The sequence below is a fragment of the Bos mutus genome, chromosome 2, assembly GCF_027580195.1.
Source record: "Bos mutus isolate GX-2022 chromosome 2, NWIPB_WYAK_1.1, whole genome shotgun sequence".
Classification (NCBI taxonomy): domain Eukaryota; kingdom Metazoa; phylum Chordata; class Mammalia; order Artiodactyla; family Bovidae; genus Bos; species Bos mutus.
Window position 1 is genome coordinate 96,915,133 of NC_091618.1, and position 128,949 is coordinate 97,044,081.

At 38.2% G+C, this 128,949-nt stretch overlaps 1 protein-coding gene and 1 non-coding gene across 4 annotated transcripts; one reads left to right on the top strand and one right to left on the bottom strand.

Moving 5' to 3' along the window:
• The first annotated feature begins 16,790 nt into the window (after nucleotides 1-16,790).
• LOC138985000 (U2 spliceosomal RNA) lies at nucleotides 16,791-16,986 on the top strand. Its single transcript, XR_011462235.1, has one exon. It is a non-coding gene; the product is annotated as a U2 spliceosomal RNA (small nuclear RNA).
• Nucleotides 16,987-38,190: 21,204 nt separating this feature from the next.
• On the bottom strand, nucleotides 38,191-118,569 carry CYTIP (cytohesin 1 interacting protein). Of its 3 annotated transcripts, none has more exons than XM_070357286.1 (10): nucleotides 118,462-118,569; nucleotides 117,450-117,497; nucleotides 116,862-116,963; nucleotides 58,537-58,586; nucleotides 58,250-58,304; nucleotides 54,209-54,311; nucleotides 53,900-53,993; nucleotides 51,034-51,103; nucleotides 42,292-42,358; nucleotides 38,191-39,651 (listed from the first exon to the last, which is right to left on the bottom strand). In XM_070357286.1, the coding sequence occupies exons 3-10, from the start codon at nucleotides 116,862-116,864 to the stop codon at nucleotides 39,191-39,193; spliced, it is 903 nt and encodes a 300-aa protein (XP_070213387.1). In that variant the 5' UTR covers nucleotides 116,865-116,963; nucleotides 117,450-117,497; nucleotides 118,462-118,569; the 3' UTR covers nucleotides 38,191-39,190. The 3 variants fall into 3 exon arrangements, with proteins under 3 accessions (XP_070213387.1, XP_070213393.1, XP_005906441.2); XM_070357292.1 differs by having other exon boundaries at nucleotides 117,450-117,492; nucleotides 118,462-118,533; XM_005906379.3 differs by lacking the exons at nucleotides 116,862-116,963; nucleotides 117,450-117,497; nucleotides 118,462-118,569 and adding an exon at nucleotides 66,216-66,465.
• Nucleotides 118,570-128,949: the final 10,380 nt, after the last annotated feature.

Sequence of the window (128,949 nt, forward strand, 5' to 3'; positions counted from 1 at the left end):
TTGGCTGCCTACTGAACACTTCCATACGTAAGTCTGTGATTCCCAAATTTTCTGACTAGTAATGCATGTTGGCATCTGCTTATTGCATCTGGAGGCTGCTGGTAGTATACAAATCATATATATATATATATATCTTCATTTTCCTAAATAGTGTTTCCTTCCTTCGCCATAACTTTAGGTCAAAACTCTTTCTGTTTATTATTTCCAAAATATGTCCTCCTTCTACAATTCTACCACCCTTCCCTGAATTATTCTAATAAACCAATTGTTAAAAGAGACCCCAACAGGATTTCTACACCAAGAGTGTTTCTATGAAGTTTTAGAAGCCCTTGGACCAGAGTTTTCTGAAATACAAACAAAATCATAAGGGAAGCCCACTACTATCATTTAATGGAACTGCTCATCGCTACCACTCTTTAGTTCCACAGAGATCAGAGGCACGTGTCTCTTTGAAGAGTAAGCAGTGGGTTCTAGGTCATAGGCAGCCCATTATGTCCTCACAGTGGTTTCTATTTTCCCAGTTAAACGCTGATTGATATGACATAATTTAATAAAAAGTGAGATTAAGAACCTAGGCTATCTGACCATTAGCCCCGTGCTCTTTCTACAAAGAAATAAATGGCACACTTATGACGGTAAGGAAATTTTCACCATCTTGGACATATATACACTACCCATGGCTAACTAAAATTTCACTTAGTACTAAGGGCAACTTAGATGTCATTCTAGTTCAGTGTCTCTTTTTACAGATGAGAAAACTGAGGTCCAGAATTATTGAGACTTTCCAGAATCACCCAGAGAGAATGTGCCATTGCCATAACACGGGTACAAATCTTCTGAGCTACATACAGAAATTATTTTACTTGATTAACACATTCACTTTCATATTACTACAAAGGAAGAAAGAATCTGGGGACCGGATACAAGAGAGGAATAGGTTCGGGTCTTGCTAAGAAAGGGAGGACAAATCCTAAAGATGCTGCCCTTTTTGAAGGAAATTAAGAGTAAAAGGAGGTATTAAGATTAACGCTGTCCTTTGAAATTGTGCCAACATAATTCACACACACACACATCAGTTCTTTATCAAAGCCAAGTCTGTTTGTGGAAATAAAATTATGAGTCTAACATGGCTTCCTTCTTTAGGATTGAAGAAACAAGTCTGTTTTGAATAGTGAAGGAAACTGTGAGGTATAAAAAAGTGGGGATGCTGATTTCCCTTCTGTGCCTGAGTAGGACACTGATCATCTGCACCCACTGTCTGGCAGGTGAAGAGTGGTGGGTGACTTGCTCATGTAAATTCTCCAGAGCACTGCCATTCAGGGTGGGAACTACAGATTCCCAAAGGGGAAGAAAAGATAAACTCAGAGTAATTTCAATACACGTAAGTTCCTAACAGAGAATTTTCTGTGGACAAATTAATATTATCAGGAGAGACACTGAGGAAGTAAAATGGATTCTAAAATTCCCAAATGGAGTTATTTTTAAAAGCAAATGTGCTCACTCTTTTCTTCACACTGGCTCCCTTCTCTTCACTACCTTGCCCCTTTCTGGGTCCTGCATATCACAGCTGAAAGAGGCATCTGGGGCCTTCTTTAGGGCAGCCCCAGACATCTGGGTGGGGAGACAGAGGAGTTGCTGCCATTTCTGCATGAAGAGAAGAGTCATCAAAACAGAGAAATTGCAAGTATGGTCCTAACCCCTGTCTTATTTTTGGGTGTTTCTTTAATTCTTCTTTCAATTTATTCCACAGAAAAAAGTTTAAAAGACAAAAAAACTTGAAAAAGTTTTGCAAATATCAGCCAAGAACACTTAAAGATTGCGCTTTCAAAATACCTTATTGTAAACAAACATTCGTCTCAGTAGGCAAGAGCTGAATGTCTGATTTAGAGGTTATCCTGAGACAGTCAAAAGAGTCGGAAAAACCTTAGATTCAATGTGATTGCACCCTAAGAAGTGGGAAAGGGCAATTTTTTTGGGCCACAACATTCAGCTTGCAAGATCTTAGTTTCCTGACTGAGGATTGAACCTTGGGCCCTTGGCCATGAAAGCAAGAAGTCCTAACCACTGGACTGCCAGGGTATTCCCAGGAGAGGGGAATGGAGAGGAGGAAAGAGGATTCATAATGCATGGCTAAGAAGGCTGAGGTCAACAAGCTTGGTGAGAAAGCTCAAGAAACAGCTTGAATTGAACTTAATCAAAACTAGCTAATAAAGTAGAATATCAATGTGATATTTGAATAGAAGGCTGAAATAATTCTAGAATAGGAGAATAGAGAAAGAATAATAGAAGAGTCTGATAATTTCATTGAAAAATTAAAGACAAACATAAACATTTTGCTGGACTTAGAAAACCAAATATAATCATATGTCAATAAAAGTCACAAACTGAACTAAAAATCTTAACAAAGGAGAATAAAAAAGAGAAAACATTGAACTCTTTCTTGAGGTCAAATATATCACTTCCTTTAATATGTGTAATAACTTTATATGACAAATATTATTATTTTTATTTTTAAATTAGGAGGCCATGATTCTAGAAGATTCATAATGTGCTTGAGGTCACACAGATATTTTTGTTTCTGCAACTATTGGTAGGTATTTTACAAAAAAGGATTTCATGGTAAATACTTTTTGAAAAAAGCTTATCACATTTCTCTCTTCAGATTAAGCTCTGAGAGTTTGTGCAGAGATAAATCTTTTCAGCCTCCCTTAAACCCAAAATTTCTCAAACTTATAACATGATGGGAAATGTGTGTGTGTTTGTGTGTGTATATGTTTGTGTGTTCTTGCTACCTTTGTGAGCACACGAATGTTCTATGGGAAGCACTTTGGAAAAGATATCAAAAGCTATAATGGAGCTAAGCCAATAAAATGGAATTTAATAGAGGGCAACTTAAATCTGGCATTGGATAGTCTCAGAATCTCCATAGCTCTGTTTAAAGAAGAAATTGTATGTTTTTAAAGTCTGATTATGCAGGAACAAAGTTCAGGGCAACAATGTCATTTAAAATGCTCAGGAGCAGAGCTATCATGAGTCAAAAGATGATAACAAAGCTGAAAGTCAATGAAATCTCAGGCTATATTAATAAGAGTATAATGCCAATATCAAGTGAGGCATGTCTGACCCTGGATAAAACCTTGAAATAGAATGTTTACAAATTAAAGAAGAATCAGACACTGACAATGTTTAAAGTTCTGGGAACAACGTCACATGACATTACTGGGGAATCTGAGAATGTTTTAAATGATATTTGGTTAGAGGCTTGGGGCTGCTGAGGGGAGGTGGTTATCTTTCATAGTTAATAGATTGTCATAAGGATAATGGTGTAGACTTAATTGATGTTTTTCTAGAGTGATGAACAAGGACTAACGAACTATAGTGACAAGGGATTAAGTTTATTATTATACATGATAAAATGATTCACTAAGATATCTGAGAAAAAATATGGGTCGATGAATGATTAGACTTCTTATATAGTCTCTTGCTGCTGCTGCTGCTGCTAAGTCGCTTCAGTCCTGTCCGACTCTGTGCAGCCCCATAGACAGCAGCCCACCAGGCTTCCCCGTCCCTGGGATTCTCCAGGCAAGAACACTGGAGTGGGTTGCCATTTCCTTCTCCAATGCATGAAAGTGAAAAGTGAAAGTGAAATCACTCAGTCGTGTCCAACTCTTAGCGACCCCATGGACTGCAGCCCACCAGGCTCCTCCATCCATGGGATTCTCCAGGCAAGAGTACTGGAGTGGGGGTTACCAAAGACTAGAGGCATTTTTCAGTTACTTCATTCAATAGAGGTTCACTCTGGAAATTCATTAGTGAAAAAGGAAGTCTCCAGTTATCAATGTATGTTCCCAGATAAGAATACTGGAATGGATTATCATTTCCTACTCCAGGGGATCTTCCTCATCTAGGAGTCAAACACACATCTCTTGCATTGGCAGGCAGATTCTTTACCACTGATCCACTAGGGAAATCCCAGAAATCCCATAGCTGTGTTTAAAGAAGAAATAGATTATATACTGATGTCCAGAATTCAAACATCTTTAGCTATCAAAGAACTGCTTTGTTGACCCAACACAGCAACTCCAGTGATTGGCTTTGCTTTTGACTGGTCTTCTCCTCTTTGCTACTCCAGCAACTTTGATCTGCTCCACAATTAAATTCCTTCCAATTATCAACGTACATTCTTTCAAGCAACTGTAGAGTACTTGTTTGGTGCTCAGAAGAAAATTGGGCATTTGAATTTCAGGCACTTTTCTAGATTACGAAATCACCACTAGCCAATTGTTCAGCCTTGATTTTCCCCATTCCCTTCTCCATACTTTTCCCATTTGATTGCCCTTCACAACTCATATGTATACAACAACTAATTCTATATTTCTCATTAGTTTTTGCAAATCACATTGATTTGCCACTCAGATAATAAATCCTAGGGGAAATATCGAAGAGATTGAGCATCTACAATGTACCAGGTTCCCAAGGCTAAGGATACCGCAGTCAATAAGACAGATGAGTATCCTGTTCTCACAATTCTAATTTAGGAAGGCAGACACTGAACAATGAAGTAAATGGATAGATAATTCCAGAGATAAGTGTTATAAAGAAAAGAAGCTGAGTAACAGAATAAGGAAAAACAACAGAGATCGGGACACAGAAGAGGTTATTTCTACTCTCACAGCAGACTCTGAGAAGTGAAGAACTGAGTGATGAGAAGCCTCCCACTTGAACACTGGGAGGAAAAATGGTGAAAGTAGAGGGAACCACAATGGTAAGCATGACATGTTTAGGGAAGAGAGGCCACTATGGCAAAAGCACAAAAATCAGAATGTGGTTGAAGATGCGGTCAGTGTGATGAACAAGAGCCAGATTCTGCAAGGTTGTGGAAACCTTGAGAATGAGTTTGTGTTTAACCTAAGGGGCTTCCCTGGTACCTCAGATGGTAAAAGCGTCTGCCTACATTGCGGGAGACCTGGGTTCAATACCTGGGTCGGGAAGATCCCCTGGAGAAGGAAATGGCAACCCCTTCAGTACTCTTGCCCGGAAAATCACATGGACCGAGGAGCCTGGTAGGCTACAGTCCATGGGGTCGCAAAGAGTTGGACACGACTGAGCGACTTCACTTCACTTCACTTCAGTGAACAAGCAACTGGAGAGTTTCTAGCAATGGACCAGGAGGATCTAATTTACATTGTTAAGAGCTTACTCTGGTTATTTAGCACGTAGGAATGGAAATAGGGAAGTTATTTAGTCTTTCGAAACATTCAGTAATACAGACAAAAAATAGTTGATGGCTTGGACTATCATTGAAAGTGGGTCCAGAGAAGAAATGGTGACTGTAAGAGGTGGTCAGAGTCAGGATATATTTTAGAAGTAAAGTCAATGGGTTTTTTGATTGATGTGATGTGTGAAATCAAAATGAGAAATTGAGGCAACAATTTTTGTACTTTATTCTTCAGCCTATTTTATACCAGTCTCTGCACTGCGGGGTAGGAGTTCAAAGTTGATAACAAAAATAAAGTATCTAAGTAAGAGAAGGTTTGAAAATGAGGAAGGGTCTACTTGATATTAGAGAATTATAGAAGAATGCATTGTGAGACCAGTATAGAAATAAAAGTAAGTAAAGGCTGTCTCTAATTCTGTGATCACGGTAAAAAGACCAGGGCTTCTGCATCTGTGGGATTTTCCATGTCTTTCCTCTATTTATTCTACCTCAGTTTCTATATTTTAAACAGGATAATACATTTTTCACAATGTTTCATTAAGTGCTACCACCTTATTATATAATTTTGATAAAATTTTGTCAGCATAGATATGGACAAAGAAAAGCTAAAACAAAATGAAAGTGAAAAAATATGTAAAGGCAAAGGGGATGAAAGAAATAGAGGGGGAAAGCCTGAAACATGCCTGGAAATTACAAAGCAAATTCATTTCTAATCATCAGCTCTTGTGTACTTTTGAACCGAGGAAGTTTTGAGCTGAGTGAGCTAAAAAGGTGGCCAAGACTGATAACATGTCTTTGTTAATAGAAAAATTTTAAATGAGTCTACTTGAGGGAGGCAAATTTAGAAGTCCTCTAATGAGCTTCTCAGCAAAAAAAAAAAAATATGAACCTAACATTTGGTTCATAAGTTAGTTTTCTTATTGAAAGAAGAGTCTAGTGAAACAAATTTTACAAAATACTGAAAGAAAACATCTACAGAGAGTTGAGACTCCAAACCATTGCACTTCAGGCCTTTCTATTTTTTTTTTTTTTTTCATCCTCTTTGTTGGCTAATCTAGAAACTACGCATCAGGCTTATAGGCAATACAAAGGTCTGAATGATTTGTGATAGACATTTGAAAAAAATCACTTATGTCTATCAAATCTTGTATTTGTGGAGGTGAACAATAAAAACCAGGAGAACGAGTCTGCAATCTGTATTTGCTCTACAAGGATAATGCCCAGAACCCTTTGTGCTAGAGGAAGAATAGCCCAGGATCTCAGGCCATGTCCTTGAAGTATTAATACAAATATGATTGCACAAGACTTCCCATGGAAGATCTGCTTAGACCTTGGTATTTTGGTAAACCAAGTTTCGCAGCCTTACAAATGCTGCAGGGAAATTTTAGTAAGAATCTCTTGAAAGCAGACGGATTGTAGAAAACATTACAAAGCTTTACTTCTTTAAGTCTCAAGGTAATTGTAAGCATCTGATTTTACCACCTCATTAATCTGGGAAACAGTCAGCTCCTTTTAACCATAGATAAAGAGTAAGAGAAATTTAAAGTTTCAAAGCTCTAAACTCTTCTAACCCAGTTTTTCAAACAGCTACAGAAAATATTTTGTCAACATAAGTAAATAAAATAAAGTGGTACTTGAGTTAAAATGGAATATTTATATAGAACTTTTCATAGTGAAATGGCCAAGGTAAATGGGATAGTGGGGTCAGTTGGAGAGATACACATTATTTTTATATAAAATATAAAAGTAGTGACATTAAAAGAGAGAACAAATTTTCCTTTTTATTGGTCATCAGCAAATATCGGTGTGCCCCTCTGGAAAAAAAATTCTTCCATCAATGGGGGAAAAATAACTAGTATATCTGGATGGTTAAAGTAACCCTGGAGAAAAAAATGTCAAAATCTAAAGGTTAATTCACATGTTTAAGCTGCTTAAACATCTGGGGGCTTCCCAGGTGACGCTAGTGGTAAATAACCTATCTACCAAGGCAGGAGATGTAAGAGATGTGGGTTCGATCCCTGGGAAGATCCCCTGGAGGAGGAAATGGCAACACACTCCAGTATTCTTGCCTGGAGAATCCGCATGGACAGAGGAGCCTAGCACGCTATAGTCCATGGGGTTGCAAAGCGTCAGACACAACTGACGTGACTTAGCATGCAAGCACAAGCTACTTTATTGGGGGGCATGCCCTACTGCAAAAAGAGCACAGAGTATATAGTAAGAAAGACATGTTTGTCTCCATGCTCCATCACTAACCAGCCAGGTCATCTCAGGCCAGTTGCTTTACTTTTCTGAGCCCCAGTGTCCTGAACTGTAAAATTAAGACTCAGAAATTAACCTCATTGGAGTTGCTCAAAGATGTAAATGAGACATCACCTTGGAAGCATTTGACTCATGATATGTAATGCTTCGGGGCTTCCCTGGTGGCTCAGGTGGTAAAGAACCTACCTGCAATGCAGTAGACCTAGGTTCGATCCCTGGGTCGGGAAGATCTTCTGGAGAAGGGAATGGCTACTGGCTACTCCAGTATTCTTGCCTGGAGAATCCCTTGGACAGAGGAGCCTGGTGGGCTACTCTGTAGCCCAAGGGGTCGCAAAGAATCAGACACAACTGAGCAACTAACACACACACACATTATGCCTAGAATACCTTTACATCTAATTCACTGCATCATCACTATTATAGTTGGCAAGACTATATCAATTTCTATGTACAGGAGAACAGCACCTATTCGAGAAATAAGAAAATTAAATGAGTCCCATAATTTTATTTTCCCTTAAAGTACTGAATGCTACTCTATAATTATACTGAGGCACTTTATTATTAGCAATGAGTTGTGCATGCTCAGTCCTTAGCTATGAATTAACCGTCTCTTTACACAAATACACATCTTTTTAGCTTAGAAGCTCAGGACAAAGGATAGTGAGAAACTTGCCTTTTTTAATAGACTTAGGGATAAATGGAATAAGTGAAAGTAAAAGGCTACAAGAATAGATGATTTCTTCTGTCTCAAAGGCATTTTAAAAGAGAGTATCTAGAGAAGAGCACGAAGTGTGGGCTTATTTAAGGTGAACATATTTGAAAAGTAATGGTCTAAGTTATAAATACTCAAGTAAGGTTATTTATAAATAAAGAGAAATTCTAGGATCAATAAAGAATTTTCCAACTTTCACACTTTTAAAAGAGTTGGGGAGATAAAAGCCAAAGTGTGGCAGTTTTTAAACATAATTAATGCTTAGTGAATCTTCCTTATAGACCAGGCACTAAACTGAGAGCTTACATTAACAATCTCATTTCATCACCCAATAGCTTTGTGATCTGTGTAATAAATTTTGACCTTGATTTTAAGCATAAAGAATAGGCCGAGATCAAAAAATTATGAGACACAAACACTAGCATCTGATTCCAAAGTCCAAGCATTCAACCCTTTCACTATGCTCTTTAACAACACCAGTAGATCTCATGAGCTTCTGCTCAAACATTTCCACGTACCAATAAAAGCCTCCTGATGTTTATCCATAACTTACAGGATCAAAGTCTTCAAAATGAGCAGTATAATATTGGACACAGTCTGACAATTTGTGTTCATTTTCTTCAGAAGCTTGTGAAAGTCTCCAGATTGAGCTTATGTTTTTTCCCAAGTGAATTCATTTTTAAAAATTCCATTTTCCTTTCCTCTTGCAAGTATCAGTAGGTATGAATTTCAGGAAACTCTGATTTATTTGCAGGAATCCCCTCTTCTTATGTAATCTCTTGCTTTCAATGAAGATATAAATTATTTCTTTTTATAGGCAGCATTTATTGAGTCTAAGTATGTGTCAGGCACAGTGCTAAGCTCTATGCATAACTTACTCAATTTGATCCTCACAAACCTCTGTAGATATATGTTGCTATTATCTCTGTGTTATGTCTGAAGAAACTGAGACTCAGAAAAGTTAAGTGTCTTGTCCAACATTATAAAGCTTGCAGAAAGAGATAGGGTGTGATTCCAGAGCTATGGGACTACAAGTTCAAACTTTTAGTCATTATAAAGTTGGGCTAATGTCACTTTTCATTAGCTGAGTGTACCTTGGATAAGACAGAAAACCGTAATGACTCACAATCTCCTCATATGAAAAATGGGAATGATGATATATTGGATTGGCCAAAAAGTTTTCTCAGGCTTTCTGTAATATGTTATGAAAAATCCAAATGAACTTTTTGGCCAACCTAATAACTAGCTCTTAGATTATGACCAGGAAATATGAGATAATGTATGTGTGGTAGCTTAAAGAGTACTAGAACATATGTAGTAAGTATTAAATAAACACAAACTAAAATTTTAATTCTACCCAGCAGAGTTTTTTAATAGAAATGATAAACACTATACAAATATGTTTGGGTGTATCTCAGATTTTATGAACACCAAGTTTCAATAATGGCAGGACAGAGAAGCTTCCTGGAAAGACTTCTATCTAATTATGTACTGTTAAAATGCTACTGTTGGTGTTGGTTAATCTTGCTTGGACTTGTCTTTTGGCTCAAACCTCACTCTCATGTGAGCTACTGTCCAAGTCCTAAGGAGAGGTGAGGCTATAAGTAAAAGCTCCCACAGTATTTTTGTGACCCAAAATATCTGTAAGACCCTGATGGGAAAAAACGGAAATGCACGGTGTCGCTCTCTATGATCAAAGTAACATGGAGGAAAGACAGTCCCCTAAAACTTTTTTCTGGGAAGAAGTTCATAGTGTTTAAACCCTTCCTCTTGCTTTGTTGTTTGGGCTTGCCTCCTTAGATGGTATCTCGTATCAAACCACAGCAAAGGACCATCCTGCAGGCTTACACTGAAAAAGAAGCAGGCCTTGAATTTTAACCCCATCTTTCTAAAATCATTTGGTTTGGCATTTCAGGAAAATATGTCAAAGTTACATTTATTCTTTAGTTTTCCTTGAAATCTACCAAAACTGCCCAAAAAGTTTTAATGGGGGTGGGGGGGGGGGGGACATTACACTCACAAGTTCAGAAAACAGCTAGTAAATAAACACTTAAAAAAAAATCAAGGGGAACAATCACACAAAAGCTACTGAGTTCGGTTTGGTAAAATGTAGCCAAAAATGAGGGAGGAAGATATAAACTTAAGCATCTTGAAGTAAGCCAAAGGATCACTCAAAGACTCTTGCAATGGCATTTTATATAACATAAGGAGGATTAAGGGCATGGCTTCTGAAGAAGACTCATGGTACAGTCCTAAGAAAGTCAAAGCCAACACCATGCAAATAGAACAGGAGAAACTGCCATGAAGGCTGGGATATCTGACCTCTAACTACCATCTGGAAGTAACATGAAGAGAAGGATAAAAGAGGAACAAAAACCAGATTTGCAGTTAAGGATGAATGCAACTGAGCAGAAATAAATCCAGAATGATCACTTTCAAGACCATGGTAAGCCAAGACGCTCTACTGAAACCCAATATGGTCTCTGCCTAGTTCACCTGCTCGCCTTGAAAAGAAACATGCTATCAAGTCAGAAAACTATGTTGAATTGATGAGGACTTGTGAGGCAACATTCCTGATCTGAAGCTGTCCATGACTCCAGCTCAGACCTGGGGTGCATGTTCCACACCACTCTTAATTAAGGCACGGTGAACATTAACTTCCTCATTCAGGAAGAGGAATAAGAAACTTAAAGATTCCAACGTGGGAACCTCAACCAAAAGCCACAATTTCTTTTTTAAAGAATAAAAAGATAAGAACAGCAAAAAAACTAAGAGTACCCTATGAAATGGAAAAAATTTAAGCTCTACTACCCTACACTCTTATAAAATTAAAAGGATTATGAACTCTGAAAAGGGACTCAATGAAGAGCTACAGTGATCAAGAACACATCAAAGAAATAAATCACCCTGGTTAAGAGTAACCAGAAACAATAGATTGTATCATCAAAGTCTTCAGTTGAAACTATTAGGTACAGAATAAAAAATAGATATGTACTATAAAAATAAAAATATTGCTTTTTTAAATGAGCAAGGGACAAAAGAGTACTAAGTAATGATGAAAATTTTAAAAAGAACCAAGTAGAACATTTAGAGAACATAACCACTGAAATTAAACAATCAGTGGATGGATTAAACAGGAATTTAGATCCAGATGAAAGAATAGTCTGAAGAAATGATCCAGAATTAGTTAAATGTGAAGAAATCAAGATGGAAACATAGTGAAACGAAGAGATGGAAAATGCAAAATAGAGGTAAAACACAGAAGCACAGAATGGCATTATCTAACACACATCTAATTAAATATGCAGAAAAAGAAAAATTAAATGGAGGCAAGGGGATATTCAAGAGATATAGCTGAAAAATTTCCAGAGCTGATAAAAAAAAACAAGTCCTAGATATAGAAAGCAAAATATATACCAGTCAAGATAAACAAAAGAAATCAACATCTAGACATATAGCAGTAAAAAGGGTAGATAAGAATAGACAAGAAGATACCAAAATTATTCACTTAGGAAAAAAACTAGAAAGGAAAATAAACTGATACAGATCTCTGAATGGCAAAAATTTAATAAAGCTGTAAAATAAACTCTTCAGTGTGTTGAGAGAATATGCTACATGCCTAAAATTATGAATCTATAAAAAATCTTTATTCTGAAAAATGTGAAATGAAGATTGCTTTTATATTAAAAAAAAAGAGGATTCACCACTAGATTTTTACTAAAAGATCTTTTTCTGGATCAATATTTGGAAAAGAGAAAATGATCTCAGGCTGCCTGAGATTCAAGAAATAGTAAAAATTAATCAAGATAAGGGTAATAAAGAGTATCTTTACAAATAATAGTTGTTATATTTAATTTGTATAATTAGACAGAATTGAAATACTGGAAAATAATAGAATGAAAGTCAAGAGGAGGATAATCAAAGTTAATGGATAATATTTTGTATAATTTTTTTTTAATTTTATTTTATTTTTAAACTTTACATAATTGTATTAGTTTTGCCAAATATCAAAATGAATCCGCTACAGGTATACATGTGTTCCCCATCCTGAACCCTCCTCCCTCCTCCCTCCCCATACCATCCCTCTGGGTCGTCCCAGTGCACTAGCTTTCATCAAAAGAGGAGGTTAACTGTTTTTATGAACTTCAGACTTTGCTAGGTTATTAAGTGCACAAGGTACGAGTTTAAGGGTGCCTGTTAAAAGAGTTAAAATAGAAGTTAAAATAAGTTAAAATAGAGTTAAAATAGAAGTTAAAATAATTTTAAATTCAACCCAATAGATGGAAACACAAAAAGAAAATCCATTCACATAAAAAGGAGCATTTTCAGAAGCATATAAAAAACAAATCAATAGCTCCAGCACCATATAAAATACTAGGACAAAAAATTCACTTATCAAAATAAGTAAAATGAAACTATATATTACAACAAAAAAAGTAGACTTTTTAAGGATAAGCTTCTTTTAAAATTGAGCTACATTCTGTTTATAGAGACATCTAAAAGTTAAAGATCCAAAAACATTGAAAGCATGGAAAATGATACACCAGGCAAATATCAAATTAAAAATCCTGAAGTGTCTATATTAACATCAGAAATATGGACTTTAATATAAAAATTACTCTGGGGACAAAGACATCTCTACAAAGTGATGAATGTTGCCAGTCATCAGAAAGATGTATTAATTCTACACTTTTATACATCTAATAAGATAACTTCAGAATACATAAAGCAAAGTGGAAGATTTTCAAATACATGTCTCATTGACCAAGCACAGAAAGGTGAATTATATATAATTTTGTAGCCAGAAATTAGAGAATATACATCTGCTCCAGTACATGAGGAACAAGAAAATCTTGATCTGTAACAAGATAAAAAAATCTGTTAATATTAAACAAAATACATGATGCAAACCATTTTATTTGCAGTGTAGTTAATTAAGAAATGGGCTTCCCTTCTGGCTTAGCTGGTAAAGAATCTGGTTGCAATGCGGGAGATCTGGGTTTGATCTCTGGGTTGGGAAGATCCCCTGGAGAAGGGTAAGGCTACCTACTCCATTATTCTGGCCTGGAGAATTCCATGGCTTGTATAGCCCATGGGGTCGCAAAGAGTTGGACACGACTGAGCGACTTTCACTTTAATTAAGAAATAAATAACAAAAAGTTAAATAAAGTATCCCATACATTTGGAGATATAAAACACAATTCTATAATTATAAAATAAGTAGTAATGCAAAGTTAAAATATTTAGTACTAAACAATAAAAAATACAAAGATCAAATATGGGACAAAACCTATGGGATGCATCCAAACTAATCATTAGAAAGAAATCTATGATCTTAAATTATTACTTTAGAAAATACAAATCCATAATAAGAAATTAGAAATATAACAGTAGGCTAAGTTTGAAAAAAGTAGTAGGAAGAAGAAAATTTTAGAAGAGCTAAAATTAATGTGCTGTATGCTCAGTCGTGTCCACCTCTTTGTGGCCCCAGTCTCCCTTGCCTATGGAATTTTCCAGGCAAGTATACTGGAGTGGGTTGCTATTTTCTACTCCAGGGAATCTTCCCAACCCAAGGATCAAACCTGAATCTCTTGAGTTGGCAGATGGATTCTTTATCACTAGCATCACCTGGTAAGCCCCACAATCAAACAAAAATACAATAAATTCAACAAAGATAAAAGTTTATTCTTAAAGACTAATAAAATAGCCGAGCTTCTACCAAGATTGAAGGAGGAAAATGAAAAGAGACAAATAAACAATATTATGATTTTATTTTAAAGGTAATGTAACCAATAAAAAAGGTGAGCTTCCCAGATGGTACCAGTGGTAAAGAATCTGCCTGCCAATGCAGGAGAAATAAGAGATCTGGGTTCGATCCCTGGGCCAGGAAGATTCCCTGGAGAAGGGCATGGCAACCCACTCCAGTATTCTTGCCTGGAGAATCCCATAGACAGAAGATCCTGGCAGGCTACAGTCCATGGAGTCACAAAGAGTCAAACGACTGAAGTGACTTAGCACACACATATGCACAACCAAAAAGGTAGAAAGAAAATAAAATGATACTGTGAAAAATACTATGTTAAAGACTTTGAAAAGTGATACAAAATGAAGAGTTCTAGAAATAAATTATTAAAAAGTTCTCAAGAAGAAACAGTTCTTGAATAATCCTAAAAATAGTTGAGAAAAATCAAAACAAATTTTTAAAGATTTTCTGCAAAGTAAATAGTAGACCTAGGTGATTTTAAAGTTGAGTTCTATCAATCCTTTGAGGACCAGACTATGCCAGCCTTTCAGAAACTCTCTGGGAGAACAGAAAAAGACAGACATTGATCAGTCCTTGCTAACTCTAGAATTACCTTGATATGCACAGGGCCACAAGGAGGAAAATGATGCAGTAGAGTCAGTACTAGAAAGTTTTGTATAATCTTAAACCTCAAATATTCATTGGATCATAAACAAAGCATATCAACAGCCTCAGATATGCAGATGACACCACTCTAAAGGCAGAAAGTGAAGAACTTTCCAAAAATCAATGTGGAAGGTGACTACAGCCATGAAATTAAAAGATGTTTGCTCCTTGGAAGGAAAGCTATGACAAACCTAGACAGTGTATTAAAAAGCAAAGACATGACTTTGTCAACAAAGATCCCTATAGTCAAAGCTATGGCTTTTCCAGTAGTCATGTAGGGATGTGACAATGTGTGTGGGCATTCCCTCAGTCGTGTCTAACTCTTTGTGGCCCCATGGACTCTAGCCCACCAGGCTCCTCTGTCCATAGAATTTTCCAGGTAAGAATACTGGAGTGGTTTGCCATTTCCTACTCCAAAGCATCTCCCCGACCCAAGAATTGAACCTGTATCTCTTTGCACTTCCTGCGATGGCAGGCAGTTTTGTTACCACTGTGCCACTTGGGAAGATGCTACTGATGTTGACAGTTGGACCATAAAGAGCACCATAGAATTGAAGCTTTCGAATTGTGGTGCTGGAGAAGACGCTTGAGAGTCCCTTAAAAAGGGAGGAAATCAAACCGGTCAATCCTCAAGGAAATCAATCCTGAATATTCATTGGAAGCACTTATGCTGAAGCTGAAGCTCCAGTACTTTGTCTACCTGATGCAAAAAGCCAGCTCATCGGAAAAGACCCTGATGCTGGGAAAGACTGAAGGCACAAGAAGAGGGCGGCAGAAGATGAAATGGTTAGATAGCATCACCAACTCAATGGACGTGAATTTGAGCAAACTCTGGGAGATAGTGAAGGACAGGGAAGACTGGAGTGCTACATACTACATACAGTCCACGGGGTCACAAAGAGTCAGGACACCACTCAGGGACTGAACAATAACAGCAAACTTCAAATAGTATAAGGAGGATGGCGTGGGAGTGGGGTGATTGGACATCTGTAACCAACACACACATGAAAGAAGAAAATCAAGAAATCATTAACTTAAGAAAGGGATTCATTAAAATAGTTAAAATGCTAATGAGAAGGAAAAAATTTTTTAAACTTAATAAGAAATTTCAAGGTGAAATAAATTTTAAAAGGCTTAGATATTAAAAACTTGATTCTAAATTTTATAAAAATAAGTAGACTGATGAAATATAAAACATCAATTTATTGAGCATTATATATGGTATAACTCATTTATATAAATATATTAAATGTTTTTGGTTTGGGGATATTAAAAACTACAATTATATATATATATACACATACACACACACATATATATATATATATATTTTTTTAAGCCACAATTTAGTATATCAATGACCAGACAAAGGCCTGAGCCAAGAAATCTCACTAAAGTGTTGACAAAAACTCCTCTGAGCAAGTGAGTAGGAGTTAACTGTGAATATTTTTAATATGATTTAATAAAAACACAAAGTTTTTTCTCACTGCCAGGCAAATATGCTCATGAACACTCTCATTTTGTTGCAGGAGGGGGGACCCCTTCCAGGGCCTGAAAGTGGGCTCTCGTCTAACACTCAGAAATGAATCATCTGTGGAGACACATGTGTTGACAAAGCAAGAGATTTTATTGGGAAGGGCTGCCTGGGCAGAGAGCAATAGAATAGGGTAAAGGAACCCAGGAGAACTGCTCGGCCACATGGCTTGCAGTCTCAGGTTTTATGGTGATGGGATTAGTTTCTAGGTTGCCTTCAGCCTGTCGTTCTAACTCAGAGTCCTTCCTGCTGGTGCACGCCTCGTTCAGCCAAGACGGATGCCATGAGAAGGATTCTGGGAGATGGTTGGACATGTGGTGTCATATTTTGACCTTTCCTGAACTCTCCCGGGTGGTGGTGGTTTAGTAGTTCCATGTTCCACCTTTTCAGTTGTTTTATCTCCTGTCCTAAAACAGCTCATGCAAATGGTTACTATGGTGCCTGGCCAGGGTGGGCGGTTTCAGTCAGTGTGCTTCCACTAACAATTTGAGGAATGTCAATAATCCATGCTTGATTCTTGTTAAGCATGTTCCATGTTCTGGCACCTTACTAAGGGATTCTGCTCTTGTAAACTTGACATTTTCAAATTCTTTTTTGTTTCCAAAATAAGCCCAGTGGGCACACATATTTCTATTGCCTTTCCAAAATGATTCTCATCACTTCTCGGCCTTTTGGCTAAGATAAAGTATAGTATCTGTTGTTATCAGTTTAAAATGACTGCCAAGTTTTTAATCTGTTCCATGGCTAGCGAGTCATACACAATATTTTTTGTTGTTGTTGTTGTTTGTTTTTAAGGCAAAAACATCAATAAATATCTTTTGGACCACTTTGAATGTAAAATTCTTCCCCTTGAAATAGCGACAATCAAAAATCTCCAATTGCACAGAAATAAAGCATGTGGATTTACATACAATCTCAAATTATAAAATCAACATACATACTGCAAACATGAACATGCATTAAATCCAAAGATTTTGCTAAAAGCAGTGAATATCAACTCAGTATTGGCCTGGCAATATACCGTTTCTAAACTCAGTGTATCTTTTTCCCCAAGTTTGTCAACTCTGATGACAGAGAAAGGGAAGAAATTCATTATTACTGGCCTGCCAATTCTGTGACAGATTTTAGTCTCTTGGGTATTTAAATACAATCGTTCAACAGATTTGAGCACCTATTAGAGGTCCAGACGAAGCTGACAGCCAACATCCTTTGATCTTAATAAAAGGAGCGAGAGGAGTTTGGGGGTGTAAGAAACCAAACCGGTCTAAATACTTCCCATGTGTATATACAATGGTTGGTACAGTGGGAAACATAGGAATGAATACATAAATAAATCTGCCTTCAAATAATAAGGCATAAGATAAAAATACAAGTCACTATTCAGTATAACAAAGAAGAGAATCAGTACTATTAATATCAGGAAAGAGAAGCAAAAAGACCAAAGATAGGTAAAGGATAGAGAGTTCATATCAAGAAGAAAATTCAAATGGAAAATTGTGGGTGTGGTATGAGTGTGCATGCATATGTATATTTGCACACATGTAGAGTGATGAGCGGAGAAGGCAATGGCACCCCACTCCAGTACTCTTGCCTGGAGAATCCCATGGATGGAGGAGCCTGGTGGGCTATAGTCCATGGGGTCACTAGGAGTCAGACACGACTGAGCGACTTCCCTTTCAGGTTTCACTTTCATGCATTGGAGAAGGAAATGGCAACCCACTCCAGTGTTCTTGCCTGGAGAATCCCAGGGACAGGGGAGCCTGGTGGGCTTCCGTCTATGGGGTCGCACAGAGTCGGACAGGACTGAAGCGACTTAGCAGCAGCAGCAGCAGAGTGATGAGTGTGACATTTAAGCCAATTTATAAATAATGAATTTTGCCAATTTATAAATAATGAATTTCAGAAAATCAGACATGAAGAGGGGGACCTATAGCCTGAAGGAGCAGAGTAAATAAAACAATAATGTCAAGGGAATTTGGATGAAGGGAAGTTCAATTCAGTTCAGTTCAGTCACTCAGTTGTGTCCGACCCTTTGGGACCACATAAACTGCAGCACGTCAGCCTTCCCTGTCCATCACCATCTCCTGGAGCTTGCTCAGACTCATGGCCATCGAGTCAGTGATGCCATTCAACCTTATCCTCTGCCATCCCCTTCTCCTCCTGCCTTCAATCTTTCCCAGCATTCTGGTCTTTTCCAATGAGTTAGTTCTTTGTATCAGGTTGCCAAAGTATTTGAGCTTCAGCTTCAGCATCAGTCCTTCCAATGAATACTCAGGACTATTTTCCTTTAGAATTGAATAGTTTGATTGCCTTGAAGTCCAAGGGACTCTCAAGAGTCTTCTCCAACACCACAGTTCAAAAGCATCAATTCTTTGGCACTCAGCTTTCTTTATGGTACAGCTCTCACATCCATACATGACTACTGGAAAAAAACATAGCTTAGACTAGATGGACCTTTGTCAGCAAAGTAATGTCTCTTCTTTTTAATATGCTGTGTAGCTTAGTCATAGCTTTTCTTCCCAGGAGCAAGCGTCTTTTAATTTCATAGCTACAGTCACAATCTGCAGTGATTTTGGAGCTCAAGAAAATAAATTCTGTCACTGTTTCCATTGTGTCCCTATCGGGACCAGATGCCACAATCTTTGTGTTTTGAATGTTGAGTTTTAAACCCGCTTTTTCACTCTCCTTTCAGAGGGAGGGAGGTTGCAGACTACCAAATACAATCTGAGGTACTTTTGACACATAGTTGGTCAATCTAAAAAGTCTGTTAAAGCAGATAATCATGAAATGACATACATTTATTTTAACCTAAAGTATACATGTACAGGGGCTTCCCAGAATGCACTAGTGGTAAAGAACCCATCTGCCAATGCAGAAGAAATAAGATATCCAGTTTCAATCCCAAGGTCCAAAAGATGCCCTGGAGAAAGGAATGGTTACCCACTCTAGTGTTCTTGCCTGGAGAATCCCATGGACAGAGGAACCTGGTGGGTTACAGTCCCTAGGGTTACAGAGTCAGACATGACTGAAGTGACTTTGCATGCATGCATACAGGTATAGAGTCACTCATCGCCATTTTGACCTAAGGCCATATACTCTTCTTTCAGTATAGATCCACTAACTGGCACTCCAACGTTATCCTTCTTGTAAAAGCATTATCCAGAATATTCAGTCTTAGCTTCTTTAAAATGAAAGGAAAATTAGAAGACCCTTGTGAAGAAATCTGATTGCAGAATTTTGGATTTTTGCTATTTTCTTCTAACGTTTTATATTGTCCAGCCAATTTTCAACAACAGTTTTAAAATTGCAAGACCAGCTGAGAATAAAAACAAAGAAACCTTGAATGGCATATCCCCACTAGCAGGGGCAGAGGTGCGTGAGCATACCAAAGGTGGATGAAGGTAGGAACAGAGAGCTTGAGTCCCTCTGGTAGGGCAGTTAAGCAGATGTCTGCTGAGAAAGTCACTAAGGCAGAGACACAGGCAGAGAAGCAGGGAAAATAAGGCTGGACAGGAAAATTGTGACCATGTTGAGAAGAACATTTAGAGTTCTTCTAAGATTTTCTGATTGGTTTGACCAACAACAGAATGTTTTACTGGAAAATGACTTGCAGTTCACTTCAACCTTTGGAAGACAGATCCAGCAACTTTGTAAGGTGAGTGGAATAGGCAGAGACTTGAGTTAGAGCATGGATTGTGCAGGGAGTTTTGTCAATAATCTAGGTTGAGGCCAGAAGTTGCAAACTGCTTTTCATCAGGCTACAAACAGCTGGCAAATATATTATGGTTGGTTTGCCATGTGTCTTTTAAAATTTAGTTTTGAACATTTAGAAACCAGGGGATCATGTAGAAAGAAAGAAAGAGAGGAAGGGAGGAAGGAAGGATGAAAAGAAAGAAAGAGGGAAGGAGGGAGGGAAGTCTGAAAAACAATTCAGCAGGGCTGAGCAGCAGCTAGGTTCCTGGCCATGACCTCCTGGGTCTCACCTACCTTTCCCTCTGTTCTGACACTGAGAGAGAGTGTCTCTTCAAAATTATTTGTGATCCAGCCCATATCACTCATTTATATATTCTCCCTAATCTCTGTAATCATAGAAAATCACTGTTCATTCAGTATAACTGAAATACAGGATATGGAGGATAAACAGGGAAAGATAGGGTCAGACAGTTAGATTAAAAGCAAGAAATTATGTCTGGGAAAACTGCTGAGGTACACATCAGTGGTATGTGAAATTATAACAGAAGATGAGAACCCCAAGAAAAGAATATAGAGAGTGGAGAACCTAAGGAATCTCTCACGTAGGTGGCTGAAAGAGAAATCAGAAAAGGAATAATCAAGAAGGCAGTAGTGTTTCATAAAGGAAAGAGTCTGACTGCAGGTATCAAATGTTACAAAGTGGTTAAGGAAGATAAAGTTTAATTGAAAGAACCATAGCCTTGTTCTTTAGAAGGTTGTCAATGACACTTTTCCAAGATTAGCTGTTAACAGAAGGGAAAAGATACAGCAACAGATGCAAGAAGAAATCAGTCAAGAGAAGATGTATATATACAGATGTATACATATGTATGTATGTATATATACATATATACACACAGATATATACATGTATCTGTATATATACACATATATTTAAGGGAAATATGACAAATTTCTCTAAGTTTGGAAGTGGAGACAGCAAGTAATCTTGGAACATGATTTTGTTAATAAGGGAACAATCACTAGCTTGGCTCTTTAACGAACTAGTTCTAACACAAGTCACAACCTACCCTGCTGCTGCTAAGTCACTTTAGTCGTGTCCAACTCTGTGCGACCCCATAGATGGAAGCCCAGCAGGCTCTGCTGTCCCTGGGATTCTCCAGGCAAGAACATTGGAGTGGGTTGCCATTTCCTTCTCCAACGCATGAAAGTGAAAAGTGAAAGTGAAGTCGCTCAGTCGTGTCCAACTCTTAGCGACCCCCTGGACTGCAGCCTACCAGGCTCCTCCATCCATGGGATTTTCCAGGCAAGAGTACTGGAGTGGGGTGCCAGTGCCTTGTCCTACCATGTGTGAAAAAACAGGACCTTTCATCAGCAAACAACGAGCATCTTTGGTATGTGAAGTTGGATATCATTGGAGGAGAATCAATAAGTCAGAAAAGAAACACTGGTTCCCTCTCTCTAGACTCTAAAGTCAGCTCTTTAAGACCTTTCAGGAATTGAAATTGTCCTTAATGAAGTCCACTAACAGGAAAAGATCATAAAGAGATTTCACCACAGGGAAAGGAGCAGTCTCAGCTGGTGGGTTTTGCTTAATACCAGAACCTTGCTGGGTATGCAGACAGGGGTTGCTCTAGTGTGCAAAATTAGACCACAGCTCCTTCCAATTCAGCCATCCAATTAAGAAAGGTGTCTTGAAGACAAAAGATGAAAATTTTAAATTATTTAATTAATTTAAATTTTTAAATTATATTTTTAATTAAAAACGTGTATATCTAGTTTAAAAACAGATACAACATATGAATGAAAATTAAGAGAACTGAAATCTTAGAAACTCATATTCTTTTGGCTGCATTAATTACCTAGACCGGCCTCTTTCCAAAAAACACCAAGATCCTGAAGTCTCAGGACAAGAGATGATGTCAGTCTTTTTTTTTTTTTACTTTATTGTATTGGTTTTGCCATATATCGAAATGAATCCGCCACAGGTATACATGTGCTCCCCATCCTGAACCCTCCTCCCTCCTGGCTCCCCATACCGCGCTACAGGGCAGGATTTCAGTAATGATGTTTTGTGACCGTAGCAAAAGCAAGTAACAGAACCTGGACCCACTAGTGGCATTTCAAATTCTCCACTTCTTTTTTCAGGAAATTTGGAAGCTCTATCAAGTAAGGAAGGTCCCATTATTCTCAGGGAATTTAGAAATGAAGGTGAAACAGGACCCATGAATCAAAGTCTGCTCCTTCAAAGCTGAGCAGACTGTGGATTCATAAAATTAAATATTGAAGAGATACGATTTTATTTAATTTCACGCTGGAAAAGCAGGTCTAACTGGTCAAAATCAGAATAAGAAAAAATTTAAAAATAAAAACAAAACATGTACAGGCCTGATGGAAGACATCAATGGTTAAGTTAAAAAGATGTGGAAGATGGGAAAAACATGGTTTCACTTCTGTCAGTACCTTATCTCTGAACCAGGGGCAACGGAAAAGAGAGACAGAAGTCGTTGGAAGAAGGGAATTAAAGAAACTCCTTCCAGGTGACTTCCACTGCAGTGAATTAAGGGTTAGGGTTACACACGAAAAAAGAGGAGAAACAGAGGCTGGAAAGTGTAAAGATTTCACTCAGCCATGATGGGAAATCAAACAGGAAATTCATAGGAGAAATTCAGCTTTTTTCTAAAGACATTTTAATAATCTTTGTATTTCTCATAATTTTTAGTATACTTCTCTTCTTATAACTCAAAATCCAACCCTTTTACACATCCAGAGCTGGCAAACAAATAGTAAGTTTCTAGAACAGTGTTTCTTGACTATCTGTCTGAGAATCTCTTGGGGAGCTTGTTTAAAAGGAAGATTTCTGTACCCCGCACAGACCTATCTGACAGATTATCTGGGATCTGGTGCCTGGGAATCTGCATCCTAACAAGTTTCTCAGGTGATTCTTGCGCAGCAAGCCAGCACTGGTCTGATGATGCTGTTTCAGAACCACTATCTTAGCTCATGTCTAGTCCAGCAAGTCCTATGCATGACTATTCACCCACATCCTGTTTTTAATCAGTGGCTATGTCTACAGTTTTAAAACTGAAATAAAAGTGTCACACATTGTGGTGAGGAAATGGCAACTGTGCCTTCAAGTACAGTTAGCTAGGATCAGACTCAAACCCAAGCTCATCTTCTATGATTTTGTTATTTTTTAGTTTTAAAAAATAGTTTAAAATCCACTTATTTACGGATGGTCAAGAATGGTAGGATTACAATACTGAAGCATAGTTATAATAGTAACCTGTATTGTTTAGTCAATTAGATTTGAAGATGTATCAACTTAGTTACTTAATTCTGGGCATTTGGGGACAATTACAGAATTTTACTCTCCAAACAGTGCAAACACTATTCCTCTGCTCATTTCCTCTCTGGTTTAACTGGTTCATTGGTACTTAGAGATTCAAGTAGGAAACAAGCGTAGCAAAAGTGGAAGACACTTCGTGTTGGCCATTGAGAAGAAAGGTGGGCACCGTTCCACCTTCTCTTCTCTTCAGTCTGAGCACAGACACTTTCATCAGTAATGAATTTCTGATCTGGGCAGAATGTTCTCATGTCACCATTACCAAACTGACACTGTTGTGAAGGAAAGGAAAGCTCACTTCAAATTCAAGTGATTTGCTTACATGAAAAACTTCGTAGTTTCCTTTCTCCTATGTCTGACTTTCATGCATGCTGAATGGCTTCAGTTATGTCCAACTCTTTGCAACCCTATGGACTGTAGCCCTCCAGGGTCCTCTGTCCATGGGATTCTCCAGGCAAGGATAGTACAGTAGGTTGCCATGCCCTCCTCCAGGGGAATCTTCCTGACACAGGGATCAAATCCACATCCCCCATATCTCCTGGGTTGGCAGGCGGATTCTTTACCACTACTGCCGCCTGGGAAATCCATCTGACTTAACGTCATAAGTGAAATTCTTTGTTCTCCTCTTCTGAAGGATTTGTGAAAAATAATAATCATATTTCTAACTCCAGTCTGAGTTTAGTGGCCCTAGTATAAGTTCTTAAAATACATTACATATCTTTACCTTAGAATTTATCATGAGGAATTCTCTGGTAGTCCACTGGCTGGAACTCCACACTTTCACGGCTGGGGGCTCCACACTTCCCTGGTTGGAGAACAAAGATCCCGCATGCCGCATGGTGGGGTAAAAAAAAAAAAAAAAAAAAAGTATCATTCTATGATATAAATATGTGTCTTCTAACAGAACTCTACCCAAAGTCTTGTCTCTTTAATAAATATTTTCTTCGTCTAGTATCTGCAGAAATATAAGAAAAAAGGAAGTATACATGCCATCCTTGTAAGTTAAGTTGTGCACCTAGGAAAGGCTAGTGGAAAATCTCACAGAAGATGTCATGAAGTGGCATTCTTTACCATCAGAATTTGTAGGTAGGTCTCCTCCCTGTTAGAGATGGAGAAATTTGATTGTGTCAGCATCAGTATTGTTTCTTGTGATTTGTCTTTTCTCTTTGGTTGCTTTTAAATTTTTTCTCATTGGCTTAAGTGTTCCATGATTCTACTCTAATGTGTGAGAGTGGGTTTATTTTTATTTACTCCCCTCGAGTTGTTCTTGGGTGTTTACCAATTCTGCTAAATTCTCAGTCAGATCTTCAAATATTGCCCTCCTCTCATTTTCTCTATTTCGTCTTTCCAAATATCCATTAGATGTATATTGGATATTATTTATTTATATCTTCCCAATTAATGTTGCTATTACTATTCCAAAATGATTTTTATTCTTTTTATTTTCTTTAATCAATTTCAAAATTCTTATATTTAATAAACTTTATTTTTAGACCAATTTTATATCTACAGAAAAGTTGTGAAGATTGTACACAGAGTTCCTGTATACCTTGCACCCAGTTTCCCCTCTTACTGACATCATACATTAGTATGGTACATTTCTTATATTTAATAAGCCAATATTAATATATTATTATACTAACTACATAAATGGGATTTAGTGGACATTAACTAATGTCCATACTTAATTCAGAATTTCTTTTACCTAATGTCCTTTTCTGTTTCAGGATGCTATTTGGATATCACATTATATTTATTCATCATATCTACATAGGCTACTCTTGGCTATGACAGTTTCTCAGCCTTTACTGGTTTTGAAAACCTTAACAGTTTTGAGAAGTACCAGTTGGCATTTTGTAGAATGTCTTTTAACTACGATTTTTTTTTTCTATGTTTTTTTTTGTTGTTAGACTCAGGGTAAAGATTTAGGGGAGGAAGAACAAAGAGATAAAGTGCCATTTGCACTATGTCATATCAAATATACATATTATCAAAATGCCCTGTCATTACTGATGCTGATCTTGAGCATCTGACTGAAATAGTGTTTATCGAGTATCTCTATTGTAGAGTTACTTTTTTTCCTCCCCTTTCTACATTCTACTCTGGAAGAAAGTCACCATGCTTAAGAAATAGGACTTCTGCTCCATTTCCTTGAAAGTTCAGTTCAGTCACTCAGTCATGTCCGACTCTTTGCGACCCCATGAATCGCAGCACACCAGGCCTCCCTGTCCATCACCAACTCCCACAGTTCACCCAGACTCACGTCCATCGAGTCAGTGATGCCATCCAGCCATCTCATCCTCTGTCGTCCCCTTCTCCTCCTGCCCCCAATCCCTCCCAGCATCAGAGTCTTTTCCAATGAGTCAACTCTTTGCATGAAGTGGCCAAACTACTGGAGTTTCAGCTTCAGCATCATTCCTTCCAAAGAAATCCCAGGGCTGATCTCCTTTAGGAGAGACTTGTTCGACCTCCTTGCAGTCCAAGGGACTCGCAAGAGTCTTCTCCAACACCACAGTTGAAAAGCATCAATTCTTCGGCGCTCAGCCTTCTTCACAGTCCAACTCTCACATCCATACATGACCACTGGAAAAAACCATAGCCTTGACTAGACGGACCTTTGTTGGCAAAGTAATGTCTCTGCTTTTGAATATGCTATCTAGGTTGGTCATCACTTTTCTTCCAAGGAGTAAGCGTCTTTTAATTTCATGGCTGCAGTCACCATCTGCAGTGATTTTGGAGCCTAAAAAAGTAAAAAGTTAGCCACTGTTTCCACTGTTTCCCCATCTATTTCCCACGAAGTGATGGGACCAGATGCCATGATCTTCGTTTTCTGAATGTTGAGCTTTAAGCCAACTTTTTCACTCTCCTCTTTCACTTTTATCAAGGGGCTTTGAGTGCATTAATTACATGGGAATCCTTTCACACAGGAGGTTTGTCTCTTTTACCCCATTTATTATTTATTCAGTCATCTATTTATATCAGTATGGATGGACTCATGCAAGGATATTTATTTTGTATTTTGGGCTACAATCTACTATTCTTTTATTTTGTGGCTCAAAGTGTTCCATATTTGGCCACTGGAAGCTTATTCAATTGGTTTCTGTGTCTCTGATATATTCCCATCACTGTGAGGTTTTTTTCTTTTTCTTTAATACTTCCTTATTTTCTAGCACCATAAAACACTTGAGGATCTTTTTGTACATTTCTTGTGCCAATCCTAGAATCACTTATTTTCCCAGGGAATGCTGTTTTCTTTTATTGGAGGATAGTATTAGAAACCAAGATCTTAGGTGTGCTCATTGCTACTAAGATATCTTTGTTTCTGGGCCCTCTCAGCTGACAGAGCAAATTACTATATGTGTGTATATTAACCCATGTATATAACATATCTATAAGTATTTCTCTGTATAATCATCTTTATCTATATTGATATTATAGTAGGTAAATTCTGATGTCTCCAACTCTAGTTACCTTTTCCATATGAATCATTCTAGGCTCTTCTGTTGCTTCTCTGTAAATTTTCACTCTAACAGTGAAAAGCCTGGTTCCCATAATCAGCTATTTATTTATTAATAGTTTAATTACAATATACATGTATACCAGTGTCAGAATGTTTAACTATCACTCCCATGGGAAACAAGTGTTTCAGTTAGAGTACATGTTTATGTGTCATTCTTTTTTTGCCTTTAATATTATAGACAAGTCATTTCCAAAGTTACTTAGGTCAGCTTCTTTTCCTTCCACTTTCTTAAGTTGTTTCATACATTATTAACACAGTTATATTGACTTGTCACATTCTGCAAATTCTGGGATCCCCCAACCTTCTAAGTGGGTTTTAATAATTTGCATACATTGAGTCATTCTTTGTGCTGAAAATCTATGTGTATTGACAAATGCATAGTGTCATATATTCATAATTATAATGTCATACAGAGTTGTTTGCTGTTCTTAGTCTGCTCAGCTCCCACAACAAAATTCCACAGACTAGGTAGCATATGCAACAGAAATTTTTCTCTTTGTTCTCAATGCTGGTTCCAGATCTAGCCCAAGATCAATTTGGGGAGGGTTCAGTTTTTGGTTAGAGCTCTTTTCTTGGCTTGCAAGTGATTTTGTCATCAGACAGCTTCCCTACCCCAAGGCTCCACTAGGCAGTCAGCCTCCAGAACTATGAGAAAAAAATAGATATCTGGGAAATAATAGATAAAAAATAGATATCTGTTGTTTCACCACCTAGTCTGTGGTATTTTATTTTGATAGCCCAGGTAGACTAAGAGAATGCTATAAAACTCATGAGTGCTCCATCTATTCAACCTTCTCCACATACCCAAACACCCCACACCACCCCTCCAAACCCCTGCAAACCACTGATCTTTTCACAATCACTACAGTATTGTCTCTTTCAGAATGTCATGTAAGTGGAACTATACTATGTAACCCTTTCAGACTAGCTTCTTTCACTAATCTACATGTATTTAAGGTTCATCAAGACTTTTCTTGGCTTGATAGGTCATTTTTACAATAGTTGAATAATATTCTGTTTGTTTTACATTAACCTATTAAAGGGCATTTCAGATCATTCCACTTCTTTCTGTGATTGAGAATAAAACTGCCACAAATATTTGTTTCTGTTTTTGTTTTTGTGAGGACATGTTTTCAAGTCAATCAGGTAAACATAAGCATGAAAAAAGTGAAAGTGTTAGTCGCTCAGCCATGTCCAACTGTTTACGACTTCATGGACTGCAGCCTGCCAGGCTCCTCTACCAGGCAAGAAAACAGGGGCAGGTTGCCTTCTCCAGGGGATCTTCCTGACCCAGGGATTGAACCTGGGTCTGCTGCTCTGCAGGCAGATTCTTACTGTCTGAGTACCATGCTGCTGCTGCTGCTGCGTCACTTCAGTCGTATCTGACTCTGTGAGACCCCACAGATGGCAGCCCACCAGGCTGGGATTCTCCAGGCAAGAATAATGGAGTGGGTTGCCATTTCCTTCTCCAGTCTGAGTACCATGCTGCTGCTGCTGCTGCTGCTGCTAAGTCGATTCAGTCATGTCTGACTCTGTGCGACCCCATAGACGGTAGCCCACCAGGCTCCCCCGTCCCTGGGATTCTCCAGGCAAGAACACTGGAGTGGGTTGCCATTTCCTTCTCCAATGCATGAAAGGGAAAAGTGAAAGTGAAGTCGCTTAGTCGTGTCCGACTCTTCGCAACCCCATGGTCTGCAGCCTACCAGGCTCCTCCGTCCATGGGATTTTCCAGGCAAGAGTACTGGAGTGGGGTGCCATTGCCTTCTCTAGAAGCCCCAAATATAGGCATACTTAGGAGATACTACAGGTTCAGTTCCAGACTCTGAAATAAAGTAAATGTGTGCATGCTAAGTCACTTCAGTTGTGTCCGACTCTTTGCAACCCTATGGACTGAAGCCTGGCAGGCTTCTCCATCCATGGGATTCTCTGGCAAGAATACTGGAGTGGGTAGCCATTTCCTTCTCCAGGGGATCTTCCCGACCCAGGGATTGAACCTGTGACTCTTAAGTCTCCAGCATTGATAGGCGTGTTCTTTACCACTAGCACCATTTGGGAAGCCCTAATAAAGTAAACAGCACAGTAAATAGAGTTACATGAATTTTTGGTTTCCCAGTCCATATAAAAGTTATATTTAAACTATATGCTGTCTATTAATTGTGCAATAACATTATTTAAAACAATGGCCAATGGGACTTCCCTGGTGGTACAGTGGAGAAGAATATGCCTGCCAATGCAGGGGACACAGCCTTGATTCCCTGGTCAGGGAAGATTTTACATGCAGCAGAACTGAGTCCACATGCTGTAATCCCTAAAGCCCACGCACTTAGAGCCCATGCTCTGCAATAAGAGAAGTCACCATAATGAGAAGCCCATGCACTGCAATGAAGGCTAGCCCCAGATCACCTCAACTAGAGAAAGCCGGCATGCAGCAACAGAGGCCCAGTGCAACCAAAAATAAATAAATAAGCTAATTAGTAAAAAAAAGAAAAAAAAGAATAGGATTAAAAATACCCACCAAAAAAAAAAAAATACCCACCAATGTATATACCTTAATTTAAAAATACTTTATTGCTAAAAAATGCTAACCATCATCTGTACCTTCAGTATGTTGTAATGCTTCTGTAGGTGGGGTGTCTTGCTTTGTTGATGGCTACTGACTGATCATGGTGGTGACTGTTGAAAGTTAGGATAGCTGTGGAATTTTTAAAAATAAGACAAAAATAAAGTTTACCACATCGATTGGCTCTTCCTTTTTTTGAATGATTTCTCTATAACATGCAATGCTATCTGATAGCATTCTACCGATTGTAGAACTTCTTTCATAATTGGAGTCAGTCCTTTCGAACCTTTACAGCTGCTTTATCAAATAAGTTTATATAATAAATTCTTTGTGATCATTTCAACAATCTTCACAGCATCATGACCAGGAGTAGATTCCACCTCAATAAATCACTTTCTTTGCTCATCTCTAAGAAGTAACTCCTCGTCAATTAAAATTTTATCATGAGATTGCAGCATTACAGACACATCTTCAGGCTCCATTTCTACTTCAGATTTTCCTGCTATTTCCACCTAATCTGCAGCTATCTCCTCTACTGAAGTTTTGAGCCCCTCAAAATCACATACAGGGAGTGGAATTACCTTCTTCCAAACTCTTGCTAATGTTCATATTTTGGCCTCTTCCCATGTATCACAGTTGTTCTTAACGGCATTTAGAATGGCAAATGTTTTCCTCAAGTTTCTTTGCCCAGGTCCATTAGAAGAATCACTATCTAGGGCAGCTATAACCTTACAAAATGTATTTCTTAAGTAATAATACTTAGAATTCATAATTATTCCTTGATCCATGAGCTGCACAATGAAGGTTGTGTTAGCAGGCATGAAAACAGCATGAATCTCATTGGATATCTCCAACAGAGCTCTTGGGTTATCACACACATTGTCAGTGAGCAGTAATGTTCTGAAAGAAATCTTTTTTTTCCTGAACAATAGGTCTTAACAGTGAGTTTAAAATAGTTAGCAAACCATGTTGTAAGCAGATGTTCTGCCATGTAAGCTCTGTATTTTTCCATTGATAGAGCACAGGCAAAGTAGTTTAACATACTTCGGAAGGGCTCTAGGATTTTCGGAATGGTTTCAACTTAAAGACAGTTGATGCATAAGCCTCCAACAAGAGTGTCAGTCTGTCGTTTGAGGCTCTGAAGCCAGGCATTGACTTCTCCTCTCTAGCTATGAAAGTCCTAGATGGAATCTTCTTCCAATAAAGCTGATCATCTATATGGAAAATCTATTGGTTAGTGTAATCACCTTCATTAATGATCTTAGCTAGATCTTCTGAATAACTTGCTGTAGCTTCTGCATCAGCACTGCTTCTTCACCTTACGCTTTGATGTTACGGAGATGCCTTCTTTCCTAAAACTTCAGAAACCAACTTCTACTACCTTCGAACGTTTCTTCTGTAGCTTCCTCACATCTCTTGGCCTTCATAGAATTAATGAATGCTCTGGATTAAGCTTTGGCTTAATGAAATATTGTGCCTAGTTTGAGCTTCTATCCAGACCACTCAAACTTTTCCTGTATTATCAATAACACTGTTTCACTCTCTTATTCATGTGTCATTCTCATAGGACCTTTAATTTTCTTCAGTATTTTTTTTTCCTTTGCATTCACAACTTGGCTAACTATTCAGGAAAAGGTCCTAACTTTTGACCTATCTCAGCTTTCAGTATGGCTTCCTCACTAAGCTCTATCATTTCTAGCTTTTGATTTAAAGGAGAAGGTGTGTGACTCTTCCTTTCATTTGAACATTTAGAGGCCCATTGCAGAGTTATTCACTGGCCTAATTTCAATATTGTGTATCTCAGAGAATAGGGAGGCCTGAGGCAATGGGGAGAGACCGGGAACAGTTGGTTGGTGGAACAGTCAGAATACACATAACATTTATCAATTAAATTTGCCATCTTATATGAACACAGTTTGTGGCAGCTCAAAACAACTACAGTAATAACATCAAAGATCACTGATCACAGATCCTCATAACAAACATAAAATACAATAGTAAAGAAAAAAAATAAATATTGCAAGAATTTGCAAAATGTGACACCGAGACATGAAGTGAGCAAATGCAGTTTGCTGATAGACTTGCTTAATGTGGAGTTGCCTTCAATTTTTTTAAAACCTTCAATTTGTAAAAAAGGCAAAAAAAAAAAAAAACACAAAAAAAAACAGTATCGGTGAAGTGTAACAAAATATAGTGCAATTAAGCAAGGTATGTCTGTTCCTAAAAGTGCAAATGCTAGCTCATACGGTAAAATTATGTTTAGCTTTGTAAAAATACCACCAAACTGTCTCCCAAAGCACTATACTAGTTTGCATTCCCATCAGCAATGAAGGAATATTCCTGTTAGTCTGCATCCTTGCCAGCAATTTGTATTGTCATTTATCTGGATTTTAGTCATCCTGACATCCATGGAGTAGTATCTTGTTACTACTTGGGATTTAATTTGTAAATTAAATTTAATTTGTAAATCCCAAGTGACAAATGATATTGAGCTCTTTTAATGCACTTATTTGCCACCTACATACCATCTTTGGAGATGTGCTTGCTCACATCTTTTGAGCATGCTTTAATTGGGTTGTTTGCATTCTTATTTTTGAATTTTAAAAGTTCTTTTTATATTTTGGATGCAAGTTCTTTTTCAAATATGTGTTTTGCAAATATTTTCTCCCAGTGTAAGATTTTTCTTTTGATTCTTTTAACAGTATCTTTCCTAAAGTGGAAGTATTTAATTTTAATAAAATCCAATATATCTGTTTTTGCTTTTACAAATCACCTTTTTGGTTTATGTAAAAAGTTATCATCAAATCCAAGGTTACCTAGATGTTCTCCTATGTCATCATCCAGAAATGTTACACTTTTATGTTCTGCATCTAGGTCTATGATTCATTTAAGTTAATTTCATGAAATGTGTAAAGTCTTGCATATGGATGTCCAATTGTTCAAGAACCATTTTTGAAAATACTGTCCTTTCTCCATGAAACTACATTTACTTCTTTGTCAAAGATCAGTGACTATATTTGTGCAGGTCTATATCTGGGTACTTTAATCTGTTTCATTGATCTACAAGTCTATTCTTTTGCCAAAACCATGTTGTCTCAATCATTATAGATTTATAGGTCATCTAGAAATTGTGCATTATTATTCCTCTAATTTTTATCTTCTTCTCTTCCTCCTCCTCATTCTTATACTTCTTTGGTGTTACATGGGCTATTCTATCTTTTGCTTTTTCGTAGGAATTTTAGAATCTGTTTCTCAATGATTACAAAATAGCTTGCAGGAATGTTGATTGGGATGTCAGTGAACCTATAGATTAAGTTAGGAAGAACTAATACCAACATTATTGAGTCTTTCAACCCATGAACACAGAATATCTATTTAGATTTTCTTGGATTTATTTCATCAGCATTGAGATATAAATAGATCTGTATAGATCTGTACATATTTTGTCAAGTTTATACCTAAGTGTTTCATTTTTTTGGTACTATTGTGAACAGTATTGATGGTTGAGTTTAAAATCTTAGTTGTCCATTTCTTGTATACAGGAAACCAATTACCATATTTTTGTATAGTGATTTGTGTCCTATAACCGTGCTATACTCACTTTCTAGTTTCAGAATGTTTGTTGTTGATTTGGGGGGATTTTTCACATTGACAATCATATTATCTGAAAACAAAGGAAATTTCATGTCTTCCTTCCCAATTTGTATTTTATTTCCTTTCCTTGTCTTAGTGAACTAACTAGGATTTTCAGTATAGTGGTAAATAGAAGTGGTGAGGGGATATCTTTTGTTTGTACCTCATCTTAGGGGGAAAGCATCCAGTTTCTCATGTCATAATATTAGCTAGCTGTAAGGTTTTTATAGATGTTCTTTATCAAGTAGTAGGGCTTATCCTCTACTCCTAAGATATACATGCTTTCTATTCTTCAAACTGTCTTATTTTCCCAAGTTCTAATAAATGTGCTATTTGCAAGATCACCTGACAATTTGCTCATAATTAATCATATCATTTTGTGTTTTATAGTTTTGATCATGAAAGTTTTATTTCTCTGTGGAATTCCTTTCATCTGCTCACTAAGATGTACCCACATAGACTTGATAAAGTCCAGTATATCAATCAGTGAATTCACTTAAATACATTCAGATTCCCTGAGCAGAATTTAGAAGCAAGTAACTGGTTCACTCTTTAACATTCTTTTAAAATCTTCTGTCATTTCATGCACCTGGGGGACAAAGCTGGAAGGTCTGTAACAGAGCTGGATATAGTTTCCTCCTCAGCTTTTTGGCTGGTTATACAATCTTGGCCAATTTCTTTAAATTAAAAAGTCGTTGAAGACATACAGATGGCTAACAAACACATGAAAAGATGCTCAACATCACTCATTATCAGAGAAATGCAAATCAAAACCACTATGAGGTACCATTTCACACCAGTCAGAATGGCTGCGATCCAAAAGTCTACAAATAATAAATGCTGGAGAGGGTGTGGAGAAAAGGGAACCCTCTTACACTGTTGGTGGGAATGCAAACTAGTACAGCCACTATGGAGAACAGTGTGGAGATTCCTTAAAAATCTGGAAATAGAACTGCCTTATGATCCAGCAATCCCACTGCTGGGCATACACACTGAGGAAACCAGAAGGGAAAGAGACACGTGTACCCCAATGTTCATCGCAGCACTGTTTATAATAGCCAGGACATGGAAGCAACCTAGATGTCCATCAGCAGATGAATGGATAAGAAAGCTGTGGTACATATACACAATGGAGTATTACTCAGCCATTAAAAAGAATACATTTGAATCAGTTCTAATGAGGTGGATGAAACTGGAGCCTATTATACAGAGTGAAGTAAGCCAGAAGGAAAAACATAAATACAGTATACTAACGCATATATATATGGAATTTAGAAAGATGGTAACAATAACCTGGTGTACGAGATAGCAAAAGAGACACTGATGTATAGAACAGTCTTATGGACTCTGTGCGAGAGGGAGAGGTGGGAAGATTTGGGAGAGTGACATTGAAACATGTAGAATATCATGTAAGAAACGAGTTGCCAGTCCAGGTTCGATGTGCGATACTGGATGCTTGGGGCTGGTGCACTGGGATGACCCAGAGGATGGTGTGGGGAGGAGGAGGGAGGAGGGTTCAGGATGGGGAACATGTATGCCTGTGGCGATTCATTTTGATATTTGGCAAAACTAATACAATTATGTAAAGTTTAAAAATAAAATAAAATTTAAAAGTCTATGCCTAAGGGAAAAAAAAAAAAAAAAGAACCTTTGTCCCCTCTTCAAAATAAACCATATCTTATACTCAAAAAAAAAAAAAAAAAAGTCGTTAATCTTAACATTGCTCTATGTAAAAATTAAAAACGGTGACATTCACACTTTCTTTTGCTCAAAGAAGTTTAGAGAAGACTCAGTATCTTAAATTATCAATTTGTGAACTCCTTGAATAGTGTTGTGAATAGCTTCTAAGGTAGCTCCCAGTCCCCTCCTCCTATTCATGCCTTTGTGTAAGCCCAGCTCTGTGAGTGTGGGTGGGTCCTGTGACTTGTATCTAACAAATAGATGGCACAATTGATGAGATATCACTCTTGTGATTATGTTCTGTTCTATGGCAAAGGTACTGGGATGTCAGTCTGGTTACACTGCATTATTTAGGGCTCTGTCTCACTTCCCTGGTGGCTCAGATGGTAAAGAATCTGCCTGCAATGTGGGAGACTCAGGTTCAATCCCTGAGTTGGGGAAAATCTTCCGGAGAAGGAAATGGCTACCCCCTCCAGTATCTTGCCTGGAGAATTTGACAGACAGAAGAGCCTGGCAGGCTACAGTCCATGGGGTCACAAAGAGTTGGACATGATTGAGCAACTAATGGTTATAGTATCTCTTTCTCTCTATTGTTGGGTTTTGATAAGCAAGTTGCCATGAAACCTATGGCTATAAGGAATGCTTCTGACAACAACCCTGAGGAATTGTGATAGGAAATCCTTCCCCAGTCAAGCCTGTAGATAAGAACTCAGTCCTGGGTGACATCATGATTGCTGCTCTGTGAAACTCTGAGGATGTTAAAAGATTGTGGAGTCTGGCTGCCCACAGTTCAAAAGCCAATAAACAGGCCAGTTTGGTAGAAAGGAAAGCTTGCTTTATTTCAGATTTCAGCAACTAGGGGGGTGGTGGGCAGACATCTGTCCAAAGGCTGTACCCCCCGACAACTGGCAGATGCCCCCCCACACACACAACCAGAGGGGCAAGAGCTTTTAGAGACAGAAATGAGGTTATATACAGAAACAGCACAGTCATCTTTGACAGTAATCTTCAAATTGGTCATCAGTGGTCTAATCAATGTCAACTTGGTTGTTGACATTGATTGTTTTAGGTACAGTTGGTTGTTGTAGGTACAGTTAATTTTCAGTTCCAGGGTCTGTTTCCTCCCATTTTTTGAGGCCAGTTCTTATAATTGTGGCAGCTTATGTCATGGGTATAGCCTGGTCATCATGTAGTTTATTTTTTTATAAGACAGCACCTGGGATATGGTTCAGAATATTATCTGTAGTCCTTGAGAAGGAAACAAAGGTCCTTAACTCCGTTTAATGACTACGTTATTATTATTTGATCTTCTTTGACTGTTTTCCTTTGTTTCTACATTTTCATTTCTCTGATTAAACTTATTCTTTGACTGAAGTTTTCCACAGACAAAAGCAGGCAGAGGATGTTGCAGGGTTTGGGGTCAAGGACCACAGGGTCCTGCTTCGTTTCAAGGAGACCCAGCTAAACATTGCCCGTACTCCTGATGCACAAACTTTTGAGATATTATATTTTAAACCTCTATGTTTGCAGCAATTTGTCAAACAATAACAGAAAGCTAATACAAGTGCAAAGCCTCAATTAAATAGGTAATATATTTTAAGAACCTCAAAGAGATAGGTGTTAATAGGTCACTCTAGATTTTTTAAATTCCATTTCATTTAAAGTAAGTAAAGACAGAGAGAGATAGCAGAAAGTTCTGTCATTGAAGAGTAGCATTCTTTATTTCAGAAAGGTGTCAAAATTTTATTTTATTGCCCATAGTTGTGTAAGGAATTGGATATAAAGCACCAATAATTTTGTGATCCAAAGTATAGTATAGTTGTTATGTGTTATATACTATGCTTAGACTGTATACATCCACCAATACTTATACTTTATGATTAGTATACACAAGCTGTTTCCAAGTTTGATCTTCACTTCAGACTAGGATTTTTAGTATTGTTTGTATCATGCACTAAGATGGAAAAGCATTAAAAAGTAGAAATGATAAATAAAATCATTTCAAAAAATATAGTTCCAACCTGTTTGACATGGTGGTGTTCCTATAGTCACATGACAAGAGTGACTCCTAATAGGTTTGATTCAAATTTGATTTATCAATCAAAGCCATATTAGAAAAATGCATTTTCATAACAAATTTTCAATTAGTAAATTCACCAATATTACATATTTGACAACTTTGGGGTTAAAAAAAAACTCTTCACTTTTCTTTTCCCAGTAAATTATATCAAAGTAAGTCACTGTGGTCATTGCACACCAGAAAATTAGAGAAATGACATCTTCTAAAGCCTCATTGAGGTCAGATTCAGGTTGAAAAACTATGCTATGAGAAATTTACCCACATTTCCACTCAACAACAGGTTTCTTACAACTTGTGAACACACAAAACATGCGATACCCTTCCTTCCTGTACTTTGGTTAAAAAATGCTTAACTTTTTTTCCAGAACATGTCTAACTCGGCTCTCATGCTTCTTATCGCAGGCGACAGTGCAGCATGCTGTGCTTCTTCCCTCTACCATTTTGGGTTTGATGTTTACTGTAAGATGGTATCATACTATATTTAACACTTAAAACCACAGAAAGGCAAATGACATGTTGTCTGCTTTTCCAGATGAACTGCGGTAGCTCTTAAAACATTGTTCACATAGAATACTTTAAAATCATCTTTCCTAAAATAAATATAGTATTTTTGCCCCTGGACTTGGTGAAAGAGGACAAACAGATAATGCTACACACATGTAAGCAGATCTTTAACATGACAATTCTAGTCTGTGGTGAGAAATAAGCAATATCTGTCAAATCACAATTGATTTGCAAGCCCCTGTTGAAAATAAATGTATTGCTAACCATGTAGTTATTATAAGTTATGTGCTTATATCTGAAAACTTGCTTGTAGACCTGAGAAGAGTCACCTTATATGTTTGCCTTTCTATTTACCAAATAGGGTCTTTTCTCCTATTTACAATATCCTTATTCATGCAATATCTACAATTGTACATTTTAAATATTGGGGTTGGGGCAAATGGTAGTCCTGTGGTGGTAACCACACAGAACCAGCAAAGAGGTGAACAACATCCAGAGAGACTAAGCAGGTAAGCTAGAGCTGGGAAAAACTGGCTTCCAATATTAGCCCTCCCAGTGACCATGGGGGCTTCTCTGAATACCTGCTTCCTTATCTATATGCCTAATGTCTCTCTACAGGTTTATTTCTGGGATCACATGGACAACATCTTTCACCTATTATGCATTCAGTAAATGACAGACAAGATTGCCGTTGTTCCTGTGAAAGCTCTATTCTTCACATGAATGATTCTTATGCAGAGCCCACTGGATCCTCCTGAATTCAAAGAATTAATAGAAAGTATGTCCCATTAGAAATATTTTCCTATTTTATTTTATCACTTATTTCTTACCCTACAAGCTTCCTTGCCCTCATCTCTTTTTTCCTCAAAATGAGTCACTCTTTATTCAGTTTATTTAAGTGTATCAGTTACACTCAGAGTCATCTATCTCTCACACATACACACACACACATGCACATACAGCATTGACAATCAGTAGGGACTGTATATTACATTGTCTAGATTATCTACCCTAGAATACAGGTAATGAGCAGCTGTATCGCCAGAACAGAGAAATCATGAACTTTAATTGGCATTGAATAAAAATGTGATTGAAAGATGAGGAGTAAAAGTGATACCAACATAACTAATAGACAAGAGAGTGCTGCAGCAATAACTACTAAGAATATATAATATAAAGTGAGGAGTAATGTGAAAAAATTCCACAGGAGGAAAATCTTTTTCCTAACTCTAATTTTTCAAACTTTAGATATTTGTTCAAAAAACATCACAAGGCTGTAGGATCTTGAGAGTTACAGACTCGTCATCAATGTTTAGGAAGAGCAAAAGTTGAATCAGGTAAGAAAGACATCCTCATCCATTTTGTTTAGGCCACCAGTAAAAAAGACCTTATTATAGTCTTCTTTAGTACCCATCTTAGAAAACATCTTTCAATGGATTTTATAAAGCTTAAATCCTCCTATTAAATCTACTTCCTGCTTTATTATCATTGTGGATATTAAAAAAAGGGCTGATGATCATCTTCGCTTCTAATCTTTCATAAATTTGAACAGAAACATTCAAAACGCCTATTAATAAGCCTCCCCATAGTCTACTGAGCTCAAGCAAATATAAGTTTTGTAACCCACCAGTTAATCTACAGAAGGTATTCCAAATAATTACATTCTGTCACATTCTTATTTATACTTGATTCTAAAAAGTTCTCAACTTTTCACATGACTAATCTAGAAAATAAATATTACCCTTGCTTTCACAGGCAGCATTAAAATGAGCAGGCACTTGAGTTAATTTGTTATATTTTGTAATTTACTATTATTTAATTTTCCTACTGCCTGCTTAGAACTTGAACCGGTCTGGTTAAAAAAAGATTGCAAAAGATACATAGTAGTACAAAAGTTTAAATAAAGTTCACTACAGCCATGAAATGAGATGTCAGTTTTGCAATCCATCTGCACTTTCCCACTAAACTGGGTGGAGCTGATCTAAAGGAATCTGAAGATATTTACAAAATAAGCTAATAGGAAAGGGCAGGGCAACCCATTAAAAGCGACTCTCTTCCTCTTCCACAGCGTGGTGAAGGCCTGGGATGAATTTCAAGAGCTGTTTCCGGACGCTTCCCCTTCTGCTTTTCCTGGGCAGGGTCCCATACATGCCTGAGAAGTTACCCTCACACAAAGGAGACATGGACCCACTGCTGGCAGAACTAATGCTCCGATTCCTCCTCGAAGAAGACCTCTTCAGAAAATCGTCTCCTTCCTTCAGGACAAAGCACTCGTCATCTGTGCTTGTCTGGCGGCTGAAGGCGTCCCGACTGGAGTCTTCAGACACACCGGTCTGGTACCCATCCTCACTGTCTATCGTCATGGAGCTCAGCCAGCTCTTACAGCTGCTGGCACTGGATAATCGATTCCGGTCCCGGAGGGCCGCGCCAGGCAGGGGTCCAAGCAGTGTGAATTCATCTATGTCCATATTTTCCAAGCTTGGGCAGTTAGTCGCATCACCTACAGTGCAGAAAAGAAAGCCTCCTGTGAAATAGATCTAAGCATCACTCCTTACAAGTAAATACATCAAAATTTCTCTTTGAAAGGCACAAGAAAGAGTAAGGGTAAATAGTTCTTTTCACCAAGCTTGCACAAATAAGTGACTGTCTATGAGATCATTTGATAAGCTTAAGAGTATGATTTTTCAAGCTATTTGTCCATAGACTGTGGGTGCTCAGTTACTTGGTTGTTTGACTCTTTGTGACCCTGTGACTCTAGGCTGCCAGGCTCTTCTGTCTATGGAGTTTTCCAGACAAGAATACTAGACTGGGTTGCCATTTCTATTCCAGGAATCTTCCTGACCCAGGGACCAAACCTCCATCTCTTGCATCTCCTGCACTGGTGAGCAGATTCTTTAGCGCTCTGCCACCTGGGAAAACCTTGTTTATGGATTAGTTTCATGTAAAGGATTCCATGGTCACAAAAAATGGTCTAGATTAAATAAATTGAAACAAAATCTTCACATTAGAATAGTTCAACTCATCTAACAGTATTCCAGTGCAACTTTTGAATTTCCAAAAGAATCATTTCTCACATTAAAGTGGCCCTGCCACTTTTTATTAAAATCATCATAGAAATGGGTTCCAAAGAATATACTTGGAGAAATGCCCTCTTGTGGATTTTCTCTATTTTAGTTCCTCCAGTTTTTAGTTACTGCATTTTTTAATAATTGTAAAATTATTATAACATCACTTGAAGTGTATGGAAATCACAGTTATAAAACCTGCACCTTACGGACTGATTATTAGAGAATTCAAAGATGCTTAGAACAGAAAGGATATCTTAGTGCCTCGATATTCCCAGTTTATTCTTAGAATACTTTAATACTTATATTCTTTGAAATGGTAGTGTACCAGAAAACATCCCTGTCCTAAAATAAATAATCATTTGAAAAAATTGAATGTTATCTGCTTAGCTGAATTTCTTCATCAACCTTTTATAACCTACATCTGGGCTCTCCAAAGTCAAATTTTAATCTCACACCAACAGCCTGTTCATATCCCACTTGCTTCTGTACTATCTGAGTTGTTTGGTATGCTGCTAAAAGAAAGGAGATTATTTGTAATGCTAGCCAGAAAAAAAAAATCATTTGAAGGTGACTTTGCTTCAGGAAAAGTAATAGGACATTACACACTCAGAAATGTGTTTTTTTAACCTCATGCTGATTGTCTCTACTGCTGCTCTCCTTTGCCCTTGGTTGACAATATTAAAAGAGACTGTTTGTTTATTTTTCCATTTGATCTGCAAGGTTGAGTAGGGTCAGCCCTATGGTGACCAGTTATAATGCGTTCTTTTTTGTTAACAAAACCTACTTTATTTCATTTGACAACAAGTTGATGAATGTCTTTTGATTGGAGAGCATTTGGCATGTAGAATCTCATGCCCTGGATATTTATTCTAGGTCTATAAAAAGTAAACTAAAGAACTCTTTTAATCTCTCAAAAAATATAGACAATGGCCTTATGAGGAGCCAATCTCCTTGATCCTGAACAAAGGACCTTGTCTATACAAGGCCATGCCCACAGAACCACAAAACTGCCTACACTTATCAGATCAAACCCCATCTCCCCTTTAGGATGCTCCTCTGCAAGTAGAGGCAAAGATATGCCAAACACCGTGTAGTCTACAGAAATCCAGGAAGTAGCCATATATTTGTGCCTCTGACTTGTTAGCAAATTTTAGATCCCTCAAAAAAACCCTGTTATTTTTAAGAATATTACTTTGTAAACACAAATAGAGAAGTAACTCATATATGTTTCATTTTCTGAAAAGAAAGAACTTGAACACCAACTTCTGTCATAAATTAGTGCCGAACTAAGAATTAAATATATCTTTTTTCTATAAACAGATGATCACTAAAACAAACAGATAGTGTAAGGTTATAAATAGAGACTTTAGGTCAGACTTATCTAACAAAGATATAAGCTGTATTTCACACCCACATAGCTAGTAGTTTCAGTGCATTATTTGCACATGTAAGTTCATTCCTCAGGTTATACCAGTCACACAGCAAGTGCCAAGTCAACGAATTTTAAACTCAACCCTTCTTCTCAGAATGCATACAATGGCAAGAAGCATGCATTTACTGTTTTAAAGATCCTTCACATTTCCTGGGTTTGAGGGCCATGAAGGAGAATACCTCTGCATTATTCTAACTTACACAATTTGAGCAAATAATACAAGCTCCACCCAAGAAGCATGCTACCTTTCCAGTTTCAAGAGTTTCTCAGAACTATGCAGCCCCTGAGCCAAAGGTATTCTCAGAAATTTAATTCATCTGCCAAAGTAATAAGAAAATGAGGCCACCATTCATATTGCTCTTCTAAAATCCCCAGGTGCTTCTTGCAGTGTGTGCGTGCATGTGTGTCCATGTTTTCGTGTGCATGTGTTATGTGTGTGGAAGAGGGGGCGTCATCTGACTTACCCCTCCTCCAAATACACTGGTCACTCCAAAAGCCAAGCCAAAGGAATACAGACTATTTTTGACCCATGCTAGAAAATTTTTTCCTTGTAATGATGACAATCTTAAAACAATTTAGACACAGCAGTACTGAAAGAATGAAATGTAAGTGTGGTTTCTGAACCGGAAATCACATTTACCATGAAGCAGGCGCTGTTCCTGTAACTGCAGAGATCTGAACTCCACCCATTTCTTCTTTAAGGTTTGCTGAGAAAGAAGAAAAAAAGTGCTAATTATTAGGAAACCCCAGAGAAGACAGCAATGTACTTTCAGGGGCTCAGATTTGTCAATTCATTTTTTTTCATTTCTTTCTAGCACCAACAATCCCTCTCATTCATTTGAAAGATTTTTTTTTTCTGTATAATAGGGGAATATAGGGAACACCAATTTCTCAAGAAATAGTCTAGTAGCACCAACGAATTGAAACAATAACATTGTTTCAATAGAGATGACAGAAAATAGAAACAATGACATTTACGTTTTTTTATTTTAAATTATTGGAAAAGCAGATTGCTTGGGTTTGTGTCCATTTACTAGCTGATTCAGCAAGACTTTAAACTCTAGGCTTCTCTCATTTATAACATGAGGACAACAGAACCTAAACCCTTGGATTTTCATGAGGATTATAAGCATTAGTAGATGAAAATGGGTGGAATGGTGGATACAGCTTAGTAAATGTTCAAAAATGCCATGATCATTTTGAACGGACACAAGATGTGGTACATATATACAATGAAATATTACTCAGCTATGAAAAAGAATGAAATAATGGCATTTGCAGCAACATGGATGGGCCTAGAGATTTTCACACTAAGCAAAAAGCAAGTCAGAAAGAGAAAGACAAATACTGTATGATATCACTTATATGTGGAACCTAAAAAAAATGATACCAATAAGCTTATTTATAAAACAGAAACAGATTCACAGACAGAAAACAAACATGCTTATCAAAGGGGAAATGGGGCAGGAGAGGGATAAATTAGGAGTATAGGATTAAGACATACACACTATTATACATAAAATAGATGAACAACAAGAATTTATCGTACACCACAGAGAACTACATTCAGTAGCTTATAGTAACATGTAATAGAAAGAAATCTGAAAAATATATGTATATATAACTGGATCACTTTGCTGTACATCCAAAACTAACACAATATTGTAAATCAACTGTATTTCGATTAAAAAAAAATACCACCATCATTCTATAAGCCTGGGTCACTAACATTATTTTTTCTGCTGGATATCTATTTCTTTTCTTTTTTTTTTTTTAATTTAATTTAATTTTATTTTATTTTTTAACTTTACAATATTGTATTGGTTTTGCCATACATCAAAATGAATCCGCCACAGGTATACATGTGTTCCCCATCCTGAACCCTCCTCTCTCCTCCCTCCCTCGCCAAGGGAAGCTGACCAGCTCTAAAAGATATCCTTGGAGGGCTAAACTTAGAACATTTCTTAACAGTTCTTGACTTCTTAACTGCTTCCTTCCTTGGCTGCTCCGTGCATGAGAACAGTGGCCCAGGGAGGGATGAAGGGGCTGCTGTAATGGTCACGACTGCACATGAGGCCTGGCCTAGCCCACAGCCAGGCTGCGGATGGGAGTCGAACGTCAACAAAGGAGAAGGCACCTGACGAGGCAAAAGGCTCCTTCTCCCTTCTCTCTGCTTTTCACTCCACCCCTTCTTTGCCACTTCAGGTCCACAGCAAGCCCCCAGATTTAGGTACCCCACCACTCAGATTTGCCTGTGGACATTTATCAGGAAGGAAAGGCAGCCTAAGAAGAAACAAATGGTCCTTTGTACAGATCAGTCTGGAAGGGGTAGACGAAGGCTAAAATGGGAGAGTAGGGGAAAAGTACATTTGGAAGAGGAAGACTAAAGGAAAAGAAAATATTACAAGAATGCCATTAAATGTTTAAGGGGGACTCTGGCTGTTCAGGGAATGAACAATCACTGGGCAGGACTTTCTCAGCCTTGATAACAGTAACATATAGCAGCATTCCTTATGCCTGTCAGTATAATATGTAATCAATAAATCAAAGACATAAAATACCTCACTCAGTTAATTCCTTGTCCTTTCTATACTATAACATAGTCTACCTGGCTCTAAGACTGCTGGGCTACCTGAATTTATAGCTCTTATAAACCTGAGGTCATGTGAAGGTCAGAGTCAGGAAACCAGGAAGTACAGAACCAGCAGGGATCTGGCATATAAGCCCTTTTTTCTTTCTTAAAGAGGTTTATCTCTTACAAGAGAATAGAGTCCAATTGGGGAGCATAAGGATAGACCAATACTCAAAACTAATTATAGGCAGAAGAGGAAGTTGTATTTCTGTACTTACTACCTATAAATACAAAGTCAGGACTTGCCAAATAGTTTCTGTGAAAATAAAGGTTTTTAAGTATCAAATCTGTTGATTTGTCCCAGTCATCTCAGTATGTCGTCACTTAAACCAAGAAAATACCAGTGTAAAGAGCAGCTGTGTCAAAGTGACTAAGAGCTTTTAGTCTGTACTGAAGCTTCCTCATTTTGCTCAAAGTCTGTTTCGGTCTATTATTAACATCACAGTGGTGTATTTGGACAAATCTAACCTCTCATTCAGAGAAGGCAATGGCACCCCACTCCAGTACTCTTGCCTGGAAAATCCCATGGATGGAGGAGCCTGGTAGGCTGCCATCCATGGGGTCGTGAAGAGTCGGACACGACTGCGCGACTTCACCTTCACTTTTTACTTTCATGCATTGGAGAAGGAAATGGCAAGCCACTCCTGTGTTCTTGCCTGGAGAATCCCAGGGACGGGGGAGCCTGGTGGGCTGCCATCTATGGGGTCGCACAGAGTCGGACACGACTGAAGCGACTTAGCAGCAGCAGCAGCAACCTCTCATTATTAGAAGAAAATTGAAGCATAGGTGAGATCTAACCCTACTTGGCCACATCAGCTCAGCTCACTGTGCCTAGGTGAGTGCCTATCATACTGAAGCTGCTCCTTAAATGTTGAATAAATGAAAGGGTGTCTTCCTGAAGCAACACTCAGCTGTCACAGACTGGATATTTGGTTGAATATGTCTCCAATGTTTTCATTCTCCATGAGACTTTAGATAAACATTTCCATGGCACTTTACTACTTATATGCCACCTGGGCTTACCTGGTGGCTCAGACAGAAAACAGTCTGCCTGCAATGCAATGCAGGAGACCCTGGGTTTGAACCCTGGGTCAGGAAGATCCCCTGGAGAATGGAATGGCTACCCACTCCAGTATTTTTGCCTGGAGAATTCCATGGCCAGAGGAGCCTGATGGGCTATGGTCTGTGGGGTCACAAAGGGTAAGACATGACTGAGCAACTAACACTTACTACTTTTATCATGTTTTCATAAATAATGGTCCTAAAAGTTCCAGATTAAAAAATAAAGGTTCAGTGTAGCAAAATGGTTCCCAAGGGCTACAAACTCAGTAAATATCAGATAATAGCTCCCTCAGTTAGCCCACTAGATGTGCTGTTTTCATGTCAAACATTTGAATCATAGGTCACAAGAAAGGGAATCCCTGAAAATTTAGCTCAAAAGGGACCATCGTTTCTGAAGAAGAGGTCGTGGCCACACAAGGAACCTTTGTGAGACACGATGCCACTGACGCAGCAGGATGCACAAACTAAATGTCACTGCGTGAAGGGGAAGCCAACCTGACTCTGGTTAATAGGTCAGATCCAGACATTTCTAGCCCAAGTGATGAGCTGGAAACCTCACAATTACAAGATTAGAAAGGCAACAGAAATGAAAGATGATGAACAGGAATGAACCCAAAGTTCTACTAGACCTGGAGAAAAAGAAAGAAGTCAGGAGAAAATTAGACCCTATGTGAGGCAGAGACAAAGACAGGTTTCCCGCTTGAGAGAAGAACCTTGGTTAAGCTCTACCACCATGAAAAAGAGGCTGAACAAAGCTGCTAAGGGTGACTATAGCTCATGGAAAGCATGTACCCACAGGGCCAGGAGCGCATGAACGCAGCCTCACGACCCAAGCTGCATGCTGGCCCCCAGGGAAGGCATCCAAGCTGCCAGACCTGGCTCTGTACTGGAAGTCTTGAGTTGCAGAGCAGAAGCCACTGCCCAACTCACACTGAGTGGCACAGAGAGGCCAAGGGAAGCAGGCAATCCACACTCTCCAGAACTCCACATAAGTTTAATGATAAGAAAGACAACAAAACTGATAATCAGTACATGAATTCTCTCCAAACAAAAAACAGAAAAGTGTTCAAAGACTTTAAAATAAAGAGTATTTGCAATCCTGAAAGAGAAATGTGATGTTCCTCAGAACAAGAAATTTTAAACAAAGGAAGAAAAGAAAAGATAGGCATGAAAAAGAATTATTTGAAAATAAAAAATTAATATTTAAAACTCAATAGAAAGAACACATTCTATACAGAACACAGACAACATTACTGAAGATATTACAAAGGAATTAAAAAATAACATAACAATGAAAAGAATTGAAAAAAGAATGCAGATATAGTAGATACATACACATATATATGTATCAGTGAATCACTTTGCTATACACCTGAAACTAACAAAATTGATTGCAAATCAATTATACTTCAGTTAAAAAATTAAACAAAAACATAATGTGATACAAAATCTGAAAGGGTGGTTAAGAAGCATGGAAGGTAAATCAAAAGATTCTGAAATGCGCCTAGCAGGAGTTTCAGAAGATTATCCAGGGAATGATGAGGAAGGTATATTCACAGAGGTCAAGCTGATAATTACCCCAAACGGAAGAAAGTCACAAAAACTGAGAACACTGCAAGTTCCCAGCAGGATAAATTTAGAAATGAATCCAAGCCTAATGAGACTGTGGTGAAGCTGTAGATCAGGAAAGACAAAAAACTCCTTAAAAGCAATCAGGAAAAAGATGGATAATTGACCAAAATTGAAATACTGGGTTTTGAAAAGATCCCCAAATGGGAAATCCTCTAGAGAGAATTACCAAGGGGGAAAAAAAAAAAAAAAAGACATAAAAAGTAGTACAAATGAAAATGGGGACATAAGCACAGCTTGTTAGAAAAGAAAAAGATGAAAATAGAATGTTTATTATCAACTTTGTGCAATAAATTTGAAAATTTCAAAACTTTACTAGCAAAAACATCATTCAATAAAGCTGGCTCAAGCAAACAAACAAACAAAAGCAGAAACCTCGAGCAGTCTTATAAAGAAACCAAAACCAAGTTTAGAAGTATTCATATCAAAAAGAACCCCAAGGCCAGGTGATTCAGATAGTGTTACAAGAATTCTACCAGAGGACAAAAAGGGGAAGAGATTCCTTAGCTCATGCTAAGAGCCTAGTAAATTCGATACCAAAACTAAAAAAGAAGATTAAAAAAAAGATAGTCTGAGAGAAGAAAATTACAGGCCATTCTACCTGTAAAATGAAGTTACCCTCAACAATTCTAAAGAAAATGTCAGCAGGCCAAATCTACAAGTATATAAAAAATATAAATTATGACCATAATTTACATAATTATGTTATACTTATTATACTTATGTAAATTATGGATTTATTATAGAAATGCAAGGGTGTTTTTACATTAAAAAATCTTTAAATGTTATTCATCAAACTGACAGATTTTTAAAAATAAATAAGACCATCTCAACACTTACAGAAAAAAAATGTATCTGATACAAGATAATATGCAAGCACTTTTTTACACAAGTAAAAAAAACCAGCAAACTTGGTATAGAAGGGAGCCTTCTTAACATGAAAAATATATCCCTAGAGATAAGAAAGAGTCAAAAGAACTCCCTTTATGATCAAGAGCAAAGCAAGGATGCCTACTAGTTTAGTTTCTATTCATCATTGTATTATAGACCTTACCCAATATAGCAAAATAAGGGCTGAATATCATTCCTAATAGATAGTTACTATCTTCATGAGAAACTCAAAATAATCTATAGAGAATTAGAAATTATATAGTCTGGCAAAGTGTTTGAGTATAATAACAGCATAGAAAAATTTATTTCACACAGCTATGCATAAACCTCAAAACAATATTTTTAATAAAGTAACTATATAACAATAAAAATCATTTTACAAAGGAATAAATCTAATAAAAGATTCATAAGATCTATCTACATAAAAACATAGGACCTTATTGAAATACAAAAAATAATTTAAAATTAACTAGTGAGATAGTCTGTCAGTAAGAAAGCCCAATAGCATACAGATATCAGCTTTCCTCAAATTGATCTATAAAAACGATGCTACCTATCAAAACTCCAAAATTAGTTATAGAATTTGACAATCTGATTCTAAAATGTGCACAGACAATTAAAGAGCCAAGAATAACCTAAAAATCTTGCCCAATCAGACATCAATATTTATTACAAAGGTAGAATAGCTGAGCCTAAGGGAAACAAGTTAATCAATGAATCAGAATTAGAAGCCTGTAAGACCCATTCATATATGGAACTAGTGTAAAAACAGAAGTTTCATTTCAGGTCCACTGGGGAGAAAGAAAGACTGTATAAAATAAATGGTACTGGGAGAACTGAGTTTCCAAAGAGAAAAAATAAAATAAAGTTGGAATCCTAACTTATACTACATAAAAAATTAATTCTAAGTGAATTAAAGACTTCAATATTAAAAAATAACACTTTAAACTTTTAGAAGAAAATATAGAAAATGCAAATTACCTACAAAAGATAAACAGTTAGGAGATCCCTCACAAACAAAATATCAAAGAACAATAGAATCAAAGTGCTAAGGAGACAAAACATCACCTTAGAATAATCCAATTACTTATAAAACTCTTTCAATAGCAGCAGTGAAATGAATATTTTTCAATAAAGACCCACCCACTCTCACTGAAAGAAACACTATGGCAAGAAGGAAAGTGAACCCAAAAGTAAAGAACAGAATATGAGAAACTGGGCAAGCCCATCACTTCACAGGCTGGTATACTTGCTCATTACCAGCAGTTAGGAATAAAAACCTGTCTTTTTTATTTTGAAAATTGATAGAATTTTCTAAAGTAAGCAATAATAAGGAAGATGGAGTCTTAAATGGATGTTTAAAGATGTTAAGATTCGTGATATTCTGGGAGAGGATGGAGGTGTTGAACATTTTCTAGGTTAGAAAAACAATAAAGTATGTATATTAAAACTTTAAGAGAAAATGTTCAAAGCACAGAAAATGCTTATAAACATGCAAATATGTGTTGTGCAAGAGAGTTCTTTATTCCATGAAACATAAACCTATTTTTCACTTATGTTTTAAATAACATTGCTAGCTTATATTCTACATTTCTTTCCTTTTTTTCTTACAAAAGGCTGAAACAGCCAGTTTTACTTTTTCAAAAAAGATTTTCACTCAGACTCTCTTCTGCAGAAACAAATTAGCTTTCGACAGTTTTAAAAAACCTAAAGATAATATGATGAGCTATTTACTCCTTACAAAACTTCAATGATAAAATGTTAGAGACTTTTTTTAACTTGAAAACTCACACTCACTATTTGCAATATCCTGAAGGTCCTAACCAATATTATAAGAGAAGAAAAAAATAAACTAGTTGAATAATTGGGAGTAAAGGGGCAAACTTTTATTATGTGCAGATAATATGTTTATATAAAAAATCCAAGGGAGTCTGCAAACATATAGCCAGAATAAAGGGAGTTCAGCAAGACTCTTGGATTTAAAACTTTATATAAATATCAATAGCAATAAGCAATTGAAAAATTAAAAGACCACATTAATTACAGCAAGAAAAATTTAGAAATAATTATATTTATTAATTAAAAATACAATTTAAATTTATTTATTATATAGGAATAAATCTATCAGTGCATATGTAATATACATTATATAATATATAATGTATAATCAGTGTAAATATAAAATGGATGAAGAAAATACAGAATGTTTTTGAAGTATATAAACAACTTGAATGGAAAGACACAGACCCTGTGTTTGAAGTAAGGAAAGCAAAAATCATAAAAATGTTCATTGATCTCATTTATTCTATAAAGACAATTCAATTCTTATCACCATCTAACAGAGGATATTTTTTTTAAGAATTTTCTAAATTGATTCAAAAGATCAGAGGAATAAGCAAAATGATAAGAATATAAAACTAATGTTGAGAAAGAAGAAAACAGGGCTTGTTGATAAATTAGATGTGGGAAAAGGGAGGAATACAAGATAATACAGAAATATGGTAACTCTACCCTCTTGGGCTCAATAATTAAGATGCACATAGTGAGGTCCTAGATTTCATGGCCTGCCAGAACTTCCTCACTCTAGGAAACAGATTTTGAAGACCCTCAAAGAGCCCAGAGAATATTCACTGAACATCCTGCATTGTGCAGTATCTCCTGAAAACTTCAATTTCTCCTCCAGAGTTGACAGTGTATTTGCCAGCAAAAGTAGATTCAAAGACATCCACAGGAGTAGAGGAACTTGATCTTCGTAGTAAGAAGGAGGCGAAATGGGAGAACAACAGAAAACAAAAACCCCAGGCCTTCCCCACACACACAGCACTTGGGAAAATGACAGCTCCTCCATCTTTGCTTTTTCCCACACAGAATGGAAATCAAAAGAGGTCACAGGTGCATTAATGAAAACTTCTTCAGGAGATGTGCTTTCCTGTTGCCTTTCTGAGCCCCATAGACACACAGAAGGAGGAAGGAAGGAAGTGATTTGCCCTGGTTTGTAAATTTAATATTCCTGCAAAGGTAATTGTACGGCTCTTGATAATTCAGCAGTTTAGACTCATCACGACATTTCATCTTCAAGGGCTATCTCAGTTCTTCAAATAGATCTTTATTCTTCCACTCACACATTCAAGGATGAAAAATTTGTCTCACTGTATTAAATTAAATTACCTTTAAAACTTGCAGCTTTGCCTCAAGCTCTGTTCTTTTGAGAATCATTGTTCCATTAAGAGTCTCTATCCTGTTTTAAGAAAAAAAAGGAGGGGGGTGGGAAATAACATGAGTGATTCTCTCAAACAAGCACCATCCCTTACAAAGTACTACACTCTGAGCACAGACTATCCTCAAAAAGCAACATAAATGTCACCATTCTCATGGCACTTCAAGTATCTGGATGTAAGCCAAACCTTCTGACAACATTCAAAGAACGAATATGGCAAAAAAAAAAAAAAAAAAAAAAAACACACACCTTTTGAGAGGGTGACTAGAAGAAAAGGCCCTGGTTTATTTGTAAACTGTAGCTCATTTTATAGAAGCCACTCTAAGGCAATGATGGTTGTTCTCTACTAGAACGTATTGTGTGGTCTGGCTGAACCACCTCTTTCATTTGGTGAGTATTCATTGGGCATCTACTATGAGCCAGTCTCTAGACATCATGCTAAGCATGAGGAATACAGCAATTGAAAACCCGCACTAGGGCCTTTCAAACAATGAAATCAAAAAACTACGTATTGAAATGGGAAAATCTGTTCTACCTTAAGAGTCTAGAAAATTTTACTTTTGTAAATTGCCCGAAATTTAGAACTAGAACAAATAGGATCAACACTACTGAGATATTAACTTTCAAATGACTCATCTCAAAACTTTTAAGTGTACAACTTTTAATCCTTGAATTATCAATTTAATGGTGTTCTTTTTCCCTGTACCAAATGCCTTTCTAAAAATAAAGAGACTTGTTCTATCCTGAGTGATTTATTTGTTTTGTGGGCTCAAGTTAGAAGACTTTATTTTGACTACTAAACCATCATTCTGAATAAGATAAATATGACGTATGAGTTACAAAACTAAGCATCTTTTTAAGTATTGGTTCAAAGTCATTCTGATAAATAAGCTGTAACTCTATAAAGATGCAAGAAATTTGTCAAGGCCTGGTAAAGTAATAATATTAAATGCAATCTATTGGGTATAATGCTGTTTCCAATAGCATTATACCCAAGACAATGAGATGATAGCAAGCCAACACATCAGCTTTCTCATTACGGGCTCTTGACTCTAGATGTTAGGGAGGATCCATGTGAATCTGTTTGGTACCTTCCTGTTGATCCGACCTACCCAAGCAACAGATATCTGTGGGCAGAACTGTAGGCATAGATTGGCCGCTGTCTTCAGTATTTGTACAAACTGTCTCTCATTTCCCTGACCTCTGGATTTCCACCTGTCTCCACCCACTACTCTAATTATACACCTGCGGTCTGCCCACTTAACCCACTTGGAATACAGGTTTCTGATTCTAACCACCAGCACGTTCCCTTGAACATGTTCCTACCTCATGGACTGAAATTTCTCTGGAGCTAGAGTGGTCCCCATCCTTTATCCTGAACTCATAGCAACCATAGAGTTGGACACGGGCCTCTTCCACCACCAGTCATCTTTCAAAATTACTCTCACACAACCTCCCCCACCCCGCAAAAAAAAAACATCCTTTGAAGTTTTAGACTAGAACCACAAAAGAGTGTCCAGGGAATTTTTTATTGGCAGCTTGCAAGGAACAGCTGTGGGATAGCTGGAGAAAGGATCCTGGCATCCAGAGCAGATGGTCAGATCCCAGCTCAGGCACTTACTAGGTGGTTGGTTTTAACTAAACCTCATTTCAGCCTGAGTCACTTCGTTTATAAATAGGAATAAAATCAACTTCACAGGATGACTGTAAAGAATAAATGAGATAATCAGAATAAATTATAAACTATTAAACCTAACTGGTGAGACCCTTGCTCTGCTTACTGGAGAATGCTCTGTCTTCATTTCTTACTCTACTCTTCTTAATTCACCAGCCACCAATTAATTATTCTGGCTATCTCTCTATCCCTTGAACATGCCAAGCCTACTTTGATAACTCAAACCTCTCTTTTACCTGAAATGTTCTCACCAGGAGTTCATCGAACCATCCCTTCTCATCATTTCACTCTCAGCTCAAAATTCACCTTCTCAGAAAGGACCACTTTTAACACTTAAGCTAAAAATGCAGCCCTCTCGCTCAGTGTTTTATCCCATCCCTTTTTCTATTTTCTCCATAATAGTTATCATAATTTAAATATCAAAATATCTTATTTTTGCGGGCTTTTCTTACCTATCTCTTTCCATAATTAATAAAGCAATAGAAGTGTCTTTGTCTCCCTGAGCCTATCACAGAGCTGGAAATATAGTATTTGCTCAATAAATGTTATTTTAATGAATGGCTGAATTCCATCTTTGTCTTATTAGGTTCTAAGGGTGAAAACGTCAGTTGAATCTCTACTGGGGAAGCAAGCCTCCCATTAGTAAACTGCGAATAGCAGCAGGTGTCAGTGTGCATGTTGCAGGGCAGGAGGGCTGAGCAGACTGCTCTTTCAGACAGAACACTAGGAGGGAAAAACAACTGGCTGGTGGTCTAAGAAGAAAAAGCTCAGCCCTTCTGAACTTTCGTTTGCTCTAACCACAGGATTATGTCAGCCACGGAAACTCGATTCATTCCTCTCTGTCTAAAGAGAATGTGGGCCAGTTAAATTGAATGTGAATCAAAAATAAAATTTTTAAAATGTCCCACTCAGACATAGGGCTACTGATGCCCTCTGACTTCAGATGTTGACAACACGTTCAAGTTTGAGGAAACCTTGAGAAACAAAAGGAACTGATAGAAACGTCTGTACCCAATATCCCCAAGCTATGGTGCGCTGCCTCCCTTGTGATCCCGAACAAAAAACCTATTCATTCACTCAACAGGCATTATGAGAGACCGTAACAATTTTTTAAGCCCCATGGGAAGCAACCAGATAGTTACGTTAACAGGTTTCCTGACGATCTGATCAGGTCAACAACTTGTTTGTGGGTAAAGCCTTCTGTGCTCACACCATTGATTTTTGCAAGGACATCACCTGGGAGATACCAAGAAAAACGAGTGTTAAAATGGTTGGTTAAATAATCTTTCCTGACCCACATATTAAACAAAACACACAAGCCCCAAACCTTGGCAACATAAAGGAGCTGAGGAAACTCAAAGCAACAATCACATCCTGACCTTCACCATCAAAAAAAAAATTTTTTTCTTGCTATTTAAATAATTCCAAACATAAGCATAGTTCTGACTTACCAGCTTGCAGACCAGCGCAGTGTGCTGGGCTGTCCTCCTGGATTTTGCAGATCAGGGTGCACATATCTGCGGAGCAGGTGTTTTGGTTTGGGAGCCTGTAAGTCTGTAAAATGAGAAAGATACATAATTACTATTAAAAAACTCAAAATCTATTTGTCAAAAAAAATTAAGCAGTATCAATTACCTTACATAACATGATACATAAGTACAAAGAACAGTTCAGGAAGCTTTTCTGAGTATAAATTGAATATAAGGACCAATCTGACACTTCTCCCACACATTTTGTAGCTGACCCCATTCATAAAAAAACACCTCTGGGGCTTCGCTGGTGGCTCAGTGGTAAAGAACCTGCCTGCCAATGCAGGAGACACAAGTTGGATCCCTGGTCCGGTATTATCCCGCATGCCAGGGGGCAACTAAGCCCATGTGCCACAACTACTGAGCCTGTGCTCTAGGGCCTGCGAGTCGCAACTACCGAAGCCCACATGCTCTAGAGCCTGTGCTTTGCAAAAAGAGAAGCCACTGCAATGAGAAGCCCACTCACTGCGACTGGAGAGTAGTCCCCACTCTCTACAACCAGAGAAAAGCAACACAGCAACAAAGAACCAGCACAACCAAAAAGTAATGAATAAATGTTAAAAAAAAAAAAAAAAAAACACATCTCGCTTAAGAAAGAAAGCAGTGTAAGACTGGTTTAAGATATAAGACTTTCATGCCTAAGAGACCACCTGATGCTATTGTGTATTTAACAAGAAAAATTCAGTTTCTCTTTCCCCATAGGATAAAATAGCAGTAGGCAAGAGCAGAGAGAAAAATCTCTATGTGGTTCTTCCAAGCTAAAGTACTTATTACAGGAGCGTAGGAAACATTACACATCCAGCAAGGGAGACATGCCAACATTAATTATTTTAAATCAGAGTTCTGCAAATAATGACAATCTGCCCTTCATTAATTCAAAAGTATTATAATTGACTCAATTATCTTCATTCCTGAACGCTCGTTGGTACACCTGCCCTGAATACTCACCAATTTATTAGCCACTCGACTAAAAGATAAAAAGTTATGCTTCGCCTCTTGCCTCAATTTGGCAAAAGCAACTTGGTTTTGTTTTTCCTTTCGATTTGTACCAAGAACACAGCACCAGTGTTTGATGAATAGAGTGGCCCAGTGATCTATATTCTTCTTTTTCACATATTGAAGTTATGAGGTCTAGTTCCATTTAGAATCAAAATCAGCATTCTAAGTAAGTCTTCCTAATATGTTTCCTAAAATTAAACCACATCCCAGCACTGCTTCCTTGTGGAAAAACTAATGTTCAATGTCCATTCCTTTATATTTTAGACATACAGTTTCCAGAACCAGCAGAACCAGAAGTCAATCAATGCAAGAAACTTCTAGAAACTTGACTTTGTTAACCTTGAAGGGATTTCGATTCACTCTGAAAGGCATTTAGAGTCCCCCTATCTTAAAGGCAGATGAGACTTTTAGAGATCATATAATCTACTTTCAAGACCCTGATGCTAGGAAAGATTGAAGGCAGGAGGAGAAGGAGATAACAGAGGATGAGATGGTTGGATGGTGTCACTGACTCGATGGACATGAGTTTGAGCAAGCTCCAGGAGTTGGTGATGGACAGGGAAGCCCAGCATGCTGCAGTCTATGGAGTCGCAAAGAGTCGTACATGACTGGCAAACTGAACTGAACTGAACTGAACTGAATTTACTTTCCATCAATATCACAGATTCCTTTAACAGATTTTTTTTTTTTTTTTGGCCAGGGAATCTTCTTGCCACTGCCCAGGCCCTTCCAGAAATGAAGCATGGTCTGGTTCACACAACACATGGACCAAAGATATGAGAGACCTTCCTTTGGGAAACCACTGTTATAATGATTCTCATTAGCAGTGAGAATTTATGCTCCATGTCCAGGAAGCAAAGTAAGTACCATGAAGGGGAAACGTTAATTGATGTAGCATGCACTTGCGTATATGTTTGCCACAGGTGTAAAATTTGTGGTTAGAGATAGGCAGAGGTCCCAAAGCTTTGGAAAGAACTAATCAGTTGGATATTTTTCTTTTGCTCAGTCATTTCCTAGAGACACAAAAGTGCACTACTTTCTCATGCCTTCATTCTAACACTTGTCATTTGCTTACCTTCTACTGGAATCAGGCACATTACTAAGTACTTCACATATGTTATCTCATTTAAAATGCCTAAGAACCTACTAAAGTAGCACTGAAAGAACACAAATTCAGTTGTAAATGAATCTAAGGTCTGTGTTCTGGTCTTGCTACATTACTCTCCATATCAGCAAAACACTAACATCCATGGAAACCAGAGGAGGTCGACTTGTTCTCTCCCAGCATGCCCTGTGCCCCACTGACCAAGACCCAAACACGTGTTAATGAATGGAGGCTCAATAAGGGTATATGAGTTTCTACTTGGCCTTTAAAATGTTCTCAGAGCATGCCGCCTATTTGACAATCGCTATAAACCTTGTGAGTACTAGGAAATAGGTAATGCATAGAGCTAGTAATGGAAAGCATACACCCATAGGGAATTTGCGGAGGAATTGACCCTTGCATCACTAAAATAATATGCTACAGTCCAGAGGTGAAGCCATCATTCACGTGAATCCACAAAGGTTCAGGCCGCTATAACCTGCTGTCTCCTAATGAAAGTTTTGATTCTTGCTCCATGTAGTGTTTATGGTATGAAGGAGAAATGTGGGAGAAGCAGTGGTATGTCTATAGAAAGATGAGAAGAGATTCTCCTTGATCACATTAAGTAAGGATAAATGAGTAGTCTCTGCTCCTGTTTTCAGTAGCAATCACTGCACATCCTTGGGCATAATTCTCATTTGAAAAGAAGTGGTCACAAAAAGCACAGTGTCTCTACAATACAGAATAGGGAGTGTTTCATGTGAATGAGTAATAAGAGAAAGCACTATGCTTCTAAAGCCCAATGAAAGAAAGAGATTTCACCAAATTCAAAAGTAGAATTCAGAAAGGAGAAGGTCTCTTCTTTTCTCTGAGAGCCTTCTCCCTGCTCATTGCAGCTAAAGTTCCATTTTGTTTATTCTTAAAATGCATCTTACAGAGCAGCCTCTTGTTCCTAATCTTAAAACACACTGAGTTTCCAATTGTTGTGCTGATAATTAGTCACCAAAGTTTTCTGAAGCCAGCACCAAAGTTAAGATATAAAAACTGATATTTTGTATGAGGATATGATTATGCAGACTGCTTCTAAAAGAAATGCAAAAGTATACTGGAAAAAGAACACAGTAATACTTAAACTACTCTGTTGTGCTTAATTAGACAAGACTTTGTTTGACCTAATGCATCATATTTACAAATATAGCCGTGAAAAAGCAGACAGCAAATAAGAAATTAAATTCTTAGGCTTTTAAATAGAAATCCATAAAGACTTAAAATTTCCTACAGCATGAGGCAATACACGCATAGAGCCAAATATTAAGTATTTTCAAATAATAGTTATAAAATGTTATCACTAAGGAAAAGAGTACAAACTTCTCATAGAGTCCAATATGAAAACTTTAGTATTTTCAAATGTAATAGTAACTATAAATGGATACAGTCCATATACACAAATATATTTCCTTCAACTATCTCTGAATACTGAAGTGTAGGCAAAATCTGATGCACACTATAAGAAATTATTAGGCAAAACCCATCACTAATGCAAATATATAAGATTCACTTATAAAGAGTACGTCATTCTCTTATTTATGAGCTGACTGATAGCAAGAATTTCTGATCAGTCTCAGACCGACAAGAATAATAAAGCAAAGAGAAACAAGAAGTTGAGTAAATCTCAGGGTGATTATTTTATCTGCTTGAATGTTTTCTTTCCTTGGTGGTACCCAACAAACCGAAAAACTATCAAAAACAGCCACACATAGAACACAAGTCACAGCCTCTGTCAATCCCTAAGCCCGACTTCATTCTTTCTTTGTAAATATCATGACATTGCCGGTGCCACTTTCTTAATTAAAAGTCTGGAAAATTTGAAAACTGCCCACCTGAATTTCAAATCCAAATGTTCCATTATCTTGTTTTTCCACAATAACAAGCTTTCTGTAAAAAAAAAAAAAAGCTAGGAATGAATATCAAAGTGTCACATTTGGCACATATCTATCATTAAAAATAACTGTCAATAAAAAATAGCTGATGTTTGTATAAACTGTAGTATGTATGACTGTGTGTGTGTGTGTGTGTATGTGTGTGTATGTCTGAGATATCAACATCCTGGAAAGCTGTGTTCCTAAATATCTTGGTGAGACACCAAAAAACAAATGAAATTCTTTACCTTTGAGACCAGGAAAAGTCACCTACAGAACTTGACCTTGTCAGAGCAAGCTGAAAAATAAAAGTACACAGTTACTGAAAGATCCTTAAGACACAACTGTAAAATGTTCTAAATCACAAAGGACTCTTCTTTAGCCCCACTCCTGGAAAATTGTTACAGAAAGGCAGTAATTTCCATTCTCTAGTGATAGCAAAGGACAGCTGGGAAAGGAACCATTCAGGTATTCCATTTGAAAGATTAAAACAGGCTTCGATAATAACACCCTATGGCAAAAGAGTTAATGTAATGTTGCAAAATTCCAAAGCTTCCAAAAAGAACTTCATATCTAATCTGTATCTAAAATAGCCTCTGAAAGTTTAACCGCAGCAGTTTATAATCACACTGAAATCCAAAGGAAAAATAACACCCATAGAATGACATATAAAACCAAATAGTTGATAGTTTGGGGAGATGCTAATGAAATGACTGTTTATTGTAATAGTTCAATATGTTACTGTTTTTAGAAGGATAAAATCATCTAATAACTAGAAGCATAATTTGGGTAAAATGAGGGACTCAAAATCTCAATTATTATGATTTATTTTTGCAATCATTTTAAAAGAGTACAGTAAGATTTCTATCCAAGAAAGGAAAGGAACTTCAGAATGGTATAAACATTGTAAATGGCATAAACTTTTGCTTCCCTGGTAGCTCAGACAGTAAAGAATCTGCCTGCAATGTGGGAGACCTGGGTTTGATCCCTGGGTCAGGAAGATCCCCTGGAGATGAGAATGGCTACCCACTCTGGTATTCTTGCCTGGAGAATCCCATTGACAGATGAGCCTGGCAGGCTATAGTCCATGGGGTCGCAAAGAGTCAGACAGGACTGAGCAACTAACACTTTCACTTTACTCCTCTGCATGTTTTGGGAAGAGATCATTTAAAGATAAGCTTCCGGGATACAGTCTATCATTATAAATAAAGGAAAAGTTGCCTGAAGGTATCATCTTTTTTTTAAGGTAATTATAGTGAGTTTTGTGTGTTTTGTGTTGGTTCTTTGCTTAGGCATTAACAAATGTTAATCAGCTCTTTCTCAAGTGTTGGTCCAGGGTTCCAAAACAGAAGTTCATGCTACTGGTTAGTCCAAGGTGTTTATTTAAGTGGCAACCTATTATGCTTCTTATATATCAGTGACTACAGAAAATATCAGGAGATAATGCAGGAGTCCAAACAAATAAAGGTAAAATAGAAGCTAAGAGCCAAATTGAGAAAAGTGTGCAGAAGAAATTAATGCACAAATGAAATCTTCATTAAGGCATTTGTTAGAGAAGCTACATCACTGTAAGGAATTTGAATTACCAAGTATAAAATGCCAGCATTCTCACAAATTTTCTCGAATGGTTCAGTGTTCAGAATTTGGCCACTGGTCAGTATTGTTAACGCCGTGAAAAAACTGACATCTTCCTACAATAATAATAAGTTTATTATACTTTCCTCTTTTATTAGTTCTGGACTGAAATCATTTATATCATCTTGAAGACTACAGCAAGAGAAGGCTCAGAACCGGGGGGGGGGGGGGGAACATTTCTCTATATTTGCTTAAAAAAAACAACCCTAGTGGTGGGAAAGATTGAAGGCAAAAGGAAAAGAGGGCAGCAGAGGATGATACGGTTATATAGCAACACTGATTCAATGGACATGAATCAGAGCAAACTCCAGGAGACAGTGAAGGACAGGAAGCCTGGCATGCTGCATCCATGGGGTTACAAAGAATCAGACACGACAGCGAGTGAACAACAATCTATTTTTAATTTATAAGGACTAACTGTGGAAGGCCTATTACAGTTTGTATGGTTTGTTTCAGCCTGATTTTGTCCTGATAAGTACCATTAACAAGGGTGGGGACCATTCAGCTATGCAGTGGGCTGCCTTCTTGTGGAAGAGAACAATAAACTTGATATGCCCAAGCATTCTCAACCTCTCAACTATACTGTACTCATATTTTCTTAATTTATTTTCATTATCTCCATTTGCTTGGCTTTTATCCTTATTTCAGATGTAAAGTACTTAGGTAGGTCATATCATGCTATCTGTAAATCATAATGTGTTTATATTTAAAAATATTATTCTTGCTATCAATACTCATCAGATTATGTCTCATATTTATATATGTGGAAGCATATATGTATACTTATATGAAGGGCAGATGGGATTAAATACCTCACTTCTGTTCAGAATTACCTGTAGCCTTTGGGCCTTTTAGGGGATGTATTCATTTTATTTCTACCCCAACACCTAGCACAGGGTTTGGAATAGAATGCAACCATATAAACAGCTAAACAGAAAAACAGAAGTAAACCACTAGATAACAATACAATCAAGTAAGTGGTAGTGGGAGATGCAAAGTTTTATAAAAGAGTCTTCAACTCTGTCCATTAAATTAAATATTCATAGGAAAAGCTCAAGGGTAGACTTTTAAAAATATAAAATAAAATTTAAAATGGAAGAAAACAAACAAGGATTAAAAAAAAAAAAAAAACCACCTTAATTCTAAAACAGCAAGAACCATAGCAAAAGAACTAATAGAAAACAAAGTCAAACTCTAGCTAATTGACCTGATTAAAATGGAAATATCTGCCTAGAATAATATGATATGCAGAGCAGATACTCAGCTCTTGCGGACTGACTTGGGTCATCAGTGAAACAAAGAAAAAAGTCAGACTAAATCAAATTATGAATTAGTTCCCACTCTGGATCAGCAATGAGCCTGTCATAGGCACTTAACATTAAATACACAACTGCTAAATGAATGAATAGTTCATTTTCATTCACTTAGCAGGAATTAATGAATTCTTAAAGTTTTGAGACTTTTTCCTCATCAATTTTAAATACACCTTTGCTAAGCAAATAATCATAGCATTGATGAGAATCTCAAGATTTCATCTCACCCTCCATTAACCTGCCTTCTAAATCAAAAAAATCATTCTAGATAGATTCAAATACAAAATTAAGTCCACAAGACAAATCCAAGACCTCTGTAGAAAAGGAAATTTCCCCACCTCTCTTGGGCTAACCTTTCTACTCTAGCTAATTAGATTAAAATGGAAATTTCTATCTAGCACAGCATAAGATGCAGAGCAGAAACTCAGTTCTTGTGGACTGACTTGGGTTCAGTGAGAAAAAGAAAAAACTCAAACTAAATCAAATTATAAATTAGTTTCCACTCTGGATCAGCAATGAGCCTGTCATAGGCACCTAACATTTAAATTAAAACCATCAAATTCTCTGACACATGCCACATCCAGACACAGTACCTACTTGTTTTTGATCTGAACTCTCAGACTCAGGCAATGTGGAATGTTCTTAGGGTTCAACCAAAAGAATGTTCTTAGGGTTCAACCAAACTATCTGTCTAAGTGAAAAGAAGTATGTCTGAAGTCTTATCAAAGATTTTACATTTTAGAACAAGTTTTGTCTGCAGCCCTCTCCCTGGAGTGAGCAGCCTTCTTTTAGAATCTGACCAGTGGAGTCTCTGCTCCCTAGACTGCCCTCCCAACCGGAGTCTTTTCTCGGGGCTGGAGGGATGACATCAAAACTCTTGAATGAGGAACTGGTATGTAACAAACAGCATATGCTGGCAACAGCTGTCTTTTATTACACATTATCTAATATGAGAAATCTAGGTTTAGCAATTTGGCAGGGCTGCAAACTACACATTCAATTATGTCTCCTGAGAGGACAAAGCTCCTTAACCCCTTGCTAGCTTCTGATCCCTGGGGTGGGAAGATCCTCTGGAGAAGGGAATGGCTACCCACTCCAGTATTCTTGCCTGGAGAATTTCATGGACAGAGGAGCCTGGTGGGCTACAGTCCATGGGGTCACAAATAGTCGGACATGACTGAGCAACTAACGCTTTCACTTTTTTTCAGCTTCTAATATAAAGATGCCTGGGGTTTGGGCTGAGGATCCCAACTCTTGGGTTTTTAGTCAGGTGATTTAAAAGCTTACCAAAAAATGTAACGTAGTTTTTGCTGCTATGAGATGATTCACAATGTCCCTCTTTAGTGGGAAACAAATACCAAATATTTGAACAGTCAGTTTGCAAAAAATAGGAATACTCGGTAGCAGAGCCAGATATTCAGCCCTGTAGAGGAGCTTGTAGTTTCATACTGTAAATACTTCTGCTGCTAAGTAACAGCCTGCTACTTCCTCTCCCCACTGTGCACTCATTTCCTGAAAGTGTCATGAGTGGGGGAAGGGGCAGATACCTATTCACAGATGAGATATTTTTGTTGTTTGTTTCAAAAGTCCACAAATTATGTGTTCTGCTCCCTTTCCAGTACCCTACCTCATTCTCCCAATTCTTCCATGAATACAGGTTTTTCCCCTTTTCGAGTCAGGAAGCTTAGAATAACATGGCTCTGCAGAAATATTTTAAGACTAACAAAATAATGGAGCTGAACTCAATTTCTTAACTGTAAGTGCTCTTGAGGAATGTAAATACTGTACAACTTTGCAGCTTCTCAAGAAAATCTTATTGTGGGCTCATGAATCTCTTTCAAGAAAAATTTTTGGATATATTCTCTAAGCGCACTACAATATGGATTAGAGAATACTTATCAAATTCTTTTGTAATGAAGTTAACAGTTTTCTACTAAAAGTATTCATTAAATGATCAAAATATCTTGTTGTCATCAAGAACACTTAGGAATTTTGGTGACAGATGAGTGTGTGGCCAGAAATAAAATAAAAGCTCCTGAAGGGCAGAACCCATCTCAAAAATACATACAAAGTCAGCACAATATTCTATATCTGACTTATAACTGAAATCACCCTTCCAGAAGTTGTCCATTTAGTAATAATTTGATAACCAAAGAAAAGCAAACAAAGAGAAGCAGTTTGTGGTTCCACGAATGCAGATTCAGTCTTCCCCTCTGTTTGTCAGTTTTTCTCTATAGCATTCAGTGAAAACTGCTTTCCAAGGGTGACCTACTGCCCTTGAGGAAATGGGTGTAAGGCCTATGGCTACTCTCTTAGTATCACAACATTCATCAAGATAACCTTACTTCATACCATCTCCTTCCTACAGCATTTTCCATTGCAGGGATTTTTTTTCCCTAAAACTGTGTTCAAAAGTAGGAGACCGCACTGGGAGTATGTCACCTCCTACAAATACAGGTATTGAGATAATATAAACACAGAGAAATCTATTTTTAAATAATGTTGAGTGCAAACACCCCAATGATTCTGAAGATTAATCTGAAACTACAGGCTAACCAGATACAGCTTTGCAGAAACCAGAGCCAACGATAACAAGAAGTATGAATTGTTGACGTCAGCACTGAAAGGGTTGAAAATAACAGTGGGTAGAAAACACCTGCTGTGGGATTGCTTCACAGGGATCTCGTTGCCTGCAATGCAGTCAGTGCCAAATGAAGAGTTATTCTCTAAAGACCAGTTAAAGGAAATGAACATCCATTTGGAAAATTCTAAACGGTTGGAATAAACTTGCATCAAGTCTCATTGATGATAATTGTACAGAATTAAATATATCATATACAAATGCTTTGTTTTGCTTTTTATTTTCCTTAAGTAAATTTCACAATGGTAACAAAAAGCCATCTAAATAGGAGGAGTCTCACCACAGGAAAGAATAAGAGGAAAGGGAGAAGAAAGGACCTACAAAAGATGTGAACATATAAATAAAATAATTGGTGAGGAAGTGTGTGTGTATGTGTACATAGATATACAGATTACACACACACACACACCACATCTGTATCTCATATACCTAAATCGTTCTCATCTTCTCCCATAACCTCCCTGATTGCTTCTTTGCAGTTCATGCTTTCTTTACTCAGACTTAAAACCAAATGTGGCTCCCTCTTCTTCACTGCTTTTCACAGCCAAGTCTTTGTGTCTCTTCTCCATTCCTTCAGTTCCTCTTTCTCCAACTACTGCAAAAATTGCTCCCGCACCACTAGTCTCTACCCACTTACCGACAAGCAAGTTTCCACAGTAAGGTTCTGGACTGAACCTTAGACTGAAAACCTTGTATTCAGTCATGCTCAGTTGGTTCCCTGTGTGCTGGTCAGATTACTACTTCCTCGGGGTAAGTGTCCAAGTCTTATGAAAAGCAGCCCAGCTCTGAAGTCTCCCCTCCTCTCCCACACAGACACTTATCGGGTCCACCTAACACAGTGATGTACTGTTACTTAAACTGCCCTAAGGGCCCCAAGATCTGTACCTCAGCATTTTAATTATTCCTTTGCTCTGGAATACCCATCAATATCCAGTATATCTATCCTTGAAGGTTGTATTCAGACATGTACTTGGGTTAGAGCATGTATGTTACTTTGTATTGTATAACACCTACTTGTTCTGTCTACTCAATCGTAAACCCTATAAGGCCAGGAAATTTTCCTTCTCATCTTTATACACCCAACACTGCTATACACCTGAAAAGTGAATAAAGGTTTTGGTACTTCCCACAGGGGCTTTATTTTCAGACAGTGACTCGATAGGAATGTTTTTTATTAAACTTAATGTCATAAAGGCACTTTGGAATTGAAAAAGATCAATCATCCAAACCAGAACAAATTATTCCCTTATCTCTTTTGAAACATACCGAAGAATCAGCTACGTGCATCCCTGAAAAAAGACCATGACTCTTCCACTATGCTATAACTCTGTAATCCTGAAATTAGAAGGCTTAAGAGGAACATACAATGTGCATGCAAGATTTAAGGGAAAACTTCATGCTTTAAAAAAATTCTAAATATTTTTGTATTCAGATGTGTACGTGGAGCATTATAGCAAGCTAACTAACCAAAATCTAAAGAGATTTTTTGGTTTAATTCTTTTTTACAAGTTGGAAATTGAAAAAAACTTGCAATAAATCCAGTTGGACATGGATTTTCCCAAATGAGTTTTCCTCTCTAGGGAAATACTTTGCAATCACAATTAAAATAATAACATAATTACTGAGTTATTTAGCACATACTACATATCAGTCATTCTGTTAAACACTGTGCATTTCTTCACTTACACCACAGAAGAGCTCCGCAGGATGGTTCTATTACTATCTTCATTTCAGAAAAAAAGCAAACTGAATCTTAGAGAAGAAAATGACTTACTCAAGGTTCCACAGCTACTAAGTGGCAGATCTTGCACTCATTTATCCAATAAAAGTCTTAATTCCCAATAGTGTGAGGTACATGCCAGTGCTCAGAACTAAAGATAATTTTGTCAACAAAACTTACACTAAAAAATAATGTATTCGCCTTGGATTATGAATTGACATGACTATTAGAGACTGGGAGAGAGTCTGGGAGGGAAGGACTCAATGGGAGACATACAAGAAAAAGGAACAATAATTCTCAAACTGGTTGTGCCTGCAATACACACCATCTTCAAGTTGATATGCTTAATGATTTTTAATTCATCAGAATACCTCTTGTAGTGAGAAAATAATCTTCTTTCAGGTTTTGCTTAAAAATGTTTTCTTATGGTCTTAAATCTTAAGACTTAATGACTAGAGTGTGAGTTCTCTGGGCTCCTTGCCTCTCTCTTTACCCATACTCTGAGCCACTAATTTCAAAGGATCTGAAATAACATTTTTAACATGCAGTCAGACAAACATATCACTCTGCTCTCAAGAGAACAAGAACACTGTAAAAGGTAAAAAATAGCACTCATACCTGCTTTCTTCCCCGAGGCAAAGTAGCCACAGTATCTGCCAGCATTTGAAGCCTTCTATTATCATCATCCACGGTAAAACTGCCTGTGAGTGTGGAGTAAGAGCTATGCCCTGGACCAGCGCAGTACTCCATGAAATTGCCATTGCTGTTCTGTTTCCTGAGCTTTTGTAAAGACATTGTGAGTAAAGATAACTCCAGCTAGCACATGGTTGAGTGGCCTTGCAGGGTGGGGGAAGCTAAAAGTATAACCCTCTGACAAGTAATCAAAAGTAGCAAAGCAGAAAGAGCCCATGTGACTTCTGTGGTTTGAGGTTACTTGTTACACAAACACTATTTTGCAGTTCACTCCCATTTCTCAGTGTTTTTTTCTTTAGGCCCCTGAGAGAAGGCTAGTTTTTAGCATTAAAATAAATAGATTTATATTTTTTTTCTCTCCAAACAGCCAGAACTCTTACGCTTTCACGTTCTATGGCAAGTTGTGTTCAAAACACCGTCTACCTTTTTTGTAAAAGAAAAAAAAAATTTCCCCAAATTCTACCATTAGTTTGACATCCACTCTCCTACTTAACATGGTCCAGTGTAGTGTAAAGGTCAGGATGTGCGGATACTGATTCCTCATGGGTATAAGCAAGACCTACAGGGTCCAGTCACAATGTCCTCTCACGAAGTCCTTGTAATGTACTTTCGCCAAAGTACATCTTAGCTCATTAATGTTCATGAAAAAACATTATATCTGCCACTTGGGCTGTGACCAGTCAGCATTCCTCTGGTTGTACTTCCACTAGTTCATCCTCACTAAAATTATCCATCATGTCTACAAAAAGCAATGGGAGGGGAAGCACATTTAGAGCACAAAGTTGGCCATGTCTTAGACTAGACTTAGTTACAACATCAGCAAGTGGTCCAAGGGAATGGAGAGGGCATAAAAGTAACAGGCAAACCAAACACGCACAAGAACATTTCCATTTGGTCCCTGCCAATGCATATGCACCAAGGGCAACAACGTGAATTACTCTCTTTCACTGATGCTTTTATTGGTGGAAGTTGGAGAAATGCAGTTTTAAGGAAATTAGTTTCAGAGGAGGAGCAGGAGACATAAATAGAAGAAAGATTCAAAATAAAATCAAAATGAGAAGTTTTGTATAGTATAAAAAGTGAATTGTCATTTTCAAAATCATTGGGAAGTTCAATAGTAGAATATTAAAGAGTCAAAAGTCTTTAAAATGGAAGTCAAAGCAAATTCAGCTCAAGCAAAATCTGCCAAATGTAAATCATAAAATCTTCAGAGTTAATGGTGCTGAAGAGATGGAGTCACCTCAGAAATTTTTAAAACCCTATCACAGCATGACTCATTACGATTGGAACTAGATAATGACATGAACAAAATGATGTCTCCAAAGACCTGAATGAATGAAGGAAAGTCATTCAGTCATGTCTGACTCTTTGCTTCCCTATGGACTGTATAGCCTGCCAGGCTCTTCTGTCCATGGGGATTTTCCAAGTCAGAATACTGGAGTGGGTAGCCATTCCCTTCTCCAGGGGAGCTTCCTAATCCAGGAATCGAACCCAAGTCTCCCACACTGCAGGCGATTCTTTACGGTCTGAGCCACCAGGGAAGCCCTATAAAGATCTAAATCAGGGATGACAAACACATATGCCTTCAAGGTTCAGTTGGATAAAATAATATAAATGTGTAATACAAAAGGGAGTGGTAGAGACTTTGGCAACTAATGAATATGGTCAGTTATAAAGACATTTATGGGGTGTGTGTGTGTGAGAGAGACAGAGAGAGAGAGAAGAGAGAGAGATTGAGTTTTAAAGTATCTCCAGGTTACTATAAGGTACATGAAGTAAATTAACACTATTACTTGAGGACAGCAGTCTACCCGTCTTCTGGGAATTTTATAAAATTAGGTAAATATTTTAATATTTCAAGATACCAAATATAAATGACATGTTTGTCTGATATAAGGACACTAAGCCAACCAACAATCAGGTTTTACAGACAGATGTTAAAATTGAATCAAGTTGTATGATACTAATCTTAAGCTAGTATAAACTATAGAAATCTATTGAAAGAATAGATTCTAGAGAAATATATTAAATTCAGAAATTGGAAAATAAAAATTTTACTAGATTTATGAAATGTGTTTAACTAGTAGAATATTTTAGATCATGAGATCCATGGCTGTAAAATCAGAGTCAAGGGCAAATTTGACATTCAGCCAGTACATACCAGTATGGTCACCCTTGTTAATTACATGTGAGAGGGTAACAGGCAGGAAGGCCAGGGGTCTCCAAATGGAGGAAGTAAGACTGCAAGTGTCAGACATTTTTATCTCTCTTAAGCGGCAGGAGGAAACAAACTAGCAATATTTTTTTCCTTCTCTATACAAATTTAAAAGGAGGTTTCTCTTAAAATACTGTGTTGCCGTAATGACACCTGGTTTCACCTGAAGTTAACCAATGCATTTCTCTTATGGAAATGTCTGTCTTAAGCTATGCTAATGTACTATGCGTTTACCCCCAGACTCTGTCTTCAAGTCGGTTCCGCCTCTTGGCTCAGAACCTACTTGACAAACCAGTATGTTATACTCAGATATTGTTCCCCTAATCTATGTAAATGAAACTATTTGTATGGTGGTCTGCCCTTCTTCAAGATTCAAGTTAATCATTTTATGGCCCAGGATAAACCATTTGGTGCCAAGATTATCCCAAAATGCATCTTATGGGTGAGGGGCCTGGTGCCATTCTGAATTTTAAGACATTCCTTTCTTTCATTAACAGACTGCTAGTGACTATATAACATCCAGCTGAAGACTAGCAGAGGGGTACCTTCTGCCCTCTTCTGATGCCTATGTCAGAAGCTTTCTCTATCTCCTTTATACTTTAATAAAACTTTATTACACAAAAGCTCTGAGCGATCAAGCCTCGTCTCTGGCCCCGGATTGAATTCATCTCCTCCGGGGGCCAAGAATCCTGGTGTCTTTTCGTGATTCAGCAACAACCTTTCACATGTTTATGACTTTGTCTATTTTGATCAAAATAGATCAGTTCCCTGTTCTGATTATCAGGACATGTATCACACTAATTAATAAATATTTTAATAACTTCATTTTTCAGTCTCTCAGTTGTGTCGAATTCTTTGTGACCCCATGGACTGCTGCATGTCAGGCTTCCCTGTCCTTCACAATCTCCCTGAGTTTGCTCAAACTCATGTCTACGGAGTCAATGATGCCATCCAACTATCTCATCTTCTGTTGCCCTCTTATCCTCCAGCCCTCAATCTTTCCCAGTATCAGGGTCTCTTCCAATGAGTAGGCTCTTCATATCAGATGGCCAAAGTATTGGAGTTTCAGCTTCAGCATCAATCCTTCCAGTAAATATTCAGGATTGATTTCCATTAAGATTGACTGGTTTGATCTCCTTGCTGTCCAAGGGACTCTCAAAAGTCTTCTCCAGCACCACAGTTAGAAATTTTTTATTTTAATAACTACCCTGATCAAAAGCATCCTTTGTGATAAATGTGGGGGAAAACTAATGTTTCCATACAAATGTGATTTCAACCTTCAAATCTTGATTTACAAAGATTTTCTACTATTTACTTCATTTTCTATAAAATTGCCACTAAGATAATTATAATACCCTGAAACCATCTTCCCCTTCATCATCGCCTTTATTTCAAAATAAAATGAAACCAGATCAAGTTATCTACCTACTCAGAAAAATTCAGGAGTACCTCATTGTCTATAAAACAAATAAAAGATTCCAAGTTCTTATCTAACTTCATCTCTGAAATGTCATATACTTTTTAAGATACATCAGTAGTTTATGGATGGCAGGTCTTACACCTCTGAAGCAAGGTCCTGGAGTGACACTGTGTGCTGCCGACAGAAGGCAAGACACGGTGACTGCCTTCATTTTCATATCACTTTTTCAGATCATTCTTTTAAGATTTAATATTTTACAGTTAGATTATAAAGCTAATTGTACACGAGTCTGTTTCTACACTAATTTCCTCTAACCACCTCATGTTTTATATCTAACATTCTCATATCACTTTTTTCAGATCATTCTTTTAAGACTTAACATTTTACAGTTAGATTATAAAGGTAATTTAACTTATATGCGGAGTACATCATGAGAAATGCTGGGCTGGAGGAAGCACAACCTGGAATCAAGATTGCTGGGAGAAATATCAATAACCTCAGATATGCAGATGACACCACCCTTATGGAAGAAAGTGAAGAAGAACTAAAGAGCTTCTTCATGAAAGTGAAAGAGGAGAGTAAAAAAGTTGGCTTAAAGCTCAACATTCAGAAAACTACGATCATGGCATCCGGTCCCATCCCTTCAAGGCAAATCAATGGGGAAACAGTGGAAACAGTTTATAAAGTCAATGCTGACTTTATTTTTCTGGGCTCCAAAATCACTGCAGATGGTGATTGCAGCCATGAAATTAAAAGATGCGTACTTCTGGAAAGGAAAGTAATGAGCAACCTAGATAGCATATTCAAAAGCAGAGACATTACTTTGTCAACAAAGGTCCATCTAGTCAATGCTATGGTTTTTCCAGTGGTCATGTATGGATGTAAGAGTTGGACTATAAAGAAAGCTGAGCACAGAAGAACTGATGCTTTTGAACTGTGGTGTTGGAGAAGACTCTTGAGAGTCCCTTGGACTGCAAGGAGATCCAACCAGTCCATTCTAAAGGAGGTCAGTCCTGGGTGTTCATTGGAAGAGTTGATGCTGAAGCTGAAACTCCAATACTTTGGCCACCTCATGCGAAGAGCTGACTCATTGGAAAAGACCCTGATGCTGGGAAAGATTGAGGGCAGGAGGAGAAGGGGATGACAGAGGATGAGATGGCTGGATGGCATCACCGACTCAAAGGACATGGGTTTGAGTGAACTCCGAGAGTTGGTGATGGACAGGGAGGCCTGGTGTGCTGCAGTTCATGGGGTCACAGAGTCAGACACAACTGAGCGACTGAACTGAACTGAACTGATAAAGCTAATTGTACACAAGTCTGTTTCTACACTGTCTAATTTCCTCTAACCTCATGTTCTATATGAACACCTATATGTAGGTGTTCAGTAAATGTTTGTTAATAGAAATAAAAGGGTAGAGGAGAAGATATTTAACAAAATTAATTCAACAACATTGTTCTAAAGCATCAAAGACGAAAAACTAAACTGGCAGAAGATTTTGTGCTATTAACCCATATTCCAAAGTTCTATAATTTTCTATAAACAGTGATCTGAAAGATGTGGACAGAATTTTTTACAGTATTCAAACTAGTCAAAAGTCTTAAGATGAGATCCAGTTTATTTTACCAGTGCTATACTAAATTTTCAAGATAAATACAAATCTTATATTAATTGTCCAAGAGCATAAAACAAGATGCATTCTCTAAAGCTAATTCATCTGATCCTGCCTGAGAATCCCATGGACAGAGGAGACTGGCCAGCTATAGTTCATAGGATCACAGAGTCAGACACGACTGAAGAGACTTAGCATGCGTACACAAACTATACATAGAAGGCATAAATGAAGGAAGGAGGAAAAGAAAGGAGAGAGAAAATTAAGCTAATCTCACTTATTAATTCTGATACAAATGTCCTAATAAAAACATCAAATTGAGCCAAATACTGTATTAAAAATAATACTTCTCAACACAGTAGGATTATCCCAGGAATATAAAGATACTTCAACATTAGGATACAAAATATTAACATAAATCACTAAATCTCCAGATGAAAGAAAAAATTCAGTGCAATAGACACCAAGACTGGTATGATTTCTTTGCTTTGAAACGTCCTAAGTAAGTTAGGAATAGAAGGAAAACTTTCTTAACATAATGAAAAGTATCTGTCAGGAACACCCACCAAAGTGTTGAAATTATTTCTAATACAGTGAGAAGAAAAGAAGAGATGACAATAACCCTCACCAATGATCACTGCTGTACTTCATATCACAAATAGGAGGTATAGAATTTGTAAAGAAAGAAACTAAACCATAAGATTTGCTTGTGACATGGCTGCATAACTAGAATATCCAAGACAATCCACTGAAGAACAGACTTAGTAAGATAATTTTCCTAAATGTAAGATTCAAAGGGTATATAAAGAGAAATAAATTTCTCATATAGCAGCAGGGGATGATATGAACTTGTAATAACAGAGGAAAGGAACACTAACAAAATAGCCAAAATTTCATAAAACAGGAATGAACTTAGCAAGCATTTTTAATATTTTATGAAAAACATTATCAAGTCCAGAGCAAGGGAAAAAAATACCATGTTCCCGTATGAGAAAGTCCTTCTTGTAAAGATGTCTATTATCTTCAAATTTTCTAAAATACTCAATATACTGAATTCAAAATCTACATAGGTTTTGTTAGCTTGCTAGTTTATAAAATTTGACACATATTCTTACACCCATCTGAAAGAGAAAGTGCACAAGACTAAGAAGAATTTGAAAATAATGATAGGGGATAGAGGTAAGGTGAACATTGAGAAAAGTACCCTACTCGGGTATCAGTTCAGTTCAGTTCAGTCGCACGGTTGCGTCCGACTCTGCGACCCCATGAATCGCAGCGTGCCAGGCTTCCCTGTCCATCACCAACTCCCAGAGTTCACTCAAACTCATGTCCATCGAGTCGGTGATGCCATACAACCATCTCATCCTCTGTCGTCCCCTTCTCCTCCTGCCCCCAATCCCTCCCAGCATCAGAGTCTTTTTCCAGTGACTCAACTCTTCGCATGAGGTGGCCAGAGTATTGGAGTTTCAGCTTCACCATCAACCCTTCCAATGAACACCCAAGACTGACCTCCTTTAGAATGGACTGGTTGGATCTTCTTGCAGTCCAAGGGACTCTCAAGAGTCTTCTCCAGCACCACAGTTCAAAAGCATCAATTCTTCTGTGCTCAGCTTTCTTCACAGTCCAACTCTCACATCCATACATGACCACTGGAAAAACCATAGCCTTGACTAGACAGAACTTTGTTGACAAAGTAATGTCTCTGCTTTTGAATATGCTGTCTAGGTTGGTCATAACTTTCCTTCCAAGGAGTAAGCGTCTTTTAATGTCATGGCTGCAGTCACCATCTGCAGTGATTTTGGAGCCCAGAAAAATAAAGTCAGCCACTGTTTCCCCATCGATTTGCCATGAAGTGATGGGACCAGATGCCATGATCTTAGTTTTCTGAATGTTGGGCTTTAAGCTAACTTTTTTTTACTCTCCTCTTTCACTTTCATCAAGAGGCTTTTTAGTGCCTCTTCACTTTCTCCCATAAGGGTGGTGTCATCTGCATATCTGAGGTTATTGATATTTTGGGTATAGAAAACGTTAAAAGAGGATTGTGTGGTCAGATAGGATAGGTAAATGAAAAGAATACTGAAAAATCAAATATTGTCAATAAATAGAAAATCCCAAAACATATCCATGCATATTCATAGATGTATTATATCATTAACCTACTTGAATTCGTTAGGAAAAGAATAGCCCTTCCAATAAATGGGATTGGTACCTGTATGGAAACAATTAAGTTATAGTCTTTTATTAAGTTATAAAAATAATTCCAGATGACTTAAGGAGCTAAATGTAAAAATAATTTTTTGATGTAGATATTTTTTAAAGTCTTTACTGAATTTGTTACAATATTGCTTCTGCTTTATGTTTTTGGCCATAAGGCATGTGGGATCTTAGCTCCCCAATCAGGGATCGACTCCCTCTGCATTGGAAGGCTAACTCTTAACCACTGGACACCCAAGAAAGTCCCTAAAAATAACTTAAAATATTCAAAGTAATAACAGAAAAATATAGAGTATTTCAGTAAGAGTAGATTAGAAAGTTCAGAGAGCATTAGTAACATAAATGTTAAAAACTTCTATTCAGTGGAAGCTATAATATACCTAGGCTAATGCTAAATGACAACAAGAAATTATTTGTTATACATAATTGGTTAAAGGCCATAATACATAAGGAATATTTAAATTATTCTTTGAAGAAAAGTATTTATAAATGAGTAAAGACTCTGAAGAGATAACTTACAAAGAAAGCTCAAATCAATAATATACTTATTAAAGGATGTTCAAACATACAAGTAATCAGGAAAGTAAAACTTGAAAAAACAGTTAGAGACTAACTGTTGCCCACCAAAAACTGAACAAAAAGTTAAAACTGGTGGTATCCAGTACTGGTGAAGTTACAATCAAATGGGCTCTTAGAACTTTGTAGGAATATAAATCAATAAAATTTTATTAGTGGAGCAATTTGACAGTGCGTTTCCCAAACGACACTAGTATCAAAGAACCTGCCTGCCAAGGCAGGAGACCAGGTTCAATCCCTGGGTTGGTAAGATCCCATGGAGGAGGGCATGGCAACCCTCTCCAGTAATCTTGCCTGGATAATCCCATGGACAGAGGAGCCTGGAGGCCTTCGGTCCACAGGGTCTCAAAGAGTCAAATACTACTGAAGCACGCCGGCACACAATTCAACAGCATTGTGTTGACTTAGCAGGCAGACACACAATTCAACTGCAGGCACGCAATTAAACAGTGTCAAAATTTTTAAATGCGTTCCAACAATTCTACTTTTAAGAATTTATTCTACAAAAGTACTCTTACATGTGCAGAAAACAAGTATGTTTCTTGTGACGTTGTTTGTAATTGTGAAAAATTGATGTTTTAATGAATATCAATTGAGAAATAGCTAATAACTTATGATAATTTAATTCAGTGGAATACTAGGCACTCATTGAAAAGTATAGACAATTATGTGTAAAATCATTTTTAAGACAAAAGTAGGGGGAAAGGAGAACCATGGGCACAATATGATCCCATTTATTCTTTTTTCTTAAAGAAAGATCACGTATCTATATGTACTCAGTCACTCAGTCATGTCCAACTCTTTGCTACCCCATGGACTGTAGCCTGTCAGGCTCCTCTGTCCATGGGATCCTCCTTGCAAGAATACTGAAGTAGATTGCCATTTCCTCCTCCAGGGGATCTTTCCAACCCAGGGATCTCACCCTCTTCTCCTGTGTCTCCTGCATTGCAGGCAGATTCTTTTAACACTGAGCCACATACAATAACATGTATAAACATAAAAAAGATTACACAATCTGGATTGTCCCCCACTTAAAATGGTCTGACTTAGAATTTTTCAACTTTACATTGATGTGAAAGTGGCATTCAAAAGAAACCAAGACTCTTGAGAGCCCTTTGGACCACGAGGAGATCCAATCAGCCAATCCTAAAGGAAATCAGTCCTGAATATTCTTTGGAAGGACTGATACTGAAGCTGAAACCCCAATACTTTGGTCATCTGATTTTGTGAAGAATGTGAAGAACTGACTCATTTGAAAAGACCCTGATGCTGGGGAAGATTGAAGGTAGGCAGAGAAGTGGATGACAGAGGATGAGATGGTTGGATGGCATCACTGACTCAACGGACATGAGTTTGAGTAATCTCTGGGAGTTGGTGATGGACCGGGAGGCCTTACGTACTGCATTCCATGGGGTCACAAATAGTCAGACATGACTGAGCAACTGAACTGACTGATACTTTGAATTATGAAATTTGATTTTCAGGCTAGTGACATAGGAAATAATACTTGTGATGCTGGGCAAGGCAACACCCCACGGCTCCCAGTCAGCCATGTCATCATGAGGATAAACAATCAATACATCTACAACCATTCTATTTCTCACTTTCAGTATAGTACTCAACAAATTACATGAAATATTCAACATAACATAGACTTTATGTTAAATGATTTTGCCCAACTATAGGTAAATAAATTTTTCTGAGAACATTTAAATTCAGCTGGGCTCAGCTATGCTGTTCGGTAGATTAGATGTATCAAATGTATCAACTAACAATATTTTCAGTTTACAGTAGGTCTATTAGGGCATAACCTCATTGCATGGAGAGGAAGATCTGCATATACTAATCTGTTAACAGTGGTTACCTCTGGAGGAGTTGAGGGAAGAGTTAACATGAAAGTGTTAGCCACTCAGTCATACCTAACTCTTGGCAACCCCCTGCACTGTAAGACTCCTCTCTCCATGGAGTCCTCCAGGCAAGAATACTGGAGTGGGTTGCTATTCCCTTCTCCAGGGGATCTTCCTGACCCAGAGATCAAACCCAGGTCTCCCGCATTTCAGGCAGATTCTTTAACATATGAATCACCAGGGAAGAATATGGAAGGTTATGAAGGAAGACTTTCAATTTTTATTCTATATATGGTTTGCACCTTTTTTAAAAAACAAGTATGCATTCTTATTTTAGTTGGTCAACTTTTAAAATATTAATAACTCACAGAGAATTTTTTAAAAACCAATCACATATTGATGATAGTGATATCTTATGATTTTCTAGGTCCTCATATTGTTTATGCTAGTGATGAGAATTATTGTTTTATTAACTGAAGGTTTGGTATTTGTTTATAGGCTAAGGTTTTATTTTGCTTAATGGGATTTTTAGGTAATTCTTTCATATTTCTTAATCATTTTCTTCCAACCAAGTAAAATTCCTCCTCAAAAAGGACTGATAAAATTTTCATAAACTAGAATCATAAAGGAAAGTAATGCAATCATGGGCCTCTACATTTTATGCGAGCAAAGAGCATTGGTGGGTCCTATCACAAGCCACCGTTCTCAAGTTGACAGTTACCAATTGCCTAATTCAGTTCTCATTAGTCATTTAGTATCTCCACCTCCCCCACTAATGCACACAGTTCCATTTCAAAATCCAAATCTTTTATCAAAATTCAAGGTAAACAAGTGGCGATGTTGCTTCTTCTTCCCTTAACTAACACCATGTGTCACCCTTCGGGTTCAAGTTTTACTTCACTTGCTCAATAGGTGTGGACAGAGTCACCTCATAGAACCAGGAAGGACTTCAGGGCTTTAGAAAGTAACTTCTTAGAAACAATAAACCTGTCTGAGACTGGAATTTTGTGTAATACTTGAAACAATAAAATACTTACTTGACATGCAGATAATTTCCCCCTGGCTTTTTTTTTTTTTTCCTCTTAATTTTATTTTATTTAACTTTACAATATTGTATTGGTTTTTCCATATATCAAAATGAATCTTCCCCCTGGCTTTTGAGTAAAAATCCAAAAGTTTTAGCCCGTAGTTTGAGGTTGTATATGCTCCAGCAGATCCTATGACGTCATATCAAACCATATTCTGGTCACACTGGCCTTCCTTCTAACCCTCTGAGAGATGCAGCTTCTCTTCAGGACTTTCGCACGCACACTTCCTTCTGCCCGAATCACTGTTCCCCCACCAGCCTTCATTTGTCTTGTTTCCTCTCTCTCTCTCCATATATATGTGCATGTATACACACCTTCAAATCTCAGCTCAAATACTATCTACAGAGAAGGCAATGGCAACGCACTCCAGTACTCTTGCCTGGAAGATCTCATGGATGGAGGAGCCTGGTAGGCTGCAGTCCATGGGGTCGCTAAGAGTTGGGCATGACTAAGCAACTTTACTTTCACTTTTCACTTTCAGGCATTGGAGAGGGAAATGGCAACCCACTCCAGTATTCTTGCCTGGAGAATCCCAGGGACAGAGGAGCCTAGTGGGCTGCCGTCTATGGGGTCACACAGAGTTGGACACGACTGAAGTGACTTAGCAGCAGCAGCAGAGAAGCCCTAAATATTCCCAACTGAATGGAGAAAGGTGTTAAACAGGCCACGTCCAAATGGAATGGCTCCAAGAAGATCTATCACTTTGGAGTCTCTAAGCAGACACTCCTACAATCCCCTCACTACCCAGAGCTGCCTGGATTGGCCCTGCTACCTGTAGGAGACTTGCCTTTGACAATAGTAAGAATCAGCAGAGAAGGGCCAGCAGGAAGCAACTTAAGGAAGTGCTCCACACCTTCTCAGTTTTTGTTTTGAGTCTAGAAAGGTGGGTTGGGGGAGGGATGTGTGTGCACCAGAAGGAAGTACAAAAGAGAAATAAGGTGGCTTTAGAACACCAGAATCCTTTATTTTCTATCACTGTCTAATTACAATTTCAAAAAAAGATAGGAAATCTCAATTTCTTTGAGATTCAAATATAGTACAAGGAAGAACAGTATAGTAATCATCTGTATGTGTCCATAACCTAGCACAGAACCTGATTAACAATGGACATCAGTAAATATTTCTTAACTTTATTTAGTTAAAATAATAAAACCAAACAAATGCAGCACAAAATAGTAAGTATGGAAGATAAACCAATAATAATACATCCTTCTTTGGTAAATCCATGTTTGTTAGAAGAGAACAGAATCAACTATACATAGAACTACGAGTCATCAGAAGATATCAGCTTAATTTACAGAATACTAGACTGGAAGGAAACTTAGAGCCATCTCATCTAACTCCCTTAATTTTCAGATTAAAAAAAATAAGGCCTAGAAAATTTAGGTTTTGCCAGTGTCAGAGTAATTTAATGGCAGAACAATTACTGGATCACTCGATCTCCTTCAACTCAATTCTACAAATATTTACTGAGAATATAGTCATAGTAACAGCTAGGCAATGGGCTAAAGAGTTTAATCTCATAAAACAATGAGAATAGTAATATAGTTCTCATTCTTTTCCAGGTGAAGATTCTGAGGCTAACACACTGCCTAATATTACACAGCTAATACCTAGCACAGCCAGGATTAGAATTCACAGCATCCATTTCCAATGACAGGGTTACCGCTGTGCAATACTGCCTTCCCAAATTATGCTAGCATTGTCTGGATATAAAGATGAACGAGGTATGACCCTTACCTTCATGGAGTTCATATCTGGTAGAAAAGACAGAGAAAAAATAATGTCTCATTGTGAAGCAATTAAAATAGTGGTTCTAACAACCACTATGAATTTACCATAGAAGGACAAAATAGTATTTCCTCTACTATAGTTCAACTCATAGCTTTGAGAAGTTTACAATCCATGTCTGTATATCATTAACCATAATGAAAGGAAAAGTACCAATTACTGGTTACTACATTATGGGTTAAACTATATCTCTCCAAAAGATATGTTGAAATCCTCTAACTCTCGGTATCTGTATGATTCATTTTAGAAATAGGGTCTTTACAGTTAAGATGAGGTCTTAGGGTATCCCCAATCAAACATGGTGCTTCCCAAGTGGCTCAATGGTAAAGAATCCCCCTATCAAAAAGCAGGAAACAAAGCGTCGATCTCTGGGTCAGGAAGATCTCCTGGAGTAGGAAATGGCAACCCACTCTAGTATTCTTGCCTGGGAAATCCCATGGACAGAGGAGCCTGGTGGGCTACAGTCCACGGGGTCGCAAAAGAGTCAGACAGGACTTAGGGACTAAACAACAATTCAATATGACTGGCATAAGTCCTTGTAAGAGGAGGAAAATGCCATGTTCCAAACAGACACTCAGGAAGAACACAGCGTGATGACAAAGGCAGAGTTCGGATCGTCAGCTTTGTGGTTGTAAAGCAAGCAGCAGCTGTACCAACGGCCTGCACCAGGAGCTGTGAAGAGGTGAGGAAGGACTCTACCCAGTGTCCTAGAGGGCGCCTGGCCCTATGACAGCTTTTGCAGCCTCTGCAACTGTGAGGGAAAAATTCTGTTGTTTGAAGGCACTAAAATTTGTGATAATTTGTCATGGCAACTAGAAAACTCATACATTCTTCTCCCTTACATTTAGAGATATTATGACACTATTAAAAGCACAATGTGCTGTCAATCTCAAGAACAGGTGATTGTTCAGCACCTCATTGGCCAGGATATTAACTCAAAACACAGGGGACGGTCTTTGAAATAACGAGTGTTGAAATTTAATATTCAAATATATGACAAAGAATTGTGCTGAATTTGGAAATAGGGACACTTCAGCCAAGCACTGTGAGCATGCTATTTCACTAATAAGCTGCAGGTGGGGAGGAGGAAATTAGAAAGGTTGTGAGATGAATGATTTAATGTAAGATAGTTGGACAGCTGACCCAGTTCCCAAAAGAGAAGTCTGGGGAAATTGCCATGAAGTCCGGACACCGTTTCAAGAGGGAGCAGCGAGGACGGCTCCCTCCTCACCAATGGAAAGTACAGAAGCTCCTGCCTCTTGAACAAGCCCCTGACCAGTCTGGCCTGCTGCTGTTAACCAGAAACCAGTCTGTTCTCTCTTGTTGGGCACAGATACTATTTTCTCCTTAGGAGAACTGATTTCTGGTGTTGAGAAAACCCATCAGTTACTGTATGTAGACCCATTTACACCTTTGAATGTAATGAGGGCATTGTTGATGTAAAACCAGTGAAAGGAAAAAAAGGCTTGAGAAAAAGGCAGTAGCAATGATTTAAGCTCCAGAAGATCTTGTTTCCTTCTCTAGCTCTACCATCTGTCAGCCCTGGGGCTTGTTTAGGCGAAGTTAGTGCCAGTGAGGGGTACATTTCCCCATATACTCAATGCAGGGAGACATGCCACATTGATCTAAGAATTCAAATAAATGACATAGGAAAAGGAAAAGGTTTTTTGATAATGCAAAGTCCTATAAAAATGTAAGGGTTTTAAAAGTTCCCTAGAGGCTGCTAGAATTTGGCACACAGCCTATACTCCTCTGATGCCATATTCCTAAAAATTATTAATAGGGCCTCCCTGGTGTTCCAATGGTTAAGAATCTGCCTTGCAATGCAAATTACAAGGGAACACTGGTTCAATCCCTGGTCCAAGAAGAGCCCACATGATAAGGGACAACTAAGCTGTGTACCACAACTACTGAGCCTGCACTCTAATGCCTTGAGCCAAAACTCAGCCTTTGTGTCACAACTACTGAAGGCCAGGTGCCCTGGAGCCCGTGCTGTGCCACAGGAGAAGCCACACAATGAGAAGCCGCACACCATAACTAGAGGAGCACCTGCTCGCCGCAGCTAGAGAAAGCCTCCTCACAGCAACAAAGACCCAGCACAGCCAAATGAATAAATAAATAAAATGAAGACCACTGCACACATGGATTCTATTACACACACACCAAAAGGCAGGTGGCCAAGTGTTTCAAATGCAGAGACTGCCTTCACATCAGCTACAGGGTCAACGTCAGACTCCATCACATAATTTGTAGAACCTTCCCTAACCTGAGTCCCGCGTTCTTTCACTACTGAATATTTTTTTGTGTGCACTTATGTGCATACGACTTCTGAAAGGAATACTGCCAACTGGTTCAGCTTGAGCTCTTAGGCCCCTGGGTAAATTAACTGACCTGGGCTCACTGTCCTCAGCTTTAAAATGGGATCAATCATTCTACATATTACCCAGTAAAATATAGTAGGACCCAGTACATAGTGTTTGCTCAATAAATATTTCTTGTTATTATTATTATTATTTGTAGTTTGCCCTGCAACTATCTGGGGCTATTGTGTTCCCTGAATATGCATGGTTTTTCAAACGTCATCTTGTCCACAACACGTAGTTCACTTGGATTTACTTGTGATTGTATGGTGGTGGTTTAGTTGCTGAGTTATGTCTGACTCTCTTGCAGCCCCATGGACTATTTCTGCCAGGTTCCTCTGTCCATGGGATTTCCCAGGTAAGAATACTGGAGTGGGTCGCCAGTTCCTTATCCAGGGATCTTTCTGATCCAGGGATTGAACCCATATCTCCTGCATCACAGGCAGCTTCTTTACCACTGAGCCACCAGGGAAGCCCACATTTACCTACTTCACCTCTATCTGTGGAGATCCTACCCATTCTCCCTGGCCCACCTTAAATGCTACCTCCTTCATGAAACCTTGCCTGGTATCCCCAAGCAGATATGAGCATCCCCTCCCCAGAGCACTTGAAACATGTCTGAAGGATCTCTCTATGATAAATCATACTTTGTTCCATTAAAAATTCTGTGCACCTGCCTTTCTTTTGTAATAACTTGTAAGCTCACCTCCCCCAGTCCTACCCCAAGGGAGTTTCTTTCTCGTTCATCTTTGTATCCCTCCAGCCCTTAAAAGAGTGACTTTCTTATAAGAGCTGTGTGGTACACATTTGATGGATACATCCATAATCTTCTCAAAGCTCTGGCAGTTGATTTATTCTCCCAGTGATTCTTTCCTTTGGGCAATGTAGGAGTTTGATGAATAATATTTACTGTGTGCTTAATACTTAAATGTAATTTATGTTTACTGGGTGTTTGGCTTAATAACAATGAGTGTGAAATAATTTGATAGTTTGAAAGGAAAATCTAATACAGTAATAATATATATTTTATACTTTATTTCTATGATGATAAAGTGCTATCAATTGCAATATTCACCATCGATTTACCAACTTCTTTTCAAGGAAAACTTCCACATTTAATGTACCCAGAGATGGTAAGAAGCATCCTAATTTCAGAAATGTAAAATGTGAAGAAGTTGTGCATCAGAAATGAAGAAGTACAGTTGGGGCTCTTTTCTCCCAACATAGACCCCTCTTGCGGCCTCCACCGGACCCCAGGATGCATACCTGTTAAACTAAATTCACCCAGCCAGTCCTGCAGGGCAGAACGCAGCCTCACTTCTCGTTTGTCTCAGGTTTCTTTACTTCTATTTGCTTGGACCTCACATTTTGTGACTTCTGCCTCTAAAATGTCTAACATCTGTCTCCCCACCTCCATGGCCACGTGCTTCTTCCAAGCTCGGGTCTTGGATTCAGTCCTTAACACAATAGAGCAGGCAAAGGGTCTCCCAGTATAGACTCTCCCAAACCTGTCTAATCATGTCCTACCCTATGCCTACTGAATTAGGTTTAGATTTCTTAGCCTTTTATTAAGTTACCCACAATCTAACACTTAGCTAATTTTCCAGTATTAATTTTTAATCTAAATAATTTGGTTTAGAGACTTCCCTGGTGGTCCAGTAGTTAAAACTCTGCACTTCCACTGAAAGGGGCATGGTCTTGATCTTTGGTTGAGTAACTAAAATCCCCCATGACATGTGGTGCAGCCATAAATAAAGAAATTATTTTAGAGGCTCCAAGATATAATAGCCTTCCTCCTGAGTACAGGCCTATCATTGTTATACCTCTGCATCTTTTTAAAAATATTCCCTCTTCCTAAAATTCCCTTCCACTCATTTGAAATTCCCTCTACTATTAAGAGCGGAGCTTAAAAGCCACCTACCCTGTGGAGCATACCCTGATGACAGCAGCCAGAATGTTTCAATACCAGTACTGAACTTCTATAAAATTTACTGTCTGCCCCATTCACATAGCCCTTGGCACATCATCATATAATATAGCTATTTATTTACATAGCTATTCTCATACTAGCGTAGGAACCTCAATTTATATTAATATTTATTTGCAACCCTCATAGGCTTCAGCATCTTGGTTTAGTAAAAGTTGGATGAACATATATTAAATAAATAAGTTTTTGGAACAGATAATTTAGGTGATTGGATGTCACAAGGAGGTGTCTGAGGTGCCATGGAGAGAGTCAGACCAAATAAAAATTACTGAAATTAAGAATTTTATTTCAAGCTATATCAGACATTCATTCAGTGCAACATTCAGAAGCATGGCAGAGGAACACTGGGGAAGTTAAGAATGTACTAGAAGGTGAAATAGCCATTGTCCCTAACCGATTTGTTTTTCTTAGACCAAACAGAATATGTGCAAAGTATAAATTATAAAGTGATACATATTCTCAGAGTCAAGGAGGGGGAAAACCAGGGTACAGGTAATCTACAAAATACCAGTATTTTGCATTAGTAGTGTCAAGAAAAATGTATCATCACCATTTTACAGGCAAGAGAGAAGCAAGGAAAAATAATGCCATTTTACAAGAAGAGAAAAGGAAGCACTTTATGTCTTTCTTGCTAGTGGTACAACTTCAGCAGATCAGCTCTGAAACACAGAGAATTTCAGCAACACCCTTCTTCTTAAGACTGGTGAAGAATAAAAATGAAGTCTGTGTAAGAGATTCATCTGGAGAGAGACAGTAATTACCGGCCAGGACTGATTAAAATTCTCACTAGGGCCTCAAAGAAGCACACTGAACATGGCTGAGTAACGGAAGGAAAGCATAACAACCGCTTCTCAGAGCACGTGTGGAGGGAGGAACAAAGACAGGAAAATATAACCCTGGCTTCCAGCCACGAGCTAAAAATCTGAATGAAGGAAAAGCCAGATTGTATCGATCTGTCACTCCTATCCGTGATATGATATTCAGCTCTACCATTGGTAAGGAGATTATTAATAGTCCAGATCTTTTACACACTGCTGTATTTCCTCTTCCCAAATAATAGCTATCAGCAAGGCCAAGTGTGTTTGTGTCACATATTTTGTCTCACTCACTCATCTGCAAAAATTCTGTATGTATTACACACCAATACAGAATCAAATAGGGAATGTTTCTTTCCCTCTTGACTCCAGAAAACAGACCCAAGATTTCACTCCCAGAACCAAGGGTTGCAAGGTGTGTTTTTTGCCAGGCTTCTGATTCCCCTCTTTCCCTGGCTTTGAGAGTCAGTTTACTAACTGGCTTTTTACGTAGGTTTTTCAAAATAGATGTTTTTGAAACATTCTTTCTAAAATGCAGGGATAGGAACTTCCCTGGAAGTCCAGTGGTTAAGATGCAGGGAGCACTGATTCAGTCCTTGGTCAGGGAATTAAGATCCCACATGCCACACGGGCATGTCCAAAATAAGTAAAATAAAGAGATTCAAAATAAAGAATAACTAAAACGCAGGGATAACATGAGCAATGGTGTTCACTACACTTAACTGACTTGTTTTCCAACTACTGCTAACTGATGACTTTATTTTTTTCAAAGGGTAATAATACCCCTAAATAGTAAAGAGCTCGTAAGAGCATCCATTGCCAATTAGTCCTTCTTCACAGGATCCCTTGTTTGCTGTTTGCTATCCTTTTCTTAATGGTTTGACTTTTGAAACACGGCTCTCTTTTAAGCAACTGGAAAACTAAAACCCCCTAAACTGGTGAACTCTCCAGGAAAAACAGTATGGGGCACGGGGTAGGGGGCAGAAGGGACACGCTAGGAAGTAAAATAGCCTTCATCATTTTCAAGGGCACCACCTTCCTTAGGGTAACTTCCCCTTTCCTTCACTTTTGGAATTCGATTTCCTCAGAGGCAGGAATCATGTCAGGGAAACTTTGGACTGCATGGGACTTTAAAAATTGGCTAGTCCTTGCTCAATAAAACTTGAAGCCCTTTTGCCATTCTCCTAGGGAATAGTAGTTCATTATTTTCTCAGTTCCTTGGGCTTGTGAAAGTTTTAGGTACAGAGAAAAATGCAATTCTGTTATTTTGCTTTTAAGTACTGAAAGTTTGTTAGTTTTATAATATTTAGTTTTGTGGTTGTCTTTCTTTTTATTTCCTTTTTTAACCTTTTTTTTTTTTTTTTTTTGTAACATGGTTTGCAAAGAGACACACAAAATTGGCATGCAAACCAGATTTGAAAAAAAGTAGGGCAGGCTGGGTAAAACCAGTGGACTTCACAGAAGAAATTGTACTTGGCATTAATTTTATTTATATTCTTTTTTTTTTTTTTTTTAAATTTATTTTATTTTATTTTTTAACTTTACAATATTGTATTGGTTTTGCCATATATTAACATGAATCCGCCACAGGTATTTTTACAGCTGGTATTTGAACACTGCTAAGAATTAGCAGGACAATGGGCTTTGTAGAAGGAAGGAAGGAAGATAAGCATTGAACCCAAATTTCCACATCATAGACTAAATAAAATTTCTCCTAATTTTATGAATGTTTCATCATTAGCTTTAAGAATGCTGTATTTTTTTTTCTTCCATGGTTAAGTCCATACACTGCACGTTTCTTCTCATTCCATATTGCAGGTAGATGAGAAGCCATTATAAATTCTGAGCTGTGGAGACCTTAAAAATCAACCAATGTCCTCAGTATCCAATGCAGACAATTTGATACAAAGAGGTAAAGCAACTTGTCTGGAGAGATTGGGTCATTGGGAGTAGCTATAGAAAAAGGCAAAGGACTTCTAGTTCCCAGAGCCATGCTCTTCCTGCCAAAGTGAAAGTTGCTCAGTTGTGTCTGACTCTTTGCGACCATACAGTCCATGGAATTCTCCAGGCCAGAATACTAGAGTGGGTAGCCTTTCCCTTCTCCAGGGGATCTTCCCAACCCAGGGATCGAACCTATGTCTCCTGCATTGAGGGCAGATTCTTTATCAGCTGAGCTACAGAGGGAAGCCCAAGAATATTGGAGTGAGTAGTCTATCCCTTTTCCAGCAGATCTTCCCGACCCAGGAATTGAATCAGGGTCTCCTGCATTGCAGGTTGGTTCTTTACCAACTGAGTTATCAAGGAAGCCCAAATCACCCTACCTTTTACTGGAGGATCATCATTAGAACCCACTTTGCTGTTTTCTCACCTTCATAAATCTAACCTTTTAAATGTTCAATCATTTTTACAACCTTTCAACTAATCTGTAAAATTTCAACATGCAGTTAGGTAACAATAAACTTTCAATAAAATGTAAAATAATCAGGTCCTTTTTTCATATTGGTATCAAACATTCCAGCTCTCTAACCTTACTATCATTCTCTTCCTCCTAGTAAAAATAATTCTTTGCTTCTATTTTCTGACTTTAGACCAAATTCTCATACATATTTCTGGTTTTGCTTTTTGTTCTACCCCTTTTCATGTGCTACAGATCAGAATGCTAAGATTTCTGAAGCCTGACACAAGAATCGTTTAGTACTCAATCCTGCTGCCTACTGCCTGTCATCCGTCCATCAATTCAAAAATGAATATGTAGGAATGCATTTCACAGTCTTGGCAGGACAAATTTTTTAAAGACTCTGACTGATTTACAACATTATACCAAATTGCTAGAAATATACTTTGACAAAAAAAAAAAAAAAAAACCCTCAATACTAAAACATAATTATAAGACAGCAAAAACAAAAAAACACCTGGAAAAAGTCCGAGATAAATCAACTCTAAATGAAACTGCTTTTCTTTTTACTTGTTATTTTAAATTAAGTAAATCTAAGATATTTTTGCCCTTGATTATTTGAGGTATAAAGGAAAAGAAATCAAATACAGATACAATCAGAATAACTGGAATTTCATTAGAAAATAAAACTAATATATTAAAGCAAAAAAAATCCATTTTACCAAAATACGCACATTGAATTAGTATGACCTTTTTATATAGAAAGGAAAAATATCATGGAGTACGGAATCTCACACTCTAATAAATATTCTCTCCACTGAGCCTTTGCCATCTCAGGTGGAAAGCTAGGGAAATGAAAAAGTTAATTTAAGATGTATACCTGTGGCGGATTCATTTTGATATTTGGCAAAACTAATACAATTTTGTAAAGTTAAAAAAAAAAACACACATAATAAAGTTTTTAAAAACACACATGGATATTGACACTTTTTGTTCAATATCAGTCTATATAAAAATAAGAATTTGGAGTAATCATTGTAAAATATCCTAAGTGTGCCACCTAAAAAAAGTGTGTGTTTTCCTCTAGAAGAATAAAACAGAAAGAAAGAAGTAGAAAGAAGGGCATGGGAGAAAGAGGAGGAAAATAAGGGGATAAAAGGAGAAGAAGAAGGAAAATCAGCAGCGGGAGGAGAAAGTTGTGGAGTTTTCCTGAGTTATGGTGAAGACTCAGCAGGAGAAAGATGGTCCTATTTAACTCTTAAGTTTTCTCCTCTTTAACTTCATAATTCATGTCTTTCTGTCCAACTCTCCCTTCACATTACCTTTCTATCCACACTGAACTTCATCTAGAATCTCAAAATCAAATAGTATGATTGGAATATAAAACATCCTTGGGATAATCCCTCTCCTGTGCTTCATTTACAGACAAAGAAACTTAGAAACACGGCCTTTAGTTTGCCCAAGAACACATAGAAAATTGTTTTAAATAAGTTAGAAGACACTGATATATTTTAAATGGATGACCAACAAGGACCTACTGTATAGTACAGGGAACTCTACTCAGTGTTACGTGGCCGCCTGAGTGGGAAGGGAATTCAGGAGAGAATGGATATGTGTATATGTATAGCTGAGTCCCCTTACTGTCCACCTGAAACCATCACAACATTATAAATTGGCTATACTCCAATACAAAATATAAAGTTTCAAGAAAAAAATTTAGAAAATGATTCCAAACAAAATTACTCTGGGCAGGAGGTGGTCGGATGACCCTTTAGATCAGCTTATCAAAAACCTATAACTGAATATTTAGGAAACATACATTGTTTGTCCTCAAGTGTTCAATCCCATGCATATGAAGACACTTAAGTTGGAGGACTAAGAATAACTTTTTCTTAAAAGTTTTCACAGGAGTATATCTTCTTGGTTTTTGAGGCTTTTAACTAGAAGAGTTGGAGTTGAACTAGTTGGTAAAAAGTAGACTTCCTTCACTGAATTTATTTCACATAGAAGAAACTTAAATATGGGAAATATTAATAACTTCAGAGGAAAGAAAGCCCCAATTTTAGCATTTCATAGGTTGTGGATATATGGGAGATGATTCAGAGAAGTAAACAGGAAGAAACTAAAACTCTAATGATAGGGTTTGGATAAAGCATAAATGACTTGATATCAATCTTTTGATTATCTACCAGAGGACATGACTGACATCCTCAGATGTCCAAATAAGAACAATCTGGTTATTCCTCTTCAGATGATTACTTGACGTGGTACTTTCCAGAAAGGAAGACCTTCAACATTAGCATGTACTGTCAAGAGGATTTGTGAAGTGTCTTTTCTGAAGTTCTACAAAGGCAAGACATCTGGGGAAGAGGGTTGGATGAAACCCAGTGACTGCATATAAGAACTGAGTATGTGGGATTTCCCTGGTTAGTATTCGGTGCTTTCACTGCCATGGTCCAGGTTCAGTCACTGGTTGGGGAACTAAGATCCTGCATGTCATGGGGCATGATCAAAATAAATAAATGAATAAAACTGGGCACGTAAGAATTGAGTGTTATCAAGTACTTATCTAGCCCTAACAAGTCAAGCAGAAGACCAATAATGTGGGGAAAAGAAAATATATCCTATCCTCAAGAGCAAAAAAAAAGGAGGTAAAAAGGAAATTGCCTTAGTCCGTCTCCTAGCATTTACACAACAGAACACCACGGTGTTTGCATCGACAAAGACTGAAAGATACTATCAAAAATTATCAGTTTGTGGGGTCACAGTTCCTACCAGAGTAACCTAATTGTCTTTGACTCACTTTTAATCTGAGTGGATGTGGTGAGAATGGCTGATGTGCTTAACAGCATTTAGTGTTGGTGTTAAATATAGAAAATTCACAAAAGATTCTTATCTACAGAGGAATGGAAAACATTGTTACATATGATGAAAGAGTCAGAGAGAAAGAAAGGTGGGAAACATCCCCCTTCCTGCCACACAGTTCAGCTATCAACAAAGCTCTGACTGGCCTCAAAGGAAGCTCTGTGCCCAAAAGAAATAGGTGAATGTGTGGTGGGGGCTGAAAATCAGATACATTATGAATAAAATTACCAAAATATACATATATGTATTACCTAAAGGTATGATGGAAAAATGACACACTTCAAAATTGAAAACAGGATAGCTAAATATTCTTAAGAGGTACAAAGAGAACCAATTCTGAACACTGTAACATTTAATATAAGAGAAAAAAGATTTGAAACAACAAATCACAAGAAAGAGTTTTCTTTAAAAATAGCAGTTTTCAAACCTTAATTGCAATTTTATGTGACCCTAAAGCTCATCCTGGCCTATGCATCAGTTAGCTCATGTTAGTATAGTTGAAGATGGAAAGACACATTGGAGGTTCTCTCTTTTCATAAACCTACCACACAAAAGAGCTCACCTCTAAAAGGAAATCAAGAAAATAAAAGCATAAGGCATATATATCAAAATACTTAAAGACATCCCATATCAGCATATTGCGTAAACAACCATTGGCAATATGTGGACTTAGTGTCTACAAGAGTTATCAGAGTTGATAAGGTTTAACACATAAGAATAATCACCATACACCAATTTTTGAGGAAACAGTTCTTGGGCAATTATATCTCTTTGATATCCTTTAATAAATCACATGAAAAACTTTTGGTTTTCAAAATATCATCATAGTAATTAGACACCAAAACCAATCATACATTGTCACCACTTGGTTCACACTCTTAACATACAGAAAAACTGGAGTTAATGGTCTGAATTAGATGAAACTTTACCCAGAGAGAATCGGTGAAAATTCAATTAGCAACAACTTTTAGCAAAGGTCTAAAACAATGTTGAAGTTATTAAAACCTCATCTCTGTCCTGCATGAGCCTACAGTCTGGTAAAAATCAACTTACCCATTTCCATAGCATACAAAACAGAAAATGGTAAAAGTCACTTCAAGAAGACTGAACAGAGAGATTAATTTTTCTTGAGATGGGTAGGAGTTGCCTTTGAAGGAGGAAGAGAAATTTAGAGAATCAGTATAATTCTGATAGTTAGAGGTGGTGGCCAGGGAAGAACTAACATTTCCCATGTGAATGAGCTATTCCATGTGAAGGAGAATCATTAAGGAAAACACAGAGAGAGAACTGATCAGAGACTGGTGAGGAGACTGGTGTTCCAGAATAGTAAAAAGGGAATATAAAAAAATGCTTAGCAAGGGGTAATTACCATGCATCTTATTAGGGCTGGATGTCTACTATGCCAAATAATTTGAACTTCATTCAACAATCAAAGGGGAATGACTCTTTTTCTTTTTTGGCTGTGCCACATGGCTTACAGGACCTTCGTTCCCCAACCAGGGACTGAATCCGGGGCCACAACAAAGAAAGTACTGAGTCCTAACCACTGGACCTCCAGAGAAATCCCCAGGGAATCATCATTTTGAGGAGAGGTATAAGTTAACTAACTAGGAATTTTAGGAAAATGACTTGGAATTAGATTAGGAACTGAAGGGAAAAAGCTTAAGACCAGTTCAGTTAATGTCATAATCTTATAAACAGGCGACAAAGGTTTGAACTAGATGAGTATCAGTGGAGGAAAAGAAGGAAAAAATAGAAGCCAGAAGCACTGGAAAGAAATAAGTAATGGGACTTTGTGCCCCCTCCATATAAGAAGAATGGATGAGGGATATAACTCAACTATCCTGAGGAATAGGAAGGATGATGGACAGTGATAGCAAGGATACTGCTCCACTGTTTGACCCTAATTTCATCGCCACCACTCCAGTCAAGATCCAACAGTTCAGTTCAGTTGCTCAGTTGTGTCCAACTCTTTACAATCCCATGAGCTGCAGCACGCCAGGCTTCCCTGTCCATCACCAACGCCCAGACCTTGCTGAAACATGTTCATCCAGTCGGTAATGCCATTCAGCCATCTCATCCTCTGTCATCCCCTTTTCCTCCTGCCTTCAATCTTTCCCAGCATCAGGGTCTTTTCCAGTCAGTCAGTTCTTCGCATCAGGTAGCCAAAGTATTGGAGTTTCAGCTTCAGCATCAGTGCTTCCAGTGAATATTCAGGACTGATTTCCTTCAGGAATGACTGGTTTGATCTCCTTGCAGACCAAGGGACTCTCAAGAGTCTTCTCCAACACCACAGTTCAAATACATTAATTTTTTGGAGTGCCAAAGATCCAACAAACAAGGCTCAAACTCTGAGTTTCATAAATTAAAATCACATTGAGAAATCTAAATCATCACTACAAACAAAGCGAGTGGAGGTGATGGAACTCCAGTCGAGTCATTTCAAATCCTAAAAGATGATGCTGTGAAAGTGCTGCACTCAATAGGCCAGAAAATTTGGAAAAGTCAGCAGTGGCCACAAGATTGGAAAATGTCAGTTTTCATTCCCAAAAAAAGGCAATGCCAAAGAATGCTCAAACTACTGCACAATTGCACTTATCTCACACGCTACCAAAGTAATGCTCAAAATTCTCCAAGCCAGGCTTCAACGGTACATGAACTGTGAAATTCCAGATGGTCAAGCTGGATCAAGAGAGGCAGAGGAACCAGAGATCAAATTGCCAACATCCATTGGATTATCCAAAAAGCAAAAGAGTTTCAGAAAAATATCTACTTCTGCTTTATTGACTATGCCAAAGCCTTTGTGTGGATCACAATAAACTGTGGAAAATTCTGAAAGAGATGGGAATACCAGACCACCTGACTTGCCTCTTGAGAAACCTATGTGCAGGTCAGGAAGCAACAGTTAGAACTGGACATGGAACAGACTGGCTCAAAATAGGGAAAGGAGTACGTCAAGGCTGTATATTGTCACCCTGCTTATTTAACTTTTATGCAGAATACATCATGAGAAACACTGGGCTGGATGGAGCACAAGCTGGAATCAAGATTGCCAGGAGAAATATCAATAACCTCAGGTATGCAGATGACACCACTCTTATGGCAGAAAGTGAAGAAGAACTAAAGAGCCTCTTGATGAAAGTGAAAGAGGAGAGTAAAAATATTGGCTTAAAACTCAACATTCAGAAAACTAAGATCATGGCATCTGGTGCCATCACTTCATGGCAAATAGATGGGGAAACAGTGGAAACAGTGACAGACTTTATTTTGGGGGACTCCAAAATCACTGCAGATGGTAACTGCAGCCATGAAATTAAAAGACACTAGCTCCTTGGAAGAAAATTTATGACGAACCTGGACAGCGTATTAAAAAGCAGACATTACTTTGCCAACAAAGGTCTGTCTAGTCAAGGCCATGGTTTTTCCAGTAGTCATGTATGGATATGAGAGTTGGACTATAAAGAAAGTGAAGTCGCTCAGTCGTGTCCAACTCTTTGCAACCCCATGGACTGTAGCCTACCACGTTCCTATGTCCATGGGATTTTGCAGGCAAGAGTACTGGAGTGGGGTGCCATTTCCTTCTCCAAAGAGAAGAAAGCGGAGTGCCAAAGAATTGATCCTTTTGAACTGTGGTGTTGGAGAAGACTCTTGAGAGTCCCTTGGACTGCAAGGAGATCCAACCAATCCATCCTAAAGGAAATCTGTCCTGAGTGTTCATTGGAAGGACTGATGTTGAAGCTGAAACTCCAATACTTTGGCCACCTGATGCGAAGAACTGACTGATTAGAAAAGACCCTGATGCTGGGAAAGATTGAAGACAGGAGAAGAAGGGGATGATAGAGGATGAGATGGTTGGTTGGCATCACCAACTCAATGGACATGAGTTTGAGTAAACTCCAGGAGCTGGTGATGGACAGGGAGGCCTGGCGTGCTGCAGCCCATGGGGTCACAAAGAGCCAGACATGAGTGAGCAACTGAACTGAACTGGGAAATCTAATTCTCTCTTTATCTGACTCTACAGAAATCATTTTCATTGGCAGGTTAAAAAGTATAAAGATGCTGTCGCTTTCCAAAAACAATAATTCTGACAGTCATACTAAATGTGCACCTTGAATTGGGCTAGATAATTGAATGTCTGACCATTCCTTTAGACCAGTGTCCAATGACTTGAGTATCAAAAGGCTGTCATGAGATTCACATTTTAGTTGCTTTTTCTTCCTATATCAAGCACCCCCAAATGGTTACCCTGAAGTTATACTCTACTAGTGAATTTCATCAATAGGGGAAGAACGTGGACAGTGACATTTAGAGGTTGGCCTTCAATGATCTATTAAAAAGTAATGGTTTCCAAGTAGCTTGAATATTAAAAATAATAATAAAGCATAAGCCACTACCTCATGTTCCTTGTTAGCACTAAATAAAAGGGAGGATGGAGTCAAACAATACTAAGGATATCCACTTGGGTGGAGAATTCAGTAGGCAACATAACAGAAAGCTTCTACATGTAGCCAGACATATTTAGCCAAAGACACTGACTCTGACAGAAGTTTTCCAAATACACTTATGAGTACAACAAGCTCTTTTCACATTGTGTCTCTGGTTCTAAGCCCGTTCATCATCACTGAATCTTAATGATTGTTTGCTATAACTCTATCAAAGTCAAAATGGGAAGAAGAACAGAGCCCTTGAAGCTTGACTGCCCCACTTAAGACCCCTCTGAGGGAAGACCACGATTATGTGCATTGAAGTTGGACCTGTTCTTGTGGTGGAGGGCCAAAGATTATTCCTAGTAGCCAGATTGGTCTGATTCAGGGTTATCAGTTCAACTGACATCAAGAGAGAACAAATATGTCAATTTCCTGTGAGCAGAGGAGTTGAGAGCGGACTGAGGAAACCAAGTGTGAGACAGCAGTACAAAGAAGAAGACAGAAAAACAAAAAAGACAAAATAAGACATATCAGAAATGGGTTCCGAAACAAATTCTGTGAAAAAGACCTTCCATCCTGTTCATGTTTCTGTTTTGCACAGCTTACTTTGCTTGGCTTGGCCAAGAGATATGTTCTTCAAAAACCAGGCCTCAGCTGGAGTTACAGACTAGTCTCAATACCAGAAGGCCAACATGCTTTCTGTCAGTGCTCTGATCGGCACCTATAATATTCATCCCCCCAAATGTAAGAGCAAAGAAGACATATTTGGCCTTCATCTTTCCTGATCAGAGTTTCACCTTCATACTAATTTGCTGCTGCTGCTGCTGCTGCTAAGTCACTTCAGTCATGTCCGACTCCGTGCGACACCATAGACGGCAGCCCACCAGGCTCCCCCGTCCCTGGGATTCTCCAGGCAAGAACACTGGAGTGGGTTGCCATTTCCTTCTCCAATGCATGAAAGTGAAAAGTGAAAGTGAAGTCGCTCAGTTGTGTTCGACTCTTTGCGACCCCAAGGACTGCAGCCTACCAGGCTCCTCCGTCCATGGGATTTTCCAGGCAAGAGTACTGGAGTGGGGTGCCATTGCCTTCTCCGTCATACTAATTTAACCACTACCAAATATGCAAAATTTTTGAGCAATTCAGGTGAGCAGGGCTTTACATGCTGACTATGGTTCCTAGAGGATGCAAGGTTTCAGTGCACCTGCTTACAAGAAACTCAGCCTCACACTGGCTCTGTTTCCCCTTCACAGTCACAACGGCACTTCTCAGAAGCCTCCTGGACAAAGAAGATAGCTCAAAGGCATCTGCTAGTTACCCCCAAGGGAATCATTTCATAAACACCTTTTCTAGGAACCCCTAGCAATTGTGCCTGGTGTAAAATCGTTTGAGATAACATTTGTCGTTTGTCGTTTGAGATAACGACAGCATCTTCACAAGCATGAACCACTACCTCCCCTCCCTTGTTGGCCCAGAGCAGTGTAAAGAGCTGCCTCCTCCCAACCTGGGTTCACAATTCAATTTCCTGGAGTGTAACTGAGCACCTACTGTATACAAGTATAGAAAATAAAGGTCTGGACAATAGAGGGATATGTCTACAATAAAAAGATACTTGCAACAGTTGAATTTTCCAAAGGTGGCCTCAACCATATAGCCTATCCCATGCAATCTACTTGCAATGTGATTATTGAGAGGGAAGATTTGCATTCTGTTTTTTAATTGAGGGATCTTAACTGAGCATGCACACGCACACACAAAAACAGTTGCTTTCAAAGTTGTGTTAGTTTTTGCTGTACAACAAAGTGAATTAAATATATATTTACACATATCCCGTCCTTCTTGGTGCTCCCTCCCCCATCCCACTAATCTAGGTCACCACAAAGCAATGAACAGAGCTCCCTGAGCTATACAGCAGGTTCCCATCAGCTATCTGTTTTACACTCAGCAGTGCACAAATGTTAGTCCCAGTCTCCCAACTCATCGCACCCCTTCCCCAGGTCCTGGATCCACATATCCATTCTCTCCATCTGCATCTGTATTCCTGCCCTGAAAATCGATGCATCTGCACCATTTTTCTAGATTCCACATGTATGCGTTAATATACAATATATGTTTTTCTCTTTCTGACTTCATTCTGTATGACAGACTTAAGTCCATCCACATCTCTATGAAGGAACCAATATCATTCCATTTTATGGCTGAGTAATAAATGCCCAAAGACATATGAATGGATAAAGAAGACATGGTACATATATACAATGGAATACTACTCAAGATATACATTCTTTCCCCTTGAGTCTGGGTAAGTCTATTGCTCCTGCAGAACCGATGTTATGTGACCCAAGAGTAAGTTATAAAAGAAGATAGAGCTTCTGCATGGTCCTCTCAGTAGGCTTAAAATCCAGCCACCACAATCTGAGGAAGCCAAGTGGCTACATGGAAAAGTATGTACAAGAGACCCAGCCACCATCCCATCCAAAGTCCCATAGAGAGCCAGCGCCAAACACGGCACATGTGAACAACGGGAACTCCAGGTAATTCTAGTCCCCGGGCTCTGAGCCACCCCAGCTGATCTTACAGCAAAGATGAGATCTTCCCCTCAGCTCTGCCTAAATGGAAGATCTATGAGCAAAATAAATGTTGTCCTATTTAAAGCCACTAAATCTTGGGATTATTTGTTACTTAACAATAGATAACCAGGACAGCGCATACAGCATAATCTCAGAGACCTCATAGTCAATTCAGGGAAATAAACGTGTCCACTAGGTAGTGGCCCCCCTCCCGCCTGAGCCTCTGTTCAACCTCACAACAGGTGGTGTGCTCAGTCTCTCAGGCATATCTGACTCTTTGCAACCCCATGGACTATAGCCCACCAGGCTCCTCTGTCCGTGGGATTCTCCAGGCAAGAATACTGGTACAGGTTGCCATATCCTCCTACAGGGGATCTTCTTGACCCAGGGATTGAACCTCCATCACCTGTGTCTCCTGCATTGCAGGTGGATTCTTTACCTGCTGAGCCAGTGGGGAAGCATGTTCACAAATACCTATAATACATCAATTTATGACACAAGTATCTTAAGAGATCCATAAACTAAAATGAATATTTATACATGTGTGTATATCCTGATTTATGCATAGACAATTCTGAAATACATTAAAAAAATTAATATGTTACCATTGTAAAGTACTGCTTAGGGGTAAGGAGTGGAAGTCTTTGTGTTTGCCCATCTCTTTGTATGTTTTAGTCCTTATGTTATACATGCACTTACTTCTGTAGCTTCAAAAATAGTTTAATTCCTAAAATAAAAACAAAATAAAGTGGGAAAGGGCTAAACAAGTGATGCTGAGTACCCCATGAGGACTGTACTACGGACCCCATGAGGACAGGATGCAACCAAGCAGCTGGGAATCACTGAATTTTCTCTCTGTGTGTGCCTCAGTTTTGACATCTATACAAAAGAGTAGCAACCTCATACAGTATTTGTGAGAACTGAAGTGCTGTAGAAGTTCCTGACACAATACCAAGCACTCAATAAACATAATAAAAATATCTATACAGAAGCTCTACACAATCAGCAAAAACAAGACCAGGAGCTGACTGTGGCTCAGATCATAAACTCCTTATTGCCAAATTCAGACTTAAATGAAGAAAGTAGGGAAAACCACTAGACCATTCAGGTATGACCTAAAACAAATCCCTTACGATTATACAGTGAAAGTGACAAATAGATTCAAGGGACTAGATCTGATAGACAGAATGCCTAAAGAACTATGGAGAGAGGTTTGTAACATTGTATAGGAGGTGGTGATCAAAATCATCCCCAAGAAGAAAAAATGCAAAAAGAGGCAAAATGGTTGTATGAGGAGACCTTACAAATAGCTGAGAAAATAAGAGAAGCTAAAAGCAAAGGAGAAAAGGAAAGATATACCCATTTGAACACAGAGTTTCAAACAATAGGAAGAAGAGATAAGTAAGCCTTCCTAAGTGATCAATACAAAGAAATAGAAGAAAACAAAAGAATGGGAAAGACTAGAGATCTCTTCAAGAAAATTAGAGATACCAAGGGAACATTTCATGCAAAGATGGGTACAATAAGGACAGAAATGGTATGGACCTAACGGAAGATATTAAAAAGAGCTGGCAAGAATACACAGAACTATCCAAAAAATCTTAATGACCCAGATAACCACGATGATGTGATCATTCACCTAGAGCCAGACATCCTGGACTGCAAAGTCAAGTGGGCATTAGGAAGCACGTCTATAAACAAAGCTAGTGGAGGTGACGGAACTCCAGTTGAATCATTTCAAATCCTAAAAGATGATGCTGTGAAAGTGCTGCACTCAATATGACAGAAAATTTGGAAATCTCAGCAGTGGCCACAGGACTGGAAAAGGTCAGTTTTCATTCCAATCACAAAGAAAGGCAATGCCAAATGATGTTCAAACTACTGCACAATTGCATTCATCTCACACACTATTAAAGTAATGCTCAAAATTCTCCAAGCCATGCTTCAACAATACGTGAACCAAGAACTTCCAGATATTCAAGCTGGATTTAGCAAAGGCAGAGGAACCAGAGATCAAATTGCCAACATCTGTTGGATCATTGAAAATCAAGAGTTCCAGAAAAAACATCTACTTCTGCTTCACTGACTACACTAAAGCCTTTGACTGTGTGGATCACAACAAAAAGTGGAAAATTCTTCAAAAGATGGGAATACCAGACCACCTGACCTGCCTCTTGAGAAATCTGTATGCAGGTCAGGAAGCAACAGTTAGAACCAGACATGGAACAATGGAATGGTTCCAAGGTGAGAAAGGAGTACGTCAAGGCTGTATATTGTCACCCTGCTTAATTAATTTAAATGCAGAGTACATCATGTGAAATGCCAGGCTGGATGAAGCACAAGCAGGAATCAAGATTACCAGGAGAAACATCAATAACCTCAGATACACAGATGACACCACCCTTATGGCAGAAAGCAAAGAGGAACTAAAGAGTCTCTTGGTGAAAGTGAAAGAGGAGAGTAAAAAAGCTGGCTTAAAACCCAATATTCAAAAAACGAAGATCATGGCATCTGGTCCCATCATTTCATGGCAAAAAAATGGGGAAACAATGGAAACAGTGAGAGACTTTATTTTCTTGGGCTCCAAAATCACTGCAGAAGGTGACTGCAGCCTGAAACTAAAAGACACTTTCTCCTTGGAAGAAAAGCTATGACAAACCTAGAAAGTGTATTAAAAGTGTACTTTGCTGACAAAGGTCCATACAGTCAAAGCTATGGTTTTTCCAGTAGTCAAGTATGGATGTGAGAGTTGGACTATAAAGAAAGCTGAGCCCCAAAGAACTGATGTTTTTGAACTATGGTATTGGAAAAGACTCTTGAGAGTTCCTTGGACTGCAAGGAGTTCAAACCTGTTAGTCCTAAAGGAAATCAGTCCTGAATATTCACTGGAAGGACTGATGCAGAAGCTGAAACTCCAATACTTTGGCCACCTGGTGTGAAGAACTGACTCATTAGAAAAGACCCTGGGAAAGATCAAAGGCTGGAGGAGAAGGGGACGATAGAGGATGAGGCGGTTGTATGGCATCACCGACTTGATGGCCATGAGTCTGAGAAAGCTCTGGGGGTTAGCGAAGGACAGGTAAGCCTGAAGTGCTGCAGTCCATGGGGTCTCAAAGAGTCGAACATGACTGAGCAATTGAACTGAACTAAAGATATTCTCAAATATTAACACATATATGGCAATCTAGAAAAACAGTACTGATGAACCTATTTGCAGGGAAGGAATGGAGACACAGACATAGAGAATGGACTTATGAATACAGCAGGGAAGGAGATGGTAGAATGAATTGAGAAAGTAGCATTGACATATATACACTATGCATGTTTAAAATAGATAGTTAGTGGGAAGCTTCTATATAACCTAGGGCCTTTTGTGATGACCTGGAGTAGTGAAATGGGAGGAGGAAGGAAGGCTCAAGAAGGAGAGGATATATATATAGTTATGACTGATTCACATTGCTGTACAGCAAAAACCAACACAACATTGTAAAGCAATTATCTTCCAATTAAAAAACAAAACAAATATCTAAGCTATCCTGAGTGGCTGAGAACTGGCACAGCATGTAGACACAGAATCAGACAGTTGCTTTAGGAGGAAAGACAATCTCTTTCCTCCTTAAAGGATATAAAGGAACCAGCATTTTTAGGTGTAATTACAAGATAGAATATATGATGGCTTCGATAACAATTTGAGAACTTCTGCAAACGCTACATTGACTTACATTTTCCAGAATGTTAAAAGACCACTAAATTAAAATTTTTCCACCCACTTCCCCATTCTGCTTCCCCTTCAGAGTTTTCACTGGGGATGATGAGCTGTCTGCATGTTACAGATGACTGCCAGCCATAGGAGATCAAGGAGATTAGGTGGTTTACGATAATTTTGCATCTAACATTTAGCTTCAACTTGTATTTAGAGAAGTCTAGTATTATCTCAGCTATGTCAAAGCAACACCAATCCTTCCACTTGTTCTCATGTATAATTTTCCCATTCAAATTATATAGGATGGAGTAGGTCACCCAAAAGATGGAGTGTTGTAAGTTTTCTTCTTCCCCAATATATACCATGTTCTAAAAAGTTTATGAAAATATAACCTAGCTCTGAAGGGCTGGAGTTATCTAAAGGAAATGGAGAAGATGAAGTTGTTCATGAGATTACATGGTGTGAGAGCACAACCATAGTATTTCATAATTGACAATGAGTTGTCTAAAGTTTTGTAGATTTCAGGGTAATGGCATCATCACCCTGCTTGCTAAGTCAAATGAGTAATGAGCAGTTCCTCTCTGACTCAAGAACCTCTATTTCTTCCTGTTTGGTTTAACTTACCCAAGTACCTTAGAAACAGATAAAATATTATTTCAGCTCCTTAAAGATGGCTGGACTTAATTTTTTTTTTTATTATGAACTAGGTGTTTTACCTCTTGCAAATTTCTGGCATCTCAGGAAAATTTTTTATCTCCATTTTTGTTTCTTTAACTTAGAGATGATTCCAACTTCTGAACTGTAAGAAAACTCTCTATACTCACAATGAATTAAACCAAAAAAAGAAGAGTAAAAACTCTCCAAAGAAAAGAGAAATGATGCTAAAGGTTGTCAAGAGCCAACTGATTGCATTTTAATAAAATTTAGCCACTTTAAATCCCTTTTAGTATTAACAGGGATGAGATCAAACAAGCCAAGAGATTGACTAACACAATTTGGCTGATTCCACCACTGTGCAGTGAATAAGGACAAATGTATGTATGTGAATTGTAATGAACATGGAGAATAGACCAGACAAACTGCATATTCCAAACTTGTTGATACATCAGGTGGAATGGAATATAGGTACAAAGTATCCCTGATTAGCTCTGTGTGAAGTTTTTTTAAAGGGAAAAATTTACCTACAAAGATTGTGACAACATTTAGCTGGGACTTCTGAAAGTTGGTCCTAGCAACCATCAAAAAAAAGTTTTAAAGGATTTATGTGATACAACAGTCAGCCCTTTTCCAGGCCATTTTCCCCTCCATTTCATGTCTCTGCCTATGGCAATATTCTGAAAAAGTGTAAAGTCATGTTAAAATAACAATGGGCATTAATTTCCTTTTAAGTACTCTTCTATCGCAAGCCTTTAGCATTCATGTTGCTTCAATAGGAAGGCTACTCATTATAAGACAAATAAGGTTTGAGAGTCTAATGTATAACATGATATGATAGTTGGTAACACTGTATTGTATAATTGAAATTTGTACAAATATAGAATTTAAATGTTCTCACTAAAAAAAAAAAAAAAAGGTAAACTTGTGATATGATGGATAGGTTAACTAACTCAGTCTGGGTGATCCTTTCATATGTATACATACATTAGATCATCATGCCATACACATTAAATATCTTACAGTTTTGTCCATTATATCTCAGTAAAGCTGGAGGTAAAAAAAAAAAAAAGAAGTCTATTGAGGTAGACAGTACTTCTAAATAAGAAATAGAGCCCCACTAACCCATGACCTACAGCTAAATACACCTTCTATTCTTAGCCTTCCAGGTCATACCTCTTACTCCATCACTAGAAATGCCTCTTCAATGATCTGATTAAAATCAATTTGACACCTGCTCTAACTTCATCCCTTCAAAATAAGGTATTTCTATACTTTTTAAAAATACATCTAAATTTAAAGGACATACATGCTCATAAGCCCCTTACCTAGAACAGAGAGTAAAAATTTAAATTTGTTTTTGCATTCTCCCTTATTTTATGTATTCTTACAATAAGTAAAAAATATTCTTATAATGTTTTTTACTGAAAAAGTTTTTATAGCATGCCAAAGCATCAATATATTTTCACATTACATAACAATTGCTGATATAAATTGTTTTAATCTGATAATCCAAGCACCTGGTGTCTTCCTGTCCCCACGTGGAGTGGTTTCAACTAAAATACTTCAGATCATTTTTTATGACCAAGAATTAACAAGGCCAAACCCATAACAACCAACACTAAGCAGATAGTATGAACAAAAACAAAAAACAAAACAGAACGTTAGTGCCGAATAAAACCTCTGCCCCAGGATGGAGTGTTCAGGCCTCCCCACTGAGTGCTGACTCAGTCTGACAGTGTTTCTCCATCACTGGGGCCCACCTGCCCTCGAGAAGACCCTTTGTCTGTCTTGTGTTTTGCACTGCATGTTTATGTTCACCACCACCCCTCCCCCACCAAATTCATGGGCTTCCCAGGTGGTGGTAGCGGTAAAGAACTCACCTGCCAACGCAGGTTCAATTGCTGGGTCAGGAAGATCTCCTGAAGGAGGGCATGGCAACCAACTCCAGTATTCTTTCCTGGAGAATCTCATGGACAGAGGAGCCTGGTGGGCTACAGTCCAGGGTCGCAAAAAGTCAGACGCAACTGAAGCAACTTAGCATGCACATGCATGCCCCAAATTCATATATTGAAACCCTAATGCCCAATGTGATGGTATTTGGAGATGAGGCCTTCAGAAGGTAATTAGGTCTTAGGAGTGGAGCTCTAATGACACGATTAGTGCCCTTATCAGAAAAAGACAAGAAAGTTTGTCTCTGTCTATGCTCTCTCTACCACATGAGGACACAGCAAAAAGGAAGTTGACTCTTGGCAGAATCTGACCATTCTAGCCCTGTGATCTTAGACTTCCCAAACTCCAGAAGTGTGAGAAATAAAGATTTGTTGTTTAAACCATCCAGTCAATGGTGTTTTTATAGCAGCCTGAGATTAACTCACATTGAAACCTGTGATAAATGTACAGTCCACAAAGTCTACCAGGCTATTTGGTCGTGTTGTTGCCAGAGTGTCCCCTAGCAGGAAGCACTGCTGGGATGCACAGGCTTTGGGGATCAAGTAAATTGTGAATGGAGCTCAAGCACCATTTACTGTTAAATATCGTATATTATTTGAATCTATTCCATAAACTGAGGATACTATTCAGTAAACCAAAGCTTCTTAAATTCTCTGAACCTCAGTAACCTCACCTGCAAAATGAAGATAATATATTTGTTTTTGCAGGGTTGTTCTGAGAGATGAAAAAATGCCTAGGTCAGGGCTTGAAATATAGTAACTCAAAATTTAAAATGGCTTAATACTATGGAGAACAGTATTCAGATTCTTAAAAAAAACAAAAACAGAGCTACCATTTGATCCAGCAATCTACCTACTGGGCATAGTCGGGAGAAGATAGTAATTCAAAAAGATATATACACGTCAATGCTCATTGCAGCACTATTTATGACAGCTAAGACATGGAAGCAACATAAATGTCCATCAACAGAGAAATGGATAAAGAGGATGTGGTATATATAACACAGTGGAATATTACTCACCCATAAAAAAGAACAAAATAATGCCATTTGCAGCAACATGAACCTAGAGATTATCATACTAAATGAAGTAAGTCACACAGAGAAAGACGAATGTCATATAATACCACTCATAAGTGGAATCTAAAACAATGAAACAGGTTTTTTGTTTACAAAACAGAAGCAGACTCACAGACAGAGGACACAGGCTTGTGGTTGCCAAAGGGGAAAGGTGAGGAAAGGGATGAATTGGGAGGTTGGGATTGGCATATGCACGCTACTATATGTAAACAGATGATCAACAAAGACCTATTGGATAGCACAGGGAACTCTACTCAATACTCCGTAATAACCTATAATGGGAAAAGAATCTGAAGATTAGATATATGAGTATGTGTAACTAAATCACTGTACAGCTAAAACTAACAGAACATTGTGAATCAATTATACTCCAGTATAAAACGAAAATCTCAAAGTCTTAGTAGTAGTGGTAAGAGGAGAAGGAAAAGTGGCAACAGTAGAAATAGTCATAGTGGTTGTTGCAATAGTCGTAAGGTAGTAGTAGTCGTAAGGTAGTAGTAGTCCTAAGGTGGTAGTAGTCGTAAAGTAGTAGTAATAACATTAGTAAAGACACTGGACTACTACTGAAAGAATGATAAGGGAGAGATAACGACCCATGACATTGTAGGCTAAGCATGTTCAAGAGCCATCATGCCAGGCATAAGAAATTTGAGTCAGTGAAGTCCGCTTCTAAGCAGAACAAGGAAGAATCTACAGAAAACATCCTGGGAAAATGACCGCATCACTTCAACTTTGGCTACATAGATCTCTAATGAGGCTGTTCACAAGAAGGGTCCATTCTAGGAGGTCACTTGATGAGATTTGAACAAACCTTCAGGCAAGTTGGATCTGCAGTAGGACACCAGAAGAACCCTTCAATCCAGAAAGGCACATTCAGGATTTCTGTTCACAATATCACTGCTTATGTAATTTCTTTGTGACATGAATTAAGCAATACTGAGAAAACACCCCAAAGTTTTAACAAACCATAGCACCATGAAAAACAATGATTTCCACTTCCCTATCTCTTGTCAGAGTCTGGCCAAGCTTGGTTTGGATGATTTACTACTCTGTGATTCTGGTGCTTCTGGAGTCCCAGGGTAAGTTTGTGTCACATGCTTCACCCATGTGTCTCCCATGAGGAGGGACTTGGAAGCATCAGACCCACACAGCCTCGCTCCTTCAGGTTTTAGCTTGCTTCTCCAGGACACTTTCCATGATCACCCTCTCCAAGGACCCATGTGAGTGTCTGTCTATGCACCGTGTTCTGCCACAGTACGTGGGATTTTTCTTAACACAACATCCTGTAACCAGCTCTCTGTTTTCTAGAATTTCTGAAGGATTTAAGCTCTCTCGAGGCAAGGTCACTTTCCTTTTCTTCACTTGTATCTCTGTCACACAGCTAAGTGCCTGGCAATAGTTGGTGCTCTCTCTGTATTTGCTAAAAGAATGACTGACTGTGAAGCAACGGTGGAGAAGGGTTCACATCAGAGGTTAAGAGCAACGAGGATTCCAAGAAGGCACACAGGGACTTACATGACATGGAGTAGAACTGCAGGCTGATACACCTGCACACTTCTAAAGAAACTTGGTGACTGCAGATGCATTTGAGCCTACCTATAGACGTTCCAACTTAAAATTTACAATTCTGGTTGTGACTTTTACATTTACAAAGCAGCAGCCAAAATCAATAACTGTCCTACCAGTAGGTGCGTACCCACTGAAAGGTGAACTGGCTCAAGTGAAGAAATGTTCCTGTAAATAGGCACAACACCACTTGCATTTAAAAAAGTGGCATTTGGCGTACAGTATTTGGTGACAGGCAAAACTGCCTTCAGAGAGAAAGAGGAGATGGGAAATGAAAGAAAGTGAGCGCTGAGGAGTGGGAATTCACAGGCATCGCCTTGGCTCAGCAGAGCAAAACATCAAAACAACGCATATGCTACGATGACTAATGCCATGGGACTCAGTGACATCACTCTTCGGAGATTCAGCAACCAGAAAGTCACATCCTGGGCTGATGGAGAACCCTGTGGAATCTTACTGAGTCTGAGGATAAGGAAAATGCTCCTCTCTACATAATAGAGTTCAGCGATGACTCAATGGAAAAATACAGCTTTAAGTACACTTTATTCAAGATCTTCAGACATGAATAATTATGTTCATAGTTTAACTAAAAACCACTGATATCTTCTGAAAAGGAATTTAAAAAAATAGCATTCTTTTATGTCATGCCCACCTAAGTGGTCACTCACCGTTGGAATATGGTGGACAGGCTAGTGCAAGGGAAGATGGGATGAGACCCCCAGAGTAATCTGAGACAGAAGCTGAACCTATAGACTTGAGTGTGTGGATCAGGGATCCAGTATGCTGAGAGCAAGCACATAAGGGCCTATCTCTGGAAGGGTTTGATTATAGCTAAGAGGTCCAGTTGAGAACTGAAAATTCAGGGAAATAAATTCTATTGGCTATGGAACCAAGCCTACAGCCAGGAGATTAGCACATCCAACTTCAGGGGAGAAAAGTGTTTGAAGAAAATAGGCCTTCATATACCTCCAAGACAGATGAGGCCAACTGAAGTAAAGATAGGAAAAACTGGAAACTTCTGTATTTTTAAACTATAGAGAAGTTAAAGCAATAGTTAATAGACAAATTATGTCTATATTTGCTGCTGCTTCCTAAACTCTCAAAATTTATAATATAGCAATGAATTGGAAAGCATATTCATGGACTTAAATAAAATATAGAGAAAATGCTAGAGACTGAATTCCAACATTCATTTCTTTGAAAACACCTTAACTAGACATTTTAAAGGTAACTGAAAATCTATGTGGCATCTGTAAAAACATGAGTTTGGGCAGCAAACTGGTTTGTTTTAGGAAAACACTTTCATCAACATATCCCAAGGGATAGGTTGGCTTCCCAATGGCTGAGTGAGAAGCCCAGGTCAGTCCTTGCAGTTGCTCTATCGATCCCAATGCTCTGAAGGTGTTAGCCAAAAGCATTCATTGTTCCAGTATCTTTATTTGCTCTACACTCCATTCCAGCTCTGCCACAGTCTCAGATTTGAGATCATATTTATGTGCCTTTCACCATTTTCAAAGAACTACCTTTTTTTCTTTGTCTCTGTATTGTACCCTGTATTTCTTTCTTTTTTCTTATTTAAAATAATTTTCCCCATTATTATGTCTGTTTTAGGCAGTTTGTAAAATATAAAAATCCATTCCACCACCAATTATCACTGTGAACATTTGTCATGACTTTTCTAGTCCTTTTTATTGGTATTAATTTAACTAGATTAAACAGTTATACATAAATAATTATATATATATATCTGCTTTTATTACACTTAGAGCACTATCTAATAACTGTTTTCTTTCCTCACGAAGAATTACTCACAAAATGATCTTAATTTGGTGTGATGGTTCATCCTATAGCTATAGCACTGCTGCTGCTGCTGCTGCTAAGTGGTTTCAGTCGTGTCTGACTCTGTGCGACCCCTCAGATGGCAGCCCACCAGGCTCCTCCATCCCTGGGATTTTCCAGGCAAGAATACTGGAGTGGGTTGCCATTTCCTTCTCCAGCTATACCACAGTTTCCACTCATTACTAATTAATTCAATTTTATTAAACATTATTTCTAATAATTCACTATTAGAAATAATGATTGCTATAAAAATGTGAACATAAATCTTTGTCCACACAGTCATTTTTGTAGAATAAAATCCTTATATGAGAAAATATTGGTTTGAAAAATATGGCTGGTTTTAAGGCTCTTGATGGTGGTGGTTTAGTTGCTAAGTCGTGTCTGACTCTTGCGACCCATGGACTTTAGCCCGGCAGGCTCCTCTGTCCATGGGATTCTCCAGGCAAGAATACTGGAGTGGATTGCCATTTCCTTCTCCAGGGGATCTTCCCGACCCAGGAATCGAACCCAGGTCTCCAGCATTGCAGGAAGACTCTTTACCAACTGAGCTATGAGGGAAGCCCAGGCTCATGATGGATATTGCTAAATTAATGGCAGAAAACTTGCACATTAAATCGTTCATCCCTCCTGCAGAATTCCTGACAAAGTTGATTATTATCAGTTAAAAATCTTTGCTAAAATGAAAACTGCTACCAAAAATCTTTGCTAAAAGGTGCTCTGTGAAAACTACTACCAAATTTTTGTTTTAATTTGAATTTTTGAAAATGTGCCCTTCTTTTAATACAAGAGAAGGTTAGGATTTTTCATATTTTATTAATCATTCTGTTTCCTCCTTTATGATTTGCTTATAGATATGTATGAGAAATCACAATTTCCTTAATGTGTTAATAGCTGTTTATCTTTTCATTTGGCTTATAACATACAGAAAATTCTTTTAATTTTTTGTTCATCAGTCGTTTCCTCTGTCATTTCCTTAATTGCTTTTAAGTTTAGAAAATATTTTTCCATCTAAAGATCAGATAAATATTCAAATATATTTCTTCCAAATTATTTTGGTTTAAGTATTTACACTTAGCTTTTTAATCTATTTGGAATAAAATGGGTATTTTTATGGGGATTCACTAAACTGAATTTTTTTAATCTAAATACTCTATTTCCCCAAAATAGCATTTTAAATTACCCATCCCCTGTCTCACTGATTTATGGTACTTAATTTATCCTATTAAGCTTTTCTGTTATTCTATCCTATTTATTTTCATTAAATTAATAGCTGTGATCTTTAGCTAGTACTGGTTCTTGTTCTCAGATTTCAACTCTACCCCTTACTAGTTATCTAGCAGTAGACTAATTATGGCCTCTGTGACTCAGTTTCCTTACCTGTAAAATAGGCATATCAGTATTATTCCCATCATGACACTGTCATGAAGAGAACATTGATTAATAAAATAAAGAACTTAGAACAATGTTTGGCACATAGAAAGCACCACAGTGTTGGCTATTACTGTTGCCATTCTGTGTTAGCAAGGCAAATCTTTTTTGCAACCCTGATCTTTCAAATTTTTCATACCTCCTTTATCTGTTTTTTTTAAAACAACCTTTATTTTCAAATGAAAATAGATTTCTTTTAATTTTCTGATAATAAAAAATATGTGTCCATTATAAGAACATTTTTCAGAAAATGCATAAATATAACTTTAAATCACTTAACACCCACCACCCAAAATACATGTTCTTAATACTTAGCTAGGAAATTTTCAAATATTGACTCTTTATTCATTGGGTACAACCTCTTATTCTGATAGAAGGTTGAGAGTCCAAGGTACACAAAGAATGGGCATCTACAGCTAAATGTGAAAGAGTAACATAATAAGCAAATGCAAGCTTTGCCCAAGGGGCTACATTTCTCAGAACCATCCTACATTGAATTTACCAGCTTCAATTTTGTCTTTCTCTGCTTCTTTTAACCTGGTTTAAAGACCAACAAAAATTGTGAACACAAAAGAATGTTCTAGGAAAACAGATCCCAGCTTTTGGGGAGTGCTTGGTTTTTTCAGGTAATAATGAGTCACAGTAGACTTACATCATTCAGAACAGTAACTGTGGTGCAGAGTTTTCTGTGGCCTTGAGCTGACTGTACTATCAAAGAGAAGGCTTCCAGGAAGAGGTGTCTCTACTTACACACCTGTGCTGCTGCCTAGTCATCTCAGGATCAGTATCAGTGATTATAAAATACAGAGGAGGCAGAAGACAGTGCAACTATCATTTGGTAGACGTTCACTGTCAAAGGGGAGTCATAAAACATCATTCAGTCCCATACAAAAGTGGAAAATCTATTATCTATTTAGAAAGCAGATTTCTCTATTTTGACTGTTTATAATAATATAATAATATTTCAATATAAATTAACTTTAAGTAGACTATCTTTTAGAGTAGTTTTAGGATCACAGCAAAATGGAATAGAAAGTACAGAGTTCTCATATGCCCCTTGTCCTCATACACACACAGCCACGCCCACCATCAACATTCCACTCCAGGGGATTTGTTACCACTAATGAACCTACACTAATGTATTATTATCACGCATAGTCCAGAGTTCATATTAGGGTTCACTTCGTGTGTTGTACATTCTGTGGGTTTGGGTAAGTATCTAAGGACATGTATCCACCATTGTGGTATCATACAGACAAATCTCACTGCTCTAAAATCCTTTGTTCTCCACTGGCTCATCTCTCTGTACCCCCACTCCCTAGCAATCAGTGATCTTTTCACTGTCTGCAAGTTTTGCCTTTTCCTGGATATCACATAGCTGAAATTTGGAATCAAACATTTTGTAGCCTTTTCAGGTAGTCTTCTTTCACTTAGTACTATGTATTTAAGATTCTTCCATGTTCTTTCATGGCTTGATAGCTAGCTCATTTTTTAGTACTGAATAATATTCCATGGTCTGGGCATACACAGTTTATTTACCTACTAAAGAACATTTTGGTTGCTTTCTAGTTTGGGCATTCAGGTACAGGCAACAATGTAGATGTAATTTTTCAGCTCATTTGGGTAAATAACTAAGGATTGCAGTTGCTAGATTCTGTGGTAAGTACATGCTCAGTTTTATAAGAAACTATCAAACTGTCTTCCAGAGTGACTGTATCATTTCTAATTCCCACTAGCAATTAATAAGCGTTTCTGTTGCTCCCCATCTTGACTAGCATTTAGTGTTGTCCGTGTTCTATATTTTCACCATTCAAATAGGTGTGTACTGGTATCTTACTGTCATTTCAGTTTGCAATTCTGTAATGAGATGATGCTGGGCATCTTTATAAATGTTTATCTGCTATTTGTATATCTTCTTTGAAGAAGTGTCCATTTTGGATCTTTTGTACATTTATTAATCAGCTTGGTTTTTTATCGTTGAGTTTCAAGTTTCTTTGTATATTTTGGATAGCTGTCTTTTATCAGGTATGTCTTTTATAAGTATCTTCTCCCAGTATGTCTGGCCATTTCATTTTCTTGACAGTATCTTTCACAGGTAAGTTATATAACTTATATCAATTAATTTTTGCCCCCCAAGGGTGCACAATGTAACAGGCTATGGAGGGCAAGTTTTCCTTCTATCCCAGATGTGACCTGCAGAGCCTCAGTAGTGAGATAAAGAAGATGGATAACTAGCGACTAAAGCCACCATCTCCTTCAAGGCTCACTAAAGTGAAAGTGAAAGTCGCTTAGTCATGCCCAACTCTTTCTGACCCCATGGACTATACAGTCCATGGAATTCTCCAGGTTGGAATACTGGAGTGGGTAGCCATTCCCTTCTCCAGGGGATCTTCCCAACCCAGGGATCGAACCCAGGTCCCCCGCATCGCAGGGGGATTCTTTACCAGCTGAGCCACCAGGGAAGCCCAAGAATACTGGAGTGGGTAGCCTATCCCTTCTCCAACGGATCCTCCCATCCCAGGAATCAAACTGGTGTCTCCTGCACTAAGGCACAGGTGAAAAACTCTGTTGCTCTCCACTGTCATTCATACTGTGCCCTCTCCTTCCCCGGTTGAGTCTAAAAGGAAAACTGAAATGGAAAAGAGAAGCAGAAAATCGTCAAAGCTGTGAGGCAGCCTTAGTAAGGGTGGGAAGGGAGTGATGTTTGAAGTTCTTCATCTCCACCTCTCACCACTGAACAAGTGTAGCAGCTGCCAAGAGAGCCATTCTTAAAACCAGAGAGCAGTGCCTACAGTAAGGGAATGCTGCCATTTCATGTCCAGCTTTGACATCTGTATAGGTGGTGCCCTTGCTAATCCACCCACCCCACCCCCCACCCTGTACCTGTTTGAACAGAAGGAAAAATTGAGATGTAGAGAAGAGACAAGGCACAATCCTGGAGCATGTGTCCCTGTGCCAAGTGAACTCAGGGGAAATAGCCAGGTTTGTGCTCTCTTACCACGTTCCATGCATGAGGGCTGGCTGCTGAAGGAGCAGACCTCAGCAGCAGGAGGCTGAGTGGCTCTCAGGCCTTCCTGTGGCAGGGTTTCCTATATCACTGACTGTCCACTGATAACCCTCCTATGGATGCCTACCATCCAGAGAGCTGGCCAGTGCACATTAAGCAGAAAAAGAGCCAAAAACTTACACAGAAGAACTACAGGTACACTATTAAATGTGAAAGACTTGTCCTCTTTTCTTCTCCTTCCTCCCTGCCCCAAATATCATGAAACTGTAGTAGCCTAGAAATGTGAGAGGGTATGGTATCTCAGAGATATAACACAGCTGTGTCCTTCTGATCTCTAAACCTTACTTCTGTCCTGTGATATTGAGGGCACCATTTTCAATTGGGTGAGATTGAGTTTTTACAGCACAGAATTGGTTTTGTTTTTGTTTTACAGAAAAAGAAAACTGACCAAGCCATCATTGTATCTGCTCAAAGAAAAGGGAGATTTGACAAAGCTTCAGTAATTAGAGAAGAAAAAAATTGTTACTTTCATGCATATGCCCTAGGCCAGTTCAGACTTCTCAGTAAACTCATTACTCAAAGTAAAAAAAATAATATAATATTACCATTAAGAATAGAAGTGCTCCATTAAAATGATCATAAGTGGAAAATGAACGAACAGGACACTAATATACTTTGCATTATATTTATGAATAAAAATTAGGAAACAAAGAGAAACAATACAGGATTATTATGAATGCAGTTGTACAGCAGATGTAAGGTATATTAGAGTAGAAGGGCTTCCCAGGTGGTGCTAGTGGTAAAGAACCTGCCTGCCAATGCAGAAGATTTAAGAGATTCAGGTTCGATCCCTAGGTTGGAAGATCCCCTGGAGAAAGGCAAAGCAATCCACTCCAGTATTCTTGCCTGGAGAATCCCATGGACAGAGGAGCCTGGTGGGCTACAGTCCCTGAGATTGCAAGAGAGTCGGACATGGCTGAAGGGACTTGGCATAATGACCCAAAAGGAGTAGAAACATGGGTTTTGGAATTAGGAAGACCTAGGTTCAAATCCTGATTGTGCTGTTTGCTGTCTCTGTGACCTCTCATAATCCTCCTGGAAAATGGTCACAAGGTTAACCTCGTTAACCTTAACAAGGTTAGTATAAGGATGAAAGATGAAATATGATGATTGGAGTGGGTAGCCTTTCCCTTCTCCAGGGGATCTTCCTAACCCAAGGATGAAGTCCAGGTCTCTCACATTGCAGGTGGATTCTTTACCAGCTAAGCCACAAGGGAAGCCCATAATACCTGTCAGCTGATAGGTATTCAAAAAAATAATGGCTTCTGTTATCACTGTTTGCTTCACTATTTATCATTACTGTCAATTTCACAGTTGTTTATCCAGAGGACTAACAGCATTGGTTAAAAATATATTTAAGTTGAAATTTGAATTTGTGTGGGGAAAACACTAAAAATTTCATGCTGCTGCTGCTGATGCTAAGTCGCTTCAGTCGTGTCTGACTCTGTGCGACCCCATAGACAGTAGCCCACCAGGCTCCTCTGTCCCTGGGATTCTCCAGGCAAGAATACTGGAGTCGGTTGCCATTTCCTTCTCCAATGCATGCATGCATGCTAAGTCGCTGCAGTCTTGTCCGACTCTGCGCAACCCTATGGACAGCAGCCCACCAGGCTGCTCCGTCCACAGGATTCATTAGGCAAGAACACTGGAGTGGGTTGCCAAAAAATTTCATAGTTCAGGGTAAACAAAATTCCTGAAAATAGCTCTCATCTGGTGACAACTTAGGTACTATAGTTAGGGACTACTTTCCAGATGAGAGAAATATAAAATGAAATGTTTAAAGTGTTGGGATTTGGCCCACCATCTACGCCTTATCACCATGTATCAGGCCTAGAAGGACATTTAGAGAGGAGAAAGTGAAAGTGAAGTCGCTCAGTCGTGTCTGACTCTTTGCGACCCCATGGACTGTAGCCTACCAGGCTCCTCAGTCCATGGAATTTTCGAGGCAAGAGTAGTGAGTGGGTTGCCATTTCTCTCTCCAGGGGATCTTCCCAACCCAGGGATCAAACCCGGGTCTCCCACATTACAGGCAGATGCTTCACTGAGCCACCAGGGAAGTTTAGAGAGGAGAGTAAGGCCCAAAGAAGCTATATTACTTGCCTGCAGATACTTTGAGCCTACCTAACCCTTGGACTCCAGTACTCTTGCCTGGAAAATCCCATGGATGGAGGAGCCTGTTAGGCTGCAGTCCATAGGGTCACGACGAGTCGGACATGACTGAGCGACTTCACTTTCACTTTTCATTTTCATGCATTGGAGAAGGAAATGGCAACCCACTCCAGTGTTCTTGCCTGGAGAATCCCAGGGATGGCGGAGCCTCCTGGACCGCCGTCTATGGGGTCGCACAAAGTCGGACACGACTGAAGCGACTTAGCAGCAGCAGCAACAACCCTTGGACTGCAAGGACATCCAACCAGTCCATTCTAAAGGAGATCGGTCCTGGGTGTTCACTGGAAGGACTGATGCTGAAGCTGAAACTCCAATACTTTGGCCACCTCATGTGAAGAGTTGACTCATTGGAAAAGACTCTGATGCTGGGAGGGATTGGGGGCAGGAGGAAAAGGGGACGACAGAGGATGAAATGGCTGGATGGCATCACCAACTCAATGGACATGAGTCTGAGTGAACTCCAGGAGTTGGTGATGGACAGGGAGGCCTGATGTGCTGGGATTCATGGGGTTGCAAAGAGTCAGACACGACTGAGCGACTGAACTGAACTGAACTGAACCCTTTCCTGTTCATATCCCTCATCTATTGACTTGTTGGCTGGTTCAGCCATAGCTTACATTCAAGTGCTGATAAATGTCATCTTTGTCTTTTAAGAAAGGCACCAAACTGGGACTTCCCTGGTGGTCCAGTGGCTGAGACTCCATGCTCCTAATTCAGGGGGCCCGGGTTCGATCCCTGGTCAGGGAACTGGATCCCACATACTGCAACTAAGAGTTCTCATGCTGCAACTAAGACCTGGTGTAGCCAAAGAAATAAGTTTTTTGTTTTTTTTTTTTTAAAGGCACCTAACTAGGGAATCAGTCCCATTTCCTCTTCTCATCATCTTGGGAGAGAAACTGGCAGCAGCCATCCGCAAGCCAGCCAGCCAGTTCAGTACAACCTGACATCACACTGAATTACCAGAAAACGATTTCATTTAATGACAGTCTATTTGATTTGTGGGTCCTGTTTCCTTCCTCCCTTTGACTGTTTCTCTCTTCATTCATTATTCCTTTGATGTAGGGTGGGTGGCAGAGATGAACAAATCACTGAATTTGATGCATTTCACTTTGTTCCATTTTAGACGTTCTTATAATGGTTTTCCCAAGGAAAATCCATTCAAGTATTGATTTAAATACTATTTGGGGATCAATTATAATTCCAATTAACTGTGCCATCTGTGTTGTTCATTACTATTCTCGGGAAACATTCACGATGGTGAGAAACTGTGTCTCCCAAGCTCGTGTTTATTCATCTTCTGGTCTAGGATCTATCTTCAGATGCTGCACCTGGACCCTCAGGATCCAGGAGCTAGCCTCCTGGTTGATCCTGCTTTGTATCTGCTGCAAACTATCTTCCTGGCTTCAGAGGAATTATCATTGACATTTCTTTCTCTCCCCACCACAAGAGTAAATGTTTACTAATTACTTTATTATATGCCAATCACTCTGCTAGGTGATTTGTATTGTTTCTTTAAATCCATGAGGTAGACAACAAGGTTCTCCTCTTTCAAAAAAGAATATGAATTTCAGAAAGAAAAGCACTTTCCGAAAAAGCCACAAGGGTATTTGAACCCAGGTCTGGGTGCCACAGGCACTGCTTCTTCATCTGGGCTGCTCAGTCCCTCTCAGCACCAGGTGGCTGGTGGCTTCTGAACCAACAGTCCTCTGATGAGATCAACAAGCTAGAGAAACTCTATACATTCTTTCTCAAGAGTAATGTCCTCCCACACCTACCTCTTTTACAAAGTAAAGACTCCCAGGGATACATATTCCCAACCCCAACTGCTGACTTCCTGAATCAGAATCACTAGAAGTAACAACAATCACCAGAAGTTCCAGAACTAGTCCTAGAACATTTTTCCATCCTAAAAGTTTGAGATCCACTGCTCTGTCTTTCCTCTTTGACACCAAAACTGTCCTTTAATAAAGTTTTCTTGGAGACAATGTCCTGACCTCTGGTGGTTGAACCAAAAGTGTGACCGCCTTGATGAGCATTTGAGGGAACACTGTAATCTGCTCACAGCTCACCTTCTGGCTGCAACATTTTGAGTAAGTTCCAGCTGCCTCTGCCTGAGCTCTGATTACCTTATTCAGGCTGGTCTCACAGAAAGTACATAAAGCACCTAGTTTGGTGATCTTTTTCATAGCAGCTACAAAAAGAAATATCTTTTTTGATCAGTAAGTTTTTTTGATTGTCTATTCTTTGCAGATTGTACAGAGCTAAGAACACAGTCCCTGTCCTCAGAAAGGCTAATATGGATATAGATAAGAAAATAATAAGTCTTCTCTACCTTTTTTCTTACACACACACACAGACACGGTAAATTTCCATTAGCTGCCTTATCCTGTCTTCGTCATTAGCATATCATATTTGAACTCTAGTGCTCAGTCCATTTAAATTTGGCTTCTCACCAATTTCCTCTTTCCTTTTCTCTTAACAAGAACCTTCAACTTTCTAAATCAGCCTATTTTATTGGTATTTTTCTCTTTCTTGCAGTAACATCATACTCCTATTTTTACTGGACCTTTATAACTGTTGCCCAAAATTGTCTGAATGTCACAAATTCAACATTTGCCTGAAAGAAGACATCCCTGTGATCAAATCTACTGACCATATGCTATCAGAGAAAGTAGAAGAGACATAGTAGCAAGCATATCAACCAAAAAGAGACCCAGTAAACAAGTAGAAGCTGAAAATATTTAGGAACTAAACCAGAAAGAACCAAGCAGCTCATTAAACACTTTGAATAAAGAATTCTCAACAATAATTCTGTCCATATTTTATTTATCTTATTATAAAACACTTCATTAGAATTTGTTCATTTCCTCCCCTCCCCCACATCAAAGACAAGAACATAATGAGAATCAAGCACAGATTTCAAAGTCGAACTTACCATAGAAGTTTAGCTGGTAAACCTCAGCCACAGATCCCTCCTGGTTCCCACACCAGAGCTGTAAGGTATAATCTGGTCTGCTGTAAATGAATTTACAGCCCCCTGCAATGCAACAAGACACTGACATTCCGAAAAGGAAATTCAATCTCACCCTAATTCGTGCTGCCCTTCTCCTTCTTCCTGAAGGGGGTTCCCATCTATTTATTTCAGGACATGGGAAAACTGTTTAGTATCAAATACCTCACAAAAATAAACAACAAAAATTCAGTAATGCCTACTGATCCTTGAGCCCTGTACAAATGGAAAATCAAGGCTCTTCATTCTATACTGAATTAAGTGGAGAAAAAAACCATTTCTTATCAGAAGTCACTCCTATCTAAATGTTTCACATGTGGATTTTATGGGGACACTTAAGTTTTCAGAGTTTCAAATGCTACTTACTATAAACTAACCCCAAATTTTATTCCCCTTGCTTTTGTTTTCAGATTAATGTGTTCAGTTTAATTGGAAGGCACTTCCATAATTTGTTCTAAACAAAATTTAAGACCTTTGGTTTACTTCATGCTGTTCAACTAAAGTCAGACTTACCTGAGTTTTCCCTTTAAAGCAAAGCAGACACCATCCATGTGGTCTGTCCTTTCAACAGAAAACCATGTTAGTTTTTTATCCACATAATATTCATTTCCAGTCCCTAGAAACAATTTCTAGAGAGAGCAAATTTGCCACACATACAGCAAGTAGCATATAAATATGCATCATGAAAAATTTTCCACACACAGAGAAAACATCATGATTTGGTTTGGAAAACAAGTCATTTTAAAAGTTGTGGAAAATAGGATCTGTTCCTGTCTTTAAGGCAAGATCTGCCGCTGACAGTCATTTTAGTTATTCTGTGCCTGTAACCAGCTTTCCCTGAATTACCTTGAGATAATCATGGTGTGTGATCAATTGTAAGCTCATATATTGTAACCTCAAAAAAAAAAAAAAAAATTCTTTTTCTTGAATTTGTTCATAAAGGACAGCTATTCTTAATAGAAAACAGTTTTGTTTCCCAAATCACATTTGAACTGTTTAATTATTGACTTTCTAAATATCAAGACAATGTTTATAGCAATAAACACCTTGGAAAACATTGCAGCCTATGATTATCTATTGTGAGATAGAATCTCTCTTTTTCATCATCAAATATAAAAAAAAAAAACTTGTAGGGAAAGTAATCATAAAAGTTGAAGTTTCTACCCATGTAAAAGAAACACATCTTCTCTTATTGAGTTCCTTCTTATGAAACTATAGTATTTTCTACCAGTTACTATCAAGGTTTTGAATTGTGTGTCTAAAATCATACACACTTTAGAAACCAGCTGCTTCGGCGTGTGCTCCCAATTGCCTCTACGACACCCTCTATCTCCCTTCAGGATCTAAATCAAGGTATCCTCACAGATCAACCTGCCTGTCCCAATAGTTTCTTCCATGGCTGATGAAGAATCTGCACCCTTCTATACACCAGTTGCTCTAAGTGTTATTAGGATCAACCCAAATTCCATTTTACCAGAGTCTCTTGTGAAGTCTTAAATCTTTCTGGCATGTGCTCTGCCCCTACCTGTGCTGCAGGGCTGGAGGTAGCAGGGAAAAGGCAGCGAGAGCAGTGTGGCTGCCTTCTGGGAGATCCTGGCCCGGCACAGAGCCGAGGAAGGCAAAGCCGGAGGAAGGAGAGGAGGAGGAATTCGTGTGCCACTGCAAATGTGAAAGGGTGCCAAAAAAAACACCATTCTTTTTCCCAAGAAGTTCAAAGAGCTTTGCAAACATTAACTCAGGAGCCCAAGTAGTCATGCAGAAATTATTAATCTATTATGCCCTTAAAGTAACCACCGCAAGCAAAGTCATGAGCAAAGGGAGTCTATTCGTTGTTTCACTAGACCTCAGATATTTATTGAGTACCTACTACGTGTGAGGCCCTGAAGGTACAGAAACAAGCAAGACGGCCAAGATCTGTGCTCCTCCAGGCTCTAATGCTAGTCCCCAGCCTTTGTTCACCCAGTCAGGGTACAAAGCACCTGGCTACACTCTTATTACACTTATTTACACTTTATTTTTGCCCAAATTGTTTAATGGGATGTGCTCCATCCTTCAGAATGCCTATAATGTGCTAAGTGCTGAGGAAACACAGAAAAGAAAGATTACCTGTAAATCTCATTACGATGATCAGAGTTGGGGAGTATCAGTTCAAAGTGCTTTATTTTAAGAAGCCATAAGCAAAGCTTTATTGTGAGTAGTCCTGTCTCTTGCAATGTTTATGGAATTACTATAGGCAGACAAAAAGAGTTAAGATCAGTAATATTATCCAAGCAGTTTATATTAGTAATTTGACTTTAAAAAAATGATTAATCAGCCGAGCAAGCATATTTGGTAAAGTGGAGAGGTTTTATCCATGAGTCTTTTTCTGACCTCTTTTTTGTTTTATGTGACAAAACAGCAGGTCAGATATAGAAAGTGACTTATACCATTTCTAAGTATTTCTTCTTAGCAGACTAGATATTTTAAGTTATATGGTTATCTATGACTAACTGGACCGAAGAGGCTGTTTTTTAAAAATGTGTGACTTTCTGATGAATCAAAAGGGATTTAAGCTGTTGTGTTTTTAAAATGCAAGATAACAATTCTAGTCTGTTCTGGAAGTCTCTAACCCAGTTTGGATGGAACTTAGAAACTACTGCAGTCCTTATTCAGCAACTTACACAATGTTGAAAGTCAGAGGGAATTATAATACCACTTAAAACTCAACTTCCCTCCCCCATAAACATTTCTCTGACTAAACGGAATACAACAGAGGATGGACTTCCCTGGCGGTTCAGTAGCTAAGACTCTACACTGCCAGTGCAGGGGGCCCAGGTTCAATCTCTGGTTGGGGAACTAGATCCCACATGCCACGACCAAGAGTTTACTTGCTGCGACTGAGTCCACAAGCCACAACTAACACCCAGCACAGCCAAACAGATACATAAATATTTTAAAAAAGAATGTAACAGAGAAATAATATTGATCTGTTACCAAGTGTATTATTTAATACACATACCCCATGAAATTCAAACTCCTTATCTTATTAACTAAATAGCCTCTACAATGGGCCCCAAACTACTAGTCCAGCCTCAGGCTCATCTCCCTATTATTCTCACTGCAGCATAGACATTCATAATTTTCACTATATCATACTTACCTGGAGCACGGCCTTGAAGACTGCTCCCCACTCCCTCCAATACATGTGTAATGAACTCTGCCCACCTGGAAAATTGTTGATTTTTTAAGATCGGATAATTCTAGTTACTTCTTCCCCAATTTTCACACCATTAGCTTGTTACGTATCTATTTATATAAGTATGTAGTTAAGCTTGCAAACTTCCTATAGAGAGAGATTCCTTTGTATGTTCAATAACTAGTACTACAACTTTGTAGAAGCTGAATTTCCTACAAAACATCAATATAACACTTCCTGAAGCTGGCAAGGTGACGAATTAAACATGGGTTTACTCTGCAGGTAAAAGCACAAATGGGATGTCTAAAAACCCTTTATTATGCAGAGCTGCTAATAAAGAGAATAATATAAGTTAAATAAATTATTATGTTAAAAATATACTATTTTTGTTAAAAACCTACTACAATAATATCAACATCATTGCCATTCAGCTTTTTACCCTTTAAATGAGCCAAGACCATATTCTATTCCTATTATAATAATTACACTGAAGAGAAAATGGTATGCTTACGGAATTGCTACAGAGGACGAGAAAGCTAACCACTGAAGCAGTGACAATACTAGCTGAAGCTATTTATTTCTGGTTTCAAATGAAACTGGAGAAAAGAAGCGAGGGATAGGAAGGGCCCAGAAAAAAAGAGGAAAGAAGAAAATGGAGGCTGTATTGCTGTCAAAAATTATCCTTCAGATTCACTTTTGCCATTTTTCTCTTTATTAAAGTGAGAAAAATAGATGTTCTGATAGGTTGTACAGAAAGAACATAGTGACAGTCAGTTGAAGATAAATACTGCTTAGTAAACAAGCCGTTTTGTCTCTAGGGGTTCTTATAAAAATTATTTACAGGATATCCTTTCTTTTCATTCTCTGGATTTTAAATATTGATGATCTGTTTTCTAGTTTTGTGCAAATAAATTTCAGGAATTCAATAACTGAACAATGTGGATTTGTACATTAGTGTGAACTCTTGTATGGTCTGTCTTATGTAAAGTTAGTTGATAAAGCAGCAACAAGGTTTCAGAGGATTGATTCTAATTTTGAAATAAGTTCTACTTTGGATAAAATGTTATTAAACAGCATTGCAGACTGCAGAGAAATCATTCATGAAAGGAAGAGTCAACCAAGGAAGTAAGCTAACTGCTATCCTATTTTAAGAAGATGCCACAGCCATTCAAGCCTCAGCAACCACCACCCTGATCAGTCAACAGCCATCATCCTCAAGGCAAGAACCTCCACCAGCCTTGCTGAAGGCTGAGACATGATTAGCAGTTTTTTAGCATAATTTATAATTTAGGGATATACGTTGTTTTTTAAAGACATAATGCTATTGCACATTTCATAGACTATAGTGTAAACATAATTTTTATATGCACTGGAAAACCAAAAGTTTATTTGACTCAGCTTATTGTGATACTTGCATTACTGCAGTGATTTGTATCCGAACCTGAAATATCACTGAGGTTGGCCTCCTCCACATCACTTTGTGTGTGTGTGTGTGTGTGTGTGTGTGTGTGTGTGTATTCTGTGTGTGCATATTCTGGTGTGAATCTGTGAATAGCATATGTATTTAAGATGTCACACTTTCAATGGACACAGTGAAGTGCTTTCTCATTCCTTATTAGTTCATCTGATCCTCACAGCAACATTTTAGGTGGGTATGTACCTTACAGATGAAGAGACTTCATCTCAGATAGATTGAGTTAACTTGCAGAATTTATACATAAACCCAGGCAGTGTGACAGTACTCCCAAGGTTCTTCCATCATAAACCATGTGAATACTTCAAAAATTATTAAAGATGCAGCGTTGATTCTTCACATTTCTTTAAAAATGCTAATATTGTACCCCTATTTACTGAGCAAGAAGTATGCATATGCTACACAAAGGTTGTTTTTTTTTTTCCCTGATGATTGGAAGTCTTCTAAGAAGCCACATGTCATTCAGGGGATGCATTCCTTGGTTAATTAGTCCTCATCAACACGCAAGCAAATATTTAGTTTCAGATAAAACCCTGAACTCTCAACCTTCATTAATTCTTTAACAGGCAATGCAAATTTGTTTTTCCTGCCAAAGCCAGCAGAGGGCAGGATGCTCCCACCAACAGCCAGCTAGTTGGTGCCACCAGCCAAACCAGGGTAACTACTTGGTAGAGAGTGTTGTGATGTTAGAGCAATCATCATTTTCTCACCTGAATCTGAGAACGGGTGTGGGCTTGAGCTGAGAATAGTGGCTGTGGTCCATGGTCTGAGAAATGTCAGAAAAAGTATTACTTTGAAGTTTGCCCACATTTTGTTTGGAATTTGATCTTTAAGATACCTGGAAACCAGCCAATTCCAATTATCTTCCTGAAATATCTTGCTGAAGTAGGCTACATGAGAGAATTAATTTAAAAGGTGGCATGATAATTTCTGATTCTGGTGTGAGGCTGTCTGAGGTCACAGGTGGGCCATTATACTCACATGCCCTATCTCAGGTCGCCATCTCAGCCCATCCTGCACTTACCGCCTCTCTCTGTTCTTCAGAACTTCTCATGGCTTCCCACTGTGTGCCCTCCTCTGCTTGTCTTCACTGCACAGTCCCCAGTGATAAGGGCTAATGACCTCCTGCTCACTAATTTAAATCCTCTCTTTCTCCAGGCCCAACTCAGGGGCCCACTACTTCTAGGAAGTTTCTGGAGATCCCAGCCCCAGTGATCATGATTGAGAAACTTTCATCAAGTGAACTACTATGTGATGGCTTTGTACCAGGCCTTGGGTCATAAAAAGTATCGCCCATTCCCCTAGTCCAGGTCTTAGCATGGACAATGCAAAATGAAAGTAAGCAAAAATAAACACCACAGTTCCCAGGAGAGACAAACCAGGGCTTCTGAAGGTGGTAGAAAAATTGTAACGATCTGCGAGTGTTTCCAAATTACGGACTAGAAGTTTATCATTGGTATCATTTATATCTCCCTTTTGTGCTCTCCCTCTCTCTCTTCCTGTATGTATTATATATGTAATAATTTATAGGCAATTATTATAAATAAATATATTTATGCTTTTGTGTGTGTTAGTCACTCAGTGATGTCTGACTCTTTGCAGCCCCACGGACTATAACCCTCCAGGCTCTTTCATTCATGGGATTTTCCAGGCAAGAATACTAGACTGGATTGCCATTTCCTTCTCCAGGAGATCTTCCCAACCCAGGGATCAAACCTGGGTCTCCCACATTGCAGGCAGATTCTTTACCATCTGAGCCACCAAGGAAGCTAATGTTATGTTTTTATGTGTATATAAAACTAGTAGTGAAATTGATACCTATAATTCTAATACATAAGGTTCCCTCTAGTCTTCTCCCTTTGTTCATTTGTAACTCCTTTTTCTGACAGCGATAATTCAGCTCTCATTCTACAAAATTTATTTACTTATTTACTCAATTTCAGAATATGCACAGTTTCAGAATTACTAACATACATAACCTCTGTGAAAAACAAATTTACTAAAATGAATGCAATATTTACATGCAGCTCTTTTGTCTTTGGGCTTCCTTGATGGCTCAATGGTAAAGAATCCTCCTGCCGATGCAGCAGATGCAGGTTTGATCCCTGGGTCAGGAAGATCCCCTGGAGAAGGATATGGCAATCCACTCCAGTATTCTTGCCTGGAGAATTCCATGGACAGAGGAGTCTGACGGGCTACAGTCCATGCGGTCTCAAAGAGTTGGACATGATTGAGCAACTGAGCACTCACGGGTGCTTTTGTCTTTGACCTTGTAGAATATATTCAAATCACTGTAATATTACTTAGGTTTATTATTTTTTATCCCATTTGTTATAGTTGTGGTATTCATTTCTAGTACACTTATTGAAAGTGAAAGTCACTTAGTCATGTCTGACTCTTTGCAATCCCGTGGACTACACAGTCCATGGAATTCTCCAGGCCAGAATACTGGAGTGGGTAGACTTTCCCTTCTCCAGGGGATCTTCCCAACCCAGGGATCGAACCCAGGTCTCTCACATTGCAGGCGGATTCTTTACCAGCTTATTAGTAATCTTTTATATTGTTTGGATTCCTACACGTCTTGGTTAGTACTTAACATTTTTCATATGTGAACCACTAGTTGGTCCTCAAAGTCAGAACAATACAAGATTTGTTTACAGAAGTGTCCCCATTCATCCTTTGTACCCATTCCCAAACATCTCTACAGATAAATTAAGGTTTTGATTGTAATAACATTAATATTTTAATTTATTCTTGCCATATTACTTTTTGCCCAATGAGCAGATTTATGTTTAATTTCTTCTGTCTTCTTCATTTTTACTTGAAGGGTACCATACTCTAGATATATTTTGACACTTTGCTTTTTTATACAAAAGCATATTCTGGATATCACTATATGTTGGTTCAAAATGGCCTTTCTCATTCCTTTTTATAGCTGCATAATACTCTCTATAGAGAGGATGTATCATAGTTTGTTCAATGGCTCTCCCACAAATGAGCATTTAGGTGGTTTTCCAAATTTAGGGTTTACAAACAATGTTCTAATGAATAATATTGTGCATTGTGTTACTAGAGACAGTTCTTCAAAATAACTTCCTTGAAACAGGATTCAGTCAAAAAGCAAATGCATATGTGCCTTTGTTAAATATTGCTAAATTTTCCTGGAAAGCTTTTAATATCTGTTAATGCCCAAGCCCTACTCCCAGAGGTTCTTGTTTAATTGACTGAAGAATATGGCCAAGCATTATATTAGTATCATGTTTTTATACTTTCTATCACTTGAGAGGTATAATTTGCCCCATAAACCCATATAATCTAAGTGTACAGTTAAATAATCTTTAAAATAAATGTGTAGATTTGTTCAAATATCACCACAATTGGTATCTTTTCAAAGCTTCCTAATCATTCTAATGACAATGAAGAGTTTAAGGCCCACTCCTGTTGGTGCTTTTTGCTACCACATGGTGTCGCTATTAAAGGCTCATCTGCTACTTGGGGGCAGAGGGCTTTTCCTGCGCTGCAGCGCCCCTGCTGGTTTAGATTCAGTGGAACCTGTTTCACGTGGAACCTGTTTCACATGGAACAAACCACCGGGCAAAATCAGTTCTCATTCTTCAGAGTGAAATCAAAATCCCTAAGCTACAAAGCCTCCATTTGAGGGAGCTTCCAGCAAAAGTTACACCCTTGTCCAAATCAGTTCTCCACTAAACTAGTTGTGCTAAAACCTTGTCATTAAGCCAGATTTCATTTGTGACTTCTTTAAGGATAATCTCTTTTACATGTCATTTGGTTCCTTCTATCTCAGCAACAATCTGAGGATAACCCTAAGAAAGGAAAACCCAACATGAATTTTAAATATCTCCAATATGAGATACTCCTTTGAATGTCTCCCTGAAAAACCACTCATACTGCTTCTTACAGACAGGGTGTAACTAGGGCAGACTCAGTCTGGGAGATGTTGAAAGGGTTTCCTTAGCAGGAGATATTTGAACAAAGCTTTAACTGAAGACTACTAATTAACCTGGTGAAACAGGTAGATAAAGAGGACACATCCCAGCCAAAGCAAGAGACATGAATATGCAAAGAGCTTGCAGGAGGGTAGAAAAGTAAGGCTAGTGTGACTGGTGCAGAGAGAGATGATGGGGGAATATGCTGCTAGATAAGGTTCTATAGAAGCTGAAGGATTTTGCTCCTAATCTTAAAAGCAGTGAAGTCTCACTGAAAAGAAAATTAAGTCCTGTATTAGGGAAAGATAGGGGGATTGCATGACTTGGCAACATTTACTAAGAAAAGTTCACTGACTGAAGCAAAGAAAACAGACTGGCAAAAGTAGCTAGTGGAAACCCAATTAGAAAACTAACGCTTTGAAACAGGGAGAAATGATGTTTTTTTTTTTTAATCCAGTGGGTGACTGAAGTGGTGCTAATATTGAAAAATGCAATAGACTGACAGGACTTAATGACTGGCTGACTCTGAAGGCTGGGAGAAAGGTTATCAAGGATGACTCAAGCTAACATACTATACCACCTACTTCCCCTCCTCATTGCAGTTATCTTCAGCCCTCCTCATCATTCATTTTAAACTTTTAGCTCATAACTCTCTGTCACTTTCTCCAAGCGACAATTCTTGGCTATTGTTGCTTGGAGAAAGAAACAATAATCTTGAATTGTGATAATTCTTGATTATTTCAATATATCTGCAGGAAATCCTTCCATTATCCTGGTTGCTTTAGTTCTTTGATTTCCTCTCCTTCAATCATTTTGTGTTCTCTGTCACCTTAGTAACAGATTCCCGTGGACACATACCTGACCTTTCACTCTTGTTAACTGAAATCCCTCCATAGTCTCATTTGCAAAAAACCCTCCTAGCCCTGTAATAACTTTTTGACTCTACTTGGCCCTGTATGCATTGATTCTTCCACAACTGCACTGTCCATCATCCCATCGTATGCTTACCTTCATTACTAAACAACTTAAATTCCAGAATTATTGCAATCACCCTCTTTCATATACCTTCAACTCACTTATATCCCTTGCAATCTGTAGACACTCATGGCCAACCCACCATTATGATCATTAAGCGATGCCTTTTGAGGTTGTGTAAAAATAAGGCATATGCCCTGTATCTTATGTTTTCCCCTTAAGATCTAATCTCTTTCCTCTTCCTTCCCACTCGATGCCTTGAGAAGCTGATCTGTATTATTTCTGTAGTGTTCTCATGTCCTCTGCTTTCAAATGTGCAAACAATGGAAAGTCCTAGCAGGATATAGAAAGGATAGAGTATAATAGAGTTCTGGTTATTTATTCTATTGGTTTTGTCCCTGCAAGTTCACTGAAGGCTGTCCACATCCCTAAACGAAGTCAGTTCACTGGCCCACTGTAGGGGACTCATGCTCCTTCTGGATTTTGGAAATCTCTGCTTTCACCCAGGCCTTCCGTCTAGAGATGATAGTAGCTCTATTGCTAGTAGACCTGGATTCCTGCACATATCTATAGTTCGACTGCACTCCACTCACAACTTTTGTTTTAGATTTATTATCAAAGTATAAGTGACACAATGTAATGCACACGAGCCACTCTCCTCTGACAAATGTATACACCTAAAAATCCCACATTCAAATTAAAATATAGAAAATTTCCATCACATCTGAACATTTTCTCATGACCCTTTCCTGTCAGTAAAATGCCATTCTGCCACAGCAAGCGCTATTCTGATTTCTGGTCACCATAAATTATATTTATCTACTTTAAATTTTCATAAATTAAATTACATAGTTTTTATTCTGCTATGTCTTGCTTTTTGCTATCAACATTATGTCTACGAGATTCATAATATAGTTGTATCTGTGGTATATCTCTTTTTACTGCAAACGTTTTCCCAGTGTATGCATATACTATATACATTAAAGTGGTTTCTAGTTACTGTTTTTTACACATAAAGATGTTATGAGTGTTCTTCTAGAGTCTTTTTGTGGGCATATGTTTTCATTTTTCTTAGATAATTAAAGAGGAGTGGAAATGCTAAGTCATAAGGAAAATCCGTGTTGACTTTTGTAAGAAATCTCTAGTTTTTCAAAGTGATCAAATGATTTTATATTCCATAAGTAAAGCATGATGGCTCCAGTTGCTCCATGTTTTCACAGTGTTTGGGGTTTTCTTTATAATTTTAGGCATTTTACTGAATGCGTGGTAGTATCTCATTGTGCTTTTAACTTGCATTTCTAATACTGAGCACCTGCTCATGTGCTTTTTGAGCATTTGTCAACCTTCTTTTGGGAGGTGTCCCAGTCTTTGGCCCAGTGGGTAAGGGAGCATTTATCTTTCTATGAGCAAATTATACATAGTTCTTTTTATATTCTCAATGTAAGGCTTTTTCATATACATATATTTTGACAGTATTTTCTTTCATTTACTGCCTTGCTTAATCCACATTTTCTGTAGATAAGAGACTATTATATTGATGTTAATTTCCTGTTTTGATCATTATATTACTGTGGTTATCTAACAGAATGTCCTTGTTTTAGAAGATACACACTAAAGAAGGCAGAAGTTAAGAAGCATCATGTCTGATATAGGGAGAGATGTCTCTCTCTCTCTCTTTCTCTAATATATTAGAGAGAGAGAAAATGCTATAGCAAATATGATAAAATGTTAACATGGAGAATCTGAGTGAAGAGTAATAAGGAAGTCTTCACACTAGCAACTTTTCTGAAAGTCTGAAATTATTTCAACATAAAATTTTTAAAGATAATTTACAATATGAAAGAAATCCTAACAAGAAAGTCTTTTAGTGAGAAGGAAGGTGTTAGAGACTGAATTTTTGTTTGGCTGTGCCACGCAGCTTACAGGATCTTAGTTCCCGACCAGGGATCAAACCTGGGCCATGGCAGTAAAAGCACCGAGTCCTAAATACTGGACCACCAAGGAATTCCTGGACTGAATCTTTTTATGTCCCCCAAATCCATATGTTGAAGCCCTTACTTCAGTGTGATACATTAGGAGGTGGAGCCTTTGGAAAGTAATTAGGTCTAAACAAGATCATGATAGTAGCCCCTTAGTGATGGGATTAGTGCCATTTTAAGATGTGAAAGGGAAGCCAGCTTCCCTTTTCTGCTATGTGAGGATACAATGAGAAGTCAGCCATCTACAAACCAGGAAGAGGGATCTCATCAGACACTAAATCTGCCAGCACCTTAATATTAGACTCCCCAGCATCCAAAACTGTGAAAAATACTTATTTGTTTTTTAAGCTATTCACCCTCTGATATTTTGCTATAGGAGTCTAAACAAAGATGGAAAGATTCCTCAGATTTATATACCAGTGGGATGACAAGTCAGATGAGGATGGAAGTATGTTGAAAATGT

What these genes read in the sequence shown, in the direction of transcription:
- CYTIP (XM_005906379.3), bottom strand. Translation starts at nt 66,392, where the DNA reads ATGTCTTTACAAAAGCTCAGGAAACAGAACAGCAATGGCAATTTCATG. An exon ending in CTGCGCTGGTCTGCAAGCTG is followed by an intron (nt 53,994 to 54,208) that starts GTAAGTCAGAAC and finishes GGTATCTCCCAG; the next exon opens with GTGATGTCCTTGCAAAAATC. An exon ending in TCGTCAGGAAACCTGTTAAC is followed by an intron (nt 51,104 to 53,899) that starts GTAACTATCTGG and finishes TTCTTAAAACAG; the next exon opens with GATAGAGACTCTTAATGGAA.